This window comes from Micromys minutus (assembly GCF_963924665.1).
Source record: "Micromys minutus genome assembly, chromosome: 2".
In the NCBI taxonomy this organism is placed as follows: Eukaryota; Metazoa; Chordata; class Mammalia; order Rodentia; family Muridae; genus Micromys; species Micromys minutus.
The window spans coordinates 73326907-73471085 of NC_137971.1; positions in this window are offsets into that span (position 1 = coordinate 73326907).

The following is a 144179-nucleotide window of genomic DNA, read 5'->3' on the forward strand; positions in this document are numbered from 1 at the left end:
GGGTTTCAGAAGCCCAAGTCAAACCCAGTGACTCTCTCTCTCTCCTTCCTGCTTCCTGTGGATTTGGATGTAGAACTCTCACCTCCTCCAGCACTATGCATGCTGCCATGCTTCCCAACATGATGATAATGGACTGAGCGTCTGGAACTGTAAGCCAGCTCTGATTAACTGCTTTCTTTTCTTTATGACATGTCGAAGTGTATGTTTGAGTTTAGAATGGCTGACATGGGAGAGTGCTTAGTGTTATGATAGAAAACAACTAGAGAGACTTGCTACACCACTCAAAGGTGTTACCACACTGTATTATCCTATAAGAAATCAGAAGCTGCAAAGTGCACTAATTCTGAGCTTTCTTATAGATGCTTTAATGACACACAAAGGAATAATTCATAATAGAAATAAATAAATAGATTAATGAACAGAGTTTCAAACATCCACTTCATAGAAAGAAAAGGCAACAAGAGTTTATGTAAAAGGAATGGCAGGGTTTTTGTTGAGCCACCATGTTACATTACTTCAAAGGAGAAAAGGAGGGAATTCAAGCTTAGATTGTGTTAATAGAAATAGTGTCATGTTCATATTACTGGATGGTGGAGTCACACTTGTCTTGCTATCTGACCAACTCAGGAAGCGGGTATCCAGTTTTAAGTAGCACACCCTTTAAAGGGGATGTGAGTTCCCTTTAAGTGTCCAGTTTTAAATAGCACTCCCTTTAAAGGGGATGTGAGTACACTGGAGCAAGCTCAGGGAAGAAGGGGCAGATACTGGAGTCCAAAGGCCATGTGAATTGTAGAACACATACAAGGTGTCTTCTGTGGTGAGCAAGAGACATGATAGAATGTGTGCTTCCGGAGGCTGAGACTCCAAGCCCCAGTAAAGCAAAATTTAAGCCAGAAAAGCAAATCAAAAGCATGCAACAGCAGGTGGTTAGTGCTGGGGGGGAAGATCCAGCCCTGAGAGTACTTAGCCGTCAAGGAGATGTAGGCTGAGCCAAGAGGTCTGATGAGATACTAGTTCCTGTGAGGGAATCACATCGAAAGCCTATGCCAGCCTAAATATTCTGGTTCTGTGGCAGTGATCTCAAGGAGACGTGTCACCAGAGGAGTTAACTAGCAAGGGACAAAATATCACAGAGGGTGAAGAAACAAAGCATAGCATATCTGTGGGGTTGGCTCCAGAGGGCTGGATTAGGGGAATGAGAAAAATGTTAGGAGTTCCCTTTTTATTCTTCAGGGGAAATGATGGGTATCTAGGGCCTGAGCCTATGCTCTATGCAAATAGCAATAGCAACAGGACTAGCAGCAGCCCTGCAGAAGAGGAGAAAGTAGGATAGAAGGGAGAGAAAGTAGAAATAGCAGCAGGAGACATGGAGAGAGGAGAGAAATGGTAACAGATACCGTTTATTGCAAGTTTAAGCTACTAGGGATTCTTACCTCTTACAAAACTCTTTGAAATACATGGCTTTGCTAGATGACTTCTTTTGCCCACAAACTGTTCGTAAACACTGCTATAGAGAGGGACTGTTTCAAACATGTTTTGGAGGAAGACATGGCTTTTTGCTTAAAGGTCTGGGCTAACAATCTGGTCTGCATTTGGGGCAACATAAGATACTTCTTGTATAATACCCTAAAGGTTCTCTACGGAAACCATAATCCAGGTAGTGACTGCTTCCGAATGTGTGGGTTTTGAAGTACCACCATAGGCCTTTCTAGTGAAATAACTTGATCCTTAGCTCAGAGCCTGGAATACTCAATTCTCAAGCACTTTGATATGGGATCCCAGGACCATTTCAAGTTCATGCTCTTCCCACTGGCTTCTGAATACACATGCACAAAGCTATGGGGGTATGAGAGGGTATCTAAATTTATATGCATATTTTTCCTCTACTGGGCCAGCTATCTACTATACTAGTGTGTTCAAATGTATCATGCATTTCTGCCCAGAACCAGAAAACTTTCTAACATACTTCAAAACAAAGTGATCTGCTTGTAAAAAGAAAAAAAAAAAAAACTAAAAAGCAATAAAAATCAGCAGTTCAAGAGAGGTGAGACGAAGCTCCTGTGTATCCTGGCCCTTGCAGTAAGCTGCTTGTCCAGCAGACTATTTCTGGGTATTTGCCATTCCTCAAAATTGGAGAGGAGCTCAAGCATAAATGTGTCTTAATCAAGTTGGTTTTGTTTTTTCTCTCTTTGTTTGTTTTGGGTTGTTATTCTTGGTGTGTGTGTGTGTGTGTGTGTGTGTGTGTGTGTGTGTGTGTGTGTGTGTGTGTGCTTATTTGTCATAAACCAAAAGAAGCTAAGAGGCATAGCTTCAAGCTGAAGGTTACAGAGTATAGCCAAGCTTCTCAACAAACATTTGGAAGCAGGAACTGGAAAGCAGTAAGAAATGTTGCTGGATGCCCTCTTCTCCCCCTGCTTGCCTCTCCTGCTTCTCTTTCTCCCTCTCCCTACCTCCCTCTTGTTCTCTTCTTTGCTGTCTTTCTGGTACCAGATAGCCTTTCATCTGGATTTCCAAGTGTCTACTTTATCCTAACTCTTAGACCAGCTCTTGCTGACTTAGAGAGCCAACGTCAAATGTGGCCAAATGCGGCTGCCCAGTAGTTCCTGAATTTGCATGCTCTTACTTTAAAACGATCAGCAGAAAATAAATCACATCTCTAAAGCCAATTCCCAATTTCTGGAAAGAAACATCTCATTTGTCCTTTAAATATCGTTGTACTGTTTAAAGTGACCTGGCCCAATTCAAGTAGCTGTCACCCAGGAGCAAAATGAATGGCCTCTAGATCCATCACAGTGGCTTGGGATGGAAGTTCTCAAGGAAAGAGACATATGGATGGTGTGATCATTACTTCCAAAGTGTCACAAGGCATGGAAGATAGCCTAGAAAATTCCTTCAACTTTGGCCATTGCTCAATTTTTTTATTTTTAGGGACATGTATTATTGTAATCCTCTATACCAGGAGTCATTGGCCTAAAGCAGGAAAATAAAGACTGTGAAATGGGCTCCCTATTAATGAGTATTTTCATATTAGCATGTCCATGTATTAGTAAAATTAATGGGGGAAGCAAAGTTGGGATATTTTCGGGAGGAGAGGACAAGAAATATACTATTTTTGCCTTAAAATAGATTGAAATCTTGCTCCAACTATCAAGTGTGGAGCTTAGTAGAATGTTTCCCTTTAAGAGACATGAATTAGTCAAAGACCTAAGCTGTAAGTGCACACATGTATGTGCACATGTATGTGTGTGTGTGTGTGTGAGTGAGAAAGAGAGAGATACAAATTTCAAACGTCTTGATTTTGTTTCTGCAACACAGCAGGAGTTTAATATAAAAACTGTGCCATGGTTTGAGGATGTGTCACTGATCTGCTGAGGACATTGGCCCTCAATGCAGGACGGTCAGACATGGAGGGATTTTTAAGAGAAGAATTACTGGAAGGTAATTGAGTCAGTGAGAGCATCAGCCTCAGGAATTAATGCACCTCCCAGGGGATCTGAATTCCCTCCTATGAAACCTGATTACTATAGAAACAGTGATCTGCATCAGAGTCCTCTGTGCACCAAATAGTCCTCTGTGCTGGGTCACTTCTTGTACATGCACCATGATGCCAACATCTCACTGTCATAAAACCTCAGACCATCACCAGGTCTGAGATGATACCAGTAACATGCTTTTGGCTCCAAAGCCATGAGTTTAATATACCTCTTTTCTTTACATAATACCAAACTTTGATATTAAATGTGCACTAAGCATGCATTTTCTTTCAGTGAGATGAATACTGAACTTACATCCTCTGGGAATAAAAGTATGTTTTCTTATTAGAGAACATAGTAAACTCCTGTATTATATATATGAAGTTTCCCAGATGTTAGTGTGCTTATTGACAGACAGGAAAGATAGAAAGGTAAAGAGTAGTCAATTCTTGGCTACAATCCTATGGTTTAGTAAAATTAAGTCTCTAAACACTAATTTTCATCATTCATGAGGTAGGATTAATAAGAAAGACTTTACTTTCATCATCCATGAGATAGGATTAATAAGAAAGATTTTACTACCACAATATTACTATAGAAAATGGAAAGTAAAATGTGTACCACCACTTCTGTTCCAGAGCGAGCTTCCATCTTTAAAGATGCTACAGAGCAAACTAAATCCAAAATAAGTGGCATTAAAAAGAACTGATAGAAATCAAAGTGGAGACCTACAAGATATAAAAGCAAAAACTTAATAGAAAGGAATCCTTGTTCTTTGAAAAGACTGATACAATTGATTAAAAAAACAAAGTTAGACTAAGCAGGGAATTAAAAACTACAAAAGATACAAATTAACATCAGGAATGGGTGAGAGAGAAATGCTCAAGTATCTCCAGTGTTTGAAGAGTAATTATAGAAATGTCCTAGACAACTTTGTGCCAAGAAATATGATAACTTAGATAAGGCACATGAATTCCCTCAAAAAATAAAACAAGCCAAAAACTTAGTCAGTAAACACATAGAATTTTAATATCCTTAACACTATAGGAAAAAGTATAAATCTGGTAAAAAAAAAAAAAAAAAAACTTTACCAGATGCCAGGATACAGTAGTTCTCATGGTGACTTCTTTCAAATTTAACATCTCTAAAGGGAATTAGCTACAGGAGAGACATATTTTTTTAGTGAGTTGGAAAGTTGGATATCCATATGTAGAATACATTTCAAACCTCATCTTACATGATAGGAAAAGAAACCCAGCATAATGATGAAGCTAAATACAAAGTTTCAACTATAAAGGTGTCTGGATAATATCACAGGTGACAACTTCAGTGATCTTGAAACATGCAGTGATTTCTTGGTAACATATGGTAACATATGTAACATATGTGCAGCTTGGTCTTCATCTGGGTTTCGAACAACTGAAACACAGCCTATTGCAAAAGATGCTGCCTACATGTAGTATATGTTTGTCTAGCTGGGCTGCCTTGTCAGGCCTCAGTGTGAGAGGTAATGCCTAGCCTTACAGAGACTTGAGGTGCCAGAATGGGGGGAAACACAGGGGGTCCCCACCTGCTCAGAGGAGAAGGAGAGCTATATAGGGAAAGGATTGTGGAAAGGGGTGACCAAGAGGGGGCAGTGAGGGGCATGTACAGTGAATAAGTAAAAAAAAAAAAAAAAAAAAAAAAAGTTCATTTAATTTTAAAAAGGAATAAACTTTCTACAACAAAATAATCCATGTAAGAATAAACTTATATCTTGGATTTCATCAAAATGTAAACAGTTTTTCTCAAAATAAATGGCACAATCAACAAAGGGGCACAGGAGGGGCAAACATGCTCTCTAATTGGATTTACATATCTCTCAACAATAACAAAGTCATGCCGAGAGCTGGGACTCTGGCCCACCATCTAGAACTAGTTAAGTCGTGGACCTTTTATTTTTTCTGTGAAATTTCTTTTTTTTTCCTTACAGCTTTATTAAAAAAAAAAAAAAAAAAAAAAACAGAGATACATGTTCAGATTATTAAAAGCATTTTAGCATAAAATATATGAATATATTTTTGTCAGTACATGATTTTTTTAAAGGTTTGATAGTATGCATTGAAATTTTACTATTTACAATGATCATAAAATGTATGTAAAACAAAACATAACATGTAAATAGTCAAAGTTTTCTTGGTGTATAAAGAGTAAACATAATGATTTTTAACTACCAAAAATTGCCACAAGGCTATCTTCTTAGCTCCTGAGTTATTAATGATTTAAGGTCTAGGTGTACCCCACTCTGAGTGGATGCTATACACTTATTGTTTAGTTTTGTTTTTTCTAAGAAGGACTGAAGCTTCCACTTTTTGGGCTTTCCTTTTTTTTGTTTTTTGTTTTATTTTGTTTTGTTTGGTTTTTTGTTGGTTTTTTGTTGGTTTTTGTTTTGTTTTGTTTTGTTTTGTTTTGAGCTTCATATGGTCTGTGAGTTGTTTCTTGGGTACTCAGAGCTTTCTGGTGTTAGTATCCAATTATCAGTGACTGCATATTATGTCTGTTCTTTTGTGACTGTGTTACCTCACTCAGGATGATATTCTCTAGATACATCCATTTTCCTTGGAATTTCATAAATTCATTGTTTCTAAAAGCTGAGTAGTACTCCACTGTGTAAATATACCAAAATTTCTGTATCCATTCATCTACTGAAGGACATCTGGGTTCTTTCCAGCTTCTGGCTATTATAAATAAGGCTGCTATGAACATGGTGGAGCATGTGTCTTTATTGTATGTTGGAGCATCTTTGGGGTATGCTGGCAAGGATGAGGAGAAAGAGAAACACTCCTCCACTGTTGGTGGGGTTGTAAGCTGGTACAACCACTCTGGAAATCAGTCTGGTGGTTTCTCAGAAAATTGGACATAGTACTTACCTGAAGATCCAGTTATTCCACTTCTGGGCATATACCCCAAAGTCGTGGATCTTAGAGAAGAACCTACTCTTGCTACTTTCCTAAACCAGTATAAAACCATCTTCATACTCACAGATAACGCTCGCACTCAACTCTCATCAAAGAAGCTTCTTGCAACAGAGACCATTGTCGAACAACGCAATTGGTAAAAATACAAATGACAAGTAATCGTGGGGTGCTGGTCCCACTTGACATGTCTACAACTCAACTCCTTCCTCTCAGGAAACATCACATAAGAGCAAGTGAAAAGACTCTAGGAGTCAGAGGACCAGGAAATCTGCTATGATGTCATGCTTCTTCGAAATAACAAGTATTATGTTTCACCCATAATCCTTCAACAACATGACTACCCAAACAAGACCTGAGCAAGGATAACACCAACTGACATGTTAATGTGGATGGGGAAATCTCACAGGACCCATCAATAGACAGAAAACGGCAGGCAGGTAAGGAGTGCTGAGAGTAGGAGAAATCGTCTTTCCTAGAGAGGAGCCCCAAATTGGTTATCCAATACCACATGTTCATCTCTGAAATCATATTATCAGCGAGCAACACTTAACAGATTCAGCACTGTGTATTTAGATGTTTAAGCATATACAGGTAACCATAATAACTAAAGAAAAAAAAAGAGCTCATGATTTCAAAAGGGAGCAGAGAAAGAGGTATGTCAAAGAGAAATTAAAGAGAAAAAAATGAAGAAAAACAATTATATTTTTTAAAAAAGAAATAGTAAAGAGAATAAAAAGGAGGGAAACATTTTCACAGATCAAATATGGTTTTCAATTAAAATTTATGTACATATTATATCAAGAATTCTCAAAACCTAATCTTCAAACACTCATGTTTAAAACTAAGTAAAACTTTTACCAAGATATGATGGCATATGCCTTTAATGCCATACATTTGGAAGACAGAAGAAGGTTGATCTCTATGAATCCAAAGTCAGCCTAGTCTACATACCATGTTCTAGGCCAGCCAAGGTAAGGCCTGATCTCAGAAACATTTTTTGAACAGGTATTTTATAAAGGAAGATATACAAGCGTAAGTCAAACCTACTAAGATATATCCAGCATCATCAGAAAAATGAGAACCGTAGTGGGACAGACTTCTATATCTGTCACAGTAGAGAGGAATCAAGAATTCCAGTGATGGGGCAGGGGAAATGGCTAGGTGTGGAAAAGTAGTTGCCAGCCAAGTGTAAAACCTCAGAACTCACGTAAAAGCTGAGGGTGAGAGCAGCCCAGAGCTGGGCTTTCAGTGCTCCTACCAGGAAATAAGACAGACAAGAGAATTCCCAGAAGCTCATGGGCCAGATAACCTGGCAGTCACAAAGGAAAAGAAGAGCCAGTATCAAACAAGATGTAAGCAGGACTTGAACCTGAGATGAGATTGTCCTCTCATTCCCATGGGTTCTGCTCTCTCTCTCTCTCTCTCTCTCTCTCTCTCTCTCTCTCTCTCTCTCTCTCTCTCTGTCTGTCTGTCTGTCTCATAAACTGGGCCATGACTGCTCCATGAAAGGAAAGGGTTTTTTTGGGTTTTTTTGGGAGGAGGAAATTTTTTGTAGCTATGGGAATAACCGAAGACAACCAGAATATTCCAGAACTTAGAGAGGAAGAAGTAGACCGACCACACATGGCCAGGAGACTCTGCCTGACTGTGAGAGAAGCAGGAGCGGAGAGGTAAAGGAACATTGAGGGAGCATCCCAGAGAGCAGAGAAAGGGGGAAGAAGGAGGCTAAGGAAGGGCAGAGCTGAAAAAGCAGGGTTAGTTGGAGAATGAGTACCTGGAGAGAGAAGCTCATGAGTTAAGAGTTTGAAGTAGGGGAGGAGGTGAGAAGAGCCAGGATGTCAGCATGCACTTTGAAATGTGTGACAGGTACTAATGATGCTGAGGAAGCCTGAAGGCCAGTGTGCACTTAGGCTATATTTAAACCCTTTCCAAATATCACGTGTTCTCTTAAGCACCCTCTCTAGAAAACCATCACATACCCTTTCTCCAGGCTGCTTCCAGAAAAACACCATGTGTCTGTTCTCAGCAAAACTTGATCCCACGTGTCTGCTTCGCATAAACATCCTCTCATAAGACAGCTTCCCGAAAAACATCACATGATACAACTGAGTCTCCAGAGAAACCAGTAATCTCCACACCATAACCCTGTACTCTCATCTCTGGAGGAAAGCCAGGCTCCTTGCTCATGAACAAGCTTGCAAAGACTTAGATGGCAAGTTTACCTCTACCACAAACCAGAGAGCCTATAGAGAACTTTCCTCTAAAGTTTCAGTTAGCAGCACTGGAAAACCAAAGTCTATTTGACTGAACCCTAAACAAGAGTGATTAGCACTCAATATTGCTAGAGGTCTGTACTCTCCTCCCAGAAACCCAGTCCCCAGTGGGTATGAAAAGCCCTGTTGGTTATGGCTGAGCTTCCTCCTGAAGCTATGACACCATAACCTTCCTGTAAACTATGCATAGAAGCAACAAGGAATCCCACCAACTATGCTGTTTCCCTCTCCCAGGTACAAAGCACAGTCTTTCCACATTCTGGTGCTCCTGGATCCAGAAGGCACCAGAGTGCTCTCCAAACATGTGCGGAACACTGACATGGTAATTACCTTACACGGTGGTTTTCTCATGTATTTTGGCTACAGAAAAAAATAATAATAACACGCCTACTCTCCTCCCATGCTTCTCAAAGAATTATGTAAACAGACCCAAAGTAAACCAATTTAAAGGATAATACAATGGAAAAGGACCCCGCTATTTCAGAGCCACCAGGATGAAAGTATAAGACACATGACACAGGATTCGTACTGATAGAAAGAATCTTCTGTGGTGGTTTGAATGAGAGTGATTCCCCAAAGTCTCATATGTTTGAATAACTTGTCCCTAGTTAGTGGAACTGTTTGAGAAGGATTGGCAAATATGTCACTGGGCAAGCTTTGAGGTTTCAAAAGACTGGAGCCATTCTCAGTGTACATATTCTCTCTCTCTCTCTCTCTCTCTCTCTCTCTCTCTCTCTCTCTCTCTCTCCCTCCCTCCCTCCCTCCCTCCCTCCATATGCTGCTACCAGCCATCTATCTTTGTACCATTGCTCCATCATTGCAGATGCTAACTCTCTGGAATCCTAAGCCCAGTTAAACTTTCTATTATAAGTTGCCTTGGTCATGATGTCCTATGACATCACTAGAGAGAGAACTACTATGGCTTCTGAGTATGAATCATCTTGTGCCTGATTGACTTGCTATTTGGAGACAAAGGTCTCACTCGAGCATATGAGTGATGTCTGTCTAGAGCATGGACTACATTTCATAAAATGACTGAGGAGAGAAACTAGATATGGAGCTGTAAAAGGAACTCAGCAAATGGAAATGTCACACTTCAACACACATAAGATCATCCGACAGCTACTGAAAGAAAGATTACTCCTAATCAGTCTCAGAGATTCTGATCCGTGAGTCTGTGCTGGAGTCCAGTAATGCTCAGGTTCTCGGGTGGCCATAACCCTGATCACTTGAGACCCTGCAGTGGATGGACAGAGGCATGTGCATTCAGATGTGAACATTCCCAAATCAAACCATGCTCTTCCCAGTTTACCTTGCATACAAATACACAATGCTCATGGTTACTATCTTTGGGGTTTCAGAGTGGCTCTCTGTACAATATCTCAATTATTTTAATTTTTACCCCATTTTCTTTCTGAGTTGGTTCTACTACACAGTTTAATTTTTTCGGATGACCTGGCATGAAACTTCAAGACAGCACAGTTGTGGGTGCTGAAAGTTTTGTCAAGTCTCAACAATGGACAGATTTGATGTTTTCTATGGAAATATGCTGAATTACATTTTTAATTCCAGAGCATCTTCTCAGGTATAATATTGCAGTTTTAGCAGCAACTGTCACACATATATCCGATGTTCAGTGTCAAAATGAGAGTGCCATCACATTTCTGGTATTCTAGGAAGTTAACTCGGCTTCCCGTTACTACTGGCATATTGCGTACCCCACTGTTAATCTCAAAATAGCAGCACCTAACTCTCTGCCCCTCCACTCCCCTGAAATATTATTAACATTTCATGAGTGTTGCTTCCTTTTCCAAAATTCACCCCACCCTGTCTTCACATCCCTGCCCCAGCCAATTCTTTCACCTACTTTTTTCAACAACCTCAACCTCATTCCACATGTTAGAACTTTATTCCAAGAATCAACTCCACAATCTTAATTTGATACAACTTACTTAATTTTTAAGACACCCCTGGGACTAGGGGATAAAGTGCTTGCTGAGGAAGCATGAGAACCGTAGTCTAGATTCCTAGAACCCACATAAATGCACAGCAGGTGAGGTAAGCAGCACTCAGCAGGAACAGGGGATCCCTGGGACAAGCTAGCTAACTAGACTGGCTGAACCTGAAGGCTCTGGGTTCTCAGAGGAAGCATGTCTCAATAAACAAAGTAACGAGCAATTTGAACAAGACAGTCAATATCAGGATTAGACCTTCACACACAGATGAATACCCATGCATGTACACCTGAATACATGCAAAACACACACGTTAGTAAATAAAGACACCCCAAGCAAGAGAGGTGGTACCCAACTGTAATCATAGAACATTGGAAAGCTGAAACTGGAGGATAGTGAGTTCCTGGCCAGCCTAAGCTATATACTGCAAGTTCAAGGCTAACCTGAGCTACAGTAAGACCTGTGCCCTAACAAAAGACATTTTGAGTCCAGTGTGCTGTGTTAAAGATGAGGGCTTTGCACCCAAACCCATAGTGTTCTGTAAAGCTTTACTCTTTAGCCTTTTCCACACTGTTTCAGGCATTGGGGCTTCTTCTGTAGGGTGGCAATGATGTTAATGACATTCAATAACATTCAGTAGGCCACTTAGTGTAGCAGTACAGGAAGCATTCAACACAGTGGCAGGCACATTGGAGAAATCACAACTCATCAATCCTTAGTATTACATGTTTAGGATTGTCAGGACGATCTCTCCCAATCAATAGGCCAAAAGGTTCTGCTCAGTTTTCGTACTTCATAGACAGTTGTCATCTTGAATCTAACACCAGGGTGTTGGGCTTCATCTTTCATGCTTTTGACCCTTGACATACAATAGGTCCTCAATGAGGGTGTTAAGTGAATGAATGAATCAACAACAGTAATAATAATGACAACTAGCATTAACGAGAACATATTCTGTTCAAAGCCCTTATTTTGTGCAATCATCAAATGTACCCCGCAGAATAGGTGTTACTTTTCCATTTGAAAGATGAAAAAATTAAGGATCAGAGGGGTTAAGCAAGTTGCTTGAATGCAAACAGCTGATAAATGAGTAACCCTTTCCCATGACAACTTCTTTCCAAACTCTTTCTGGAAAAAAAAAAATTGAAACTCTGATAGGCCCTTTTTTGTCATTTCGGCATTGATAAATAATAAGTGACACAGTTTTTAAAGAGGTCTTGGGGCTGGAGAGATGGCTCCGCAGTTAAGAGCACTGACCATTCTTCCAGAGGTCCCAGGTTCGGTTCCCAGCGTGTACATGGTGGCTCACAACCATCTGTAACTCCAGTTTCAGGGTATTTGACACCCTTTTCTGGCCCCATTGAATACCAGACTTGCAGGCACTTCACATACAAACATGCAGACAAAACACCCACACACATAAAATAATAATAATATCAATAATAATAATGTGCTGTATTATATTGTCATATTAGTAAGCAGCATACCACAAAAACCATGTCTCTGTCCTCATATTATTTTGCCTTATCCCCCTTTAAATGTATATAAAGCTGGCAGACTTAGCTTAAATTATTTCTAAAGGAAAAAAATTTTTGAGCTGTTTTCAGAACTAAGTTTGACTGAGTTGCAAGAAATCGGAAACAGGAGACAAAACCTCCTTTTATGAACTGACGCTCGGATTCTAAATTTTGTGCTAATTTTTACGTATAATTGTGCTAAATGATAAGCGGGAAGAAAAGGTTTCTAGCTGATATTTGCAAGCACTTCTATACAAACAACACATTGCAGGTGTGGAGAGTCATTATTCTCAATAAGCAAAAAAGGCAAATTGGATATAATTGTCACTATATTTTCTATTTTTACCATTAGTGTTGAGAGATGTTTCGGCATACCACATAAGACTCTTTTATCAGCTGACTGCAGCTCCTAAACCTGCTGAAGGTCAGTCTAAAGTAAATGTGCAAGTTTCTGGGGATATTTTGGTCCCTCATTAAGCAGCTCTTTCAATATCACTGTTGTCTGTACTTTCTTCTGTCAAATCACTGCCCGCTACAAGGCTGCATTTAATAATTCAGCACTGTGACACAGGCAAGGCTGACTGACTCAAAGTGACCCCGGGACTTTACTCTGGATTGCTTCGACATAGAGATGTCTGGGGCCAGCTTTCTCTTGTGGGGTGGCAAAGCTACCTCCTGGGGCCAAGAGCATGTCCCCAGCCCTGGCTGGATGTATGACAACGTTTCATGTGGCCCAGGGTCTCCAGGTCCTAAGAGCTGGCACTGCCAACTTCCTGGAAACAGCTGACCTGTTCATTCCCTACTGACATGTTTGCCTTACAGAAAGAAAAAAAATGCAGTAATCAAATGGATCAGCTTGAAAGTAAATGCCCCCCCCCCGAAGGCTTGTGTGTTTGAGCACTTGGTCCCCAGATGGGCTGCACGTTGGGCAAGTGGTCTAGCCAACAGGCATAGACCCATAAGGGTGGGGTTTGAGGGTTATAATACAGATCTGTCTCTGCCTAACTCCCTTGGCTTTCTGACTGTTGGCCAGCTGCCCCAAGTTCTCACTACAATATACAGAATGCACTCTTAATGGATTCTGTTCAGATTCCCCCCTCCCTGTCTGAACCATGCACCAAAATAAATAAATCCTCCCTTGCTCAACTATTTTGTCATGACAACTAGAATAGTAACCAATTCACTCCACTAGAAAGCAAGCTCACATGGTATGCTCTAGAACTCTGACTCCGTATACCTCTTTAAGGACCTTTTTTAAAAAAGTTATTATTATTAGAAACAAAGCAATGCTTATTTTGCAAAGCAAAATCCTTCAGTTAAACTTAGTCCCTGGTGATCTAGAGAGATTCGATGTGTAGGAGGAAAAGAGAAACACAGAACGGGACTTGAAGTTCTCTGTGTGTCAAGGACTTAGGTGTTGACCAATGCAGTACAAAACCCATAGGAAAGAGGCAGATGACCTGACTATGGCAGACATGCAAGGTTCTCGCAAAAGACGGTAGAGGGGAGGAGAATGGGAGAATTAACGTATTTGGAAAGAAGACTAGATGTCCAAAAGGACTGAAGGACAAGGAAGAGCTAAATTAGAAGGTCGGGGGCCAGTGAGAAAAGCTGAGCTCAAAGGGGAATAAATGCACTGAGAGTCCCACAAGAGTTGAGAGACAGAAGTGTGCCCCTGTGCACAGGTTTCTCTTCCTCTCCGGTAGCTCATGTTCTTAAAGGGACAGAGCTGGGTTTCCGACAGCTCCTAAACTTTTATAGGGTTACCCCAGTGGGGAAAAAAAGACATGTTAGGAATGCCTCTTTTTCAAATTTCTGACTTTCCAAATGGGGGGACGGGAATCACAACACCTGAGAAAGATGGATGGTGACAATGTTTATCTCAAACTAAAAATCTTTTGCTATTCTAGGAAACTGCTGTCTCTCTTGAGGATCCATTCTCCACTTTCCCAGTGGGATTATGGCTGCTAAAAGCTAAGCTTCAGGGGCCCATTAACTGACCCCAGCCCCTGGCTGAGACAAGGATGAGACAAAAGGAGGACAGGGTTCACAGAGCCATGAGATCACTCCAAGACTAACCCTGCCCTTCCAGTGGAGCCTCCTAAAAGGCTGATCCCTGAAGGCCTTACGCATATAGTCTACCTCTTACCCCCACAGAGGCCCTCAAGATTCTGGTGGAGTTTGCCAAGAACATTTCATGGGAAGCCAAGAGGGTGAGCAATAAAGTCAGACACTTGTTTTGATCATTGCTCCTGACAGATGAATACTATTCCCAATGCATTTGCACTGTGCCTGTCTCTCCCTCTCCCCTCCCCCATGCTTCCCTCCCTCTCTCTCTCCCTCCCTCCCCCCCTTCTCCTCTCCCCAACCCCTCAGCTTCACAGTGGTAGTAGCTGGCTGGCTGCTACCAGCCCAGATAACTCCATTGTCTTTTATGGATCCCCTACGACTGCACAGCTGCCAAACCTTCTCTGGAAAATGAATTCTCCTTCAATCATCCTGTTCTGTAGATGCCACCTGTTGAGACTCTGAGATACATTCAGGCGCTGCCCTGGTAGTGTACTATGAATTCATATTTCATGAATCCGGTAATTACCATGTGGCAACCTCAACTATATGGTACAGCATACCTTTTTTTACATTAAAAGCATTAATTATGTAAATAGAAATACTTCTTTTAAACAGCTAGCTTTTGCATGGCTACTCTTCCCTAAATAAATAGACAAACATTTTTATAGGAGGGAGGGGAGAAGAGGGAGGAAGGAGAGAGACTGAGATGAAGGGAGGGAGAGTAAAGCAGAAAGGAGGGAGGAAAGAGAAGGGGAATAGGGCAGGGGAAGAAAGACTTGGGTGCAAACCCCAGCTCTTCTTGTTCCTAGCTGAGTAACTTTGGGCAAGCCACTTACTCAAACGGACCCAGAGCCATTGGCTCAGTTTCTGGCCCCTCCAAAAATCGCATTTCCCTTTGAAAGTACCTTCCCTGTTGCTATTTGAATTCAGCTACTCTATTGTGTCATAACCACAACTGAGTTAGTTACCCTGCTGCTGACAAATCCAAGCTCTCAGCTCGTGGGGAAATATTACCTACCATCAGCTTCCCTGTTCTTCATCCCACACCTTTCCTTGCCAACTGACAGTAAGTCCTATACACCTGAAGTTGGAAACTGAATCCCTCCCCCATGAGGGGCATTAGGGGGTGTCTACAGTAACAAAAGCATGAGCTATTTTTACACTGTTTCCTTCTCAAACCCTCCTACTCTGAATAATATCTGGCTGAAGTGTGACTGGCTGACTCCTGCAGGTATCAGTAACAGATGGAATCAGCTAATTACGTCTCCTCCAAGTGAACAGAGATGAAGCTGTTAATTGCTAATTGTACACTTCTCTGTGTCCCACCACGGGGTGCTGGGCTGAGGCCACTTCCCAAACTGAACACAAACATAGCCCCTGCTCACAGGCTAAAGAAACGAGTGCAGAGAAACTGGCTAACAGCATCTCAGGCTCTTCTCAAGGGTTAGCTTAGCATCCAGCTGAGACTAGCAGAGAGAATATACTAGGGGGCTTGAGGCCGATGAAGGCTCCCACATCTTGCTGCAGGTAACAAAGTTCATCTCCCTCCAGTAACTGGCATCTAATCCTAGTTACCAGTTTCCCTTGAGACGAGATCAGAGCTCAGTTCTTCTAATTTCTTTTTTTGTTGGTGGTCTCCGGGCACCAGCCAGCAAGCACTTCTGAAGAGGACACTTGAAAGGTGTTGCTTTCTAGAACCTTCCTCCATCTCCCAAGCAAAAAGACTGTATCCAGTAGTGATCATAGAATTTTCATCTGATTCATGCTGTTCTTGCTTTTTCATAGTAGATGATTTGGAGAGATGACCTAAGGATACTTTTAATGGGCCAGAGTGCTCCACTCCCATAACCAAAATAATTGGCTCAACGATGGTCATAAGACACATGGTCATCCAATCAGAGGCATCCTAGAGGTTTCGACTGAATTCTTAAGAACATATTCATTGTAATTGCTGGCCCGATGATACTGAAATTTTCACTCATGCTTCCTTCTTCTTTACCTCTTCCTCCTCCCCTCCCTCCTTCTCTCTGTCTCTCTCTATCTCTCTCTCCCTCCCCCCTTCTCTTCTTCCCATCTCTCTCTTCAGTTGCCTCTCTCCCTCCTCATTCTCCCACCTCCTCTTCACACACACACACACACACACACACACACACACACACACACACACATACACACACTCACTCACACATGCGCACCCAAGCACAGCCTTCACATGTTGCCAATGCCCAGCACCACATCTACTGCCTACCCCTGTGTTCACCCAAAGGCTTTCACCAGTGGTCCAGTAAAGTTCTTTTGCAACTTTCAAGGGTACGAGAGTTGATACACTCAAGCAACCATTAGCCAATGGGAAGTGAAAAACAGTAAAGAAATCCCAAGTTCCTTGCCTGCTTGAGGCAATCCCAGAATTACTTCAGACAGTAACTAAGGTCTCTAGGGACTTGCCTGTTGTGGTCTCCTGGTGACTACATCTTCTAGTGACTTTCCTCCTTTTACATCTCACCCTTCTTCTCCCTCCATCTTGCTTCCTGGGACTCCTGTGCTCCTTCAGCTTTTGAGAAACAGTTGTCCGAATGAGTGTGAGTTCTTTACTGGAAAAGTATCTGTTCAGGCAAAAGGAGAAGGTGTGAGGAAAAATTGGTACACTTTCCTTTAGAACACATCATAGTAATTTTCATGAGAATTGTAGTGAATCTGTAAATTGCTTATAATAAGATGGCCATATTCACTCTGCTAATCCTACCAATCCATGAGCACAAAAGATCTTTCCATCTCCTGATATCTTCCTCAATTTCTTTCATCAGAGACTCGAAGTTCTTGCCATATAGATTTTTTACTTGCTTGGTTATAGTTACCTGAAGATATTTAATATTATTTGTGGTGTTGTTTTATTAATTTCTTTCTCAGCCTATTATCATTTGTATAAAGGACTACTGATTTTTTTAGTTGATTTTATGTCCAGCCACTTTACTAAAAGTGTTTATCAGCAGTAGGAGTTCTTTGGTAGAATTTTTGGGGTCACTTATATATACTATCATATCATCTGCACATACTGATACTTTGACTTCTTCTTTTCCAATTTGTATCCTCTGATCTCCTTTAGTTGTCTCATTGCTCTGGCTAGAACTTCAAGTACTATGTTAAATCAATATAAAAAGAGTGGGCAGCCTTGTCTTAATTCTTATTTTAGAAGAATTGTGTTAAGTTTCTCTTCATATAACTTCATGTTGGCTATTGGCTTGCTCACTTATAAGTGGACTTTGGCCATAAGTACAGGATAACCATGCTACAATCTATAGACCCAAAGAAAGTAATAAGGAAGGCTCAGGGGAGCAGTATGAATCTCACTTGGAAAGGGAAAATAAAGTAGACATTGCAGGTGGTTGGAGGGAAGGATCTGAGCAGGAGGGAGGTGAGGATAACAGGGATAGGGATCAGATATGGGGAGAAGGGTGGCAGAAAAGGGCTGGTAAAAAGAACAGAAATCGTCTGGGAGCATCTCTGGGACCAGTTGGAGTCCCAGTGCAGGGGAAGCTGCTGGGAGTCTATGGTGGTGACCCTATCTGAGCCTAGCAGTGGTAGATATGGAGACTAAATAGTGGATATGTAGCTGGGTGTGGCTTTCAGTGGAGGGAGGGGGACATCAATCCACCCACAAAACCTTCAACCCAAAATTTGTCCTGCCTACCAGATGCACAGAGATAAAGATGGAGCAGAGATTGAGGGAATGGACAACCAATGACTGGCCCAACCTGAAAAATATATCATGTAAGATAGCCAATGCCTGACATGATTAAGGATTATCCGTTATGCTTGCAGACTGGAGCCTAGCATAACTGTCTCCTGAAAGGCTGCATCCAGCAGCACATAGAAACAAACTCAGAGACCCAAAGGCAAACAGCTGATGAAGTTCAGGGAGACTTGTGGAAGAGTAGGGGATAGGGTTGAATGAGCCAGAGGGGCCAAGGACACCAGAAGAAGACCTACAGAGTCAAACAAGCTGGGCCCATGGGGCCTCACAGAGACTGAACTACCAAACTCAGTGTGTGCAGGGGCTGGACCTAGGCTCCTTACACCTTTGTAGCAGATGTGCAGCTTGGTCTTCATGTGGGTCCTCTAACAATTGGAGCAGAGGCTGTCCCTTACTCTGTTGCCTGCCATTGGATCCCCTACACCTACCTGGACTGCCCTGTCATTGTGCCTCAGTGGGAAAGAAGGCATTTAGTCCTGCTGTCACTGGATATCCCAGAGTTAGCTGATTCTCACAGCAGTGAACATGGGAGGCTTCCTCTTCTCTGGGGAGAAGATGATGAGGTAATGGGGTAGGGTGAGGATTGTGAAGGTTGGACTGGGAGGAGAGGAACTGAGCCAGAATTGGAATGTAAAGTGAATAAATGAATTAATTAATGAAAAAATATAATATAGGACTTGTACTGTGAAGGAGAGAGTGACATAGGAATAGTTGAGAAAGATATGTATAGATTTCTCTTGTGGACAGCTCCAAGTCAAGTTTAGACAACCCACTGAAGGGGTCTCCAATGGAAGCCACCGGCCAGTTCTTGGTTCTCTAACAACTTGCAAGAATGAGCCTGCTTTGATGGTCTCACCATGCTCATTTGAAAGCAGAGGGTAGCCAGTAACAAGTGTGTCATTGGCTTGAATGTGGCAGTGGATCCAGAAGAGTAAGGGCAGAGCTGTCAGTCAACTGTGCTTCTTGCGCAGAACATCTGAACGCCCCACCTTCCCGACCACTGCATCTCCCAAGTAGCTACTATTTGAAGGCCCTTCTTGGAAAAAGGGGAGGGCGTTGGTGTCAGTGATAGTGGGTGGGCATTGGAGATAGTGGTGGTAATGGTGAGTGACAGCAGTGTGAGGCGTAGGTAGGCAACCCAAACTAAGATGTTAGGGATGCTTAGGAATTAATCCCATGTAGAAGAAAGCAAAAAACAAAGGTTGACATTTCACTACCTGGATCCAGACATTTATGCTCTCGAATAATGAATTTCATGTCAAAGTTAAATAATTTTATAATTTCCTGATTCTTGTTTATTACTTTTGTTTTTGTAGTTGACATTAAAATTAGATGGGTTTAGACTTCTAATGATGACAATGAAAATGATGTAGACTAACATAGATATCCTAGGTCTTGATTATTCTGTCGTGATCTGAATTTTGTGTTTACTTTCTTTCTAACTGAAAAGCTGGCCTTTATGGAAGTTGACATCTCCATGCAATTATTTGATAAGTCATGATGGTTAATATTCTTTTTGTTCAGATTGCCCATCATGTAATCTAGCTCCTTGGCTATTATGAAACACATGGTTATTCATCCATGGATTAAGCATTTCATCCTAATGACTCATGACATAGATCGCACATGTTAAGTAAAAGGTTAACATCAGAAACACGTTCAAGTGCTCAAGGCTCTGCCATGTCAGAAGTCAGGGTTTTACTTCATTTTTCATTAGGTGGTGTCTTGTGTTTTCTCTATTTTACGTTTTATCTAATTAAAGAAGTAGTTTAGACTTCCTGCTGTTCTCTCACAATGTCCTTTAAGGGTACGGCCCCCAGTAGGTTATCCATGCTTCATGAATGGTCTCTACTTATGAGCATCACTAATTAAACTCAGTGAGTCATTGGAACCAACTAAGAAGAGGATGAAGTTGGGGAAGGGTCCAGGAAGAGTTGCTGAGGAAGACTGGGGATAGGTATGATCAAATTATATTGTATACCTGCATGAAATGTATTAATTTGTATTTACTGAGCTTTTTAATGGGGTTAAGTGTGATTTCCACACATGTTGAGGTTTGTACTGGTAAAGTCTGACTTTCCTGTACACAGTATAAGGCAGACAAGAAAATAGGACAAGGAATTACAGTCCACTGTTCATGTCTGGTTTCAAAATGTAGCTAAAGAGGCAAACCAGCTTAGAAATCAAAGAATACACTCTTATTGGTCAATTTTTAAAATACTAACTCTAGAAAAAGAAAAGTCTTTAATTCAATGATTTCATATTATTATATATTATACTGTATTCTATATTAATATATTGTTAATTTCATATATTATTATTCACTGTGTAATTAATTATATATCAATAATAGTATTACATATATAATACTATAATATTTAAGATTTTGCACATAATAATATGTTTTATATTTTATGTGATAGTAATATATTGTGGTTAATATATTACTATCAATATTAATTTAATATTAATTATATTATGTTCTTAATTGTAGCCATCCAAAGATACAAGAGAAATACCTTCCTTCGAAATCCACATGGAATGTTCCTCTTTTGGTTAATGCAGCCAAACACAGATCCCATTTAAATTTCCAGAGGGCCAGTAACAATCACAAAGCGTTGCTCAGTTGACGTCTTCTAAATAGAAGAGCAGCAGGAATAAAAGGGAAAGCGTGCAGCTCTCTGAGTGCTGTGTTCTTTCTTTGGGCTGTTGCATGTAATTGCCATGAGGTTGTGAGAAAGCAAAGTGCATTTCTTCCAGTGCCGCAGTGGGAGGACAGAAGCCTTCCACACGCACTGCCATCCTCCTCTGAGGCACGGGCTTTTAAATAAGGGCTGCTGGGTCTAACCTTGTGAGCAATTGTTGCATCCAATTGGTGTTTGTTTGTCTTTTACACAGAACCATTTGTCTCAGGGCTTCCTCAACTCTGTAAAAAACTGAAAAACACACGGGCCTTGGTGTCCTGCTGCCCAGGATCTTAACAAAAGCTGGTGTGGAAAATTCAAGGAGCGAATCTGCTGAGGGTGACAGGAATCCTGCTGCAGACCTGGTCCTGAGGGCAAGGGAAGGCAGAGGGAGAGTAAAAGCCAACTGACCTTTATTCATCCTAGGCAGTTTCTAAATTCACACACACACACACTACATACATACACACACACCACACACACACACACACATACATACACACACAAACCAAATGCACAACATATAGACACATCACATGCACACAACACATACACATAACACATACACACACAACACATACATACACATACACATCATACATACATGCACACACAAAACATACATATACACACACCACACACACATACACACATAAAACATACATACACACAACACATACATATACACACACCACATACATACATACACACACATAACACACACAACATATACATACATAAACATACACTGCACACACAAACATACACACACATACATACACACACCACATACATACATACACACACAACACACACAACATATATATACATACAGACACACTCCACACACACATACACACACAACACATACATACACACCACACATACATACACAAACACCTATACATACACACATACCACACACACATACACACACACTGCATACACATACTTGCACACCACAAACACACATGCACACACAGAACACATATACACACACATACACACACACCATATACATACATCACACACATACACACACACCGCACACACATACACACACATACCACATATACACACACACCACACACACATACACACACATACCACATACACACACATACCACATACACACACACACACACACCACACACACATACACACACCCCTCATACACACACACACCACATACATACATACCACACACACACACACACACACACACACACACACACATGCACACACCTTCTGAAGGTGAGGCCAGAATCCATGTTAATGAAGCCTTGGAGTTCAACTGTCTTAGAATTATTCTTAGATTAACCCGCAACACTGTCATCCCCCTCTGTGTGTGGGGACAATAGCAATTTATAGTGAGCTGCATGTAGGTAATTTTGCTCTAATGAGTTAATATTTGACATACCTACTGCTTTAGTTCCAGCTTCTATTGCTTTGATAAAACACCACAGAAAAGTAAGTTAATGGGGAGGAGGGCTTACTTCCCTTACACTTCCACATTACAGTATACCGTCTAGAGAAGCCAGGGCAGGAACTTAAGGCAGGAACTTGACAGTAAGCGTGATTTAAAGGCCATGGAGGGGTGCTGCTTACTGGCTTGTTTCTCATGGCTTACTCAGCATGTGTTCTTGTAACACCCAGGACCATCAGCCCAGCAGTGGCACTGCCCACAATGGCGTAGGCCCTTCCACAGGAACCATTAAATCCCTTCCAGGCTTTCCCATGGGCTATCTGGTGGGGGCATTTTGTCAGTTGAGGTTCCTTCTTCCCAAATGACTCTAGCTAGTAAACAGAACCTTAGATAAATGCAGTGAACAGAAAGGTACGGATAGGGATCAGGTTTCAGTCTGTTATATAACCAGAGGAACAACGTGCTTGGATTTATGGCCTCAGTTTCCACATCTGTAACATAAAGGCCATGGACTTACCCTATAACATTGCTGGCAGATGGAACAAAATTGTAATCTCCCCAGCCATCAGACCAACCAGGGAAGTCTTGAAGGGTGTTAGGCCCTTCATCTTGGTCATGTCAAACATGACCTCCCTATGAAAGTACAAACAGTGAGAAAAAAGTAAAATATTGCTTAGCAAAGGAACTTAAGAACTGGACCTTTAAGAGCAGAAGAAAGGAAGAGAGAGGAAGACGCATTTCCCCCATAATGCAAGCCTCAGGCAGAAGGAAACCTGCTCCAACGTGGTGCAGAAAGTGCAATTCTAGTAACAAAGTAAGACGAGTTTAGCGTTGAAACAGGGGATCCAAAGTGAAAGAAGAGTTAAAATATTTATAAGTCCGAAAGCGAGTGTTACGTTATGTACTAACCAAGCGACCAGCTGTGCAGAGCTTGAGTCGGCTCTCTGGCGCCAGGTTTGTGAAGCTCTGTGTGAGAAGGCAGAGTGAGTGTGCATCTACGGACTGACGCACGATCTTTCCCCAGGAACACTGAGCACTGTCCTCCATCATTGTACGTATCTGTCCTTGCTGTCCCCAGAAAATGCTTCGTCTGCTGAGCTTAAAAAAAAAAAAAAAAAAAAAAAAAATGGGGGAAAAAAGGAGAAAGAAACAGGAATGAGAAACCTTATTTAACCAAGTTTCAGAGGTTGTCTCCTGGTAATTGGGTTGGATCAAGGCAAGCTGCCTCCCCTTTGCCAAGGTCATGGGCAGCTGCTCTCTGGACCACAGACAAGGAGACAGGACTGCGGCTGCCGTGCTAAGGGGCTTTTCTCAATTATGGCTGCATTGGAACCATTTTTTTTTTAAAGGACTGCTTTCCTTAAAGAATGCTTAATAATCCTCATGGCCATGCAGATGACAACGAAGATTACAAATTCAGAAGGGAATCTGAGAAAAACCAACCTGGCTGGCCCCAGCAGGTCTGCAGCCATTCACTACCTGGGAAAGGCAGTGCCCCACGTGAGTAAAAGAGAAAAGAGGCCTCTGGGGTACTTTACTGGGAGAATGGGCATGCGAATGAGAATCATGGGATGTAATTGCAGAAGACCCAACATTCCATAGAGCTCAGCCTTCATCCCCCACTGACAACTGAGCTAACATGGGAACAAATGAGTAATGTCCTTTTGGTGTTTACACTGTCCCAGTAGTCTGCCAATGCTTGATTTCACTTCATTTACACACACACACACACACACACACACACACACACACTGTCAGATAACCTCACTTAGCTCCAGTTTCTTCTTGACAGAAGTCAAGTCTCAGAAAATCTCCCCACACACACCACCGTCAGGCAGCCAGGAAGCTAAGTCTGGATTCGAACTCAGGTCTTCACTGAAGGGACTCTGGACACCTATGTGTTATACTGTTTACACTGAGGGCTGGAAAATGAAGACATAAAAGTTAAAAGCCTCAGCCGACTTAACAGTCTGGAAGAGAAAGGAGCCCACTGTGTATCCCATCACAATGCAGTATGGTGAGTTTAAAAGCCCTACAAGAAACAGAGTTTCACTTTCCTGGGGGCTGTGTCCCAAAGGGGAGCTGGAAAGAGATAGCTCCACCTTGAAAGATGTACTTGGGTGTTCTTGTTTAGCCATGAGTTTGGTTTGAGTTGTGTGTCCTTGGGTTTAATTTTGCTTTCATTTATGTTCTTGTTTTGGTTTTTGAGACAGTCGCCCTTTCAGAGAATTCCTGGCCTCAGCCCCGCCAAGGTCCTCGGTGGCTGGTATGAACCACTATTCCCAGCTTGCAGGAAGTTACAGCTTCAGTCTTTGTGCCTGTTTTTAAAAATGGAGAAAAGAAATTAGTGCCGTCTAACATTTGAGAACTCCCTGCGAGCATAACCAAATGCCAAGGTAGGAGAAACGAAATAGAGAAACAGGTAGACAGCCTTCCTCCTCAGGGTGGACCCTGAATCTTCCTTGAAAGCTGAGAAGAAAGAATCCCAGCACATGCACCAGTTTTAGAGTGGCCACACCCACTGGTGACAACCCCCACTCACACTGTGCATACTAATGAATGTGATTAGTGTACACTTTCCTCTAAAGGTTGGGGAGAAGTGGGGAGACAACCTTAGTAGAAGCAACCTCTCCAACTCCTAAAGTACCAGAAAGTGGTAGCCACAGAGATTCTATTGTTGAGAAGCTCAGGATAGCTAACACACTGGGAAAGGGAAGATTAAAAAAACGGTAGCAGAAGACAGCTTTCACACTGAACTTCAACCAGAGCATGCTGTGGCACATTCCAAATCACCTCTTGGGCTGTGACCAGCATCCTCCACCATCCTTTTTTGTCTGCCACAGATCTGAGACAGACGTGTCCTGCTATCTGTGCAGATAGCTCCTCTCTTTCTGAAAGATTCTTCCTGGTCACGTAGGGAAGAGTAGAAAGCTTCCTTCCCATCTCTCCAAAGTTTTCCTCTGCCTACTGCGATTTCCTTGCTTGGTTTATGTTCTGTCTTTCTTACTCCCAACTCATCTCCCCTGTGTGAATACGAGCATCAACCAGTTCACTTCCCATTCGCTATGACTGGCCAGCTAAGAAACACTTTCAACCTCTTAGGCCCAATACAACCTCATTTGAAAAGGAATAATTTCCATTAGCTCTTCCTGTACCCTCAGTAAAGCATGCCACATACCGGAGCTGAAAATAACCCCTTCTTATTACGTCGTGATTCTAGAGTGGTAATTGGGGCCCAGCTAATCTCATGAGCTCTTCTGGTCTTAGTGAGCATCCTTCATGCAGCTGGAGTGAGCCACTAGTTTGGGGATACAGGTTGGTTGGAAGCAAAGACTGTCATTATCCAGCAGGATAGTCTGGGTTTGTTCCCATAGCAGCTGAGGCTTCCAAAGAGCAGCAGGAAGCCAAGTCCCAGCACATAAACTCTTTCCAAGTCTCTCTTCTCATCTTGTCTCTCAGTCACCCATAGGCAAAGCAGTCATGTGATCAGGCCCATCCTCCTGAGTGTGGGAAGGCATCCACCAAAAAGAATGAATATGAAGCACATAGACAAAGAGTGCCAGGCAGACACGAGTGTGGACCATTACTAAAATCAACCCACTACCAGGATAATTGCAGGATTTTTTGTAAAGAACAAATAATATGTGAATGAAAGAGAAGTTAAGCACAGTTTCTGATCTTTTGTAAAGACTCAATAAAAGTTACCCACTATCATCACTGTGGGGGTGGGAAGACTGCTCCGATTTCCATAAATGAAAGAGGATTTCCATTCCATTTTACAGAAGTAAACAACTAGAGGGAGATTATGTAAATTGTGTGCAATTTATCTGGGTGATTGCCATGTTTCTCTATGCTATGGTTTTTCAATATCATGATCATAATCCCCATTTGTCTCATAGGCTTAAAGAGGGTATATGAGTACACAAAGAAGCATATCCATCGTGATACAATTTTGCATTAATTAGCATTGTGCCACTGTTTATTGAGCACTTACTATGTTCAGGAATACCATGCGTATCATTTTAATTTAGACTCCTGATCTAAAAAATGTAAAATAAATAAAAGAAAATGTCTTTCTTTTGTATGAGGTGATTGAGCCTTAGAAAAGCTAACAGAATTGTCTGAGCTCACACAGGTAGCAAATGGCCAAACCAGGCTTCAAACCAATGCTGTTCCCTCTTGCTGTAAAACCTGGAGATATCTGAGGTGTTGGTAGCTGGCATGGGATAATGGGTCTGCCACTGAATGTTTGTAAACAACCTGTAACTTCCAGGACAGTTACCCAGTCAAGATGTCAGTATTGCTGAGCACAAGAAACTCCTGTGAGTGCTAGAGAAACAGTGTAGTGCAGGTGTAGTTAGTCAGCTCCTAGTCACCATTCTTGACTCCACTAACTCTATGATGACATGAAGCAAGTGCTCCAAAGTTCTCATGTTTACAGTATACGCACCTGTAATGCAGGATTTACAATAAATCACACATACACACACTTCCTTCCCGGGGATGGCTGTGAGGATGAAAGAAGCCCTTATACGACTTGATATTTAGCCCAAGCACGAATATTAGTTGTTGATACATTGAAGTCATTCACATTGTAATCCCTTTCTCCATCCCATCCTCTTCCCACACCCTCCCAGTCTGCTCTGGCTTATAATGGAATGACTGAGCTTTCCACATCTAATGTCTTGAGGTTCCTGATCTGATTCCTCATTGCTGATCTGAAATTGGTAGGGTTCTAAGCCAAGGTCAGTATGAAATGCATTTTCCTCTTTAACAGGTGAAGTGATGATGTACTTGGATGTTGACACAATCTTTGCCCCTAGGATGTTTTGGAGGCTTGACTCAATTACCCAAAGACTTAGGTGGTAAGTAGGGAGTCAGACCTTTGAGAAGACTCCAAAACCAGTACTTGCTTCTTTTCAAGCATCACAAATTGACTTAAAGACTCCAGCCTTCATTTTCCATCGATGGAATTTGCATGCCGAAATGAAATACTGAACATGTCTTGTCGAAATAACCAGATCACTCAGGTGTCATTAAAACAAACAAACAAAAAAAAAAAAAAAAAAAAAAAAAAAAAGACCTCGGTCTGATGACCTCAATGTGACTCAGAACCAAGATCTAAAGACATCATCATCTAATGCCCTCATCATCCAAAGCCTTCAGCAGAGAAGCTTCTTTCTTTGGTACATGGTGACGGAGCAGAGAATAAGAGACATGGAATGCCCAGCCCCAAACTGGATATCCATTCTACGTCCCTTCCCCTGAAGCTCAAGGCCCATTACAGAAGGGAACACAGGCACAAAGGATGGCTGCCGGGCACAGTCACTGCCGGAGAGCAGTTGCACATACTGACTCAGAGCCTTGTGACAGTGTGGATAGACCTGCCAAAGCAGGCCAGACAAAATCCTAGCTTGAAGAGGGGAGGTAGGCAGAGACTCGCAGCCCAGCAGAGGAGCTATTGGTAACTGACAGCTACTTGGAAAAGTAAACTTTGTTTATTTTCTTTAAGAGGATAGCCCCTGGTAGGCTCACCACTCTCCAGTAGAAAGCCACATCTCCAAGAACATATGAGCAACAAAAATTGAACATGTCTTTTAAACAAAAAAAAAAAAATATGTTTAAGACAAAAAAAAAAGGACACACACAGATTGATGGGTAGGGAAATGGAGATGGGATCTGGGAGGAGTTGGGAAAGGAGTGAATATACAGTCAAAATATATTGTTCAAAACCCCCAAAGAGCTATTTTTAGGTACTTCACTCTTCTTGGTGATTCAGATCAGTCAATAATTAAGTTATACAACATTAAGGAAATATAGGGCAGCTCTCAAGGAGTGGAGTTCTCTTTAGAATGTGTCAGAAAATGCTGACACAGCCAGATATGGTGGCACACACTTTTAGCCCAATAACTTGCACATAGTGAAACCCAGTCTCAAAAAGAAAAGATAGAAAGAAATCATGCATGTAACTGTGCACGATTTTAAAAGGTTTTCTGGTGATCTTTAAGCCATCCCTGCAATTGAGCCATCACTAGCGTGAGCTTTCTCGAACAAAGGTTTTATGGAGCAGTTTTGATGGCCAGGAATGTATCTGCACAAAGCCATGTGGATACCCACAAACAATCCCAGCCAGTTGGCTACCTCTGGGTCACAGTACAGGACTACAAGACAAGAGGAGAGGTCATTTGACAGGGCTATTGTCTCTGATTTGTCAGTTCGATAACTCTCAGCACCCTTAAGAAACTCATATTTAGGAGTTCTGGAGAGATGGCGCAGTGGTTAAGAACATTGGCTATTCTTCCAGAAGTCCTGAGTTCAATTCCCAGCAACCACTTGGTGGCTCACAAGCATCTGTAATGGGATCTGATGCCCTCTTCAGATGTGTCTGAAGACAGCTACAGTAAATGAATAAATAAATAAATAAATAAATAAATAAATAAATAAATAAATAAATAAATAAATAAATGAAAGAGGCCAGCCAGGGCTACACAGAGAAACCCGATCTTGAAAAACCAAAAACAGACCAAAAAAAACTGATACTCTAAGAAATTCACAGAGAAACCCAATCTTGAAAAACCAAAAACAGACCAAAAAATTTTTTTGATACTCTAAGAAACTCATATTCCCAGCATGCTCTCTGCTGGGAAGGCTCTGACCTCTGAGCTATTCCTCAGAAGTTTCATGTGAGTTTCACGTTTTCCATCTTCCCCGAGAGCCTCTAAATCCTCTCTGGCTCTCTGTCACCATCCACATGGATGAGGCATTGCTCTCAAAGCAGAAAAAAAAAAAAATCTAGATGTGGATGAGCCCTGTGGGGTGACTCTGGAGAAATTACTGAAATTGCCAGGCAATGATGACTTCATTTATAAAAAGTGAAACTAATAATATCCTTGTCTGGGCTAATTTGAGACTCAGATTGTTCTAGTTCACATCAAAGTGTTTTTGGACTAGGTATAATACATAATGTCTTTTTGTGGCTTCTTATTTGGCCTTTAGTCTCGTTGCTAAGCTGAAAATCTGTTTCTGTTTCATTGTGCCCTGCCACAACACACACTCCTAAAACCTAAGAGGCACGTAAGGAGACTGGATCTGAAGCATATAGAGGTTAAATAATGTACTCAAGCCAGCAAATGTCCAAACCAAGAGGAGAATTGACTCTACCGTGGTTCATGTTCCAGCTCTTACACTGTGACACAAAACATGGGGTGTAAAAAACAGCAAGGAACCAACACTATTAATACTGAAAAAGCCACTCTTTTTATTGAGTTCCAGAAAAGAAATGATCAGTAGTAAGGCAGAAAGCTAATGTATACAGTCCAACAAATTGTAAAATTATTTACAGTTCCCACAACAGCTCTATAAGGTAAATATTTTATGCCCCCTTTGATAGATTGGAAAGTTGAGGCTTGGGAGTCTAAGAGATAAGTCCCTAGATAGCACAACTAGCAAATCAAAGAAGCAAGACTGGATGGAGTCTAAGCAGCCTGGGACCAATTCCTACCATCTTTTCCACGATTCCAGTGGCACTCGAAGCTAGGTGTAGCCATTTATCCAGTTTGACATCTAGTTGAGTTATTTGACTCTCAGAGGCTCAGTGACCGCACAGGTGAAAGGAAGGCATATTTTAACCAAAAGGAGCAGGAAGTAAAAAGAATATGATTGCCGTAAATGTGCACACATAACAAACACATGGCAGACATCTGCTCGGCTTCATAGATCACACTGCCTGAAAGCACTAAGGCTTCACTGTCATGTCATGCCTAGCCCTCTACACACGTCTAACCCTGTAAGCAAGCCAGAATCATGGTCCTTCAGACTGTACCACTGAGATGGTGAGAAATAGAAAGACTCAGACACCATCTATGAAAAAGCCAGGGATTGAGGCACACATGTGTAATCCTAGAACTCAGGAAGCTGACACTGCAAAGTCTGGGATTCCTGGCCCCAGATCTCCATAGTGAGATACTTTCTCAAAACACACACACACACACACACACACACACACACACACGGATTTAGGCATTTAATCCAGTCTTTAATTTCAAATTATTATTTTGAAAATTTACTATTGTAGACATCAAATTTAAAAAAAAAAACACTTTTAACCCACTTATTTATTTAACACCTATAAACATATCCCTTGGATTTGAAATTGAAAGATTCATTCAATTCTCTTCTCACTTGGAGATCACCTTCCAAGACAAAACAAACAGACCAAAAAAAAAAAAAAAAAAAAAAAACTTATAATGGGTAAATGCAGTTTCCTAAGATGAACACAAACTGTTAATTTCACTGATACGATCAAGCACCTATTGTATACTAAGAAATGTGCTAAATATTGGGGAGCCAGAGCTCAGGGTCTGTGTTCTCTGCCTTTTCCGTGCTTAGGGAAACAGTTCCAAGTAGAGTGTAGGACTGTATGTGCCATTAAACAAGTATAATGAGAAATTTAAGACACCAAATGCAGAGAGCCTGTAAGCACATGTTTTAAAAGAACACCATTTTTTAAAAAACTGTGGCAGTGTTAAGAGTTGTACACAGATCTATAAGAAGTCACCATTGCTCTGAATTACAGAAAATAAACCTAGCAGATGAAGTGGGGCTGAGAGTTGAGCTGACTGTGTAGGACATACCAAGGAATGCTGGGAATCCCTTGCAGAATCAGTAAGGTTAAAATCGATAAAAACAAAAAAACAAAAAAAAAAAAAAAAAAAAAAAAAAAAAACCAAACAAAAGCAAAAGAAAGATGAGCCGTGGAGATGGCTCACTAGTGAAAGTGCTTCCTATACAACTGTGAAGATCCAACTTGGGGAGTCCATCCGTCACATAAATGTCAGGATGGCCCAGCAGCCCTGCTGTAATCCTAGCCTCTGGGGAACACCAGAGCAATCCACCTAGTGAGATAAGCCACATAGGTGAGTCGTGGGTTCCACTGAGACCCTACCTCCACAAGTAAAGTGTACAAGCAGCTGAGAATAATTTTTGACACCAACTTCAGGTCTCCACAAGCACCTACACACATGTATATACACATTCACACACATGTATACATGTATACACATGCACACACACAAATGGAGAAAGGAAACAAAATAAAAGTGAGTTTTTAAAAGTAATCAAACTGGTTATTGATGAACGTTTTAGAAACCTTGGAATAGATAAACTGGAGGAAAGAAAAGAGTGGAGTGTCTGTCCTGTGATCTTTATCATTCAAGGAAGAGCCAATGAGGGGTGGTAAAAACAAGAGGTAAAGAGAGCACAAGTCTCTGGAAGATCTTGGAAGGAGCAGGCATGGTGCTTAGAAAATAACTAAGTCAGACTTGACATAGTCTCAGTTCTATCGTGGCTAAAGAAACGAGTCTACCTCTGCCCAAGCTGAGCTGGAACTTGAATGTCACTGCAGCTGGGCCCAGGACAAAGATCCTGCAAATAGATAAACTCTGACCATTCAACATCTTTCTACAATTATACCAGCAAACCCTAAAAGGAAGGACCTGCACAAAATACACTTAATGGCCAGTGAGGTCTCTATTAACACTGTTGTAACAACAGGGCCGATAACAGCCCACAGCAAACTCCTTGGGTTGGAAAGTGGCTAAATTGGACTCCTGACAGCTTCAAACTCAAAGGCTGAGGCTGCATCTCAAACAGAAGAGGGAGAATTGTCTAAATGCTTCAATTCTTGTAATTGAAGCAATTGCACATCATCTCACATGCCAGCTTCCTGACAGGATAACCAGTTTGAGCTGAGTGTGGGAATTCAATTATATATCTTCTGTCTGCATCTTTGAAAGAAAACAGCCCAGCCAGCCTGTCAAATATCTAGCATGTTTGCCTGTTGGAAATTGCTATCTCCTCCTGACACAGGAAATGCCTCTGCCAAAGAGAAACCTATTATATTTCACATAGCTCACATAACCCCATTACAAAACTTGACAAAGAAAAACACAAAAAAAGAAAACTACAGACCAATTTCAACTATGAATATAAATGCAAAGTCCCTAAATAAAATATAAGTGTATGCAGTACTGCAGTGAAACACCAGAAGCTATTGCATTAAAAATTGAAGCAGAACAAGGAGGCCTTCTAAGAGCCTAATTATTCAACATTGCCTTGAAATGTCTGGCCAATGCAATAAGACACGAAACATAAATAAATAAAGCCTGCAATTATTGAGAAGGAAGTGGTAACATTTCTCATTTGCATTTATTATTATCTCCCCGTAATTCAAGCAAATGAACCAAACTATTTTATAAAATTCTCTCACCTTAAATTTCATCTGAAGAAATTCAGAGTCAAAGGTTTATGAAGAAAGTGTCTCATCTCAGCATTAATTTTACTAATAAAAAATAAAAGTCTTCAACAATAAAAATATGATCACCTACATTGCATCAGATCCAGATGATGAAATGAACAGCCCTTAAATTTTTATTTTTAAAAATATTTAACAACATAGAGAAATGCACACTTATCATCAGAATATGAACAAAATTCAATCATATCATTTGACTCATGCTTTTTAAAATAAGACAACACACACACACATTTACAGAGAAAACACACTGGAAGTAATGTGAAAACAGTAACCCAGCTGTCACTGGGTGAGGGTTTTTAACTTATATGAATCTTCTGACTAATTGTACTGCCTGTGCTATAAAGTAAGCTGTAAACTGGATAGGGTTGGATTCATTACTGCAGAAGATTCCTAAAAGTCTATTTCTGATATAAATAGGGCAATTTTCTATGAAAGCTTGACACTTGGAAATAGAAAAGTATCTGGAGTATGATTGTAGTTTAAAGACTTAGGCTGCCACACAATGTCCGCAGCTAGTTTCACTTGGATCTAGGCCATCTGGTCTTTATGGACACAGACTTCAAACCTATCTGTTAACAAAGCTCTCCTATTTCTCAGTTGCCACTGCACCTCAAGAACCTGTACCTGCCTCATTGTCACACTTGCTTTCTCCCCTAGGTCCCTCTGGCTGACACTTATCAGAGCATCACAGTGTGGCAGCAGCTGAAGTAAGTTGGAGGACTATTAAGAACCAATTTTAATTTACCAGTTATAACATCTAGGTCTACAAGTATCCTTCTGTAATATTTTCACCATCTGAATCTCTACCTCTTGGATGATATGGCCATCCCAACATAGACACCAAGCCAGTAAAGCAATACCAAGGGTCAGGCCTAGAAGAGCTAAATTGGGTTAGGATGTTTTACTATTTCATGTGGCCTGAAGTAGGAAGACCCTATGGGCCCAATGACACTAAACTAAATGTCAAATTCAGTGATATCAGGTGCAAATGCCCCATCCATGAACCAAAGCAACTCTACAATGAAGCCAGGCATAGAAGAGTCAGCAATCATAAGGGAAAGACTGGATACATATTAACTATTTGAAATAGCCAGAATTGCAGTGGTTAACTATGGACAGGTTGTGGTAAACTAAAGCAGAGGGCACAGGCAAACAACTCAGATGTCCATAGGATCCTAACAGCCAGCACAGTAAAGCAGGCCAGATGATAGCATGTCCTCATCCAAAGGATCTCTTCAGTGGTGGGCAGTCTTGATTATCAATTTGATTGAATTGAGACAAAGCTGGATGAGGACTAAAGCACACTTCTCAGTGTGTCTGTCAAGGCCTCCCGGAGACAGCAAGCCTGAATCTGACTGGTACCACTCAAAATGAAAACAGGATCTCCTCATCCTCCTCCTCCTCCTCCTCCTCCTCTTCTCCATCTTCCTTCTCCTTCTCCTCTTCCTTCTTCTTCTTCTTCTTCTTCTTCTTCTTCTTCTTCTTCTTCTTCTTCTTCTTCTTCTTCTTCTTCTTCTTCTTCTTCTTCTTCTCTCTCTCTCTCTCTCTCTCTCTCTCTCTCTCTCTCTCTCTCTCTCTCTCTCTCTCTCTCTCTCCCCTCTGCCTCTCCTTCTTGCTTTGGCACACCCTTTACCATGATTTCCCACCTAACCATAGGCCACAAACAACAGAGCAGACCAAATGTAATCTAAAAACTCCAAAACCATAAACCAAAATATTTTCTCCTTTGACATTAGCCCTCTGGACTATTTGCCTTCCTGGACCTTGACAACGACATCTTACTTTCAGCCAGTTTCAGAAATAATAAGTCATCCCTTGTCCCCCAGTGGACTAGCCAGATCTCAACCCATAAGCCAATATAACAAACCCTGGAAATCAAATATATAATGGATTGTGTGGTATAATTTTATATATACAACCCTGTAGTTACACTCAGGATATGATTACAGTTTGCAAAGCCATTACACATACCACCTCAGCTAATTCATGAGTTTATCTACATGTGTTAGTCGGACTTTCATGGCTGCCCAGTTTACTTTTGCATTACTGTGACCGAGCCACTAGTAGAAGTAGCTTACAGGAAGAAGGTTTACTCGGGCTCATGGTTCTTAGAGGCTTCATTACAGCGTGGTGGGAAGATATGACAAAGTAGAGACATTCTCCCACTGTGCCCAGGAAGCAGACAGAGAGAGCCTGTAATAACCAACTTCCTTATTCCACATGGGGTCCTGGCCTATGGGGCAGGTGCTGCCTATGTTCAGAGCAGGTGTTCTTCCCAAAGTTACTGTCTCAGATGTTAGTCCTCTCTGAAGCACCTTCATGGTATACTCACAAGTATGTTTTGACTGCTCTTTTAGGCATCTCTCAGTATAAGGAAGTTCACACTCAAAATTAACCAGCACACCACATTGTCAAAGAGGCTTAGAAAACAACGGCTGAGAGAAGTTAAATGACGAACTAAAACCTATGTCATGTATGCTCTTAAATCTATTATTATATAATCCCGTCTTTGTTTCTGTTAATCTGGTAAATGAAGGATGGCTTGTTTCTGTTTTGTGGATCAGGAATCAATTTTTCCCCCAATGTATTCTCTTGGGATAAGACAAAGAAAAGACTAAATCCCATCCAGGGTGAGTCTCCTGGGACATTAGTAATAACAAGGCATGGGCCTGACTACTGGCAGATTAGTATTATCTGACAGTGAAAATACTCTTTCTGCTTGCTGAGATGATGCTCAATCCCCTGCAGGAGTAAGCTCAGAGTGTTGTTTAAATCCTTAGACAATCATCTTTTCCTCTAGCCAGTTAGTCTCAGATTATTGTTTTTATGAAATGAGAAATGTCTTTTTCATCACTGCTCACAGAGAAACTGCTGAAGTATCTACTCATTACAAAGCCATTTGTCTATTTCTTTGGCCCAACTAAGTCCAGTGTATTGTGAATTGAAGCAGCTGGAAATGGATCTCAGAAGGCCTCAGAGCATGTTCTTCATCTGAGATAGTTTCAGCATGGACATTTATAAAGCGTTTCCATGTGGGTTATATAATGATCTTTGCAGAATCTAGCAATGAAGACATAAGCATTATCCTTTGTTCGTGCCTAAGAAAAGCGAGCCTGTGGGAGTTAAACAGCTTACTCAAAATAAAACTTAGCAAAGCTGGAAATTAATCCAGGTCATTGTTTTACTGTAATCTTACTCTGCAGTGTCACACGGAATTAAAATGTCTGTATGGCTTCTGTATAAAGTATGAAATCAAAGACACAGCAAATGGATTTCCACAGTGAAGCTCTGGACTGAGCTTACTTCTGAGTTACTTATTAACATTGTGTTTCAGCTGCAGAGGGTAGGGTTAGCCATAAATTTGGTAAAACAGTATTTTGTGTTTAAATTCCTTTTTATTTTTTACATTCTTTTGAGCATTTAATACACCAATCATCATTTTCACCCCGTTTTCTGCTTCCTCCATCTCCCCCTATGTCCCTCCATCCCTCTTAAATTCATGGCCTCTTCTTTAATTACTATTGTAATTAAAAGACTCAGCAGATTACATTTATACATATATATTTGTATGTATATATGTATATATGTATGTGCTGAGCCCATTTCATGTATTTATAGATACGTATGTATACCTGTATATGTATTATGTATGTATTTATACGCAGAGCCTATTTGGTGTTCCCTGTATGTATGTGTTTAGGACTGACCTCTTGAGATGGGATAACCTTTTAGAAGACTTATCCCCAAAGAAAACTGATATTTTCTCTCTTAGAATTCACTTGTTGGCTGTAACTCTTCTAAGCCTTATGAGATTTCCCCCATTCAGGTTGGCATGTCAAGTAGAGCAGGATTTATTTAGGCAGCTACTTAAGATTTCATGGATAATGCTACCTTGTCACATATAGAAGATACTATCTCTCAGCAGATGCCCTCTGGATATTATTTTTCCTTCCCCTCTTCCGTGATGTTTCCTGGGCTGTAAGTATAGAAGTTATGTCATGGATGTTTTGATTTGGGTATCAAAATGCACACCACTAGCAATGGGGTAAAACACTGTTTCTGCTGGGTCCGTGACAGTGTTCACAGGCAGTATTAACATTTGGGTCAGTAAACTGGGTAATCTGCTGTCTTCAGGCATCAGCTCCCGGTTCTTCAACCTTGAGGTTCATACTGAATTGCATGACCTCCTCTCCAGAGCTCATGCTTGGCAGACAATAGATCGTAAGACTTTTCAGTCTCCATAAGTCTATAAGACAATTTCCCCAATAGGAGTCCACTTAAGTAGCTTATCGGTCCTTTGTATACGTATTATCCAACATATCCTACTTCACTGGAGAGCTCCAAGTGCTCCCATGCTACAAAAACTACTTCAGAGACACTATAATAGTGAAAGAATTCACACTTAGAACCTATCAATTAACCAAATGACCAGAATATCCTTAATGGCTATTAAACTGGTAAAGTCTGAGCATGGGAAGATTTGCACTCCATCACTAATCATCTTAGAAGTATAACCAGCACAATGTCCCTGAAACATAGAATATTCTGGAGCTACATAGGTAAGCATGGGACAAAGGATTACAAATATGTTTACATCAAAAGTGTCTGTTTCATAGGAGCTGCTCTCTCGGTAGAATTTGTTAGTTCCCATTGGAATCTAAACTAGTACTGACAGTTAAGTTAGTCCTCATAACTCACCCCCTATGGCCACATCTATTTCAAGTGGCTAGCTTTATTTATGAATGAGACACCACCATGAATAATTATTGTGTTTATGAGAGAGGGATATAATGTTGAGACTTCAAGGATGTCGCCTCTTATAACCCTTCTAGGAGATACAACCTCACACAAATTTCCTGTTCCCCTGGCTCTCAAATTTTTTTCTGCCCCCTCTTTCTCTCTGCTCCCTGAGCCGGGATGCTCAGGTTCTACTGTAATTGTAGTGGCTGGAACTGAGCGCCTCATGATCCCTTGTTCTCTACGTTTTGATTGGCTGTGGCTTTCTGTAATGGTCTCGGTCACAAAGGGAAGTGGAGGAACAGACTCAGAAATCTCTATTTTAAAATTGCTGCTAATGAATTGACAACAGAGCCTCAGCTAGCAGCCCAGCAAGTTTGAAAGGGACAAGAAGGCTGCTGAGTGCCCTGGAATAAACAACTAGCTGCTGCCTGTAAAGGGCTAATCCTGAGAATACTTTCTGCTCCCATGAAGATTCTCAACGCATAAATATTTAATTGGACGGAAGTGAAAGTTTATTCTCAGCACATTCAAATTCCCTCTCCCTCATGCCCACAAAGAACCTCCTGGACCCTTCCTTCCCCAAAGACTTCACTACTCTCAAGGGTGTTCTCTTCTTTCTAGTGCAAACCTCAAATCCAGATGCTGTGCATGGGTTTCTCTTGACAAATGTTCTTTGTTGTGATGCTTATTATGTGAGAAGAAGTTCATTTACCCAGAACTTGTAATACATGTCAGCCTTACAATAATTAACTCACTCCTTGAGGATGACTTGGCTTCATTATGAATCAGAAATCATCAATACTCACTGCATTTACTTCCTCCCAACACAAACGGAGGAAAAATATATAAGCATACAGAAAATATACATTTTTTTCCTTCTGAATTACCTATTGTAATGGTTAATTTGTGTTTCTCCTTGCTGAGTAAAAGGTTTCCCATATAGTTGGTACCATACTGTTTCTGGTAGGTCTGTGAAGGTGCTTCTGGATGAGATTAGCATTTAAATAAGTGACTATGTACAGACCAGACATATACATACAAATGTACTCACACACACACACACACACACACACACACACATTTTGGGGGGGGAATCCCAGCAAGAAAATCTAGATGACTTTAAGTTTTAAAACATACAGTAGGAGGTGGGAGATACTTCTGAAAAAATTCGCTACAGTGATCAGAAGATATTTAGGAAATTTTTCTGCAAACTGAGTGTGTCCAGAAACGTGGTAACAGGGCTATGTGGGTGAGAGCACAGAGGCAGCCAGACATTCTGAGGCAGGCTGTCCGACACAAGCCCTGTGTGGACCTTTGAAAACATGCAGGTGAAAACCAGCCACAATTTATATTTTATACATGACATTTGGCACCAACATTCAAACTGCTATAGGAAATCTAAGTTAAAAATAAACCACTTTGACAAACGTTTTAGTGACTGAAGAAGGGAAGTCTTACCATGGTATGATATTTATGTTGGCTTTTCCTCCGTGCCTTTTAGTACAACACACTATGTATATATGGTCACAGTGAAAAGTCCTGCACTTGGTGGATCCCACCATCTTAACCACAGTTCATTGATTCTCATCTGACCAACTGAGTCAAGATGTGTGTCTGAAATAAGTGTTTCTGGAAATTGGAAGCACGATCCAAGTTCTCAAAGGATGGTTAATGGATGCAGGAGTGGAGCTGACAGTCAGATGGCAGTGGTGAATAATGATTAATTCAATATTTGAATATGGCTACTTGGGAGGATTTTAGATATCTCCGTCATGTAGCAGTGATGTATGTCTGGGATGACAGGTATGCTGACTGACTATCTGATCTTTGCCATCCACTCACACATTGAAATTCCATAATGTGTCCTATAAATATTTATAGCACATGGTGCCCATTGTAAACATATTTTAAAAAACAAAATCAAGTAAAAACAATAAAATATCTTTTAAGAAGATTATGTTTCCCCTCTCTGATGAGTTTCATCTAAACGGGGGGGGGGGGTAGCTATTAGCACTGATTACTGGCAGCTGAATACTAGTTGCCTATTACAATGTGAACATAAATTTTCATAAATTAAACAGTGAATGTACCATCTCATAGTTTCTTGGGAACAAGAATTCAGGAGAGACTTAGCTATATGGTTCTGTTTCTGTCTCTTCAAGGTAAGTTGGGTCTGCAGTTATCTGAAGATTTGAATAGGACTGAACAATCTACTTCCAATGCAATGCTATCAGGGGCTCCAGCTCTGTATTACACAGCCCTGTCTACAGAGAGATTGAGCATCCTCATGACATAGTTTCCACCAAAACCAATATTCCAAGGAGTAAGAGAAGAAGTCACCATACTTTGGGTGTACATGCTCAGAAGTCATGAGCGATCTCTCTGAAACATCCTGCTCGTTGAAAGTAGCTCATCCAGCCCACACTTAATGGGAGGAAAAGCAGGCTCTACTTTAGTGTGTTTGTGTTTGTTTGTTTGCTTGCTTGCTTGTTTGAGGCTGGATATAATGTATCCCAGGCCAAACTCAAACTTGTGACCTAGCCAAAGATGATTTTGAGGTTCTTATATTCCAAATATTAGAACCACAGGCATGTATCACAACACATAGTGAAGCTCTAATTACGAAGAAAAAATTTTCAGACAGTCCTGGTGATATATTTCTTTAATGCCAGAACTTGGGAGTCCAAGATAAGAGGATCTCAAGTTCAAGGGAGGCTTGAACTAAACAGCCAGTCTCTGTCTCAAAACAAAAACACATACATGCATATATACATACACACATACATACATATTCAGGAATTTAGAATGTATTTTGAAACCAATAAGAAATCAAATGCACAGAAACAAACAGAAGTGAGACAGGACTGTCCAGGTTTCTGGGCTGTGGTCTAATTATGAGGCCTGGTTCTGTGCTGTTGGTGTGGTTATGTAAAATTGAAGTGAACTCTTAAAAATATTTTTCTCAACATGATATTGTCATAAAAACAGACACATTGATCCATGGAGTAGAACTGAAGGTCCAGTTGTAAGTCCACACATCTATGGACACCTCATTTTTTTTTTTGAAACAGAAACCAAATTTGAAAAACAGACAGTACTTTCAACAGTGTGTTCTAACTGAACGGCTGCCTGCGGAAGAATGCAAATGGATCCCTACTTAACACACTGCACCAAACTCAACTACAAAAGAATAGAGGCCCTCAACACAAAACCAAATACCTTGAACCTGGTTGAAAAGAATGATCAATAATTAATAAATAGACTTCATAAAACTGAAAAAAGCATCTATATGGCAAAAGACACCATGATTAGGACAAAGTAATCCAAAAGGAAAAGGATCCTAGATTTTTGTGTGTTTCTTGTGATTTTTCTTTGTTTTTAAGTTCTGTTTTGTTTTGTTTGCTTGTCAGGAGCATGGGAAGCAGGAAGGCTCTGGGGGAGTTGAGAGAGTAGAAACCATGACCAGAATATATGGTATAAAAACGTGCATGAGTGTGTGTGTGTGTGTGTGTGTGTGTGTGTGTGTGTGTGTCTGTCTGTCTGTCTGTCTGTCTGCCTGTGTGTGTCTGTGTGTGTGTGTGTGTGTGTCTGTCAGTGTCTGTGTCTGTGTGTGTTCTTCCCTAAAATATCTTGGGCTTTTACTTACTCTCAACCCACAAAATCTAAGTCACAAGATGAATTCATTCAACTAAAAGCTCCAACACTTCCAATAACCCTGCTTCTGCCACACGGCTCACTGTTGGAGACTCATGCTGTCTTCAGTACTGGACACTCCTTTGCCATTTCTCTCTCCCTTAATGATTTTACCCACCAAAGACTTTCAAGGGCTATGGGTGCCATGCCCGATTGTTGCTTTCTCCAGATCTGTTCTGACCTCTGCTGAGTGCCAAAGTATAAAGCAAAAGACACTTAGTAGAGCAGCAAAGGCACCCTGAAAGCATTTATTCTCCTGGGTAGTAAATTCCCATGGCTTCTGACTGGCACATCTCCCTGAAACTTTGAGTTAAAGTCAAACAGAGGTGACCCTTAGCTACTGAAGCTAATTTTTAAAATTAATGTTTAATGAGTAACCCTAGTAATATCTTAAATGCATACTTCTTCAGTTACCTTCAACTTCCTGGCACTACATTTTAAAATACATTGGCAAGGGGATAATGAGGTCCCCAGGCCCAACCAAGAGAGTGATGGAGGGAATAGCAGTAGTTACGTTGCTGATACAAGAGTAAATTCATGTTACCTGTCGGGAAGCTGTGGGTTCTGTGGTGATTGAGAAAGGCAATTAGATACTAAGTAGCTTGTTAGTGTGGGTTTTGTTTTTCCAAGGCAAAGAAAGGTTTCTGATAGACTTGGGGCTTTGAGTTACTAAAATGGGTAAGTTTAGGCTATAGCAGGGAAACCACCTCTATTCTTTCCCAAAGCTACTAAGAAACATTTCTCAAGTAGAAAAGAAAATGGTCAATATGTGTATTTATTTGTGTTTATGTTTACAGTCTTGCAGTGTTCCTAGCAATATGCAAAGTGCTTCTATATCCCCTATAAACCTACAGAACATATATTTGTACTGGATACTGCAGAGCCTAGATCAAAGCCAATGCACCCCAGCTGCTTGGAGCACAGGCTGCTGGAAGCTGGAAGCTGGACCTCTCACTAGAGACTGCCCTCAGCTACAGGGAACTTCATCACTCAGTGTTACACACCCTCCTGGGGAGTGGCGTACAGCTCACTACTGACTGAGGTGAGTTCAAAGTCTCAGCTATTTTTCTAAAAGAGACATCTCCAGTGGAACATCCCGGCTGCAGACTCCTCATCCAAGTTCCAAAGGACTGCATTACAGCCACATTGCAAGTCAGGTTTCCCCTCTATCTAATCCTGCAAATGTCACTTCCTTGCCAGCACAGCTTTCCCAGTAAGCTTCTGCTTGTGACTCCTTCAAAGTCTGTTTCTAAGAATCCAAATTAAAGTAGTTCTAACATGCAGATGCCAAGTGCAGACGCCTCAGAGAATCTGCCACAGTACCTAGGGTCTCACAATTTATAATGTAGCTCTGATTTGACCTGTTGCTTTCAGAAGTGTTTCCCATATTTATTTTGTAACCACATGTCCCATGCTCTTTTTTTCTAGCTTTCTTAATACATACAGAGCATCCTGAGGCCATTTCTGAGAATTCTTGCCATTATGACGGTTCTTTTGCCTTCCTTGTAGTACTCAGTATGAATTTCTTGTAACTTGTAACAATGTGAGTCTCTCCCTGAAAGAATCCTACTCTATGGAAATGGACAAAATTGTTTCTGTCCCCCATCTCGAGCTTGTGCCTGAAAAAAATGCCTGCCATCCCTGTAGCAGTTACAACCTCCCACACATGTGCTTAACACATAGTGAGATGTATTTTACATCTTTGTCAGAGGGACCTAAGAAAGCCATCCATCGCAGTAAACTGTCTCTGGGCACCAAAGAAAGGCTAAAGTGGAAGAGCACACACAGGGCAGAGGAGGCTATGGAGAACAATGTCTACTCCCAGAGTCTACAGACACTGCTTATTCAGGTCTGAGCCACAAGGATCAGGACTAGCGGTGTCTGGGGAGTCACAGATACTCTGAGTGAGAATGGCATCTCAGAGTGATTTACTACACTGACCTCATGGATCTATACCAGACAAATCTCACCTTCACATAAGGATCAGAAATTTCATTTATATACTTCTTATAGCTGCCTTCACAAGCCAATATGTTAGAACATGGAAAGAAGAGATTCTTGAACAGCCTTACCTCTATTTTAAAATCTACTGATTGTTTTTATTTGTTCTTATTTTGAAATTACAAAAAAAGAGTACATCAGTAGCAATTTTTTAGACAGTACAGAATGGAAGGAAATGATAAGACAGGTAAATTCTGACTTTCACTCCTACCCCAAATCCTCCTCTCTGGAATATTATCACTGCTTAACTATTTGGATGTTCTTCTGGAATTTTCTCTACACACACACACACACACACACACACACACACACACACATACACACACACAAGCACACTCATATACATACACTCAAATACACACTCACATACAAGCACACTCATGTACACAAGCACACTCAAATGTACACTTAAATGTTCACAAGTATATTCATGTGTATACATCTAAACACTCATATACATGTATACACACAAGTACATTGGAATAAACAAGCATACTACCACACATACAAGGTCATGTACAGAAACACATAAACATGCACACTCACACACACAAGCATGCGCACACAAATGCAGACTCACACACACAAGCACAAACTACACATATACACACACAACCACAGTCACAAGCACATTCACATAAGCACACTCAAATACACAAGCAGAAAACATGCATGAGCACACTCATATACAAATGTGCACTCATACATACACACAAACACATGGACATAGATCTGACGTAGTGTGATTGTGGTATGCAGGCTACTCAGCATCTTCTACTGTTTGGAGTGGTACATGGTAAACTTGTTTTTCATCTAATATGTACAACACAAATCCACCATGTAACAGTCATCAAGAATATAATGAAATACACTGTGAATAGGCTTGGCCACCGTGGACTCATGTGCGTCACTGCAGGGGTGGCTTTGAGGCCCTATGCTCGACCTCCATCCAGTGCAGGACAGACCCTTCTCCTGGCTGCCTGCGAAAGACAGTCTCCTCCTCACTCTCTCTAGATCAAGATGGAGAATTCTCAGCTCCTTCTCTAGTACCATGTCTGCCTGGATGCTGCCATGCTTCCCACCATGATGATAATGGAATGAATCTCTGAAACTTGTTCTAGATAAATTCAGAGCATGATCTAGAGACTCTTCTTGTGATATTTTGGTGTAAAATGTGGCTGGTTTTTGCCCCTGTCTGAAGAGTCTGCCTGAAGCTAAGGGGAACAGATTCAGATTAATTGCCTTGACAAAGAAAGTCTCAAATCAACTAAGTTTAAACTCTATCCTGTGGTTCATTCTTATGATGAGTGTTTTTGTTCAATTATAGCAAAACTTAGAAAGGAAAAATACAAAATGTATGGTTCAAGTAATAAAGAAGTACCAGGAAGTGCTTATTATTTATGCATTTGCAGTTAAACAAGAGATAGTTATATCAGATTCGGTGTTATCATTACCTGGTTATTTTTTTCAATTCAACTTTTAGTCTGAAAGAAACTACAATCCAGAAGTGGGGGCACACATGGGATCCAGAGCTTGAGGTTGGAAGACACAGGCTTTTGATGCAGATATTAACATGGGGTGACACACACCTTTGATCTGAATCTTGAGGCATTGTAGCCATGAAAAGCTTAGGTCCCAGACATGGTAACACATGCCTTTAATCCCAAAAGACAGACAAGAAGATCTCTGAGTTCAGAGACTCAGAGGAAAGTTCCAAGTAGCGAAAAGGTTAGGTTCAGGTGTGGTGGACCACATCTTTAAACACAGCACTCAGGGGACAGAGGCATGCAGACCTCAGCATTCAAAAACAGTCTATAGAACAAGTTCCAGGACAACCAAGCTAAGGCACTAAAGGAATTGGAAAACAGAAAGATGGTGATGATGTAATAAAACAATGGGGGAATGCTCCAGCCCCAGCAAGCAGCAGAACTCAGCAGTTTTGGCCATGTGAATCTACCTTTAGAGTCAAGAATAGAAGGGGTTATCTGAAAAATTAGCAGTGATTGAGAAGAGACCAACATCACTGAATTAAAACCTTGTAGGAAGATTTTTTTCTGAGAGCACAAAAAAGCTGTTTCAGAGATAGCCAAGGGTGTACCTCTTGCTTCAGTTGGACTTGGAAATGTGTAAGAATCACCAGGAGGTACCAGTTTTGAAGGTCTAAAGGAGTCATTGAGAGCAGCTGTGTCTTGGCAGCATGAAGAAAGCCAATAAGAGGCTACTGGTGAAGCCTTATTACTATGGAAGACCCCAACATATTAGAAATGCCAGTACCATAGGATGACCACCAAAAACAGGAGCAACAGTGGAATGGAATCAATCAGAGCCTAGAGTACTACAAAGGGCAGAGCTGGAGAAGTGACCCAAGCCCTTTGAAGGAACCCAAAAGATCATGTGTACATCCCAAACATTGGAACAAGAAGCTGTAAAGGTGAAGTTGCTTTGGATACTTCAAGATTTTAGAAATGTAAGAGCCATGGGATACCTGCCAAGAAAATCTGCTAACAGGGAGTAGAAGCAGCCTGAGAGAATGAAGTTTGTTGCAATCAACAAAAATAAAAAGAATTGGAGATCTGAAGGATGTTTTGACATCAGACATGGATGCACAGTTTGGAGTTTGCCCAGCTGGGTTTTGTTCCTGCTTTGGTTCAGTATTTCTTCACTATGATGTTTTGGGGTAGTATTATATATCCTCTGATATTGGAAGTGTGTGATATGCTTTTTATTTTGATTTTATAGGGGATTACAGCTAAGTTATTGAATGAATCTCAGAAGAGACTTTGAACTTCCGACTTTTAACACTTTTGAGACTGCTATAGACTATGGGAACTTTTTAAATTGAACTAAATGTATTTTTCATTATGCTATGGCTAGGTATAGCCCCCATATAGTCATATGTTTAAGCAAGCCTATGGGGGCCAGGGAGTGGAAAATAGTGGTTTGAACAGGTTTGGCCCCCATAGACTCATGTGTTTGAATGCTTCGCCCACAGGGCATATCACCATTAAGAGATTTTCTTCTTTGGAAGAGGTGTGTTCTTGATAGAGGAAGTGTGTCACTATAGGAGTGGGCCTTAAGGTCTTATGTTCAAGGTCCATCCAGTGCAGCACAGGCCCTCCTCCTGGCTGCCTACAAAAAGCAGTTTCCTCCTCACTCCCTTGAGATCAAAATGGAAAACTCTCAGCTTTGCTCCAGTACTATGTCTGCCTGGATGCTGCCATGCTCCCCCACCATGGTGATAATGGACTGAACCTCAAAAACTGTAAACCAGACCCAATTAAACATTTGCCTTCATAAGAGTTGTCTTGGTCATGGTGTCTCTTCACAGCAATGAAACCCTAAGACATACACTATTAAGAGCTTCAAGGGCTTCCTATTTTTTAACTCATCCCCTCTCTATGCTTGGCTTCTAGATTAGAAAGCTGGACTCCTGGAAGTGCCACTAGCCCTACTCAATGACACACAATGACTAACACCCCTGAGAATTGAACTTGAGCAGTTTTCCTGAAGATTCTTCTGCATCAAAAATCAATGCTATAACCAGTCATACCAGGAAACTGGAGTGCTCCTAAGACAGGATAGCACCTATCTGTCTGTAAGGTTTGTCTCCAAATCCTGACACGTCTAGATATTAATTTCAGACAAGCTGTTCTTGGTGGCTTCAGAGATTGACCTAACTGGACTAACAAGAGAATGAAGAAAGGACAAACACACTGACACACAGAAAAGCTGAGACCATATAGATTGTGTTTGCTCTGATGGAGAGTACCAACTACAGCCCCGAATCTCAGTGCATTTATTTTATACATCTGGATGGAGGAGTTATGCTTATGTTATACAATGGAAAAGAAGAACAGGCTTAGCCAGTCTTAGTAGGAGCACTCTTTGCATCTTGGATCCTCTGAAAGTAACTCTCTGTGGCCCTTATTGTTTATTCTGGGAGCGAGGCACATAGTGAGTCTGGTCAGGTTTAGGAACTTCCTGAAGCTATTTTTTATTTGTTTACCTTCTGTTAAGGAACTTCCCCAAGGGATGGATCTTGGAGGAAACGGCTACATAACAAGATGTGGAGTGGAGGGAAGCTCTAATGATGGGAATAATATGATAACTGTACCATGAAGGGAAAGTGAGGAGGGACTTCATAAGGGAGAGGAAGGAATGTCACTACTTAGTGGGGAGGACAAAACAAGGAACATTAAGGATGATTGAATAGGCAATAGGAAAACATTATTTTATGTTTACTTACAAATATATACATAATATTTTATTAGCAAATATTCCAGTACCAAGCATGAGAAACTTCACTTTGATTTGTTGGTCAGGGGAGTCAAAAAGACTCTCAGAACAGTATAGGATATTGCCATTGCCCTTGGTTGACTCCAAGGTCTTGAAGGTAAGATTCCTAAAGATATCATGTAATTTGGACATAGGTCTTGGAAGAATCAAGTGACAAGTGATCTGGAAGACTCCTCCTGAGGAGTAGCCCTGATGGTATCCAAAGGTGTTATGCAAACTGCCAAAGAAAAAACACAATTAAAAGCCCTCAGAGTTACAACAGTGGCCAACATGGTGAGACAAATTCAAAGGTGCAGTCATGACATGTGTATCTTTGGTGCAACTAAGAGCCACATAACTAGGCTTAAAATTTATTCAATAAGTGGATATTTGTATCTGACACTATAAATACAGCCAGTACCAATAGTTGATGAAGTTATAGGCTCCATAGGAGAACCTACTACTATCACTTTCCTAAGCCAGGATAATTCCCAGTTGCATTCAAAACACCTGTCCTTATCCAAAAATAAGAAGAAAAGCTTTCATAGACCTGCAAAGAAAACCACAACTGGCCAAAATGCAGAAATCTACTAATCACATGCTAACTATGCCCCAGTGCATGCATCTACAAAATAATTTCTTTTTTGTTTTAAACGACTTTATTTTGCAAAACAAAGATAAATGTACAGATTTTAAACATTTTTTGCTTAAAATTATACATTTTTGTCAGTACTGTTTTTTCAGACATTAAAATAAATTTTGCATAAAACCATGTGAATATGTTTTTTAGTCAGTACTTGATTTTTTTCAAGGGCTTGACAGTATGCATTGAAAACCTACTAGTTGCAAAGAGCGTAAAGTACATGCAAAACAAAACGCAACATGGAAATAGTCAAAGTCTTCTTGTTTTGTGAATATATGTATATTTTTTGTTTTCTTTATTTCTTGGACTTCATACAGTCTGTGAGTTGTTTCTGGGGGAGTGCAAGCCTCTGGAGTTAGCATTTCACTATCAGTGACTGCATATTATGTCTGTTCTTTTGTGACTGGGTTATCTCGCTCAGGATGATCTTCTCTAGATGCAGCCATTTTCTTAAGAATTTGGTTAAGTCATTGTTTCTGGTGGCTGAGTAGTATTCCATTGTGTATATGTACCACAATTTTTGTATCCATTCGTCTTCTGAAGGACATCTGGATTCCTTCCAGCTTCTGGCTATTATAAATAGAGCCGCTATGAACATTGTGGTGCATATATCTTTGTTGTGTATTAAAGTGTCTCTAGGGTATATGCCCAGAAGTGGAATAGCTGGGTCTTCAGGTAGTACTATATCCAATTTTCTGAGGTATCGCCAGACAGATTTCCAGAGTGGTTGTATTAGCTTGCAACCCCACCAACAGTGGAAAAGTGTTCCTCTTTCTCCGCAGCCTCGCCAGCATCTGCTGTCATCTGAGTTTTGGATCTTGGCCAATCTGACTGGTGTGAGGTGGAATCTTAGGGTTGTTTTGATTTGCATTTCCCTGATGGCTAAGAATGTCGAGCACTTCCTCAGATGTTTCTCGGCCATTCGGTGTTCCTCAACTGAAAATGATTTGTTTAGCTCTGTACCCCATTTTTTAATAGGGTTATTTGATTCTCTGGTGTCTAGCTTTTTGAGTTCCTTGTACACCTTGGATATTAGGCCTCTATCTGATGTGGTGTTGGTAAAGATCTTTTACCATTCTGTTGGTTGCCGTTTTGTTTTCTTGACGATGTCCTTAGCCTTACAGAAACTTTGCAATCTCATTAAGTCTGATTTGTTAATCTTTGACCTTAGAGCTTGAGCCATTGGTGTTTTGTTCAGGAAATTTTCTCCTGTGCCTATGTGTTCTAAGGTTTTCCCTACTTTCTCATCTAATAGTTTCAGTGTATCTGGTTTAATGTGGAGATCTTTAATCCACTTACACTTGAGCTTTGTACAAGGAGATAAGAACGGGTCTATTTTCATTCTTTTGCATGTTGAGTGCCAGTTGGACCAGCACCATTTGTTGAATAGGCTGTCCTTTTTCCATTGAATGTTTACTGCTCCTTTGTCAAAAATCAGGTGACCATATACATGAGGGCTCATTTCTGGATCTTCTATTCTATTCCATTGATCCACTTGCCTATTTCTGTACCAGTACCATGCAGTTTTCAGCACAATTGCATTGTAATATAGCTTGAGGTCAGGGATAGTGATTCCCGCAGATGTTTTTTTGTTGTTGAGGATGGATTTCACTATTCTAGGTCTTTTGTCATTCCATATAAAATTGCACATTGATCTTTCCAATTCCATGAAGAACTGGGTTGGAATTTTGATGGGGATTGCATTGAATCTGTAGATTGCTTTTGGTAGGATGGCCATTTTTAAGATGTTGATCTTTCCAATCCATGAGCATGGGAGATCTTTCCATTTTCTGAGATCCTTCTCAATTTCTTTTTTTAGAGGTTTGAAGTTCTTGTCATACAGGTCCTTCACTTCCTTAGTTAGAGGCACACCAAGGTATTTCATAGTTTTTGTAACGATTGTGAAGGGTACCTTTTCCCTAATTTCTTTCTCCACATGTTTGTCCTTTGAGTATAGGAAGGCTACTGATTTGTTTGAGTTAATTTTGTATCCGGCCACTTTGCTGAACTTGTTTATCAGCTGTAGGAGTTCTCTGGTGGAATTTTTGGGGTCACTCAAGTACACTATCATGTCATCGGCAAAGAGTGATGTTTTTATCTCTTCCTTTCCGATTTGTATCCCCTTGATCTCCTTTTGCTGTCTAATTCTCCAGCCAGGACTTCCAGTACTATGTTGAATAGGTAGGGAGAGAGTGGGCAGCCTTGTCGAGTCCCTGATTTTAGTGGGATTGCTTCAAGTTTCTCGCCATTAAGTATGATGTTGGCTGTTGGTTTGCTGTATATTGCTTTTATTATGTTTAATTATGGGCCTTGGATTCCTGTTCTTTCCAGGACTTTTAACATGAAGGGGTGTTGGATTTTGTCGAATGCTTTCTCAGCGTCTAGTGAGATGACCATGTGATTTTGGTCTTTAAGTTTGTTTATATGGTGGATTACATTGATGGATTTCCTTATGTTAAACCATCCCTGCATCCCAGAGATGAAGCCTACTTGGTCATGATGAATGATGGTTTTGATGTGTTCTTGGATTCGGTTTGCAAGGATTTTGTTGAGTACTTTTGCATCAATGTTCATAAGTGAGATTGGTCTGAAGTTCTCTTTCCTTGTAGGGTCTTTGTGTGGCTTAGGTACGAGGGTTATTGTAGCCTCAAAAAATGAGTTGGGTAATATTCCATCTGATTCTATCTTTTGGAATAGTTTGGCGAATATTGGTGTTATATACCCAATAAATGTCTGATAAAATTCTGCACTGAACCCGTCTGGACCTGGGCTTTTTTTGGTTGGGAGGCTTTTGATGACTTCTTCTATTTCTTTAGGTGTTATAGGGTTATTTAGATGGTTTACTTTGTCCTGGTTAAACTTTGGGACCTTGTATCTGTCTAGGAATTCGTCCATTTCCTCCAGATTTTCCAATTTTGTGGAGTATAAGTTTTTGTAGTAGGATCTGATGATTTCTTGAATTTCCTTAGTTTCAGTTGTTATGTCACCACTTTCCTTTCTGATTTTGTTAATTTGGATACTCTCTCTTTGCCCTTTAGTTAGTCTGGCTAGGGGTTTATCAATCTTGTTGATTTTCTCAAAGAACCAACTCTTTGTTTTGTTGATTTTTTCAATGTTTTTTTTTTGTTTCTATTTGGTCTATTTCTGCCCTAATTTTGATTATTTCTTGCCGTCTACTCTTTTTGGGTATATCTGCTTCCTTTTGTTCTAGGGCTTTTAGCTGTGCTGTCAGGTTGCTGATGAATGCTCTCTCCAGTTTCTTTTTGGAAGCACTTAGGGCTATGAGTTTTCCTCTCAATACTGCTTTCATTGCATCCCATAGGTTTGGGTATGTTGTGTTATCATTTTCGTTGAATTCTAGAAAGTCCTTAATTTCTTTCTTTATTTCTTCTTTGACCCTGCTATCCTTTAACAGAGCGTTGTTTAGTTTCCATGTGTATGTGGGCATTTTGTTGTCTTTGTTGTTGTTAAAGACCAGCCGTAGACCATGGTGATCTGAGAGGATGCATTGGAGTATTTCAATCTTCTTATATCGATGAAGGCTTGTTCTGTGTCCAATTATGTGGTCAATTTTCGAGAAGGTGCCATGCGGTGGTGAGAAGAAGGTGTATTCTTTTACTTTAGGATAGTATGTTCTGTATATATCTATTAATTCTAGTTGGTTCAAAGTCTCTGCTAGTTTTGCAGTGTCCTTGTTCAGTTTCTGTTTCCCTGATCTGTCCATTGGTGAGAGTGGGGTGTTAAAGTCTCCCACTATTATTGTGTGGGGTGAAATGTATTTTTTGAGCTTCAGTAGAGTTTCTTTTATGAATGTGGGTGATTTTTTATTTGGAGCATATATGTTAAGGATTGAGAGTTCCTCCTGACAGATTTCCCCGGTAATGAGTAAAAAGTGTCCTTCTTTATCTTTTTTGATAACTTTTGGTTGGAAATTTACTTTATTCGATATTAGAATAGCCACTCCAGCTTGCTTCTTGGAGCTGTTTGCTTGGAAGTTTTTTTCCCACCCTTTTACTCTGAGATAGTGTCTGTCTCTGTCTCTGAGATGAGTTTCCTGTATGCAGCAAAGGGCTGGATTTTGTTTATGTATCCAGTCTGATAGTCTATGTCTCTTTATTGGGGAGTTGAGACCATTTATGTTAATAGATATCAAGGAATAATTGTTTCTGTTTCCTGCCATTTTTGCTTTTTTGGGTTGAGTTGTGTCTGTGTTTTTTTTTCTTTTTTTAGTTTTCTTGTTTAGGAGTTTTCTTGTTTTTACTAGGCTGTATTTTCCCTCCTTGTATTGGGTTTTCCACCTATAATTCGTTGTAGTGCTGGGTTTGTGGTCAGATATTGTGTGAATTTTGATTTGTCTTGAAATATCTTTGTCTCTCCATCGATGGTGATTGATAGTTTTGCTGGGTATAGCAGCTTGGGCTGGCACTTGTGCTCTCTTAAGGAGTGCATGATGTCTGTCCAGGCTCTTCTAGCTTTCATAGTCTCTTTTGAGAAATCGGCTGTGAGTCTGATTGGTCTGCCTTTATATGTTACCTGACCTTTTTCCCTTACTGCTTTTAGTATTCTTTCTTTACTTTGGGCACTTGATGTTTTTACTATTATGTGTCGGGAGGTATTTCTTTTCTGGTCCAACCTATTTGGAGTTCTGAAGGCTTCTTTTATGCTCGTGGTCATCTCATTCTTGAGGGTAGGGAAGTTTTCTTCTATGATTTTGTTGAAGATATTTACTGTGCCTCTTAGTTGATACTCTTCTCCCTCTTCTATTCCTATTATCCTTAGGTTTGGTCTTCTCATTGTGTCTTGTATTTCCTGGACATTTTGGGTTAGGAGCTTTTTGTTTTTTGCATCTTCTCTGGCTGTTTTGTCTATGTTTGCAATGTTGTCTTCTGCCCCCAAGATTCTCTCCTCGATCTCTTGTAATCTGTTGGAAATGCTTGCTTCTGTGACTCCTGATTTCTTTTTTTGGTGTTCCGACTCTAGGGTTATCTCTTTTAGCGCTTTCTTTATTGTGTCAATTTCTGTTTTAATTTCCCTCTTCCATTCCTTTATTTCTTTGGTTCTGTTTTCGTCTCGTTCTTTGAGTTCTTTGAGTGTTTTTCTTGTTTCTTCTTTAAAAGCTTCTGAATCTTTTTGCTTTTCCTCCCTTTCTTGTTTAAGTAACTGTATCAGTGTCTTGAAGCATGATTTCAGGTCTGTGTCTTTTTTCTCTGGAGTGTTTGGAATTCCGATGTTTGCTACTATCGGAGAGCTGGGTTCTGGTGTTGCTAGATTGTCTTGGTTTTCTTGGGATATACTCTTTCTCTTTCCTCTTGCCATTTTGTTGTCAGTGATATGTTCTTGCCTTTCCCTTGTATCTGGTCTGTGTCCCTGGTACACTTTCCGTGTGCACTCCGCAGAGATCTCTCTACTCCCCGGCAGCCCAGGTTCCGGGTGGCAGCTGGGCCAGGCTCTGCTCTGCGTCCTGAAGTCGCCTCCGGGTGGGAACAGACGTTCCTAAGATCTGTTCCTGGTCACAGATGCTCAGCCTCTCCGAGCCACCTTTCCGGCTGGCTGGTGGGACAGGCTCCGCTCTGCGTCCTGAAGTCATCTCCGGGTGGGAACAGAAGTTCCTAAGATCTGTTCCCGGTCACTGGATCGGGGAGGACAGGGCAGGTCAGGGCAGGGGGTGCCCTTTCCGTGTGCACTCCGCAGAGATCCCTCTGCTCCCCAGCAGCCTAGGTCTCCCACTCACCAGTTGCTCAGCCTGTACGAGCCGCCTTTCCGGCTGGCAGTTGGGTCAGGCTCTGCTCTGTGTCCTGAAGTCGTCTCCGGGTGGGAACAGAAGTTCCTAAGATCTGTTCCCGGTCACTGGATCGGGGAGGACAGGGCAGGTCAGGGCAGGGGGTGCCCTTTCCGTGTGCACTCCGCAGAGATCCCTCTGCTCCCCAGCAGCCTAGGTCTCCAACTCACCAGTTGCTCAGCCTGTACGAGCCGCCTTTCCGGCTGGCAGTTGGGCCAGGCTCCGCTCTGCGTCCTGAAGTCGTCTCCGGGTGGGAACAGAAGTTCCTAAGATCTCTTCCCGGTCACAGTTGCTCAGCCTGTACGAGCCGCCTTTCCGGCTGGCGGTTGGGCCAGGCTCTGCTCTGTGTCCTGAAGTCTTCTCCGGGTGGGAACAGAAGTTCCTAAGATCTGTTCCAGGTCACAGTTGCTCAGCCTACAAAATAATTTCTATACCTAAGGCTCAGGGAGAATTTAAGAACAAGGGATAGACTGTAAGATTCAGAGAAGCAAGATACCTGCCACAAGACAGTGTCTTCTCTACATGACAGGGAACTACACTCATGAAATCTTAGCAATATGGTCACCTAAACATGAATGACAACACCAGTTGACATACCACCATGGATAAAGGAAATTTAACAAAGCCTCACCCCTAGATGGAGAACTACATGTAGTCAATAGCTGCTAAAAGGGGGACAATCATTCTTCTCTAGAGATGGTGCCCTGGTGGGTTATCCAATCCCTACACACGTGTACATATAAGCAACACTAAATGAACCAAGTAGATTACATACATACATACATGTGTGTATATATACATAGATTACATATATATGTGTGTATATGTATGTATATACTTCCTTGTATTCCCTCCTCTACTCTGCCCTAATATCCCTGACTCAATTTAACCATTTGAGATTCATTATTCTTCACTCTCTCTTTATATCACTATCTAGTTAATTCAGTTGGTTGGAGCATAGTGCTGTTAATGCTGAGGTTTGTGGGTTTGATCCGTGTATGTGTCAGAAAGCTCACTTCATCTCCATTCATTTTATCACTACATTATTATTATTATTACTATTATTATTATTATATGGTTTTATTACTTATATATGGAATGATCATAACTAAAGAGAAATAGTCAAACATGAATATGGGAGGAGTTAGTAAGGATAAGTGGTATTGTAAAATGATATCATCACAGTACTCATGTGTGAAATTATAAAAAAAAAATAATAAAATAAACATTGTATAGTTTTTAATTACAACCACAGTAACCCTTCAACAAATGGTGTATAGATAACGAATGATGGGAAATGAACGATAGATTCATAGATCACAGATGCAGGGGTGTACAAGTGACAAGATGAATGAAGAGGCAGTGAGCCATATGGCCCAGGCAGACATCAAACTCATGACCTTGGCATTATTAACACTTCAGTCTAACCAACTGAGCTACCTAGACACTAATTTAAGATGGAGAGGCAACAATAATGAAACTGTAATGGCTAAATGTGGTGGGGTATGGGAGGGCAGGGTAAAGGAAAAAATCTAGGGAGGGATTATTAACACTAAAATCTCTTGAAAAGACCCTATGAATATGACTAAAGAAGTATCCTAAAATATAAACGCGCGCGCGCGCACGCGTGTGTGTGTGTGTGTGTGTGTGTGTGTGTGTGTGTGTAATGAAGTTATCCTATAATGTGGCAACAATACCCTTGCTAGACATCATAGGCCAGGAACGGGTTATCTCTTTTGGATTTGTTCACCACCAAATCACTACAGCCTATTTTCAATGGCACTGGTTACCTTTCAGGATTGGATGGCAAGGCTGTTGCTGAAGACACTATGTACATGAGTCATAGAACAAGGAGAAATGAAGCTAGGAACTTCATTGTTACTGGAGGACTTTCACAAGGCTGGATGGTGCTATTTACATTATTAAGGAAAAAAGAAATCATCTGTTTTGCGAACTCTGGGAACAATAGCAAACAGGGTAGCAAGACATGCCCACTGGTTCAGTAAGGGTACATACGTTATAGTCGTATCAAATTACCCTGATTGAATTTAAGTCCTTCTTTATAAGATTGAAAATCTACCTGAACCTGTTATCAGGCTAAGAGTTTGATAAGTTATCAAGCTAGACAAATGATAGGCCCTAGGGAAAACCTTAATATTACTTTGCTGAAGGGACATAGCATGAAAGCAAATCCTAATGAGTTAACATTATATCTATAGATTGTCCATCACTTCTTCTAACTCAGCAGAAAAGCTTCTTTTTGCAGTTGTGTCTTTGTTGGGTAGATGGCATTTAACCAGAGATCTATAATTGGCCAAGGTACAAAGACAAAGGGACTGTAAAGTGCTCAGCCCTAAATGGGACATCTAAAGCACACCTTGTCCTCCCAAGGCTCGGCGATTATTTCAGAAGAGGGGAAGAAAAACTACAAGATCCAGAAGTATGGATGGCTAAAACAAAACAGTGTTTTCCAGACACGACGGCACAGTTACATATAATAATTCACCGGGGTTGTGACACAGTGAACAAAGCCTACTCAGGGTGAAGTCAGACCAAATTCTAGCTGGAGAAGGTAAGGAAGGCACGAAGTCTCACCCATAATTGAGGAGTTATTAGTAACTGATAGCTGCAGTCAGATGGAAAAAGAGCTTTCTTTAAGCATGTGGCCCCTGTAACTTGAACACACTGTAGTTGAATACCCACACCCTCAAGAGTTTATAAAGGCAGTTCTAATTGGCTTTTATTTTATTTTTTAATGAGGATGTGAAGTTTTATGAGTATGAAATGGGAGGAGTTCAAGTGGGGGTGAATATGATCGAAATACAGTATAAGGAATTATCTTTCATTGTTGAGAACAGTTTTGGCTATCCTGAGTTTTTTGTTATTCCAAATGAATTTGTGAATTCCTCTTTCTAACTCAATGAAAAATTGGGCTGGAATTTTAAAACTTTGGGGTAATCACCATATCTGACCTCAAGTTGAATTACACAGCAATAGTGATTTAAAAAACTGAATGGTATTGGTAAAGAGACAGAAAACTAGATCAATGGAATATAACTGAAGTTCCAGAAATGAACCTACACACCTATGGTTACTTGATCTATGACAAAGGTGCTAAAACCATTGAGTGGAAAGAAAATAGCATTTTCAACAGATGGTGCTGGTCCAACTGGCAGTCAGTATGTAAAAGAACGCAAATCGATCTGTTCTTATCACTCTGTACAAAGCTCAAGTCCAAGTGGATCAAGGACCTCCACATAAAACCAGAGAAACTCTAACTAATAGAAGAGAAAGTGGGGAGGAACCTCGAACACATGGGCACTGGGGAAATTTTCCTGAACCAGTGGCTTATGCTCTAAAATCAAGAATCAACAAATGAGACCCCATAGAATTGCAATGCTTCTGTAAGGCAAAAGACACTGTCATTAAAACAAAACTGTAACCAACAGAATAGGAGAAGATCTTTGCCAATCCTACATTCAATAGAGGGCTAATATCCAATATATACAAAGAACTCAAGAAGTTAGACTCCAGATAATCAAATAATCCTGTTTTATAAATGGAGGACAGAAAATTCTCAACTGAGGAATATCAAATGACTGAGAAGCACCTAAAGAAATGCTCAACATCCTTAGTCATCAGGGAAATGCAAATCAAAAGAACCCTGAGATTCCACCTCATACCAGTCTGAATGGCTAAGATCAAAAACCCAGGTGACAGCAGATCCTGGCAAGGATGTAGAGAAAAAGGAACACTCCTCTATTGTTGGTGGGATTACAAGCTGGTACAACCACTCTGGAAATCAGTCTGGTGGTTCCTCAGAAAATTGGACATAGTACTACCTGAGTACCCAGCTGTACCACTCCTGTGCATATACCCAAAAGATGCTCCAACATATAACAAGGACATATCCTCCATCATGTTTATAGCAGCCTTATAAATAGCAAGAAGCTGGAAAGAACCCAGATGTCCTTCAAAAGAGGAATGAATACAAAAGACGTGGTAATTTACATAGTGGAGTACTACTCAAATATTAAATACAATGACTTCATGAAATTCTTAGGCAAATGGATGGAACTAGAAAATATCATCCTGAGTGAGGTAACCCAGTCACAAAAAACACACATGGTATATACTCACTGATAAGTGAATATTATCCCAAAAGCTTAGATTACCCAAGATAAAATTCACAGACCACATGAAGCTCAAGAAGAAGTGAAACTAAGGTGCAGATGCTTCAGTCCTTCTCAGAAGGGGCGACAAAAATATCCACAGGAGAAAATATGGAGACAAAGCTTCAAGCAGAGACTGAAGCAAAGGCCATCTAGAAACTGCCCCACCTGGAGATCCAACATATATACAGACACCAAACCCAAACAATATTGCTGATGCTAAGTACATGCTGCCAGATCACAACAAATACAGAAGTGGATGCTCACAGCCAACCATCGAACTAAGAATGGGGTCCCTAATGGAAGAGTTAGAGAAAAAAACTGAAGAAAATGAAGGAGTTTGCAATCCATAAGAACAACAATGCCAACCAACCAGAGCCCCAAGAGACTAAACCACTATCCAAAGAGTACAAATGAATGGACCCATGGCTCCAGCTGCACATGTAGCAGATGATGGCCTTGTTGGGCATCAATGGAAGGAGAAGCCCTTGGTCCTGACAAGGCTTGATGCCCAGGTGTAGGGGAATGTCAGGGCTGGGAGGCAGGAGAGGGTGGGTTGGTAGTAGAGCACCCTGTAGAAACAGGTGGAGGGGGAAAGAGATAGGTGGTTTATGGAGGGGAAACTGGGGATGGGAATAACATTTGAAATGTAAATAAAATATATCCAATAAAAAAGAAAGATAATTTTTAAAAAAAGAAATTCTCAAAAAACTAACAAAAATATTTTTTTAAAAAGTAGAATATGAAAGAAAATAAAATTAGAGCCACATTTGAAAAAAAAAAGTTATAAAACCCCCCAAAAAAGCTGCTTTGTGTCCCCTAAATGAGGGCTGATCCTCATTCTCGGGGTCTCAGCACTCCTTCAGTTGTGCAGCACCCACCTTCTTGCTTCCACGTCTGATGGGCACCACGTACGTTTTTTGACCCCTGACTTGTGCAACCCAAAGGTCACTTTGCTGCCTGTCACATTTCAGACTTTCACCTTCCTGCCCCTAGACCTCCTTTCTTGTTCTCGTCTACCTCTTAGTTTTCCTTTATTAATATTGCATCATTTTCTTTCTTAATTAAAAACACATTACTTATTCATTATAACCAGTGAAATAATGCAAAACTGTGCAGAGAAATATCCCTGAGTCTCCTCTTTCATCTCTACCTTTCTGGCGGAACCACCATCAGCTGCCTGGAGTGGGCTTCACCCCCTTATCATATTCTCAGAAACATTTACAAACATACAATCTTACACGGAAAGTCTTTTTTAGTAATTTGTGCTTACAGAAATGGGACCATATTGCTCACTCCTTTCAATGGCTAAATAGTCTTCCCTCATATGAATGTGGCAGTTTGTCCGTATTAAACCCTTCTAATGACTGCCTAGTCTTCCATGAAGCTCATAGGCACTGTCTTCGATCAGAGACCACCTAGGTTTGTGCCACTCCTTCCCTCCAAAGAAATAAGTTTATAATAAACATTCTTGAAAGTCTATCTTTGCAAGGAGAGATGCTTTTATTTACATAAACTGATCCATAAAGAAAGGTTGCTAAGCAAGAAGTGTGTGTGGTTTATTTTTAACAGCTATTTAAATGCTCCCAGTATTATTCATTGTGTTTTATCTTCATACTAGCAATATGGGGATGAATTTCTTTCCTTACATTCTGTCATCTTGAGTTGGCTTCTGTCTCCTGTTCTTTCCCATTCTAACCAGTTAGACGCTGGGTTCTCATCTGGTTTCAACATGCTCCTCTCTGAGCACACACCCGCTAACCCATCAACCATGTGAATGACAGCTTTGGGGAGGGAGAGGCCAGCATAGAGCCTTCACCCACTGTTTGGTTGCTTTGTCAGCCATTTCCTGTAAAATCTTCACATATTCAGAATGCTGATATTTTTTTTCCTTGCTTGAGTATTATAAAACTATTCTCAGTTTGACTTTGATTTCTTGGATTTTTGTTTTGTTTGGTTCTCTGATTTGATTTTTTTTTTCTTTTAACTTTTTGAGACAGGGCCTTGCTATGTAGTCCTTGTCTATCCAGGAACTCACTCTATAGATTAGGCTGGCCTCAAATTTACAGAGATCTACCTTCCTCTGCCTCCCAGATGCTGAGGTTAAAGTCATGTACCACCACACTAGTTTTTTTTATTATTTTTAACTTTCCAGAACTTTACAGAAAAAGTAAAGGTAAGCAGTCAAAAGCAAAGTTTCCTTTTTTCACCTGAGTTGCACCAAATGGTGTCATTCACATTTAGAGTGGACTTTCCTGCTTCAAATCATCCAACCAAGAAAATTACTCATAGGAGTGCCCCAGTGTTGTGTGTTTTAGTTGGTGCCAGATGTAGTGTTTGTTGTAACAGCACACACAAAAAAAGACAACTGCAAACTAAAACAGATGCATATAGTTAGCCCCTCCAAGAAGGACAGTGTCCACTGAGAAAGGGTCTTTTTTTTAAGTGCAGAAAATTGTTTCCAAAAGAAAAAAACTGTTTGGTTGGGGGTTGGGATTGGGGTTGGGACAAGGGACTGAGGTGCATAATTTACATACCAAAGTAGACCTGGCTTCCAGGTTTACCCAGCACCCCTCAGTCCCTACCTGGCATACACAGTCCCCAACCCTGAACTTTCCAGCCCAGAGTCTAGGATGTCCTTTCCCCAAAGGCTCTAGACATTTTGCTCTCTCTTGTTCTCTTATTCTCTTCTCTCTCTACAGGAGTGCCGTGATGATGACCCCTCTGGCCTCAGTCCTTGGGCCAGTGAACTCACCCAAGAGCAGCTTCTCAATAAACCTGACTTTACTATATTCAAATCTGGCTTGGATTAGCTCATTTCACGGGTAGTGGTGGTGGAATAACCTGTCAATAACACTTGGTGAAAAAGAAGTGTTTCTGTCTGATTTGAGGCCGTCTTCATTTTTTCTGTGTAGACAGCACACTGTAGAATCATCACCCAGTTTTGTCTGCCCAACAAAGTCGATGTAAATTAATTCCTCTCCTAAATCCTCAAGGCCAGAATGGGATCCTGAAAGTCAAATCTAAAAGAGACACTTTAATACACAGTGGGAGGCCACAGGAGGCTGTAAATCAGGCAGCTTTACCACTGTCAAGGAAGGCCGGTGGAATGCATCTGTCCCTCTTATCCTCCATGAAGAACAGGCATCAAATTGCTCATCACCATGCAGACCTCAGATCACTCAGGGGCACATTCTGGGTACTGAGTAGCTGGAGACAATGTCTAGCCTTGAAGGCCACTCAAAGCACAGAATGTACAAAAGACTCTATGCCAATGAGAGCAGGGCCATAAAATCTGACTCAAGGGACCAGGCTCTGAAATCCCAAGGATTCATCGAGTCTGCCCCGCTTCTGCCTGTATATTCAATGCATGGAAACACAAACTGCCAGAAAGACCCCTGAAGAAATCTCCAATCCAATCCAAAAGAATTCAGTACCTTCTGCTCACCTGTCCCTCAATATTCAAAAACATTAATGATGCTGGCTACAAAGGGCCCCCCTAGGCTGCAAGTTCTGACTTTCTAGAATCAACCAACACCAGCCACAGGTTAATATCTATATACTGTGAAAGGTAAATTCTAGAGAGCCCCAAATTTAAAACTTTAACTCACTGCACTTGAAGCACTGTGCCAAATGATCATAAATCGAAGTGATTTGTAGGTACACCCTGCTGAAGCCCCATCATGCCCAGATTCCCACAGCTCCACAGCGTTCCTTGCCCGGCATTGTTCTCTTTGCATCTTACTCTTGGAATGTGCAGTTCAGCCAAGAGTGGTTGTGTCTGTACTGATTATTTGCAGACTTTTTTTTTCCTCCTGCCATTGTTCCCTAAACAATACAGAATAACAACTATTTGCATAACATTTACATCCCATTATATGCCATAGGTAATCCAACGGTGATTGAAAGAGGATATGCACAGGCCGTATGCAAATATTCTTCTATTTCATATTAAGGACCTGAGCATCTGCACACTTTGGCATCTGTGAGGATCCTGCAGCCGGCCCCTGTAGATATCAGGGACACCTGTGTGAGCAGTGCTCGGTTATTCATGAACATGCGCTGAGCTGGGTTGGAGTGAAATCTGTATTCGAGTTCTTATTTGTGAAGACTGATCCAGTCTCAAGTGTTAGTTGGTTTTGCCCATCTGTAAACAAATACCGGACAGAAACAACTTAAGGGAGGACATATTTGTTTGTGCTCACAGTTTCAGGGTATTTGAAACCACCATAGCAGGAAAAGCATGGTGAGATGATTCCTTCCTTGCATACAGGAATGTGAAGCAACAGCCATTTGAAAACCATGGAAGCAGAGCCTGCAGCCAGAACCAGGAGTTGACCTAACCTTTGGAGACATGCTCTAGTGACCTACCTCAACCAACCAGGTCCTTGAGGTTTTCAAAGCAGTGCCACCACCTAATATATGGCACACAAAGCATGATCCTATCTGGAACATTCCAGATTCAGACCATGTCACCTGGGTTGGATTCCTTGGGCTGTACTTCTGTCGTTTCTCAGGGATGTCCTAAGCACCTACAGTAATTGCAAGTATACAGGAGAGCCAGCCCACCTACCAGGTACATCCCAGGCTTCTGTGTCATCAGCTTCATTCACATCCAGTGGCCAAAGTATCATCAAGAGGCAGAAAATAAACTCCACCCACCACGAGCCCATGGCAGTGAACGTATAATATCATTACAAAGGAGAGTGTGGGCCCAGTGATATAATTAGTCACAACATGAATAATGGGAAATGAGGAGCCGCCGAAAGCTCACAAGCAAAGAGTATTCCACAAGTTGGTGGTATTAAGTGGGAAATAAAATAGATGGGCATTAAGCCAGCATACAGGGGTCACCAGCAGCTTACACACATTACAATGGACTCTCTTGTGGTCTCTACACTGGTAAATACTCCCACACAGAAGAAGGCTGAGCTATAGCTGTACACCTATTAGACAAAAGGATTCAACATGCTCTGTCTTTTCTCTTTGACCTCGGTGTTAACTCTAAGATTCACCAGAGGAACAAACTCCACCATTTTGGAACAATTTTAAAGCAGGCTTTATTAAATATTAAATACTGACCAAGGGATGGACTTTGGTCAGAACCATTCTCTGGAATTTCCCAGCTGAGAATGGCCCCAAGCCACATGTTGCGGGGGCTTATAAGAACAAACCGTGCTTTCCCATGAGGCTTTGTTATCTTCTAAGAACTACAATTCCTAGTATTCTGGGAAGTTACCTGGTTCCTGGGCAGGTTAATTTCAGGCATTACAGTCAGGTCATCATACCTAAATTGTGACGTAGTAGCCATCGAGAGAGCAATAGCAATTAGAATAGGGGGGAAAAAATCCCTGTGTCCAGCCCAGCTTTCTAACCCAACTCCTGTTGTGGTGTAACAATTTTATTCATCGCTTTTGTTAGGATCTATACTTAGCTTCACTTTTCCTTTCCTTTTCTTTTTTCTGTCTTCTTTTTAAATAACTTTTATCTGGTCATTTTGCTAGAAAAGATTTGCGTAAGTGTGTCTTCAAAATTACCTGGGTTCAAAATAATTGTTGGATGGGTAAATGTGAACTGGGGGTGGGGGGTGGTGGCAGTGCTGGAAGAGGAAGGGAAGAAGAGACAAAGGAGAGAAGAGCAGAAAGAAACAATACTGGGGCAAACACATGGAGGGGTGAAAAAAAGGATGAAGAATCCTTAATGCAAATTGCACTGGGGAATCAATGGGTTAAAATCCACAGCTGCAGCCTTGACACTCCTATCTGAACAGAGTGACTCAGGCAGACAGTGCTTAAGGAGGGTCCTGGGCCTCATTTGCATTCCTTTATCCATCAAAACCTGACCAAGAGGCTCTGTACTGGAAATTGCTGCACAATTTACATTCTTAGTTTGTGCTGGAAACTGTTTCAGCAATAGCTTGGAACTAGCCCTGCAGGAAGGAGAGGCCAAAGGACAAGCTGTTTCTTGTAAATAAATAATAATAAATTACCATGTTTGAATATTTTTAAGATCCCTCTGTGGTTTGCAGTGCCAGTATGGATTAGGGTTCTTGGTGACACTGCAGGAACCTAGGGCTCCTGGGTCCTGTTTGCCTATTCACCCTCTTACATTTTAATAATGGAAAATTACCACCTATACTCTAACCATTTGTTTTCTCCTTCTGGGATTCCTAGTGGAATTCTAGTCCCTGGATTTTCCTCTTTTTTTTTTCTATATTTTTTATTCTTGGATACTTCTTAGGAGAGTTCAAGGGCTGATTCCTTCAGTTCACTAGTTTGTTCTTAGGCTTCTTGATTCTGCCAGCTGATATCACAAGCAAGATAGTTTTCATTTTAACCATGTTTTATGCCCCAAATCTCCAAATGGTCCAGATTTTCTTATTTCTACCGCATGTCCCTAAGAACATTTCTCTTTCAAGGTAGCTGTTTACCTAATTTCTTTTTCATTTATTTTATGTGTATGAGTGGGTGTTTTGTCTGCATGTATGTCCTCATCACATATAGGCTTCCTGCCCACAGAAAAGGGTGTCAGATACCCTGACCTGGAGTTTCAGACAATTGCTGGGCAAACCAAGGTCTTCCAGAAGAGCAACCAGTTAGATTAACTTATTCAAACACCTCTCCAGCCCTGGTTATTATTTTAAATTCTATCTAATGTTACATTCATTTCTTGTCATTAAAACTAGTAAGTGTTGTCTTAGGGTTTTATTGCGGCTGTGAAGAGACACCATAACCAAGTCAACTCTTATCATGAAAAATATTTAATTGATATTGACTTACTGTAGGAGTGGTTCTGATACCATCCTGTTCCTGAATTGGTTTTTTTTTTATCTGTCAGTAAAGAAGCCATGAGCCAATGACTGGTGGAAGGAAGAGGGAGGACGTCTGGATCCCTGGAGGAAGGAAACAGATGCAAGGGAAGAGAGAAGTGCTCACCATGCTTTGGAGAGAGAACCAAGGATCCATGTAGGGTCTCAAGAGGAGCAGGGGCCTGTGACCACTCCTATAGGCGGGTGGTCACATGTGTTTAATAGCAATTAGATGTATCTTAGCAACTAAAGTTTAGGGCAGGTGGAAGGTATGAAGATAAGAATATTGTTAAGGGCACAATTTTTCAGGCACCCTGCAATTGTGTCCAAAGGGAAGTTGAAAAGAAACAACTGTGGGGGAGGCTGGTAATGCAGCCCGTTCCTGAAGCTTAGGCAAAAGCTATATGCAACAGCTTACAGTTTCAGAAGTTTAGTACATTATCTTCAAGGTAGAAAACATGGCAGTATGCAAGTAGTCATGATTCTGGAGAAGGAGCTAAGAGTTCTACATCTTGATCATAAAACAACAAAAGGAGACTGTATCGCAGTGGCATAGCTTAAGCATATATGAGACCTCAAAGCCCACCTCCACAGTAACACACTTCCTCCAACATAGCCACACCTACTCCAATAAGGCCACACCTCCTAAAAGTGCCACTCTCTATGGGCCAAGCATTTAAACACAAGAGCCTGTGAGGGCCATAATATTCAGCTACAGGTGTTCTGATATTTCTCCCATAAATCCACAGTTTTCTGGAACTGTGTTATACCTTAGCTATGCTAATAAGGAAAGCAGGCTGAATTGATGACAACTCCCTGGCCCTACTTTGTACTGCTGATCTACTGGGCTATGGGTCAAAGAGCCTAATCATTCAGACACACTATTTCCTTTCTATCTCTATGATACTCTGGTACAATAAGAAATATACGTTGTGTTAAATTGGTATTGATGGAGATGATATGGAATTAAAGGAAAGCTAATGGGCATCTTCAGAAGGAAAATTGTTCTTTTAATCAGAACTGAAGGGCCTCAGTGGAAGCAGAGACTGTGTGTACATAGCACGGGGGGCTTGGAGTTGTATAGGGCAGGAAAGGGAGAAAACGGGATGGAAAAGTCCATCTGCAGGTCGATTCCACTGCAGTCAAGAAGTGGTAGATTTAAGGAGACTTGGCATGTGGATCTCCTTATTAGATGCTTTCATGGGTGCTATCAGTCAAGTCAGATTTCCTCTGGGGCCTCTTAGTCCACCAGAGGCTTTAGGTCATTAACCCTTCACACTAGGGCTTCTTCTTCAGTCAGACAAGAACACTAGAAATTGTTAGGATTCCTTGGGAAGGATGAGATAATGGGATATTATTGTTGTTGTTGTTGTTGTTACTATTATTTCATATATTGCATCCCAATCACAGTATCCCCTCCCTCCTCTCCTCCTAGCCCTTCCTTCCTACCCTCTCTCTCCGAGATCCACTGCTCCTCCATTTCTCTTCAGAAAAAATCAGGTCTCCCAAGGACATCAACCAAGCATGGCATAACGAGCTACAATAAGACTAGGCACAAACCCTCATATCAAGGCTGAATGAGGAACCCAGTAGAAGGGAAGGGGTCCAAGAACAGGCAAAAGACTCAGAGACTCCCTGACTCCCCTGATAGGAGTCCCACAAGAACACCACGCTATACAACCATAACATATATGCAGAGGGCCTAAGTCAGACCCACACAGGATCTGTGATTGTCTCTTCAATCTTGTGAGCTCTGGTTAGTTGATTTTGTGAATTGGCTTCTTGTGGTGTCCTCAACCCCTCTGGCTTCTAGAATCCTTTCTTCCTTGTTTCTATGTAGTTCCCCTAGCTCCACCTAATGTTTGGCTATGGGCCTTTGCATCTAATTCTATCAGTTGCTGGATGCAGCCTCTCTGAGTATGATTATGCTAGGCTATGAGTATAGCAAAATATCATTAGAAATAATCTCATTTTTTTCTACTTCTCTTTGATTCTGTCCTATGCCTCTGGGTTATCCAGCATCTGGTTCCTGGCTTTCCATTAAGTGTCAAGTGTCAGCTCCCTCTCCTGGTTTGGATCTCATGTTGGACTACCAGTCATTGATTGGCCATTCTGCACCAACTTTGCCCCAGAACATCTTGCAGGCAGAACAAATTGTAGGTGGAAGGTTTTATGGCTAGTTTGGTGCCCCAATCCTTTCAATAGATTGCATGGTTACAGAAGATGGCCAGTTTAGGTTTCTTATCCTCCATTACTAGGACTCTTTGCTAGGGTCACTCTCGCAGATTTTGAGGAGTTTTCATTGCACTGGGTTTCTACCTTGCCCCTAAAATCCCACCCAAGTCCAGCCCTCTCTCCCAGTACTCTCTCCTTCCATGGCTCAGGTCCACATTTTGAATAGTATTTTCTTATTTCTAATAAGATATTTTCCTTTACATATCTTTGTTAATGGGGTGATCCTCCGTTCATCCCTAAATTTTTTGAAGAGTGGTCACACACACACACACACACACACACACACACACACACACACACACACACAGGGGTGGTTAGAGATTTGGTGAGTGAACATGGCTTTGCTCACTCACCCTGCTCTTTAGGGAATGGAGCAGATCCAAGGTTGCAGATAATTCAGTCCTTTATGGGCTCAGTCCCTCTGTAGGATAATCTATGAACAACTAGCTCATTTAAAGGTCTTGTCAGCTTCTCACCCCCCCCCACAAAGCATGAATATGCCTTGCTGTCAGTCAAGCTGCCTCTCTGAAGCTCTAGGGATGAAAACCCACTTTTCTGCATGGGGATAGCAGGAAGACCCATCTTTACAAGTTCTTGCCCTGCCCGTTTGCCATCCATGGCACCTGGACACACTAGCCCTTTCTCCCTCTAGGTGATCCTCAAAGCCTAATTAAATTCTAGGACTCGGGAGCCCTTCTCTCCACTCTGCACCATTTTAGAGTTACACTGAAGAAACAGTCAACATCTTTACTAGTTTTCCATTTTGTCTCACCTTTTCTTGTACGAACAATCATGTATGTAAAAACATACACACACATGCACACACAAGTACACATATACACATCATAATATTTGTGATTCCATATAATATCTCTATCTGTAAGATGACTTTTTCTTAAAGTTCTGCAACAGTGGATATTCATGTGTTCAATTTTGATAGAAATTGCTCAGGTACTCTCCAAACCAATACATCAAATTTCACTGTCAATCTTGTTACCAATTACTCTGCAAAAACTATACACATGGGCTATTTCCAGGCCTTTTGATGTTTACAAGAAGAAAATATATAGAGAAAATGGTATTTTTCTTTCAATTTGTAATACTTTAGTGAGGGGAAGATTGGGTATCTTTTCATATGCATATGGTAAAACATTTCTTATCATATTTATTTTAGAAGAAAAGAAGGCTTGACCAAAATATCCTTCCTCAAAAAAGAACATGTTGAGTAATTTGTGGAATATCCAACTTATGGAAAGAAAAATTAACATTTTTAATAAACACAAGGAAATAAATGCCTGTGCTGGCCATAATTTTTAAAATATGAATTAAAGTGACTGGAGAGATGTCTACTGTCCCAGAGGATGGCTACTAATCATCTCCCATAGATAGCTACTAACCCAGGAATCAATTCTCAGCACTCACATGAAAGCTCTCACAACCATTTATAACTCTAATTTCAGGTATCAGATGACCTCTTTTGCCTCCATGAGCACCAGGCATGCACATGATACATGTACATACAAGCAGGCAAAACACCAGTCCATGTAAAGTAATATCAGTGCGTCTACACTATGTTTAGTGTGAATAAGACAGTGAATGTGATCCCCCAGTTTTTACCATATATAACCAAGCTGTCACATAGTTAAAGTTAAAAAAAAAAAAAAAACCCTGAGGTTGACAAGCTCTACTTCTTACCGAATCCTACCTTTTTAAATCTTCAAAACATGACTAGGGGCAATGAAGAAATGAAGAAAAGGACAAACACAGAGACACATGTTTATAAAAGCTGGGAACAGGCAGGGTATGTCCTGTCTGAGGGAGTGATAACAAATTTGTACAACTGAGAACATCATCATGTTCACGATGAGGGAGTACAGGGGAAAGAAGGCTTTGCCAATACTCCTGGATCCAAGCCTTGATCCTTAACACAGCCTGCTCATGTCAAACACTACACTTAGTCAGGACTGTGTACGTTCTTTACACAGTCACTCAATGCTCCCTTGACCCCCCCACAGGAAATTGCTCCAAATTTCATACACACGTGATGGTCTCCATTGTATGCTAGCAATCCTGGACCTTCCTTCCTTGTGTTTTAATTACTCAACCTATATTAGAAAGAGCTTTAAGATTTTTTTCCCTAAGTGTCTTCTTTGAAGTTCCCCAGAACTTGACCTATATAACCCTTAATTCTAAGTCAACGGAAAGCAGAAGAAATGAGTCCATGGATTTCCACTTGCCAATGCATAGTGCACCAACATTCTACACACTAGATATTACCCAGCATCCTAATTTTGGATCCCCCAAAAGCAGCGCCCAAGAACTATGAAGTAGTGAGATTATTTGGGAAACAGTTCCCAGAAACAATAGACATAATGGCGTTGACAAGACAGACAAACTACAGTCTGGGACTCAATAATGACAGTAATCCATGGGAGAATGGTCATTGCACTTTGGAGTAGCATCTCTCTTGAGGCATGAGATTCTGGGATCTTTGCACTCTGCATTTCTTAGTCCATTAAGATTCACCCAGGGGTCTTCTGACTCAGTGTTCTTCCATACTATTTCAGAATCTTTATAAGTAGGGATGTATAGCAGTCCCTTCAACCACAGGAACTGCCCCTCTCAACCAAATCTGAAGTAGGAAACAGGCCAAGGCCATGGTGCTTGGTGTACCACAAGTATCAATATTTTAAAAAAATGTATCTACTACATACCATAACTCTGCCTACATACTTATACTTATAGCTATGTGCTGGTTCCTTAAGTACAAGTTCCTTCAGCTCTAGTACAATTTTCTTTTCCCCATATCATTTATCCTAAAGTTACTGAGAGTGTATTTTCAAATATAAGTATCTCTATAACATTGTAATATTACAAAAAATTTGCACTTGGTCTTTGTCCCAGGTTCCTGGTATATCCTAAAACCTTTGCAAATTCTAAATGATAAGAATGAGAACAACACTTTGTGTTGGACATAATGATTCCCTTCCAACCATAGCTGGGTTTTTGCTAATGAGGTATCTTTTAGGAGGCACCTTCTTAGTTTCAGAATGGTGATTAGTGGCCAGTAAGAAGAGAATTGAAATTTTCAAACACACTGTCAACATGACAGGGGTTTGAGTCTGAGTTAACCACCAATGTCGGTGATTTGATCAACCATGCCTCTGTAGTAGAACCTCACAAATTCCTAAACAAGAGAATGCAGGAAACCCTCATCTTTATCTAGATATTCTCCTAAATGTTGTCTTCATAAGCCTGATTCTAGTTTGTAAGATGTTCTCCTCATACTTATATAGAACATCCTCGTGTTCTGTAAAGATTAGTAAGGACAGACACCTCTTCACTCAGGACCCTACTGGACCTCACACCCTACACATCTCATCATCTGATTCTTCATATGTAGCTTATCTGTTGAACCACTGATACTAAATAAACTGTGACCTTGAATTCTGTGAGATAGCATGGCAAGCTATCAACCCCAAAGAGTGAGTCATGGAAACCTCTGATTTCTTAGCTAAGTTATACAAAACTGTGGGTAACCTGAGATCAGATACTTTAAATCAACATCTCAGGTTGAGTAGGGATTTAGTCTTGTGGGACTAATACCTTAATCTACTGGGTTTGATGCTGACTCCTGTATGTTAGTGTCAGAAATTAACTGGAGTACATCCTGTTGGTGTCCATTGAAAGCCACATGATGGGTTTGTGTGGAAAACTTATAAATTTGTGTTGAACATACTCTGGGAGTTTAAAAATACATATCTTAGTAGTAATCATAGCAATCTGTAACTGAGATGTTTATTTCTTGGTTTTATTCTAGGAAATTCTTATGGATGTCCTAGGATGGATTGCGTTTCTTTATCTCAAATCCTGTTCTAAAGAGATGAGCTGAAGTTCAACCAAAATTACAAGCATATGCCCACAGCTATTGAAACCACTTGTGGTTCATGACTAAGGCTAAATTCCCAACTTCCATGCACACTTGTTTTAGTTAGTTTTCTGTTGCTGTGATAAGACTCTACCACCATAATCAAGTTATAAAAGAATGTGTTCATTTTCGCTTACAGTTGTGTTCATCATAGTAGGGAGACTTGGTATCATGTGGCAAGCTCCACAGCAGGAGCAGGAATCTGAGAGATCACATCTTTGATGACAAGCAAGAAGCAGAGAGAGAGAGAGAGAGAGAGAGAGAGAGAGAGAGAGAGAGAGAGAGAGAGAGAGAGAGAGAGAGAGAGAGAGAGAGAGAACATAAAGTAGGATGAGGCTGTGTACTCTCAAAGCCTGCCTCTAGTGGCATACTACCCACAGCAAGGCAACAAACCTCCCCAGTTAACACCCACCAACTGGAGATTAGGTGTTCAAGAGCTGAGCCTATGGGGAACAATCCCAGTCAAACTACCACACTGGTCTCCCAGCATCATCTGTACTCAAGCTCTGAATGTGGCCGTGGGTGCTACCAAAAAAAAAAAAATGTGTTTTTATATTGTGGTCTTCAAAAGCCTGTGCCAGACTTGTAAGTCTTCCAGCCAGCCCTCTGTGTGTTGAATTTTCAGAGACAGCCATGCCCTTTCTACTGCTTCTATTCCTGGCCTATGGATTCCAAGCAATGTGAAGGATAGATGCTAGAAGAAAGAAGATGACCTGGAGCAGAATTTGTCTTTTTTACAAAGCTGAACTAAAAAGCATCACGATATTCCCTCCAAAATCTCAAATTCGATACCTGTGTGATCCAGATTTAGACTATTGTGGTTGGACCTGAAATATCCCCCCACAGCTTCGTGTTTTGAAAACTGTGTCCCCCACCTTTTGGCATCCTTTGAAGCTATAGAACCTTTAGGAGGTAGAGCCTGGTCATAGACGTAGGCAGCTCTCCCACCTGCACAGACTGAGCCAGTCCAACCACCGTGTTTTGACCACCATAACAAGTTGAGATCCTCTGAAATCATGAGCCAAAATAAACGTTTCCTCCTTTGTGTTTTTTCTGTCAGGCACTTTGAGCTGAATGACGAGAGAAGTAGCTAATACCGCCACTTGGTTTGCCAGCTGAAAGAGCTATGGATAGCACAGAAAGGGTGCCTAGTTTCTACAAAGGTGAATAATGTTTGACTTTGGAGCACTTGTGAACAGAAAGATCTAAAAAAGAAAGGAAGAGAGTCATAAAGAAGAAGAATAAGTGAATGGTGGGTGGAAGGAGAAAGACGTAGACAGAGAGGGAAGAAACAAGGTAAGGGGTGTTTATGTGAACACCCAGGGAGAAATAAGCCAGCCTCCTCCTTGTGCTTCTGAGAATGCAGCGGCTTTGGAAGAACTTCCTCCAGAAAAAACAAAGTGAACTGTGGAAAAATGAAAATAGAGCCTGTCTAAGTCTATCACTGATTTCTTTTAGGCTTAGACCCTCTTCTACCTAGCAGGTCTCCTCTAGAGGCCAAAAGGCCTTGTCTTTATTAATTGAATGTTTTAATATAAAGAACATATCACAAGATATTTGAAATGCCAGGAAACCAGGAATGAAACCTTGGTAACTGTTCTCCTTTCTCTCCTACATTCATGAGAAACAGCACCTGTTCACTGCTTAGAAAAGCCTGGGCTGCCAGGGAATCTCCGGGCATCTGCATCTATCTGCCTTGACCCGAAGCACTGAAGGCTGCTTCTGAGAAATGAAATTGTTTGTTGTATGCCTGTATTTGTCACAGCTGCTGGAATACTCAAATTCTTAGCACAGCCTTGGTGCCTTTGGGAAACCTAACCACAAAATGAGTTAATTTTAACTGCATCTTGCAGGGAATATACCTATTTTTAGCAATTATCTTTGGACTTGCTGAAACAAAAAGCTTTCTGAAAATTAATGATTTTCACCAACGTACTGGCTTCTTTTATATGCAGAACTGAACTGCACAAGATTAAAGTGAAGTTTGGAAGCCTGTATTAAGAGAGGGCTAGTTTTTATAAGAAGAAAATATACAGAGAGATAAGGTATACCAATGCAGAAAGATCTATGGGTTTAGAGTCAGGAAATGAGCCAAATCCTATGAGAGTATGGGTAAGTCACTTATGTTGCCTGATTCTCAACATTGTCACCCTTCAGTGGAGTGATTATGTCATGAAAAACTGAATTTTATTAAGAATTAATCTCAGAATTTCTATTCATTAGAGCAGTGGATAGCTGTTCATTAGAATGTGCTCTCATAGGTAGTTTTGCTTATGAAATGAAGCATCTTACACTAGCCTAGCCTTTCCTTTTCATTCTGTTGCTGTGATAAAATACCCTGACAAAAGTGTCATGGGGTATAGGGGGTTCATTCATTTTAAAATTCCAAATAGCAGTCCTTCATCTTGGGAAGACAGTGCAGAAACTTCAAACAGCTGGTCACATCACATCCACCATAAAGAGTAGAAAGACATGAATATATATATATATATATATATATATATATATATATATATATATATATATTCTCTCAATGATACTTTCTTCCCACTTTTCTAGGTTGTTTCAAGTTAACAGTTAAAACTAACCATCATTAGGTTAGTCTGGGGTGAAAAAAACAATAACAACTTTGGACAAGAAATGAGCAGAAATTTGTTACTAAATTATCTAGATGAGAAAGAAAGCAAAGCAACCAAGGAGGGAGAGATCTAGGGTAGGATAAGGAGCTGAAGCAAGATAACCCAGGGCAGTCAGTGGGATATAGAAGATAGTTGTCTCCTCACATGCACAATTTTCTTGCATCCTCAGCACTAAGATGGCATGACCCCTCTGGGACATAAAAACAAACAGTGCTATTAGCTATGGCCCCTGTATCATGCCAACCCTTCACCATTAATTGTTATATGATAGCAATAAATAAACTCTCTGCTTAATGCGTTATAAATGCAGAGGCTTGTATGTAACACATACAACCCATTTTATTCTAGGCTCTTTTCTGACTTCTATTACAAGTCTACTGTGGATGAGATTGGTGTTTGCACTGGTACCCTTATACCACCTTCACAACTATGCTCAGTGCCTAAGAGGCCAAACTCATCTATGGTCTGAATTCGCAAGTACCACTGTGTCTTCTACTGGCTGAAGGGTTTGGACACTGGGAGGTATCAGCAGTTCCTCAGAGAACTCAGAATGGAAAGCCAAGCTCTTCCTCCTGGGCCCCAGCTGGTTGACAAGGAAGAGTACTGGTTGACCCATTCATTGTTGCCTCTCCTACCTCCACAGTTAATTAGGATGCTGGCAATCCTGGCTCCCCCCACCCTCCTCCCTTCTCCCCAGGATCTAACAGCTCAGTACTGTGGTCCTCTCCTGGTGCTTCAGTAACTTGCACTGGCTTCTTAATTCTGCCATTCTTTTCCCATTGGGACTCAGATCTATAAGACTAACACTAGTTTTATTTAAATTACAGATAACAAGATGAATCCAGTATGATGAAGATCTGGGAAGCATCCAGGCAGTTAAAACATCTGGAATACATTACTTCAAAAAATGTGTCATGTAAAAGTCTGGAAATAAGAAGTTTGCTATACATATGGATCCAAATCTCAAAGACATAAAGCTCTGATTTCAATGAGACACCCTTGCATTTCACATCTGTCCATTTTACACTTATCTTGATGGAGCTGACTGTCTTCAGCTGAATTGTGCCATAAATCAAGGACTCTTGGAGTGCATCTTGAGAAAAACCTCTTGAGTATTTCATCCTGGTTGTAATAAAAGCTTCTCAGGATGTGGTTCGGTCACACTCAACTCCTGAGGACCTGCTGTCTACTTCCCAAAGAAAGCCCATATAAGAAGCACACGTCTCTATCAGAGACTCCTCCCAACTACTCACAAAGCCTCACACAGAATCTAAGAGCACTCTTATTTTCCTTCCTCTTCACCCCCCATGCTGAGTTGTGAACCCGTACTGTGTTGTCAGCATGAAACAGGAATGAAGAAGAAGGAAAAAAAAAAAAAAAACCCTGTGACATGTCTTAATCAGCATGAGCTAAACTCAAAACTGTGATTGATGTGGTCAGTGCAAAATTGAGAAAGAACATCATCATTTCCATGTTAACCCAAGAAGTAAAGCTAAATGTTCCCATGACACAGAGCCTCAAAATGGACGCAGGATACTAGGACACAGAAGCATGTTAATGGGTGAAAGGGAAAGAGGTCTGCCCAGCCTGAGGCAGCTCAAAAGTGCACCGTTAGATTTCAATGTTACGGGGGGGTGCTGCTCCCTGAAGATGTATGTGCAGGGTGTTACACACATCCATCAGTCTTGGGATATTAGAGAGATGCATGCTATGGTTGAAACCTGAGATGGTCCCAGGAGTTCATGGTTAGGATGCTTGTTCCAAATAAATTTATTTATTTGATAAATCTGTGGAACCCTTGAACAATAGGACCTAACTCTTAGTGGATAGGGCTTAACTGGAGGAAGAAGATTACTGGGGAAAGTCTTTGGAAAGATGTTATTCTTGCCCACTTCACTCTACTTCCTCTTCTGCCATGATGTGAAAAGCCTTCCACATGTTTCCACTGCCATGATAGGAGCTGCTGCTTCATACCTCCCTACCATGATGAACTGAAACCATGAGCCAAAATAAGTCTCTCCCTTAAATTGTCTCTAACAGGTAATGTTATCACAGTGGCACAAATATCACTACTATGGTACATTTTTGCAGTTCTTTGGAAAACTTCATGGCTAACAACTAACTTTTGGCAGGCATTCCCATCAGTGTTAAAGGCTATGGTTCTTAGGTACAGACTTGTTACAGATTGACTCACCTACCATAAAAAGGAATCCTAAAAGGCTCTACTACATCCTCATATAACCATCTACAGAGAATGTTCAATACAGTTTGCTCAACATTGTAGTGCCCAATGTGGTTAAACAGAAAAAAAATTATTACCTTTTCAAATATGGTGTGTTTGATGGTTCAAATGAGCTGTGGTCCCTGGCCCCAGGGTTTCAAACATTTGAATACTTGGTCCTCAGTTGATAGCACTCTTTGAGTAAACTTGGGAAGTATGACTTGTTAGTGAAAGTGTGTCACTGGAACTGGGCTTTAAGAATTAAAGACTTGTGACATTTGATTTTGCTCTCTTTCTAATATTTGTGGTTCAAGTTGTGAGCTCTCAGTTTTTTATTCTACCTTCTACCCATGATAGATGCTTACCACTCTGAAACAATACTCCTCCTTTTATAAGTTGCCTCGGTCATGGTGTTGTAACACAGCAATGGAAAAGTAATAAATTCAATGTGAATATGAAGAACCACCCTCCCCTGCTCAAGGACCATGTGTTGAAGGCTTAGTCCTCAGCTAGAAGAGCCAGTCACTGCCAGGTGAATCATGAGGACTGTGGCCTAATCAATAGATTAATCTGTTGATGGAATCATAATTTAAAGGCATTATTGGGGAAGGGAGGAAAATCTTCAGAGGTGTAACCTAGTTAGAGTGAGTAGCTCTCTGGAAGGCTGATTCTTGGAGTTCAGGCCTGGCCTGACCCCCTTCTGTGCCTGTTTCTGGATGTCACAGGACAAGCAACTTAGCTCCTTTGCCACCTTGCATCATGATGTCATGATGGCCTACCACACTAAGAGCAACAAGAATCGAGCCAGCTGCCATGAACAGAAAGCTCGGAAACTCTGAGCCAAATGAAACACTTCCTCTTTCTAAAGTATTTGTCTCACGTATTTGTCACAGTGAGGAAAACCTGAAAAAGTGACCATCTTCTGGAACTAATAAACAGAAATCATGCTTGTGAACCCCCGCCAGCCCTCTCCACCATTAGTTAGATTGTTAACTAGTTACTGAGCACCAACATGTAGAGTAACTGACTGAAGGCTCAGACTCTGGAGCCTCATCCTTAGTGTGCCCCTTACTAATAGCCCTATTCCTACATCTCAGTTTCCATGTGTAATAAGCAAGTTATGTTTGGAGACTGGGATTATGAACAGTGCACAGCAAAAGCCACATAAGACTCAGGTGCTGTCCTTCCTGACTAACAAAGAACCACAAGTAACTGATCGAAATGCAATCCTTTGGGTTTGTTCCTTCTGTTTGTCTTTTCTGCTCATCACACTGAGGTACTGGTCTTGCTAACCTTTTCAGCAATTTTTCCAGGACCAAAATGTAATTTCTTAAACCTTCTCTCTCACCGCTCCCTTCCTCTACAGTCTGAGACCAAAAGCAGATGTCTCTGGGTTTGTAGCTGCTTTTTTCTCTCCTTCTTCTACATATGCTCCCACCATGGCTTCATTACAGATCCTGATCTAGATCCCTGAAAAATCTAGACCACAAGGATCCACCTGAATTCATATATATATATATATGTGTGTGTGTGTGTGTGTGTGTGTGTGTGTGTGTATCCCTGTCTAACCCTTCATATTAGTGCCACAGTTATTACCCTGAAACATAGGTTTTTGCATTAGACAAGCTAAGGTAGGTTAAGTTGTATAGCAAAGCCCAAACAAACAAAACTTTGTGAAAAAACTGGAATTATTTTATGTACTTTTGCAAACATCTAGCTCACTAGAATGAGCTGGATTCTTGTGTTGCCTATAGTCAATTTGTTATGACGTGCTGTTTTAGTTGAAGAGAATGAAGAAGATTCAGCTCCACATGTGTAATTAAAAGAGAGGAATATTATAATTAATGTTTTCAGATGGTTGTGGATAGTTTCTCCTTGGAACTCTACTAGAATTTGACAAGTGCTTATTTTCGTAAAGGTTGTTTCCAGTGTAGACTCTTAAGTCCGGTGAATGAACTTTCATATTCTGCTACATCAAAAGACATCGAACTGTGTTGCCACTTGATGGAGGTTCTAACTGTGTGATGGGCACATCAGTTGCCGGTCATCTAGGACACTAGATGTTCACTAGATGTTGGTTCACTGAGTCATGAAGATCTTCCACATGCTAGGACATTTTCATAAGTATATTTTAAATGACAACAATCGGTGCCTCCAATCTTACCCAAAACATCTCTGAAAATAAGGCGGCTGCTATACTCACTGCAGCAGGTACACTTTAAGCTCTAAGTTTGCCCCAGAAGACAGACTTAACCAGTAACAATGAACATGGCTTTGTTTTATATTTTTTTTCTTAAAAGTGGCAGGCTCTTTTCAGCCATTCTCCAAAAGAAAGTTATACTCCAAATATCCATATCAGAAACCCTTGTTTATCTCTTTGTCATATTTTCAAGTGAAAATATTATTAGATTTTTTTTTAATTCTCCACCGAGTCGATTAGTGCTGTCTACATGTGGGACCATCTGCTGGAATATCTTCTGGAACATCTGCTGGTACATCTCCACCAATGGCCACACCCACAAAGGATAAGGACAACTCTTCAGCTCAGGGTGGAGCCTCAAGGAAAAGCAGGGAGCTTATGAAACATAACTACATCTCTCAAAACAAACAATTTAACAAGAAGGACGGCAGTACCAAACACTTTGGAAGTTTCTCCTTTTCTCAAGGCAACCATCACACAGGGTTTGCAGTAAGTCTGCACACAAGTCATTTCATCACACAAATGGTAAAACATGACTAAACTCAAGGCTAGGGATTTTTTAATAACCGCTTTTAGTGCTCCACCAAGGGCATGTATAGATGAAGACAGTGTTCTTGCCCATGCAAGTATGCAGTAATGAGGCACCAAGTGACTACTGAGAGGAAGCTGTCATGCCTTGATACATGACAAGTATCAGTCTTGTTATGAGGTGGTTTTTGTTTCCTTATAAATTTCCCTCATACCTATCTGATTGTTTTTGCCTGAGTCAGGAATGTTCTCCATAGGTTCATGGTTCGGCCATATGGTTACCTGGTGATGATATATTTGGGGAGATCATGAAGCCTTTGGGACTTCTAGTAAGAAGGTCTCTGGGGCCCTTGAAAGTGAACCCACAATGGCTCTATCTTTTTTTTTTTTTTTTTTTTTTTTTTTTTTTTTTTTTTTGATCTAGAAAAGTGACCATGCGGCAGGCTCCTACTTCCCACTGTGGCCATGCATCACCATGAGAGACTTTTCTCCTAAAAATTTTGAACCTAAAGTTTTTTATCCTCTGAGTAACAGTTAGGTGTTCAATGATGACAATGAAAAATCTAGATAATACACTAAGGCCCTGAGCAGATCCTAGGGGTACCCTAGGGGCATAGCTCCATACTTTCAGACCCACTAACCTGCTATACTCTGACTAATGTAGTAAAATATTACAGTATACACTATATTAATGTTCCCCAATCTGTGGGTCACAACCCCTTTGAGGTCAGCAATCTTTTCACAGGGTCACATGTGACAGAGGGATAATATTAAAAATATATATAAAGAATTCAAGAAATAAGACACAAGCAACCCAACACAAATACCCAAATTTTAAAAGAGGGATACAGAGTTAAACAGATACTTCTTGAGAGAGGAATATCAAATGGCTGAAAATCATTTAAAGACAAGTTCAACACCCTTAGTCATCAAAATGGCTCTGAGATTCTATTTTACATGTGTCAGAATGGCTAAGATCAGATACTCAAGTGACAGCATAAGTTCGAAAAGATGTGGAACAAAGAAAACACTCTTCCATTGCTGGTGAGAGTACAAACTTGTACAACCATTTTGGAAATCAATTTGGAGGTTTCTCAGAAAATTGAGAAGAGATCTACCTCAAGACCCAGCTATACTATTCCTGGGCATATACCTAAATGATGTTCCACCATACTAGAAGGGCACTTGCTCAGCTGTGATCGTATCAGCTTTTTTCGTAATAGTCAAAAGCTGGAAACAACCTAAATGTTCCTCAACTGAAGGATAAATAAAGAAAATGTGGTACATTGACACAATGGAATATTACTCAGCCATTAAAAACAATTACATCATGAAATTTGCAGGCAAATGGGCAGAACCATAAAATATCATCCTGAGTGAGGTAACCCAGACCCAGAAAGACAAACATTATGGTATGTATTCACTTATAAGTGGATATTAGCCATAAAGTACTGGGTAACCATGCTAGAACCCACTGACCCAAAGAAACAAAGTAACAATGAGGGCCCAAGAGGGAATGTTTGAGTCTCACAGAGAAGGGGAGATATATCAGGCATTGGGGGAGGATGAAGTGAGCAGACAAGAGAGAGGAAGGAGGAATAGGAACAGGAAGGATGAAGCGGGAGGGATAAAGGGAAAGAGTACTTGGAGAGATAACTATATAGTGGGGGGCATCTGTGCAATGAGTTAGAAACCTAGAACAATGGGAACTCCCAGGAATCTATGTGCTATGACTCCTAGCAGTGGAAGATATGAAGCCTGAACCAGCCATCTCCTGTAACCAGGCAAGACTTCCAATTGAAGGATGAGAAGACTAACTTATCAACAAAACCTTAGACACCCAATTTGTCCTGCCTACAAGATGTGCAAAGATAAAAGATGGAGCAAAATTTGAGGAAAGGGCCATCAGAGGGAGCCCACCCCTGACACTATTGATGATATTCTGTCGTACTTACAGATAGAATCCCAGTGTAACTGTCATCAGAAAAGCTTCATCCAGCAACAGATGGAAACAGATGCAGAGACCCACAGCCAAACATTAAGGGAAGCTTGGGAAATCTGTGGAAGAAGGGAAGGAAAGAGTGAAGAAATCAGAGAAGTCAAGGACACAGCAAAAAATTAACTAACCTGGGTCTATTAGGGTTCATTGAGACTGAACTGCCAATCAGAGAGCATGTATGAGATGGACCTAGGCTCTCTGCACATATGCAACAACTGTATATTTAGGTATCTTCACGTGGGACTCCTAGAGCAGGAGCATGGGCAATGACTACGGTGCCTGCCTTGGATCTCTTTCCCCTAACTCAGCTGCCTCATCTAGCCTCAGTAGAAGAAGATGCACCTTGTCTTAGTAATTTGATAGGCCAAGGTTGGTTGATATCCATGGGCAGATTCATAATAGCTTCATAAAATAGGAGCCATCCCCTATTCTAAGAAGAAGGAGAAGAGGGGTGTGTTGGAGGAGGAGAGGAAATGAGGGGAAGGGACTGGGAAGAGGAGAACAGGAAGCTGAAATCAAAGTTGTAAAGCAAATAACTAACCTAACCAACAATAAAAAAAAGCTACATTTATTAAGGTACATGTATACACACACACACACACACACACACACACACACACTCAGAGAAAGAGAGGGGGGATTCTTAAACATAACCTGCTCAGTCTGTACAATGTTATTAATACGTATGCTTTTTTAAAACTAGGAATTTTAAAGAGAGCAATGTGAGGTGTGTGAGACAGTTTAGAAGGAAAGGAAGGATAAAGTAATTATATTTTAAACTAAAAAATAATATAAATAGTTTTTAAAAGAAAGAAGAAAATAAAACACTGACTTACAGCAGAAACCCTGTTCCTCTGACTCTGAATGTCTTTCCTCCACTTTTGTGAGCCTTCGATTAGTGGGTGTGTTGCAGGTATAGTGAGGATGAGCAAGTATCCCACAGTCAGCTTATCTGTTTTGATGACAACTTTGCCATCAGCCTTCCCTGAGTCCATGGTAGCAGGACCTAGGTATCTTGCTAATGTTCTGTAGAGTCTCATTCATCACTCAGCCTTTGATGGTGCCATTGGCAAGTAGGTCACAGTGTTTGAGAACTGAACTTATCTCTGGGTATAAGGATATGCATCACATACTCCAGTCTTATATCTGAAGAATCCACAACTAGAAATGCCAGTGAGAGATGGATAAAAGGAACCTACTATGTGCTTACTCTGTATTTTATACAAACTTTCAGAGAAAACTTCAGGTCAAAGTTACTACGCACCTGCCTTTTACAGCACGAAAAGGCCATCATAGAAACCCACAATTGGTCAAAATGCAGAGAACAACTGATTGAGTTGACAAGTTGTATTGTTCACTGTTGTGAAGAACTGGTGTGTTGTTCACAATATAGAAATAGTGTGTCCATCTCCAAAGAATGCATCTGCAACATACCCCTATACCAAAGACTCAGGAGAGTAGGAAGAAAGATTATAAGAGACAGAGAATTGGGATATCTACTGTGAGAATGTCGTCTATATATGGGAAGAAAGTTGTATGTGTGAATCTTAATATAGCTACCTTAAAAAGTTCTGTATAATGACACCAGCTGACATATCATCCTGGATGGGGGAACTTTCATAAGACTTCATCCATAGCTGAGGAGCTATAGGCAATTGATTAATGACCATTAAGAGAAGGAGAATCAATATTCTCCAGGGATGAACTCCTGGATAAATTATTTAATCCCAAGTGGTGGTTATCCTTAAACATATTTAACACTAAATATACTCAACAGAATGGAGTGTGTGTGTGTGTGTGTGTGTGTGTGTGTGTGTCACGGTATACAATGCCCAGTTATGTTCTCTCATTCTACCATTTGTGTTCTAGGAATCAAACTTAGGTCATCAGACTTAGCATCAAGTACATCTACCCACTGAGACATCGCTGCAGCCCACATACATAGCAGGAGGAAGTATAAAAGTATGTAGTTCACAGCTTCTCAGAGATAAGAGCTCTGAAACCTGTCAGGCCAAAACAAAAAGGTTATAAAAGTCACCAGTGTTACCAATTGGAGTTCATCCTTCTGTTTGGTTTGATTTGATATTTTGTTTTTTGACAAGATCTTAACTGTAACCTAGAATTCATGCTCCTCCAGCCTCAGCCTCCCTAGGGCCTCATGTGCCTCCTTTTCCTCCATACTCATTTGAAGAGAAAGAAAAGAGAAAGAAGACAGAATGGAGGAGAAATCAAAGGAGTAAGAGAGGCAAAAAGGAAGGGAAGGAAGAGGAGAGGGAAAGGTCTTGTCAATGATTTTTACTAGAAGAAAGCTATACTACATACATCCTCAGCAGCTTGCTTTGCTCTTTGATAACATATAAAAGGCATCCTTCGGGGGTTAAAAAAGTAACAACAACATAGGTTTAACTTTTATTTCTCCTTGACCACTTAATATTTCATAGTAGGAAAGGGCCATGTTTCCTTAAGCTCTTTCATGTTAATGTCTTTAAAATACCTCTATTTAGAGTACCTGAGGACCCAGTTATACCACTCCTGGGCATATACCCAAAAGAAGTTCCAACATCTAACAAGGATACATGTTCCACCATGTTCATATCAGGCTTATTTATTTATAATATCCAGAAGCTGGAAAGAACACAGATATCCTTCAACAGAGGAATGGATACAGAAATTGCGGTACAGTTACACAAAGGAATACTACTCAGCTACTAAAAAGAATGGCTTCATGAAATTTCTAGACAAATGGGTGGAACTTGAAGCTATCATCCTGAGTGAGGTAACCCAGTCACAGAAGAACACTCATGGTATGTACTCACTGATAAGTGGATACTAACCTAAAAAGCTCGGAATACCCAAGAAACAATTCAAAGAACTTATGAAGCTTAAAGAGAAGGAAGGCCAGAAGGTGGATGCCTCAGTTCTTCTTAGAAGGGAGAAAAAAACAATCATGGAATGAAATAAAGGGACAAATAGAGGAGCAGGGACTGGAGAAAAGATTATCCAAAGACTACCTCTCCTGGGGATTCATCCCATATGAAGCCACTAAACCCATGCACTATTGCCAATGTCAAGTAGTGCTTACTGACAGAAACCTGATATATATGCCTCCTCAGAGGCTTTGCTAGAGCCTATTAATACAGAGGAGGATGCTTACAGCTAACCATCTGACTGAACATGGGGATCCCAATGAAGGAGATAGAAAAAAGACTGAAGGAGCTAAAAGGATCTGAAATCCCATGGGAAGAACAAAATTATCAACTAACCAAGCCCACCACAACACCCAGAGACTAAAATACCAACCAATAAGTTTGCATGGAGCTCCAGGTTCGTATGCATCAGAGGTTAGCATTCTCTGGCATCAATGGGAGGAGAGGCCTTTGGTCCAGTGAAGGCTCTTTCTCCCAGTGTAGGGAAATGCCAAGACACTGAGATGGGAAAGAGTTTTTAGAAGAGGGAGCACCTTCATGGAGGCAATGGAAGGGGGAGGGAGGATGGGAACGAAAGAAAGGGGATAACATCTGAAATGCAAATACAGAGATATACAATTTTAAAAAAACCTTTATTTACTATGTAGGATAGATTGTCAGAAAAAGGAAACAGAACAAACATTGTTTATTTTTAAGCTGAACACAGCATGGTTATGAAGCTAATCAGGCCCATGACAATTTGCATTTCTACCACGATACAGGAAAGCACAAACTTTTGTCTGTATTCTTGCAGTTCTAGAAGCTTCCTCTCACTTTCAGATTTGCCAGTCTTTGAAGGCTTAACCATAACTCACTTTTAATTAGTGCCTGTTTACTGGCCATCTGACCTCTTCCCATACCTCTCTCCATTTTCCTGTTGGGCATTGCTATGCTGCTCATCCAAGCACTTAGCACACAGCCCTATCTGTCAAATATATTTCAAGTATGCTTTCTCCATATAACTCCAACGTATAGCTAGAACATTTTTCAGACATTTTTCTTATCATGCTTGCCACATTGCATTGTCCTTTGTTAATGATTGTTGTCTCTTCTAACAACTGTGCTTTTTAGGGTAAGGACCACCTATCTAAGTTTGATGCCTCATCCTGAGTGACAATACCCAAATAGTAAGCGCACAAGGGTTTCTGAATTGGCTGTTGACTATCTACCTCAATAAACAAGGCTCTTCTGTGTTTACCTTCCTTGTGCTACCCTGAGTGATGTGTTAATGACAGGTGTTCCATCAAGTGTCAGTGGAACCTGGGCAATTACAACCTAGAAAAAAAAGGAGCATAGGAAAGTGACAGCACCTTGTTTCTGTGGCTAAACTGTGGTCTCAGAGAAGGACAAGAAAATTGCACCATCTGCCGGGACACAGATGGAAAGACCCGGCTCACACACAGCATTGTAGAAGATACAGGGCAGTATGTTTATTTGTCATTCCAGAGGATGAAGCCAATTTTGATATTATGTGTCACTTGTGGAACAATCTATTGTTTCAGTTGGCTCAAAGCCTTTATGCTGTTACTTGCTGCTAGGAGAGACTTGGATAAAAGCGGAAGAAGTCATTTCTCCTCAGTATCATGGACTCTCTCCCCAAACCAGAAAAAAAAGAGGGGGGCTGCTATAGAGTTTGCCCTTACTACCAAATGAAGCACGTCAGAATTAAAGTTGAGTAGAGGAGGGACGAGCTGAGAGCAAGAAGCAGAAGGAAGTACGGAAAGAAACAGACTGGGTGTGTACCTGGTATTTAGGAGATATCTGGACAGCATCAAAGAGAGAAAAAAGGATAGCATCTCCAAGCCAGACAAATGCCAGTGCTCATTATAATCTCTGACAATCATTTACATCACGTGGTCTCTGCAGCACAAACCATGGATGCCTCTCTGTAAAACTGCCACAGGTGACCTTCCCAAGTCCCATTCCACCACTGGCTGCTTTTGAATCCTTGACCATTTTATCAACATTACAAACTAGATTGAAGGTTTTGTTAGACTGGCTTCTTGGATGTAACCTTAGGTAAAATAGGCTTGTATTTAGAAGCCACCTTATGGAGCCAGGATGTGAATCAACTTTGTCCCAGTTCCATTCCCATAGGTGAGCCTTGCTTCGGTCCTCATCACCAGCTAATCTCAAACTTGTGAAGCCTAGTCACTAAAACATGGACTCTCATTGGCATGAACTGTTCACAGGATGCATGGTCCTATGGTCCTCAGATGGCAGCCTTTTTAAGAGCAGTGCAGCTTAAGCATGGCTGAAGAAGAGGGGAGTGGCACTAGGAAGAGTCACCACTCAGCATGTGCCCCATATCTATTTGAAAAGCAAAGTGAAGGAGAGACTAATCATAATATTTGTGAGCCATAAAGGTGTTTAATTTAAAATTTGAATGAATTAAATTTGTTTAACTGAAAAGACAAAAATGGGAACTCAAAAATGTTAAAGCATATGCCATTGTCTAAATTAGGGAAAGTTGCTATTTTAGAAACATGGCATTGTTCCTCAAATTCATACATGAACCTATGGTACATGGTTCAAGTTGAGTCCCAATAATTTTGGAACTTAGTAATTTGACTGTATATGTGAATCCAATCACATGCACATACACACACACACAAATAGGTAAGCTCTTTAAAGGGAAAAATGGTAATAAAGGATCACATACCACAACATATAATTTTTAAAAACCACAAAATAATATGGTGCCAGCCAAGGTATCAGCCAATAGATGAATAGAATATATTTCAAGAACATAGAAATGGAAAAAAAGCAGGTAAACATTCTTCAAACCTTCACTGTTGCTTCTTTTCCCCAAACCCAATCTTTCATTGTCAGTACCAGCTCCATAGGAGAGCATTTTCTATAATCCTCTTCCTCAATGTCTCCATCCTCAGAAGATCACACAGATCTTCTCCTATACTCTCCCTTACCACCCCACCCTTTGTCTCAGCCTCCAACTTCCATAGACTCTCCCTGAGAATCCCCTGACCACACCAGCCCCAGAAGTAGATAGACCAGGGAAGCATGTAGGCTATCCTAATACCTTTACTCTCTCTCCTCTCCTCCAAATCTAATCCCCTGTTCTAATTCTTAGCTCAGTAGTGGTGTGCCTGTTGTGGCCTCTCCTTCCTCTCTGTTCCCATTCCCAAGGGACTAAGCAGAACCCAATAACACACCCTGTTTTCCTTCCTCCTGTGGAATTCATCAGCCCCACCCCTTTCTAGCCCATCCCCATTATGAAGTGTCAGCTCCCAATACCAAGAAAGACATTCCACACAGACCCCCCAATAGCTACACCTGACAGGATCTCAGAACTATTTCCTACCAGGAACCCCGCAGCCACCACACTCTCCTAAGAACCTAAGAATTTTATTGGGTGGGTGTTCCGTTATTTGGTTTCTTTTGCCCCATCCTTAGGGTAAAATGATAGAAAATGATACTCCAAGCAAAATGGTCTAAGCAAGAATACAGTGTAGCCATTTTAATAGTTGACTAAGATTCAAAGCAAAATCAATCCAAAGAGATATGGGGGTTGGGGGAGGGGGAACGTCATGAGTGAGCCAACCATGCCTCTCATCAGTCATGTGCTTGTGTGGACAAGAAATGCCCTTGTTCTTTGTCATCAGCAGCAGACAACAAAACTGGTCCTGGGGTCATAAGAGCAGGAGAGCTGTCCCAACCTCTCTTGTGCTTTTTTTGGGGGTTCATTTTTTATGTTTGAATGCTGTATCTTATTTTGATTTCTTAGTTTTCATTTATCTTGTTTTATTATTATTGCTTAAATTCCTGTTTGTTTTCTAACAATAGACAGAAAGGGCTTGGATCTCAATGAGAAGGGAAGTGGGGAGAAACTTAGAAGGGAAGAGGGAAGCCATAATCTGAATATATTGTGTGAAAAGATCAATTTTTTTTAGAAGAGTAGTAGTATTTGGTTTTATCCTAGGCCTCTGGGCTGCGATCTAGTCTCTGGTTCTTGGTCACCCAAGCAGTACAAGTTTTATCTCATGGGGTTCACAATTTAAAAAATGGAAAAGAAAATTATAAAAACCAAAAACACAATAAACTGATCATAAATACTCAGGTTTATTTCTATACATAACACTGTTCAAAAAGTTCACTGATGCTGAACTATATCCACTGGTAGAGCATTTCTTGTGCAGGTCCCTGTGTTCTAATCTTCAACACCACAAAACTTAATTGATCAAGAATTCTGTAGGGAAGGGAGTGCCATACTACTCTCCCTTGGTACATATTTCAGCAAGGAGCAGTCATATCTGCCCCTAGTTTATGATCATCTGTTGGCTCCTCAGTGAAACTTCTTATGCTAATTCTTGGTACTAATCGACTCTCTTTCTTTGAATTTATTACACTTTTTTAAAATAACAGAATCTAGACAAATATTCTTGAAAAGCCAAAGCTACAGTAGAGAAAGAGAGAGAGAGAGAGCAACCAGTGGCTGCCCAGGCTTCAGGCACAGGTAGATGTGACCACAAAGAAACCTAGGAAAGTAGGAGGCAGGGGAACTTTTCTCTATCCTCTAGTTTGGACTTGGCTTCAAATTCATAATGCCTCCACCTTCTCAGTGCTGGGATTGCAGACACATGCTGCTAGTCTTCACTTTGAGTTTTCAGTAATTTGGAGACATTTTTTAATTTTTTAACTTGATTATTGTGTATGCTTGACTGGAGAGCATGCATGCCACCATAATCATGTGGAGAAAAAGGACGAAGAGTTTTCAGAGGTTGTTTCTCTCCTTCCATCATATATATGTTCTTAGGATCAAACCAAAGTCGTGATGCTTGTAAAGGAGCATTAAGCCAACTGGCTGGCCCTAGAAATTTTTCCTAATATTTTTATACACTAAATTCTGGTCATGGTTCCCCTAGCATAACTCCTCCCAGATCCTCCCTACCCACTCAACTCCATTTTCTTAATAAAATAAACATAAGATACTAACCAACCTGAATTAAACATACACAGACATACAAACATACACAAATAGAAACACAAAATTAGAAGCCATAATTCACAAGCAAAAGACCAATAAGACGACCAGAAAAAAATCCTCCAACAATTTGGCACAAAGGGTCTAACTTACCACCGAGTTCATGCTGTGTTAACCATCTGCTGTGAGCATGGGGGTCTACCCTTAAGTGTGGTTTATATACCCAGTGAATCTCCACTGAAGAAAGCTAATTTATCCTTTGAAAATGGATGTCAATAGCTTCTTAGTTAGAGATGGAAGCCCATTCTCTCTTCCCCATGTCAGAACTAGAAAGACCCCAGTAAGAGACCCTGAGAATTTTTATGTGAATTATTTGCTATCTGAGCCCTATGTTGTCGAGTGAACATATCACTCAGGGTATAGCCTCCTCCTGCCCCTAGCTGAGCCTTATCCCTTTCCCATTCCCCCAGGAGACAATGGCAATACTGATTTCTAAAATCACACATTTGTTTTGCCCATTTTTGAAAACTGTATATAAACGGAATCTCACGGCTGTAGTGCACGATGTATCCTTTTGCATTTAGCTTTTTTAGCAACATTATGCTCGTGTAATGTATTCATTTGATGTCTCAACACTTAATTCCCTTCTATTGTGCTGTGATAGTTCATTGAATAGATATAGTTTTTAAAAATTCTATTCTACTTCTGATAGAAATTTGGCTGCCCAATTTGAGAGTATTACAAATAATGTGTCTGTAAGGAAAAGAATAGAATCTAGAAATAGATGTCAAAACTTAACATCTGATAAAAGTGGAAATTCTTAACTAAGGGTGCCCAATATCAGGATAGTTCACAAAATTAAATAGATTTAAAATATTCAGGAGAAAATGAAATTTCTCATTGGTAAGAGCAAGAGTGTATTAGTCATTAAATGCTGCCATGGTACAATTGTCTATTCATTCAGAAAAAAAATAGGGTAAATTCCAATTTTATACCAGACACAAAAATCAATTGAAACTTAATTGAAATCTAAATAGAAAAAATAAACACTAAATGTGCCATAACACATTTATCTATTTCAAAATCCCAAGGGATAAGTATTTTATCATTTTGAAAATGCAGATGTGGAGTCTCAGAAAGATGATGTAGCTTACCTGAGGTCACACAAGGCCTCATACAGAGAGTTCAGAAAACACCCACATATGCTTTGTGCCCTAGATATGCCCATTAGGTGAACAATCCTTATGGTGTTCACTCAACCCAGCTAAAAATTCTTAACACGTAATATTCTCTGCCAGCCCAGAGCATGACCCAGACCTCCAGAAATCTATTCAAAGTTCAAAATGATACTCATGTAAAAGCCTCTATTCTCACAACCTGAGTCCCCCAGCAAGGGTCATCCATTTTCTGAACAATGCTATAGAAAATAGATTCATGCCATCAAAACAGGAGGTGTATGGCTGTAACAACATGACTTGGCAACATAGTGGTGATTGTCCTGAGAAAAAAATGAGTATGTGCCTCCCCAAAAGGCAAAATGGGCCTTGGATACAAACTCCATCTCTTCTTTTTAAGAAGCTTCCTCTGGGAGACTGAGAACTCTGGCACTGCACGTTTTTAACAACTGGAACTGCCCAGGTTTAAAAAGACTATAAGGAATGAGAGACACACATTAAACATCTGAATGAGAACTATATTAGGAGTGCTGTTGAGAACACAGGGAGGCATGATTTAGATCACTTAATGGTAACAAAGTAAAACACATGAGGCCAGCTACTTTATAAAGAAAACAGGTTGATTTGCTCATGGGTTTGGAAGCTGAAAGCCCACAGCAGGTGGCTGTTTCTGTTTGGCCTTCTATCCCAACATGTTGTTGGCAACATCTTAGAAGCATAAGAGGAGAATAAAGCAGTCATGTGTTGACAGATTCAGGGGCCAGTCTTGCTCTTCTTAAAAGAACTGCTCTCACAGTAGCTAGCTCTCTTCATGAGAACAGCATTAATCTCTTGAGAGTAAAGCCTTCATTACCTATTCATCTTCTACTGAAAAGGTTCCAGTACCTCATAGAGCCACCACACTGGGGACCAGGTTTTTAATATGTAAACATTCAAGAAATACACTCAAAATCTCCTAAACCTCCTCCACACGTTCCCCAGGCTCTTCTGTGCCTTCCTGGTTCTTCAATCATTTCTTTCCTTTTTTACATTTTTTTTTGTTTTTTGACAGTGTGTGGTTTGAATGTTAGGACTTTGTGCTTGCTAGTAAACACTACCACTGACCCACATCTCCAGCCTTTCCTCAATTCCTTTCAAAGGACTGCTTCTCTGAATCTCGCTCCCAGTCCTTGTTACTTCCAAGGCTCTGTTCCATGCACAGTTTCTCCAGTCACTCCCTTGGGCCCCACATTCCAAAGAGTTTTTGTTACATCTCTCCTTCCCCCTGCATAAATCAGAAAACAGCCTCTTTGAAAACCATATCTTTGGAACTTCAGGAAAAGTCAACATGAGAACCAGGGAGAGCTTGGAAAAAAATCTGCTAACAGTGGAAATGAAGCATTCATTGGACAGGAAGAAAGAAAGTAGAGGCTTGGGTGACAGACAGTTTAACTGTAAGGAATCCTGTATTCTACACTGGAGAGAACTGGGTATAACCAATGAGTAACGAACCCATTGAAATGGATGCAGTGGGAAATGCTAGCCCTTTTCTCCACAGATGTGTAAGATACAACAGAAAGACATATGGATTCCTCCTGTCTTGAAAACCCAGAAGACATCAGGAATACCAGACCTTCTGCTAGGTATTACGACAGGACATACTGCTCAGGTGATCAGAATACTGCCTAATGGCCTCTACTCCTTTGGCAAAACCAGGGAGCCATACCTGTTAAGCAACACTTGTGTGCATTTTACAATATATATATATATATATATATATATATATATATATATATATATCATGACTTCAGACCCACAGCAGAACTCAGAACCTCCAGGTTCCTATTCCAGCCTCATTCCCAAGATGAACAAGAGTCTCAGCTCCTATCTCTGTTCAGAACAACCTTAACAAGTTTGCTTGGACCAATGGCAAGCACTATACTCCTATTCCGTTCATCCGTATCCCGGTATCGCCTCTGTAATACATTAGGGAACTTGGAAGGCAATATGCATTTCTCTAAATAGCTCTCAGACTGTCATCTTCTTTACCAGTTCTTCCTTCTCTCCCTTTTCTACTCCCTCTTTCTCTCCTTCAGTCTTTTTATTCAATCTCCTCTTCTAAAAATTTGTACACAAAAAACCTGAACCATTCCTTATTAATAAAAAATGAACGCAAAGCACCATTATTTTAATACCATTTTGTGCATGATGGTGAACTTATTAGTCTAAATAGTCAGCACTCAAGACTGATGCATTCAACAAAATTGCTATTCACATGAATTGACAAAAGATCTAACTTATTTTTTTTAAATCATAGGTTTTGATCCAGAAATAAAGCATGAACTTCACACAAGAAATATTACATAAAGTAAAATCCAAGATCAATAAAATTTGATATGGACAATATCTAATCAATACATCAGATTTTGTATCTGGGTTTAAGTGGATAAGAATGTACTCAAATGAAAATTATTTCAGTAGCATTAACATTTTTAGAAATGGTCTAACTGTGCTATGTAGAAAATTGATCAAGGAATTAAATTGACTTAATGGAATCACTCTGGAAAATATTGTCTGGATGGAAAGTCCATCTAAGTTGATATATTTCTAATTAAAATTGTTAAATTCAAGATGTTCTTAGAGCCAAAAGAGCAGGAGAAATTGTTCCCAAAGTCAAAAAGGAAGGGTCAACATGTTGAGGTCAGAATGTCCTGTAACATAACAAATGTGGACACCACACTAGGTCACATCAGTTTGCCTCTTAACTTCTAGAAGAAAGAAGAAAAAATAACTGCATGGCTCCATAGAGATAAACCAGTTGTACATATATATGAACTGCAAAAGCACCTAGAATATTAGCCAAAGAAGAAGAAGCAAAGGAAGGGGGAAAATTACCTCCATTAAAAGACTACATCAGTAGAGCTTATCTATAAGACTACTGTGAAGACCAAATAAGAAAGTCCCTAGAAGGGGCTCAACTCTGGGCACAGTAGGAACGCAATAAATACTAGTGAGTCTGGACATCAGAAATAGCAGGAGAATTGGAGAAACTGAAGAAGAATCACACGTTGGTCATGAGACTAGGCTAGCCTTATAAAAGCTCACTGTATGCCTCACAATCCTTTTTCAAATTCAGTCTGGTCAGCCCTACTCCCTTTCCAGGACTCACACTGGTGTGCAGACATCTACCCATCACAAGAAGGTTGCCCTTGAGCCTTTTTCTGCCTCTGCCTTTCTCATCCTCACCTTGAAAATATTTATGTGTCCTTCACAACCCAAACTAATGTCATTCCCTCTATGAATTTTCTATTGGTTCTCCTGCCAAGCTCCCAGAGCCTTTTATCCATATTTTATCACCTCACATTATCAGCATTTGTTGCTCTTTCCCCATTACATAAATACCTTCTTGAAGCTCATTTTCACTGAAACTTTTGAGCACCTGACACCCAGGGGATAACCAGGAAATGTTTCAGGGAGCCAGCTTTACTAATAGTGCCCAAATTGGGCTAACCCTTCCCTGTGGAAAGATTTTTTCATGTAATCTAGCCTATATTGCAAACAGAATTAGATTGTATTTTCTTTGCCTAAGAACACTTCTGGTGAGGAAGAGATGCTTTGATGGAATGCCAATTTAATGCTAAGAGAAGGTTCTGGAACATTTCACCTGGAAAGGATTATGACTGGTGAGATTGTTCGAGGCCTTCCTAAACAACAAAGATCTCATTACTTACAGTCAAGGAGATTCGGGCACTGTCACCCTTGATGGCCACAGAAACTCTGAGCAGTTATGCCACAGTAGCTTTTAGAAAGATTTGATGCTAGAGATAGATTCTACTCCAATTCACACTTATGGCATTTTTGAGATTTTAACTTGCTGAGAAATTATGACAATAAGGGTACATTTGTGCTTTTAAAATTGATATTCTCTCTCTTCCCCCACCCCACCCCATCTGTCTGTCTGTCTCTCTGAATGTATGTGCAACCAAACTTTATTTTCTCTTTCTTCAAAGTATTTGTAAAATCACTGTTTGTGAATAATAACATTACTCATTGGTGTCTTTTATAAAAACTTAGGATCACCAAGAAAACAATTCTGATAGTGATGCTAAGCTACCTGGAGGATGATGGGATGTTGGCAGGTGCTCAAAGGATAAGATTCCACCCAAAATGAGGGAAATGGTATCTTCAGTGGTAGGGTTATTAACCCACAGTCCAGCAAAACAATCATGGCCTTGGAGGATGACTTCAGTGAGCACAGAGAAGCTGAACTATGAGCTCACCAGACCTTCTACCCCAGTAAAAATGTTCATCCCTAGACGTAGAATGGACTGAGCTTCCACAGTCCTAGGTACTGAGGGATTTGTTACTTAAGAGGAATGAAAACAAGATAAGAAGATGCATTCCAAAATATTTCATTTCACTAGTGTAGACAAGGGAGCAGTAGCACAAGTAGTCACATGCACACACACACACACACACACACACACACACACACACACACACACAAAGAGACAGAGATAAGACAGAGGGTTTACCAGCTGCCAAGCTGTGGATTCCCAAAAAATAAAATGAAAATATTGACATTTCCTGCACATTTTGCATGCTGGCTGCAAATTCACAGCTGTGTCATTAGAGGGTTTTGATGGTAGAACCTGGCCCCTTCCACTAGAATGCTATTAGGACCTTCTTTTTCTGAAGCTATGGAACTTGAGCATGTTACAGAATGGATCCAAGTTCTATAATGTTACTCCTGTGTATGTGTCTGGGATAACATTAATGCTGCACAAAAACTAGTATGTTCTTCCCTGAACACTATATCCCCCATGCTCTGCAATCCTTGGTTCTTGTATTTCTTTGTGCAGGGTTAAGGTCTCATAGACTTTCCTTAGGCCACTATGGTATGTCTACTGTTGTCATTGGTTACCTTATGGTTAAATAGTCATGGTGAGACTTCATTGGTGTGTCTTCTGACATAACTAGGAGACACAATTGTACACCCTGGTCTTCTGGCTTTTACAGTCTTTCCATTCCTCTTCTGCAGGGTTCCCTGAGCCTTAGGTCTAGGACTTGTTTGATAGATGTATCCGCTAGGAATGGGCTCCACAACTCTACATTCTGATCAGTTGTGGTTTTCTAGGATGGACTTCATCTGTTGTAAAGAAAACTTTCCTTGAAGAGGGATGAAAGCTATACTTATCTGTGAGCATAAGAACAAATGTTTAGGTTGTTGTTAGGGTTTATCAAGGGGTGTTTTTAAGTTCTCCTCCAAGATCTATGACTTCACTAGCTCTAGGTAGTTGGCTAGGTTTCCAGTACAGGCATGATTTCTCTTTGGTTAAGTGGGTCTTAAATTCAATTAAAGAGCTGTTTATCCAAGAGAAGCATGCCACCACTGCACCCTTAGGGTTATCTTTCCATGCTCATCATTGTGGGAAACAGGTGTAGTCTTTTAGCTTTCAAAACTAATTTTAATATGGGTTCTTAAATGCTTTAAGCTCCCTTGTAACCCACCATCCACCAAAGGTAATAGAGAAAAGGGTTATTAGAATGTGGGGGAAGTGGACCTGTTTTGAAATGGTTCTTAAGAACAAATCCCATCTACGTTGTCAGAAAATCAACAATTCAGTTCACAGGATTCAGCAGCAGCAGCTTGATCCACTTGCAAATACTTCATGAATATACCAGCAGTCCAGTTCGGTAGTGACAGGATAGCAAACACAAATCAGCAATGTTGGCATGACCTAGCAGAAAAAACCAGGCCTCTGCCAAATCAGCATAAGTCAGCAGGAGCAGCCAAGACTACCAGGGATACCAGGAGAAGTTTTCTGCTGTGCCTCTTTCAATACAGTGAAGATCAGAGAAGGCATGAGACCAAGAAGCTTTGCAAAAGCCCCCATCGTTGTCTGTACTCCCTACTTATACTCCCTCCAAACACCACACGCTCTCCACAGGTCTTACTTCGCCAGGTACCTCGCCTCAGCACATGAGTCTGTCTTAGCAAAATCCATGCAAGTCTGTATGAAGCACAGGAGAAGTTTTTTGGTGTGTTTTTCTCTATGGAATCACAACAAATGGAACTCAACAATGCAATGTAAGGCGAACCAGTACATGTGCATCATTAGAGAAGAATCCATCACATGTCCTTTCATGAGCTTACTTTAGCAAAACACCATCAGACACAACTGACTTTCCAAATAAACCCAAAGTTTCCACTTCACACAGGTTTCATAGATGAATAGCGCTCACCAATTGTTTTTTACAAGTAGAATAGTGAAGTTCCAAGCTTCTGATGTTTTCATAAACCAATGTAGTTTATTTAGTTAACAAATATATGTCTAATACTATATAGAAAGAGATATAGATACTGATCCTGCCCTTTCTCATTGTCTATATACATAAAACTGACTTAAATTTGGAAATCAGATCCCTCAAAGCTTTGTACCACTTTCTTTTCTCAACAACAAAGGTTTATATGTTATAAAAAGCCTCCTGTGTTAAAGCAGTATTCCGACAAACTCCTCTGAAGTAAGTCACTTCTATAACCCCCTTAGAAATTACTCATACCCATCTTAGTACATGAGATCTCCTTTCATGGCTTTCAAAGGTTTTGACATGTGCTTAGAAAACACCATGAGTGTTGTTAAACTGCCAGTTACTGTGGTAACTTAATGAGTTTCACCATTGAAAAGGTCATCCAAGCAAGACGACAATTTGGTTATAAAATGGTTGTTGGCACACCCTATGCAATATCAAAATTGAATAAGGTATCAGATAAAATAACAGATGGGAATGAAGCTTGGGTATCATCCATTGTCATGTGTACTCAATAAATGATTTCATTCTCTTGAAAAAAAGAAAATAAATAATTCATGCTTGTATTCTCTTTAAAAAAAGAAAAAAGAAAGAAAGAAAAGAGAAAACACCATGAGAAATTTTAAAACATATTAGTGTCCAGACCCTACTCCAGATCAATCAAGTGAGAAAATGTGGATTGGCCAGACATGCAAAGGCATGGAACAAGGTTACTGGATCAGTTGTCTGGACCCTACCTCAGAGACTGTGGTTTAATTCATCCATTTGTGGCCTGATCGGGAGTTTGTAAACCTGGCTAGGATCCCAAGCAGTAGTTCAGTGACTTTTACAATAACAAGCTATCTCTGAAACAACAGCAGCTCCTGGGAGATTTCTAGTACTACAGTGTACAGGTAACGCAGACACTATGAGCAAAGCCCCAACAGAGCATTTTATCCAATTTCCTGGACGATTCTGAAACATGCTAGAGTTGGTAAAACACTGGTCATATAGTATCCCCCAGAAATCTGAGAATGATTCTTGATTCTTTATGCTCGCGTTCTCTCAGACACTCTCGGTTAAACCTGTCTACCCTACTTCAGCCCACATCGCCAACTCTTCTTTTTATCTCTGCTGATATCCTAGAGCAAGTGACCATCATCTCTTTCCTGAGGAATCCTGACAACATCTCAAAACAGATGTTTCTTTTTGCGGTGAGTATATAAGATGACAGGTTTGACTGTGATGCTGCCATTGTGTGCCTTATGAATCTCACTGCCTTTGGCTCACAGTCGCCTGTTTCCTCCTCTCGTTACTGCTCTTGTTAGTCCCATTCTGTCCTCCCAGGTAGTCCAACATTAAATAGCTGTTCTTGATAGTAACAATGCACTAAGCCCTGGCTGTTACTCAGGGTTACTGGGTATGAATGGCAGACATGGCCAGGCACCTGAGTTCTTTAGAAACCCACCAGGGAATAAAATGTGTAACCTAAGACCAGGGTTATGACTCACTCAGTGAGTAAAGGCACCTGCTGCCAAGCTTAATGAGTTCAATGCCTGCATACCAAATGGTGGAATAAGAGACCTGACTCCAACAGATTCTCCTCTGATTTCCACATATACACAGCATTGCTTGTGTGTGCATGTGCACACAAACACACATGTAAGCATGCATGCGTACACACACATATATGCACAAACACACATTAAATAAATAAATGTAATAACAAAATTTTAAACGTGTAATCCAGGTAGAAAATTACTGTCAGATATTCTATGCTCTTCCCACTTTGTCCTTCTAGAAGGGCCACTTCAAGGGAACAACCCTGTCTCCTATCCACATGGCAGTTACATAGGTAAAGATGCCTCTGGGGACTTGCACTGATGTGACACTGCCCAGGGTCCTTTCCCTCACACAGCAGGAGGGAGAATCTTCTCAAAACACACAAATGTTATCTAGTCTCTACCCTATTTGAAGCTTTAAATGCCTTATAATGTGTCCTGATCCATTTTCTGTTACTATAACATAATACCGCAGTCTGTAGTCTTTGAACAGAAGGATTCACTTATGATAGTCCTGAAGTCTAAGAACTTAAGTGCATAATATTGGCATTTGGTAAGGGTCTTTTTGGTGTGTTGAAGAAGCAAACACACCTGAGCCAGGGGGAGACAATGAGGCTCATTCCTTCTATTAGGAACCCTCTCTGGGAATAGGGGTATTGATCCAGAAACACTTTTATGACCTGCTTACCTCTTAAAAGTTACAGTGTCAGTTACATTTCAACAGGACCTTTTGAGGGGCACTCAGAGGAATAGTCAGCTTCTTATCAGGATCTAGTCCTGCTTGTCACCTTTCTAGATCAGCACTGATTCTCAAAGCAAGACATCATTCAGTTCCCCAACCCACGGAGCCCTGTCTCACCCCAGGTCTTCATGAAACTTACTCTCCTGAAAATACTGTCTTTGCCAGTCATATGACTGATGTCTCCCTCTTTGTGTCTCAGCTGGTTTCCTCTCCAGTGTCACATGACCACATATCTAAGATAGTGCCCTTTCCATCTCTCCAAGTTATTATTTTTTTATTCTTTTCATTTTTTTATTTCTCTATGGCTATTCTTTAACCCCAGGCTCATGATTATTAATGATTGTTACAACACTTTTCATAACTTAAAATTACCTCATTTGTCTTTGTTTCTCCATGTCTCGTTCACTCCTCATCTTCCTCCTTTTCTTCCCTCTTTCCCAGTCTAGACTGAAAGATCTGTAGAGCCGGTGATAATCTTCATTTTAAGCATACACATACAACAAACATGTATTAAGAGTGTTAATTGGACCTCTATTACTAAACAGGTAAAACATGTAACAGACATTGGTTGAAGCTCAAGTTAACAGAGCCTTTGTGTATCTTAGTTGGAATGCACACTTGTAAACATCACGGGGCTTCTAAAGGAAACTAACACCAGTACAGCTACACAATGCAAGGGTTCCTCTTCTGTATTAACAGTTCCACCTTCCTCCCAAAGCCGACTTTACTCCATGCTCATTACAACACCTTTTAGAAGATCTAAGATGTAGAAATAACTTAAATGGCCATCTATGAGCAGATGGACAAAGACAATATTGTATGCATGTAAACATTGGAATTACTCAGCTTTTTAAAACAACATTGGAAACCAGGCAAAGGTGACACACACCTTTCATCCCAGGACTCAAAAGTCAGACCTAGACAGATCTCTCTGAGTTAGAGGCCAGCCTGATCTACAGAGCTAATTCCAGGACAGCTAAGGCTACACAAAAAAACCCTGTCTCAAAAACAAATGAAAAAACAGTGCTGGGGCTGAAGAGATGGTTCAGCAGTTGAAGGCACTTGCCTGAAGTCCCACAATCTAAAGAGTACATCTTGAAGAGTGCATCTCACTAACTGGAAGACCTCCTGTGGCCTCTATCTCTTAAAGGTCTCACTTCATCCCAGTAGTAGCCCTCTGGGCTCAAGACCTCAAACTGCAAGCTCTAGAGGTTTCTTGCCACGAAACCTACTAAACAGATGCAAATTTTCAGCAACACACATAACAAATGGCCTCTTTGTACCTCTAATTACAGTGTTGTACTGGACATTTACAATTTTGTCAGGAGGAAAGGGCTCATGTTCTTACTGTAATAAAAATAACAAATAAGTACATCATAAAAAATTACATATTTTGAAAAATTGTCAAAAACCATCAACCACAAAATCCAGAAAAATTATAATATTTCTATTTCTCTACCTGTTTGTTTTGTCTGGGTATGCTTTGATTGCCTCTTCATGTGTTGTCAAGTTTGAAAACATAATTTTCTACAAAGCTATAGAAAGATTACTCATATGTTCATCTATAATGATTGATTAAAGGTCATTTTTATTTGAATCTGGAGAGATGGATCAGTCAGTAATGTGCTGGAGTTAGTTAGGGTCCCATGCATCCATGTGCAAGCTAGGTAAAGAGACAGACAGACAGACAGACAGACAGACAGACACAGAGAGAGAAGACCCCAACAAAGAAAAGACAAACATATCCCTAGAGCTCACTAGATAACTAGTCTAACCAAATTGTGTCTCCAGGTTCAGTGAGAAACCTCAACCCAGAAAATGAGGTAGAGAACAGCTGAGGTAGACACCTGATGCTGGCCTTTGGCAGTCATGAGCATTTGCACACATGCGCACACATACACTATCACATATATAGACCACACACACACACACACACACACACACACACATATATATATATACAAATACAAACACACTTTCCATACATTTATTTATGTAGTATGTGTATCCAGGGTACACTTGTGGAGGTCAGAAGCCTGAACACAACCTGTAGGAGTCTGGTCTCTTTCTATCATGTGGTCCTGAGAACTGAACTCAGTCTCTAAGGCCTGGCAGAAAAGTTCCTGCCCACTAAGCCATTTCATTAGCTCTGGTTTGTTTGGATTGTTTATTGAAGCTTCATAATTTATTATTGCTAATGTCAAGTGCCTTTTCTGAAATGTTTGCAAGTCAGAAACCCTGCTAAATTTCATCAATATGTAAGCTGCAGTGCTTGGACGCCTTCCAGAAACTGCTTGGGGTGAGCACATTTTAAACTGCCATCTGACCCACTCCTACGTTCTGGTTCTGGATACTGAAGGACATACCCCTGCACTGTTATGTCATGTCACTATATAGGTAATCATGGAAGCAAATTTAGAAGTGATTTCCCTTATGAGATGTCCAGTGATAATTTATCTGTTCCCATACATGACTGAAAACTACTCAGTATAGCTAAACCAGAATATAGGCATAAAAATTTTTGCAATCTACTTTTAATAAGGGTTCACCCTTTCCTCTAGCCCACAACCCAGCAGAGGTAGGGGGATAGTTATTAGTATAGGTGGGATAGTTGACCTATTCAGCAGTAGTTCTTGGGGGGCAAGCTTGATCTTCTTAGGCAGCAGTTCAGTTATGTAGCAAACACCAAATAGGATTCAGCAGCTGCAGACCAGTCCTCTAGGCAGGCAGACACCAGGCACAAACCAGGAGCTACAATCTAATCCTTTCAGCAAGCAGACACCAAGCAGCTTTCAGTCAATCCTGAAGAAACTGCTAGGCTCGCCAACGAGCCTGAGGGAAGGCCACAGAAACAGCAGGCTGCCTCAGGAACCACAGGAACCTTGAGAGCAGGTCTTGGGCAAGTTTCTCTCCAGGGTGGAGTTATCACAAGTTGAGCTCAATAACGCTATGTAAGGCGACCCAATACATTCATGTCTTTAGCGAAGAATGGCGAAGCAGAGCAAACCAAACCAAAGCTCAGTGCTCTTCTCCCACTGTCTGTGGGGTCAGTTATACTTCTTCATCCCAGGTCCTTTCACATGTCTGTCATATCCAAACATCCCTTCACCTGTGTCTGCTTCAGGAAAACAGCTTTTCATGTGCTTGCATTAGCAAGACATTCCTTCATCTCTGTCCCCAACAAACCATCATTTGGCATGACTAACTTTCCAAAGAACTGGAAGTTTCCACTTCCCCAGAAGGTATCCACAACATAATTCTAATCAGCTATGAAGTCGGCCTTCGATCTCTTTAGTACCACTCAACATGAAGGAATCTAATGGGAAACAAGGACAAGTCAAAGTGCAGAGAGGTGTCAGTCTTCAAAGTCGTTTACTTCTATACATATTGCAAAGGGTTTAGAGTTAGGAACCTTAAAGCTTAAGCATCAACATCTTCAAGTGTCTAGGTAAAAGGATAAATACAAGATTTGATAAAAATGAACTCTTATTTCCTATTCTCATGTCCAGCATCCTTATTGCTTGTTTGTTTGTTTTTGCAACAAAGCCCCTCTTTCCAGACAATGAGATACTCAGTATGACTATGAGTGAGCATGTGAACCAGCCATGGGCAATCTGAGTGCACCCCATTTTCCTTGTTGCAGTGATTCCTCAAGATGAGATACACAATATTAGAAAGGCCATTCAGAGTTTTTGATGGCATTTGACATGGATCTGGGAGGATGCTGTGCCAGTTGCTATGGGGACGAAATCCTAAAGATTCAATGACAGCCCTTCTCCATCTGTGATAAAGAAGCTTGTGGTCAGGGTGTTTTCTTTCTCTGTGCCTGAAGCCTCTTCCTAAACATGAAAGACAGAAGAGAAATTGTGCATTCCCTGAGTGGTAAGGAACTGTGGTTTAACAAGGTAACCAAGCTTACCTAGGGCTTCCCTGCCCCCTTTACCCTCAGGCACTGGGAAAACCTGGTCCTGCATCTGATATCAGACTGTGCTCTAGTCCAAGTAACATCAGGAAGACGTGAAGCATAGTGCCTGAACCTTTACAACATCCCCACGCCGTCTCCCCGTGAGGTGGTTTCTCCTGTGTTATTCTTAGTTTCTCTTAAAAAGCTTAATAATTTTGTAGTGTGACTCACATACACACTCGTCTCTAAGAAAAAGGCCCAGAATTACCCTTCTTAGCTGTTGTTTCCTGGGCTGTGGTTCGGACTTCCCGTCTCACCACATTAGTTTATCAGCACCGTGACAAGTGTTTACGAGGATTCACTGAGAAGGGGGCAAGTTCAGCTGAGCTCGTGCAAGGGTTTCAGCTCCATCACCAGCTCCATGCCTTTGGGCCTGAGGTGAGTCAGAGCATCATGGTTGCAGAAGGAGGTGACAGCAGGTGCTCATCTCACCACAGAGAAGAAGCAGAGAAGAAAGGAGCAGAGGGCACACATCTTCTCCCTCGTCATCTACATCCTCCAGCTAAGCTCCACCTCTCCCTGACAGCACCTCCCAATAATGACATCATGCCACAATCCATCTGGGGAGCAATCTGATTAGGCCAGAGCCCTGGGAATCCAGTGACTTCCTGTGAGCCCATCACCCTACCCGGCAGCCTAGACCACAGTACAGGAGCCTGGGAGGGATTGTCCACGTTCATTTAACAAAAGCAGAAGAACAGCACGTTTAGATGTGAGACAAACCAACGAGAAGCCTGGCATGTGAAGTACTCAGAACCAAGGATAATTTCCGGTCATAATCTCATTTAACAATCATAATTTAAAATAGAAGGCTCAAGCTGAAGAAGAGAGCTGAGAATGTGGTAAATGCTCTCCCTGGTGGCTGCAAGGTCCCGGTATTGAAGGTGGAGGGAGAGACAAGCTAAAGTACCCCAACCCCCCTACCCTGCTCTCACCTCTCCAGTCCTCCTTATAAGAGAGAAGATAGCAGAGAATTATTCCCGGAAATGGTATCATGGAGAAGTTGGGACGGTAGAAGGTAGCATGGGGAGCCTTGTGCTTTGGGCAAGTAGAGAATAGATTAGAAAACCCAGGCTTTAAACGAGCTATAAAACCGAAAGAGGGCTGTGGTGCAGCTCAGCTAACATGACTAACATGCAGGAGATCCTGCGCTCAAGGCCTAATACCAAATAACATACTCCATGATTTAAGCTACCAATGTAAAAACCTCTCTCTCACTGTGTGTGTGTGTGCACGCACGTACATGTACATTTATTTGTTATTGTTGTTTTCTGGAAACATGCCTCACACTGTAGCCCAGGCTGATCTGTAACTCACTGTGTAGCCCAGGTTACCCCAGAACCCATAGTAATTCTCTTGCCTCAGATTCCCAAGTGCTAAGATGAAAGAAGTGAGATTATTCCCAGCTAAAGAGAGTTGTTGAGAGAGAGAGAGAGAGAGAGAGAGAGAGAGAGAGAGAGAGAGAGAGAGAGAATCCCAGGCCAAGCCTTATTCTCTAAATGAATGATACTCACAAAGTAACAAAAACACCAGTTTGTGTTCAACTTTCCGTGTCAGTCTGTCTGCAGAAACAGCTTGTGTTTGAAGGATGCTAAGCGGATGCTGTATAGGTGACAAGAAAATGAGAAGATGGAGGTAAAATGGGGAGGGGGAATGAAGGGTGACCCTGCCCTCCCCGCAGTATGCCCCTGATGAGCAGTGCTGGTGAGAAGGGGGACAGGAGAGCAGAGCCAGCATGAGCTGCCCTGCTGCAAGTCCAAGATAACCTTATTTACACCAAAGATTTGGGGGAGAAGAAAGGGGCCCCGTGCACCTGAGCCAACTCTTCATCTGTCCTAGAAAGCAAGAAATAAAAACTGCCTGGAGTAGATAAAAGCAAAAACCCAGAACAAGGGAAAGTAGAAATGGTTAAAAGGGGTTTCCTCCAGAGAGAAGACTGCGGGTGGGGCGAAAGCTGAGGCTTTTATCTATAAGCGCCTCGATGCTCTGAGACCTGTCACCATGTGAATCCACTGCTCTGATCAAATTTCTTAATTTTAATAGATAAAATTCTGGAAGCAGGTTCTCTGAATCAATGACAATGTGTTGACAATATTTTTGGACTGTGTTAAAGAAGAAGAATTGGCTCGGTTTAATAGTGCCCTGGGGAGCGATGGTATCCCCCACAATTCAATTCCGTAAACATTTATTGAGTAAATAGATTCCCTGTGACAGCACCTTGGCTAAGCCACAGAAGGATTGGAAAAAAAAAAAAACCCGAATCAGCCATAGTTCCTGCCCCCAGGAGCTCATAGGAAAGTAAGAGAAAAACATGAGTACATGAGATAAGGCAGCGTATACAATTCAACCAAAGCACAGTGGGGCTGGGAAGACTGACAACCAGACTTATGAGGAGTAAGGAGGCAGAGCTGGTGCTGCCCGTGCCCGTCCCAGCATTTGCTGACAGGGCCCACTGAGAACTCCTGTGACCTCACATGCCACTCACAATATAGACAAATACTGTCTCAGCTGACCCTGGGTCCGGCATCTCATGGTAGTGGAAGGCAGTGAAGATTCCTGTAGCTCACGGATTGCAGTCTTTTCCAATGAACTACCTGACGATTTAAGACCTTAAAAATGAGTCTCATTTGTGCATCTAAAAGTCCAGGAGCAGAACAGTGCAAACAGAAAGCATAAGGAGGATAGACAGAAAAGAGAAGTGTGTACATTATGTCTCCATTTGGAATTTCCGGTGACTTCTACATTCCTCTTGTGCTGAACAGCTGGCTCGGTGGGACACCTGTAACTATAGCTTCAAGGAATCCAACACTCTCTACTGCTCTCCCTGGACACTAAATACACACATGGTGCAGATACATAGGTAGGCAAAATAGTCATCAAAAATAAGAATAAATATCTTTTTAAACGTTTTATGTATCCTCATAATTATTTGATTTATGTCTGTCTCACCCATCTAATGACGTCATAAAACTAAACTAAAAATTAACTCATTTACTCCTAGAACAGCCCAGTGTCTATATGATGGTAGTCAAGCTGGAATGGAACAAGGACGGTAGAGTGCTAGTCTTCTAAGCTTGATGCTAGACCCAGACCTCAGCAGCACATAACCTGGGCTTGAGATGCAAATCTGTAACCACAGCACACAGAAGATGGAGACTCAGGAAGACCAGAAGTTCAAGTTCTTCGCCACATAGAGTTCTAAGCCAGTCTAGGTTAGAGACCATCTTTTTTAAAGAGAGATTGAAATTCTAGGCAGGCCCCACCAGCCCAGTGACCAGCGCTTTGGGTCAATCCCTAACACTCACTCAGTCGATGAGCTGTTTGAACATGTGAAGGAACGGATCCCACAGAACTAAAGCTACGGGATCACTATGGCTCTGGGCAACAGTAGGATATCCAAAGGAGTCTCTGCAATGGTCCATGACTCATTTCAGTGAACATTAGCTTGTGAAACTGTTTGGAAGTAAGTGTGTGTGTGTGTGTGTGTGTGTGTGTGTGTGTGTGTGTGTGTGACACACTGCAGCTTCTAGTGCCACTATGACAAACGAGTGTGTGATGGAGAGATGGAAGAACAGATCAGTAATGTCTGCAGTGGAGACAGGCAGAACTAGAGATACAGCAGCTGTTCGTGGATATTCATGGTTCTTGCTTTGGCCAGAGAACATGTAGAGGCCAAGTATCTGTGCTCCTACTGACTGCGAAGGGCAAGGAAGCTACTTCTGTCATGGTCTCATGGCTGTAGATGCACAGTTGAGAAGGAAGGACAGAGAAGGCTTCTGTGACAACCCCTTTCCCCACCTTAGAGAAAGTAACAGTCTAAAAAGGAAGCCATCAAAGGGAACTTTTAAAAATGTGATAGGGATGTTGACATGTAGGTCCCCACAACTGATAGCTTCTGGTAGGGGTGCAGGTGGAGAAGGACTCAGTTTTCTTTAGGGACCCATCCGCTGGAAGTTTGACCAGGCTCCAGTGAGTATATGAGCAACACAAGCTGAACTTGGTTTTTTCCTTTTCTCGCCCCCCCCCCCCCGCCCTTTTGTTCTTTATTCTTGTTTGAGGGGCGTGGACGTGGAGGTCACAAGGATGGGGAGGAAGGCATGGGAGGATTGGGAATTGAATATGATCGGGATGCATGATGTGAAATTTCCAAATAATCAATAAAAAGGATACTGGGATTTTTCAAAGGTAGGCAGTTGTTAGGTCACTGGGCAGGAGGAGTAGTCCTGATTAAGAAGAAGGGAAGGAAGGAGGAGAGGGTGAAAGAGGAGGGAGGGGAAGGGCAACTGTACTGGCACGTGCCCCTTCCTGCCAGCAGTTCACACATGCTGTCTGAAGCCCAGCAAGAATCACGGAGGCATGGCGGCCAGAACCACACACTGAACACAGCAACTAGAAAGGGTTTTAATTCACTGCTATCCCCTCAAGTACCAATCCCATCTCAGAACGTCTTGTCTTTAGAGTCTCCGTATTTGAGAAATGGAAGGTATCTGTTGAGCTAAGCACCTGTTCTTGGATTTCTGCCCACAATCTTAATGGATAAACTCTCTTGAGCAAGCTTAAAGTGTCTGTTTCTTAAAACCAAAATTATCCCATCTCGGGGGAAAATACATCATCTAAAACTTCCTCTGACCCCACCCCTAGCCCCACTTCTGCCTACTTAGCTATAGCAACTTCACTTTTATAATCTTCTCGCCAGAAAAAGAAAGTCTTGCCCCCTAACAAATATCCCCTAGTTCCATGCCCCATGCCTGCCTCTCAAGCCCCGGCTGCTTACCCAGGCTGTGTCTGGTGTTCCTTCACCAGTGCCCACCTCTATTTCCTATTCCCCTGTGCCCAGCACTTTGTGCCTTCACAAGTGCCTGTCACTTTAAGTCAGCCTCATCCTTTAAAGCATCTCTCTTTATTATTGTCACATATCTCTTCTCTTCTTCAAAAACGTTTCATCTAAAATCGTCCCATATCAACCTTCCTTTCCATTCCTTTTTATTCACTCCTAAAATGATGCCGTCCTGATACTCCACTGAAAATGGCTCTCGTTGAGGTTGCCAAGGACACAGCCCATCCACACCCCAGTCAAGCTCTTTCTCACTGCTTATAGGAATGTTACACTCTGGGATGTGCACACACAGTCCTGTGTTCTCTCTTACCCTCCCCCACTATAACCACCAAGATCTCTCATGTGCAAACTTCGGGTTTGAAATAGCTGTAGCTCCTGTGCCACTTAAGGCCCCATGCCTCAGTTTCCTTGACTCTAGAGTGAGGAGATTCATCATCTTCTGTCTTAGAGAACGATTTGAAATTTTAAAAATAAATTTGAGAAAAAAAATGTTGCATCTTTAAACACTGTGCTTGCTGAGCAGATAGTAATACTACATAAATGTTTGCACAGGTAACAAATAAATAATTCATTTCTGGAAATTACTCTTGTCCTACAATTATCTGACGATATTGGAATTGCTCGTTTGCCTCATCTTCCAAGACAGTGGTTTTCAGCTTTGGCAGTAGAACCCTTTGGGAGTGCTATAGTGATGATCTGAAATGTTCCCCCAAATCCCTGGACCCCAGTGCACCAGTGTTCATGGTTGAAATCTTTGAAAGGTGTCTGGATCAAAAAAGCTATAATTCCATCAATGGATTAATCCATAACTTATTGTGGGGTTGAGGGAATTAATAACTTAATAGTTTGAGGACATGTTATAAACTTTAGAGGTGGTGCTTCATTGGAGGATGTGGGTTTCTGGGGTAATACCTGTGGAGAGAAATTTTTTTGAACCCAGCCATTTCTTCTCTCTCCCTCCTTTCTTCTCTCTCTTTGTCTGCATCCTGGCCAGCATGAGATACATGTCTTTGCTCCACAGCATGCCCCTACCTTGATGCTCTGCTTTTTGCAGAGTTCCAGAAACAATACAACCAAGTGGTCGTGGACTAAAAATTCTGAACCCATAGGCAAGATCGATCTTTTCTCCTTTAAGTTGATTTTCTTGGATGTTTTGTTGCCGTGATGGAAACCTGACATAGGAGACTTTGAAAATTTATGATCCCTAGACTATAGCAGACAAATGAAGTCAATATCTCTAAGAATACTGCCAGGCATAAGTATTCTTCACACACACACACACACACACACACACACACACACACACACACCCTTGGAATAACTGAGTAAAACTTTAGTCTGGTTAAACCATCACCTGAAAGTAATGGATGCATGCATGCCAGGCCTTGCACAGATCACACTTAGAATTCCTAGACTTGGAACGGGCACTGCCAGGCTCTGAAGCTCCCACTGTGCTGCAGCCAAGGTTTGCAAACCTTGGCTCACACAGCCAAGCATAGCTTGTCATCTGTTTTTATAAAGAAAAAAGAAACGTTTCTCAAGAACATAGACACACTAATTCACTTACAAATGCCTATGGTTGCTTCTCGGCCACAACAGAGTTTAGGCAGTTGTGACAGAAACTTCCTGAGCTAGAAGTCTAACACTGACTTAGAGCCTAATTTCATTGCACCATCCATTTCAGTGATACTGACATGGTGGTTTGACTAAGCATACATTTGAATGCTTAGTCTTCAGGGAGTAGACTATTTGAGAAGGATTAGAAGGTGTGGCCTTGCTGAAGGAAGTGTGTTTTGAGGTTTCAAAAGTCCACACCACCAGGCCCAGTCGCCCCACCACCACCACCAATCAGGATGTAGCTCTCAGCTACTGCTCCAGTGCCAGCCTACATGTCATTATGCTCTCTGCCATGTTGATAATGTAATAAGCCTCTGAAACTGTAGCCAAGCCTTGGCGCCTTGGTCATGGTGTCTCCTCACAGCAACACAACATCAACTAAAACAATGAGTGTATGGAAAAGTGTGTGCCATCTTTAACCTCTTTTTAGTTTTCTTTCCCATATAACACTTACTTTTTTTTTTTTTTTACAAAAGGTAGGGTTGCGAGTAACCAACCAAGATCTGATTTGAGTTAAGGCCCACTCCATGACTTAGAACCCATACCCAATGCCACTTGCTTGATCAAGAACCTGAGACTAGATAGGCCAGGGACCTAGAGAAAATCAAACACTCCTGTTCTGCAAAAGGTATGTAGCGGTAAAATGACTTCTAACAGCATCCTGCTCCAGAGAATCTTCCCCCTACAAAAGATGAGAACAAACACTGAGACCCACAGCCTGACCATGTCCAGAGGGAAAGAACTTGGAACACTATATGAGGTATCTTTATCAAATCCCTTTCTCCTCTCAGGACCTGGGGAACTATGAAGAAGAGGAGGAAGAAAGACTATAAGAGCCAGAGGAGATGAAGGAAACAAGACCAACACACATATGAACTCACAGACTGGGGCAGCAGGCACAGAGCCTGCACAGGTCTACACCCTATGCGGTCCTAGAGCTTAGAGAAGCAGATGCACACCCCCATCCCTAACCAGGATGCTGTCCAATTGATAACCACTGCAGGTGAGGGCTAGGCTTTCTCCAAGGGAATCTCACTGGGGGAAAACAGCCCATGCCCAGCAAAACAAATTCAGTGGTATCCTTGGGTCTTTGTCACATAATACTGTATCAGGGTACTTTTATTCCTTTTTGTTTTTCTTTCTTTCTTTCTTTCTTTTTTTTTTTTTTTTTTTTTTTTTGCCTTCAAGTCTTTTGTGTGTAGTATGACTGACAATTTTGTGGTGGGTTTTTTATTTCTTAACTCTTACTGATTCTTTTCGAATTTCTCATCAAGCACACCACCTGTCTCCCAGTTCCTTCATATCCACCCTCCACCTTTGCAGCCTCCCTCTCCAAAAGAAACTAAAAAAAAAAAAAAAAAAAAAAAAAAAATCTTTTTAATTTTAACAAAATCTTGTTATAAAAGCTGCAGTGTGTCACAGTGTGTCCACAGTATACACTTTCACCCACACTTCTTTACTTGCAAATGCAATTTGTTTTTTACAATGAGTCATTGGTCTGGTTCCAGGTCTTGTTTCTGCTGTACTATTGTGGTGGTGTGAATACGCTTAGCCCAGGGAGCGGCACTAATAGGTGTGCCCTTGATGAAGGAAGTGTGACACTCTGGGGATGGGCGTTGAGACCCTCCTCCTAGCTGCTGGGAAGCCAGACTTCTGTTTGCCTTTGGATCAAGATGTAGAACTCTCAGATCCTCCAGTGCCATGCCTGCCTGGACACTGCTATGCTTTCTACAATGATGATAATGGACTGAACCTCAGAATCAGTAAGCCAGCCCCAATTAAATGTTGTCCTTTTTAAGAGTTGTCTTGGTCATGGTGTCTTTTTCTTTCTTTCTTTTCTTTTTTTTTTTTTTTTTTTTTTTTACAACAATGGAAACATTAAGACAACTATCAATACTGGATCCTCACCAGGACTCCATTGGAATACCCTGCTGTTGCCCTGTGTCACGAAGATTCTGTAGCTTTAGATCTACAGGACTGGCCACTTCATGTGCCCAAGGAAAGTTTATAGGTGAGGTATATGTTGGGGTGGGCCAACTCAAAGCCCTGGATTTGGGTAGTAACTGAGTTGGTCATGCTTCCAGCTCTTCCACACCCATATCACAAGGACGAGCTCTTCAGCACTGCCTCGGCTAGCTCACCCAATGCCACAGCTGGCAAGGACCAGGGGCTGTCTCACCTGCACCCACACCATCAGAGCCAACTCTACCATGCTGCTCAGGCAAGGTACAAGGCCAGCTCTCTTATGTGCTGCAGCTGGTGAGGGGCAGAGATAGCTCTCCCTCTCTCGTGACCTGTGGGCCAGCTACAAGGGGTGGCAAAAGGAGAGGTGAGGGGAAGGCATCTCTCCCTTGCCCATACCATCATACAGCTGATGAGTAGCAAAGCCAGCTCTCCAATACACATATCCTCAGGCTGGCTCACCTACACTCTGCCACCAGGATGGCAGCTCTACTGTGCTGCCTAGGCAAGGTGCATACCCTGCTCTCTAGAGTGCTGCGGTCAGAGAGGGGCAAGCCCAGCTCTGCACAGTCCTCCGATATCAACATGGTCCCAGATGGCAGCCCAGATGAGGAATGTCCCCGTGGCCTTTGGCAGTAACATGAGCCATGAACACGGATGCAGAACCCTGCCGCTGCGTGGCCACAGACCCTGTCATGGCCCCCGTAGCAGTATAAGCTGGAATTTCAAAATGACCTCAGGTAGCAAAGCAAGCTCCCCTACATGTGGCAGTGGGGGAGCATCTGAGTGTCCTTCACCCACTCACACCACCCAGTTTTGTGCATTTGAGGGATTCCTAAGTATGCAAGTGTGTGTATCTCTGCATTTATGTGTTCCTTGTGCTTTCTCTTTGGCTCTTTTTCTTCTGTTTGTTTTGTTCTGCTTTGCTTTATTGTTACACCTTAGATTCCTGATTGTTTTCTAATGATAAACAGAAAGGGTATGAAACCAATGGGAGGGGAGGTAAGAAAGGAAGACATGGTAAAAATGTATCGTATGAAAAAGAAATCTATATTAAATAAAAGAAAAAAAAAAGGTTCCACTATTTTATAGCCCAGGCTGGCCTCTACTTTGAGATGCCCCTGCCTCTGCCTCCCAGTGCTAGGGTTATAGGATTATAGTGCACAACCATGCCTGGCCAACTAAGATTGACTCTAGGTTAATTAATTAAGCCCTACTTTAGGTTCAACACAATAAAATCTGCAAGATCTAGAGACAATGCCCTCTCGGGTCTGTTCCATTAGCTTCAAGACACTTCATCAAGATGAAGTTCATTTCTCTTTCCCTCCAGCAAAGAAAGATTGCCCTCTGCTTCTCCAATGAGTGCTGGTCCTTTGGGAGGCTTGACTGCCTCTCTTTAATTACCAGTAGTTCAGCCACGTATTTCCGTGGGACTTTCTGTCCCCCACCCACCCACACACAAGCATAGAAAGGGTACCTTCCTGGTTGCCCTTCCCTTAAAAAACGGAAACTAAAAGAAGTTTACTCTCTATCTCTGTTCCCCACCTAGCATCTCATTTTTTGCAAAGAAAACAGAATCTTAGCAAACTTGGCTCCAGGTAACCCTTCTCCAGCCTGTGGATACATAGCAAGGACATGGCTTAGGTATTTAAGAAGACATGTGCCTGTTCTGTCTTGCCAAACTTTGTCACAAACACAAAGCTGTGGTGGCTATGAGAAGAGATACAGAGAAGAGCCTCGTGCTGATGGGAGAGAGGTTAATGGGAATCTCAAGCTGGACCTTCATCAGACTCCACCTTCTTCCTGAGGATGAAATGGCTCTTTTAGTAATATGATGCAGTTATTTTCTTTCTACCCATCTCCCTCTGATTTGGGGGATCCCAAACCCAGTTCTTAGAGTGTTCCCAGGTTATCACTCAACTGCCAGCTCACTGGTCCCTTGGGAATGTCAGTCCTTACATAAGATAATCTTGTTTCTACAAAACAAAACTATTTTTCTCAATTCTCTCTGTGTCTCTATCTCTCTGTCTCTTTTTGTCTTTCTCTGTCTCTCTCTCTCTCTCTCTCTCTCTATCTATCTATCTATCTATCTATCTATCTATCTCTCTCACTCACTCATAGACTTCTTTTATGGAAAATTCAGTGAATTTAGTGAATGTAGATGCCTCTTGGAACTCAGTGACTCAAACAGAGCTTATCGAATCCCAACTCTCGGGGTGTACCAGTTAGCTTCTCCTTGCTGTGATAAACACCATAACTAAAACCAGCTTGGGGAAGAGAGGGTTTACTCCATCTTATGGGTTGTAGTCCATCCTGAAAGGAAGTCCTGACAGGAAGTTAAGGCCTGGAGTCAAGAACTAAAACAGAGGCCAAGGAAGAACACTGCTTTCTAGCTTGTTCTATACGGCTTGTTCAGACTCCTTTTTTTACAACCTAGGACATCCTGCCCGGGCATGGCACAACCCACATCAATCACAATCAAGAAAATGTCCTGCAGGTCTGACTAAAAACCAATCTGATTGGAATATTTTGTCAGCTGAGCTTCTGTCTTTTCAGATGACCCAGTTTGTGTAAAGTTAACAAAAAATTCAGCATAATTGGTCTTATCAACATTAGGATCATGGGATTCTGAGGGCCACTGCTCATGTCCTAGAGAAGGAGATGAAGGCCCCACAAGGGTCACTTATATAATTGTACTGGCAATGACCTATATAACATCATCTTTTGAGCAGATCTTAAAAGGCAAAGGGCTTTGTCAGATCTTAACATTAAGGAAGAAGCTCTTGGCTTGCCATTACCCTCAGGTTAATGGCTCTGACTTTTACCTGCCAGTCTATTCCAGTACCAACCTGACACTCGCTCTTACCTTTTCCCAGGTCCCCACATCCAATCCTTCTCTGAGACTCCACAAGCTAGCCACAATCCCATGTCCTGTCAACAGTGCTCAATGCCATTACTGCTCCCCGGAACCCAAGCTACCATCTCCACTCATTAGGCATACATGTACCACAGTCATGCCTGGTGGCTCAAGACTTCAGCTAGTCAGAGACTAAAGTAGGAAGACTCCAAGTTCAAGGCCACCTGAGAGATTTAGTGAGAGTCTGTCTCAAAATGAAAAGCAAAATGAAAATCAGCATTAGCATGGGTTGCCTCACGTCCGTGTAGGGTTCGATTCTCCATTGCCACAATAAAATTAAAGTAAATTAAATTAAAGCCTGACAGCATTCTCTCTGCTTCCTACTTTGCAATGCAATCCATTTCCCACCCAGCAGCTGCTTGTCTCCTGAAGTGGAAATCCCATCAAGGCCCTGCACTGCTTCAAACCCCGTTGGCAGATTCTCCTGCTGGGTAAAGCTCAGTTTCCTTGGTCTATAAGCTCTAGTCCTGTACGGAAAGTCGGGGTTTATCAGCTTGGAACCTGGATACTTGGAGATCGATCATGCTGTGTGGTGGGACACCTGGTGCATTGAAAGATGCTCAGCAATATCCCTGAACTGGACCTACTGGATGCCAGGAGCAGACCCTGAGTGTAATGTGTGTCTCAACCCAAATTCTTTTTTTCCACTAATTTATGTATTGCTTACATCCCGATCATAGCCCTATCTCTCCTCTCTCCCCTGTTCCACTCTCACAACCCCCTCCCTCCAAGAGGAAGGCCCCATGGGTGCCCACCCACCCTAGCACATCAAATTGTAGCAGGACTAAGAGCATCCTCTCCCACTGAGGCCAGACAAGGCAGCCCAGCTAATTCACTTCAAATTCTAAACTCATCTGAAGGTAGCCCTCAGCCTCTACCCCTGACACCACCTGGGTATTGTATTCATTACTGTCCCCACTGCTGTGAGCAAATAGCAAATTAACTTTAAGGAAGACAGATTTGTTGGTTCATGGTTTCAGAGAGTTCAGATCATGGTGGCTCGGCCCCATGGGCTTAGGCAGAATGTCATCATGGTGATCGGACATGGCAAAGCTGTTCTTTACATCTTGCCTGAGAGGAAGAATTGTCCAGAGACAAAGGATTCAGGGCAAGGCATCACGCCAACAACATCCTTCCACTGGACTACTTCCTACAAATGCCCTATCTCTTTCCCTTCGCTGCCTTCCAGTATGCCATCATAGTATGAACCAGTCAGGGGATTGGTCAGTTCATTAGTTCAAAGTTCCCACATTGAGTGTCTAAGCCAGCTCCATGTAATCTTCCGGGGCCTCTCCCAGTGCCATCAAGTCTAGAGTCCAGATCAACTACAACAGTTTCCGTGTACTTCAACCCCATTATCTCACTACCAAGCTCTAGTCAAACTTTCCTTTCCTGTCCCACTGCTTGGATGGTCCTCCTCAGTCCACCTGTGGCCAGCTCCTTCCTTGAATGTGCCCAACCCAATCCTCATAATTGCGGTGCACCCTTCACCCTCGCACACACCCCTCCACCCATGTTCTCACCTGACTGCCTGGCCTTTCTCTTTCAGAGCACTGATTGGCCCCTGAAACTACTCTGTGGAGGTATTTGTTTCTGCCACTGGTCCAGCAAAAGGCTACAAGCTCCTGGAGACCTTGTGTTCTGTGTGCTCCCTGCTTTCTCCTGGTTCCTCCATGCCTGGCTACATACAGTAGGCATTAATAAACAGTTCTTACTGCTAGACTCCTAGTTCTTGCTAAGGAAGACATGAGCCCCTGATTGAACCCATCACTTAGCACTTACAAGCAGGACACTGTCCTAAGAGCCTTTGTCTACGGGCTCACTTAACATTGTCCTCATCATTTTATGAATGAAGTGACTAAGGCACAGACTATATAATTTTCATGTTGTCCTACTACTTGAGACTCATCCTGTAGTTTGGGTAAACTCCTAATCAATTGGTTGAATCTTTTTGCCTCCTCTCAGTCAGACTTTTCTGGAAGCACAGCCACTGTACTTTTCTCCTTTAAGCTGAGTAGATGCTCAATAAAAGAGGGGGCGGGAGGGTTCAATAATGACTTGGTGAATGGATAAAATTAGAAATCCTGTTGGTCCAGGCTTTACCCAGGATCCCTTCCGGTAGAAACGAAGAGAGAGACTGCTATTACTTAAAAATATAGGCTTATTGGGCTCAATCTACAGCTCTGTCCTTCACTGTCTGTGTGACCTTAGGGAAGTCACTAAACTCTGAGCCTCAGTGCTCTCATCTGTGAAATGGGGATAATGAAAATGCCCCTTTATAGGATCTCTGCAGAGACTGAGATGGTAAACCACTTGAGTGCTGCAGACATACCTCAGTAGACAAGGTGGTTGTCTGGAAAGCATAAGGTCCTGAGTTTGTAAGCATAAGCAGTACCTACATAAAAATCCAGCCTTAGTGGTGCACACTTAACCTCAGCACTGGAAAGACACATCCAGGAGGCTGCCCAGCCAGCCTAACCTAACTGACGAGCCTCAGATGCCAGGGGAAGATTCTATCTCAAAAATAAGATATCTCCAAGGTTGACCTCTACCCTATACACACATGTGCACCCACGTGTACACATAAACACATAAAGCACACACACACACACACACACACACACACATGAAACTTAGATACTTGACAAAGAGAAGCTGTGTGTGTGCATGCGTATGTGTGTGTGTTTTCTGTGTGTGCACACATGCATGTGTGTGTTGCATGTGTGTGTGTTACATGTGTGTGTGTGTTTATTTGTGTTGCTACTGTCTCACTGGCTAAGGACTTCAGGGGGAGATAATTTGTGCAGAGCACCTTCCATTCTGTACCCAACAAAGGTAAAGAGGCCCTGAGAACTTTGCATCAGGGATTTTTTTTTTCTCCCTAAAGCTATTTTCCTACAGTTTCCATAAATCTGATTTTATCTTGGGCCCAAGCAGGGAACGACTTCTGTAGTAGTAACCTTTAATAGCCCAGAACAATATAATTGCCACCTCTTAGCATTCTCCTCTCCAGGGTAAATAATTCTAATGCCTTTAATGCCTACTTGCCTTTCCCATTTTCTGATCTTTTGCATTCATTGTTCTTCCTTTGGAAATAGATCCAAATGAAGAAGGAGGAGAGCTGCTGTTGTCATGGCAACCGCAAAGGGACAGACAACCTAGTTTGGATGAAATAAGAAAAGTTGAGGCCCCCCCCCACCCTTTCCGGTTGAAAACATCTCAGAGCTTTGAACGGGAGGCATGTGACTGGCACTGTCAGTCTTGAGCACTGCCTCCTGATCCTCCGCCCTCATCACTCCCACAGAAAGGGGAGCTTGTCAAAGTGCGAGGAGAGAAGGTGCTTGGTGACACCTCTATTGAAAAGCGTGCATTTTACTTCCACTCTTAGAGCCTAGTTTTATATCCACCCAACAGTTCACAGCCTCCCCTTTCCTCTCTTGATTTGCATTAGCCTCCTGCACACCTCTGGACTCCCACTTAAGTGGTACCTTTCCATAGACCAGGGGTCTCATTCATTCCTTATCTTTTTAATGTTTTTTTTAAGTGTATGGCTAAAGCGGCATCAAACAGCAACTCAAATAACCTACATAAGCACCCCATTCTCTCCACAACAGACATACTGACTCCCATGATTCAGACAGAATTACATCCCACAGCGTGCTCACATTCCAGGACATACATAACAAGGGCTGCCCTGTCTCTTTGGATTTTATCATCACCTGGTGGGTTTCTCCCAGCACTTTATTTTCAGACGTTCATGGTACTTTGCCTTTATATCTTATACATAACTTGCAAATTTCTTTTCCAACTAACAAGCTGAGTGACAGTTTAGTTGAGTGATTAAGAGAAAGGCCCTGAGCTCTGAGAAGCCTGTTTTGAGCCTGGCTCAGTCCCTCCCAGCCTTCAGCATCGTGTCTTTCTTGGGAGCCTGAAAATAGAGGCTTACAGAGTTTATTGTTGACTCTAAATGAAATGATTCATTTAAAGTGGCTAGCGCGGCATTTAAATCAGGGTTAGTACTTGGTGAATTGTGGCTCTGTTGCTCACATTTTTAAACAAGAACTTAAACTCATTTACATTTGCTCTAAATACTAATATTTTCACTTAATTTGCCACCACAATTCATATTTGTCATCATTATGCTCTGGTAACTTCTTATATTTGTTCTCTAATTTCTGTGGGATGGATAGTATTTTCTTTTAATGTTAAGTTGCTCTTTGACAAGTTCATATATACATATATATTTACACACACATATATATACATATATAGTAGATTCTGATCACCTCTCTCACCCTCCTCCTCACATGTCCTCCCATATTCATGCCACATGTTCAGTTTTATGGCCCACTGAGTTTAACCAGGACCATCCATATGACCACAGGTTGGCTGCTGTCGGTTGGAGATCAGTGAGCTCACAGGCACACGGCTGAAGAAAAGAGGCAAGCCCCTCTACTCCCGGACTCTATCAGCAGGGAGGGGCCACATCCCAGGAGTCCCTCCCCTTTGAGGATATTTTCTTTGTTCAATTTTCCCTAGTTGCTTTACACACATACATACACACTTTTTTTCTTCTAGTATGGATCCTTAACTGGGGCCAAAATTATGTACTCTTCTCTCTACAGTGGTAGTCAATTGACATCTAGACCTTAGTGAACCTTTCATCTTTCCTCTTGCCTCCCAGTTTGTACTCATACATTTTCACTGGAAGCAGCTGGGATTTTGTTGCAAACAGTCCCCAGATGTGTTTGACTTACTGATTTGCAGAGCCAATACTTGGTCTTGCTTTTGTTTGTTGTGTCCAGATATTTTTTTTTCATTCGTTTCCATTTTGTGAGACTACATCCTTAATTAATGCTCTCGGAGAAGAACCCTGAGCGATAAGATTCTTAAACACTCACGTATAAAGCAAACTTCTTTAACTTCCCCCACACTTGATTAATGGTTTGACTGACAGAGAATTCCAGGTAAGGAATAATTTTTTTTCTTAGAATGTTGAATATATTTTCTCCTATTTTCCCTGTTGCTGCTGAGAAGCCTTGTGCCAAGCCAGCTCTGTTATAGTCACGAGACCCTATTTCTTCCCTCCAAACAGTCCAGAACAGTTTCATTTGTTCTTAGGATCCCAGAGTTTAACCTAACCCATCAGCATGTGACTTGTGGACACTGAACAGCATTCTGGGAGCTTGTCTCCAGCTCTGAAAGTCTCCCCCCATTCTGTCAGTGTTCCCCTGCTTTCTGTTACCTCATTTGATGATGTCATTACACTGATTCTGTAGACTGATTAACAGTCCACCTCACCGGGTGGCTTACGTTCTGTGATGGTACTCCAACATCTCTGGGCCTCTGGATTTCTATGTTGCTTGACATATTTTTGAGTTCTGGTGGCATCTTTGATCACTGAATGCCACTGGTACTGACATTTTCTTCCTTCCCTCTTGAACCCAATTATCAGTTGGTAATTTCTGCATTTTGTGACTTGAGCATTTATTTCTCTTCTGACTTGGGCCTTTGGTATGATGGCTGACTGTGGCTGTTAACTAAATTTACCTAGAAAGAGGGCACGTCAGTGGAGAAATTACCACCAACAGATTGGTCTTTAGGCATGTCTGTAGAGTATTTTATTCACTGCATTTGGAGGAGGGCCAATCCAATTGTGACCAGTACTGTCCCTGGGCACATGAGCCTAGGATGTATAGGAAAACTTACGAGCAAGTCAGGGAAGCAAATCAGTAAGCAGCACTCTTTTGTGGTCTCTGCTTTGATTCTTGAATTTAGGTTCCTGCTGTGATTTTCCTTGGTGATTAAATGTAACTTATGTGATAAGATAAGCTCTTTCCTCTCTAAGTTGGCTTCGGTCAGTTTTTTTTTTTTTTTTTTTTTTTCATAGCTACAGAAAGCAAACTAGAATATTTAGGATTTTTTTCATTTACTTTATAAGTAACTTCTGCGGGCAAATATTTGGTGGTGGGCTGGATTTCTGTTTACCTAGCAGAGTAAGAAATACTGCCTTAAGGGAATAAAGCAAGACACAGTTGTTCTCCTCTAGCTACCCCCTGCACATACATGTGCACACACATACATACATATCACACATGTGTACATGCACCAAACCAGCCTTGTGAGACCCTAAGCAAAAGATCTGCCTAATCAACGCCAACACTTGTAACCCCAGGAACAGGAAAAATAAAATGTGTGTTATTTTAAGCGGCTGACTTTTGAATCACTAATGCAATGTGTGTCTCCTGGGTATAAATTCTTTGTTGCCAGGCTGTGTTAACATTTCTCTACACTTAGTGACTCCTCTGAATGCTTCTTTACAGTACATACACATGGACACCCTCTGTATGTGTACTCACACATATGATCTTATACACATGTGCAAACTTAGACGTACATACTGGTGCACATACCTTAAAGAAGTGTGCCTCAGCTTTATCCAGGGACTGCAAATCCTTTCCTCTGTACAAATCCCTAAGACTAAAACAAAGTAAAGTAAAAAGTCAGTGGGCCACTTTCGTGGCTTAAAAATAAATGCAAAACGCCAGAATAAAATATTAGTAAGTCAAGTTCAATGAAACGTAAAGCAGTAAGTCATGAGTAGATTATTTTTAGAAATGCAAAAATAATGATGAATTATTTATTAAGTTTATGAGGGGATTTACTGCATGAGAAGGTAGCATTTTGGAGTCCAATTATGCTCCAGTGGACACAAACACCAGGTCAGTTCCCACAGACCCAAAACCTAAGGCCAACCCCTGCAGGTACTGGTTCTACTGAGTATATGCTAAGATCCAAGCAAAAGGTCTGCGCAGTGGGCACCGGACGAGCCCACCGCAGACTGCACTGGCCGTCTGTCTCAGAATAGCTGGAGGGGATGACTGGTCAAACTGCTGAAGGGCATGCCAGTTACTTAAAACTCCAGGTGATCTCTAAACACCAGCTAAAATGAGTAATCCGGAAAAAGACGAGAGACAACAAATGTTGGTGAGGATGAAGGCAAACTGTTGGTTGGAGCATAAGTTTATGAAGCCTTTATCCAAGATGGCAGAGGGGCTCCTCAAGAATTTGGAGGGAATTACTGTGTGACCCGGATGCTATATCTAAGGTCATGCCGAAAAGACATAAAATCAGCCTCTCAAAGATAGCTACACTTCAGAGTTCATTGCAGCATTTTTGAGAGTTGCCAAGATGAGGAATCATCCGAGGATCCAGGGGCAGATGGATGGATGAAGAAAATGTAATGAACAGCCTGAGATAGTCATATGTGCAGATATACATAGACACATGACGAAGTGCTGATCTCTTAAAAGGCAGGGGTTCTGTAGTGCGCAACACAAATATACCTGGAACACTAACTTAAATAAGCCAGAAACAGAAAGAAAGGCTGCGTGACTTCATTGTGGGATCTAAGCAGGATCTGCTCATACACGTGAACAGATCGCCTGCTGACGTGACCTGCGGTAGGGGCTGGGGAGATTCTGACGGAAGGGCCTTAAGTTTCAAGTGTGCATTCTAATGATCAAGTATACAGTTAGTGCACATGCGTCTATACTACAGATTGACCTAGACGGGTGAGTCTTAAGTACACACACATACACACACGTCCCTGTGAAAACTAGTCAACATGTTGATTGGCTATAATCCATAATCGTCTCATAAGGTATGCATATTGAGACATCATACTGTATACCTTAAGTGTATGTGTGTGTTATTTCTCAGCTTTACTCCAAAAATCATCTGAGAAGGAGAAAAACATAAAATACAACTTCAGTGTTGCATAGATGGCATCAGAACAGGACTTCTTTACATCAAACTTTTCATCTCATCTCTAGACAGATCCAGGTTGTATGTGTAGAAACAGCAATCGCTCTCCATTACTAAAATGTGCTCCGAGGTTCAGAGTTCAACTCGGACCGCACTGCAGTCTTCTGAAGGACATCTGGGCTCTTTTGAATCTAGCAGTGCGAGATCTGAAAATGTACCTTTGAACACAGTAACATGGACAAAGAAGCTTTGCATGTGGCCAGGAAAGGACAAAACCTGACATTCGCCAGGAGAGACCTGGTTAAAGACATCTGCTGGACTCATATCACACACGTAGCTATGGGAAGTGACTCCCGTTTATGACTGAGTCACAAGAGTGACTAGAGTGGGCTCCTTCTGTGTGTGGGAGAAGTGTGAAGATGGAAGCAAACAGCATTGCTGCCCCCTATACTGTCCTGCGAGGTCCGTAGCCCTGGCCAGTATTTCTTCTTCTACTCCCTGCTATGGCACTGGCTAGGCAGCCACCAGAGTTGCAACCACAGGTAATCAAAACTGGGTCAAATGCTGCTTGCTACTTAAGACAGTGTTTCTAAGTGTTTGATTTGTTGTGATATTTCTTGTCTATTTTTCGAGTGGATACTTTATGATTTGTTCTACTTTTCGAGTTGGGGTCTCACTCCGTAGCACCACAGGGCAGTGGTCATCTTCCTTCAGTGTGTAAGTAAGTTGATGTTCATAGGTAGTTCCCCACTGATTCCCAAGCTTGAGTTACATAAATCCTGCTTGATCAAGACATATTATGCTTTTAATGTACCGCTAGATTCGATTACTTAGTATTTTATCAAATTGTTTCCTCCTGGATTAGCCTGTAATTTTATTTTCTTGTCTCCGTATCAGAAATAAACTGGCCTTATAAAATAAGAGTGGTAGTCTCTACATTTTTCTCTGCTCTAAAAGGTAAGATGAATCGGGCTCTTTCCTGGGATCGTTTGGAACCTGCTTATAACTACCAAGGGCCTGTGCTCTGGTTGACAGAAGTGGGGGGCAGATTGGTAGATGGTCCTTTAACTGCCATCTCTATTTTTTTATGAGTGTTTTCTATTGGTTTTTCTTGGGCCAATTTTGGAAATTTATATTTTCCTTGACATTTTTGTCCATTTCATCTAAGGTTTTCAAATGGATTGGTATAAAGTTATACAGTTGAATCGCATCATCCATACATTTATTATATGTGGATTTTCAACTATATATGCTCCATTAAATTTTTATATATATTTTTTAAAGGAGAAAGGGAGACTAGCATTTTCAAGCCCATAGGCACCCTCCTGATATTCCAATTAGAGAGACTAGGCCTCATAAGAGCAATGTGAACCAGCTAATCACAGTCTTGGCGAGGATCTCACCACCTCAAAGGTGAATTTGTAGTTTGAAGGTATTTCTCACATAAGCCAGTCTAATTTAGAAAGCAATAATGAGAGTCCGAGCTGAATAGAAGCCAGGGTTTACAGAGCATCTCCTCTGCCCTCGGCACATGCGTGCCTCCAAAGACATTTCCATGATGTTTTCATTGCAGACAGTGTTGGCCTTACCTTCTGACTTTAGATAACAGTCTCCAGTTCTTTTATATTGCCTCTATATCCCAGATGTGTCTCCATCTGCCTTGACCATACTAACAATTTGTGTGTGTTGACATTCTATCAAAAATCCAACTTCGGCTTTTATTGATTCTGAGGTTCTTCTGCTTCGTTTATTTCTGGTTTCATTTTTATTAACTTGATCTATTCTGTTTAGGTTTTATTTTTATTTCTTTCCTGTTCATTGATGCTGTGGTATGGTTTAGAATCTTATGGGAAAATTTAGAAACATTTTATAAATAGATACTTTCTGAGCAAACCCATTCTTCAGAATCTATCCTAAAGAAGAATTTACATATTTACCTATGGATGCAATGTAAGAATTTCCTGTTTAAAAAAAAATCATTGTACATATTTGAATGTTCTCACTCCATGTATGTATGTCTATGCACCATGTGTGTGCAATAGCTACAGAGGCCAGCAGAGAGCATCATATACTCTGGAACTGAAGTTGCACATGGTGTGAGTCACCAGGTAGATGCTGGGTATCAAACCCAAGTTCTCCAGAAAAACAGCCTTAACCACTGAGCCATCTCCCCAGCCCTAAACATCTTTTAAAGTTATTGTTTGTAACAAAAGCAGAAAACCCTAAATATATATCAATAAGAATATAACACTTAATTGTCTATTTATTCATATCTCTCTCTCTCTCTCTCTCTCTCTCTCTCTCTCTCTGTGTGTGTGTGTGTGTGTGTGTGTGTGTGTGTGTGTGTGTGCCTGTGAGCATTGCACAAGCATATCTGTAAAGGTCATAATTGAATTCATTTCTAAGGGATCAAATTCAGGTTATCAGGGTTGGCAGCAAGCACCTTTATCCACTGAGCCAACTTCCTTGCCCCTTAATATAAATATAACTTACTGAACTATTCTAGAGTAAACTCCTGAGCAGTATATGACTTACACAAAGGAAGAGGCAACACTCCACAAATGATGTACAAATGCTCCTCCAAGTGGTCCTTAAAGCACTTACCACATAACCGGCCCCTCATCCCACTTCCCTGTGTTCTCAGTGTAACACACTAAATCCTCTCCTGTCCTCAGATGGACTTCTCTGTTCCATGCCACTGATCTATCAGTCTATCCCTCCAGCCGCAGCTGCTATAAATTTCATTGCTTTATAACATGTCGTAATATATGATGCAGGTTAGCTCTCATTATTCTTATTTCAGAGAACATTCCTGGTAATCGCTCCAAGTCTTAAGAACAAAACAGTATTAAGGTTTGAGTTGAAACTGCATTGAATGCATAGATTTATTTAGTGAGAGCTGACGTCTTTACAGCCTGGAGTCTTCTTACCCAAGTGCAAAGTTTGACACCCCATTGATTCAAATCTCCTTTTATGGCCTCCAATAGAGGTTTATAGTTTCATTCATATAGACCCTGCAAGTTGCCTGTTAGGCTTATCTGGAGATATTTTATGAGTATTGTAGCATATGCATGTCAAATTCAGAATGCCCAAAACAAACTTTTAACCCACTTCTTCAAATGAGTCCCTTTGCCAGATCCTTCCATCAAAATTCACTTTGCCATAGGTGTCAGAGATCCAAAGTCATCCCTCGTCCCTTCTCAGCCTCACATCCAACTCCAAAATAAACACACCCATACTGAAAACACACTTTGAACCAAACCATGGATACTTCTCTCTTCCACTACCACCACCCAAACCAAACCATCACAAGCTATCAATACAGCTTCAATTGCTCTGTTTCTTTTCTCTTTCTACATATCTATCCTTCATACAGCATCTTCTTTAAGTAAACTGATACTTGAATGTCCATGTTTAATTGCTTTCATTGACTTTGCTTGGGACCCAACATATTTAGCAAGGCCATGGAAGATCTAAGGATTCAGCCCTTCCCTTTCTTTTCAGCCTTCTACCCCATAACTCTCCTCATTCATGACACCCAAACCCACTGGATTCAGTTCAGATGACCAGCTGTGGTTGATAAGATCACTAACTCACTTTCACTTCTGCCATGTAAAAGAATGGCATGCCCTTCTCTTCTTCGTGTTGGCCATAGTCTGTGATTCCCTTTTGACCAATGGAATATAAACAATCATGAGCCAAACAAAGGCTGTCTGTGTACTTCCGTGGTTTGGTTTGAACTCCTGAACTTATGCCATGTGGCAGACAAACTCACTGTGGTTAGTCTGGATCAGACTGAGTGACAGTGGGATAGACATGAGCCCACCCAGTGCTAAGCAGAGCTGCACAGAAGCTAAGCAGTGCTGACCAGAAGCTAAGCAGTGCTGACCAGAAGCTAAGCAGTGCTAAGCTGAAGCTAAGCAGTGCTGACCCAAAGCAATATATCCATTCTTTCACAGAACAATAAGTGATTATTGCTTAATGACTATGTTTTGGAATTATTCATTACACAACATTAATTAGAGCAATATGAGTCCAAATTTCCAAACGCCAAGCACATTCTGCATTCCTTCAGGAAACTCAGATGTGTAGCATGTTCCCCACGCTAAGCCTCCTGTAATCAGTCTGCACTCACGGCTGGAGCACAGTAATTGTGCTAAGGGAACCACACTGATCAGTCTAGACAATCAAATTGTTGAGGAAAATGGCATGATGGAGTGGTAGGAGGTCAAACAAACAGAAGGGCGAGCACCAAAGAACACAGAGCTAATTCCAGAATCTAGAAAAGTAAGGTTAACACACTAAGAGATGTTTGCTTAGCTGTGTATTCTGAATCAAAATGACGCCGACAGGAAAAAAAAAAAAAAAACTGAGATCTTGTAAGTTTAAAGGGATCCTTCCAACAGTTAAATACCCAAGAGAAAATTAAATAGTCAGACATATACATAAGACCAATACATTGCAAATGTTGAGCAACTGAAATCATTTCCTCTCCAGATTCTCCTAGTTTCCCATCTTCTCCTATCTTCTGGAGAAGCTATGGAAATTTGGAGGCAGCTGGAAAATGAAACAAGAGAAGCCTGAGTCAGGAAAGGGAGAATGAGTTCCTTAGTAGTTTTTGTCAGTTTGACACAAGCTAGAGTCATCTAAGAGGAAACCCTAGTTGAGGAGCTGCCTCCATCAGGGCATCTCCTTGATTAATGATTGACATGGGAGGGGAGAGGCAAGCCCATTACAAGTGATGCAAACACTGGACAAGTGGGCCTGGGTTGTTTAAGAAATAAAGCTGAGATAATCACAGAGCCCATATGGATCTGAGCTAGGTCCTCTGCATGTCTCGTGTCATTGTGTAGCTTGGGTCATTTGTGGGACTCCTAACAGTGGACGTGGAGCTGTCTCTGGCTTCTTTGCCTGCTCTTGGGACCTTTTTCCTCCTACTGGGTTGCCTCATTCAGCCTTGATGTGAGGGTTTGTATCTATTCTTATTGCATCTTGTTATGCCATGTTCAGTTGATGTCACGGCGAAGCATGCTCTTTTCTAAAGAGAAATGGCAGAGCGGTGGATCTGAAGGAAATGATGGGGGTGGGGAGGGGCACTGGGAGAGGTGGAGGGAGGGGAAACTACAGTAGAGATGTAGTGTATGAGAGAAGAATAAATGAACATTTATTAAAAGAACAGAAGGAAGGGAGGGAGGGAAAGACGGAGGGAAGGAAAGAAGAAGGAAGGAAGAGGGAGTAGGAAAAGAAGAGAGAAGGAGGGTTAAACGAGCCAGGAGAGCAAGCCAGGAAGCAGTATTCTTCCTTAGTCTCTGTCTCAGTTTCCACCTCCAGGCTCCTGTCCTGCTTGAGTTTCTGCCTTGACTTCTATACGCAATGGACTCTGACCAGGAAGTATACACCAAACAAACCCTCTCCTTCCCAAGCCAATTTTGGTCACGGTGTTTATCACAGCAACAGAAAGCAAGAGCATAAGTTCCTTTTCCACAGGGAGCTGCCAGCCCAAGGCCCTCCGTCCACCGGAAGAGACAGCTCTTAACCTCCCTTTCAAGGACTTTCAACTGAAATCTGAAGTTTCTAAGCATTTGCTGCAATGAGCCTTCTCTCTGGCTGGAGATGACTGGAGAACTGCATGACGGGTGAATACTGGCTTAGAAAATCACCAGACTGCCTAGATATTTGAACATTCACTGACACAAAAGAAAAACTGCTGAGGGATGGAACTACAGTCCAGCTGGCTCCACTAACACCTCAGCTGGGTTCTCAGACCACACAGGACAATATGAGCAGAGACTCACAAGGGGGCTCTTAAATATAGACCCATAAATCACATGTGATGGTGCATGCCTTTAATCCAGCACCTAGGACATAGAGCAGGTAGAGTTCAAGGCCAGTTTGACCTACATAATGAGTTCTAGGCCAGCCAGAGCTACCTAATGAGATCCACTGTCTTTTATTTTTAACTGAATATTTTATTTATTTACATTTCAAATGTTATCCCTTTCCCCAGTTTCCCCTCCACAAACCTCCTATCTCATCCCCTCTTCCTCTGTTTCTATGAGGGTGCTCCCTTACCCACCTACTCATTCCAACCTCACTGCTCTGGCATTCCCCTACACTGGAGAAACTAGTCTTCAAATCACCAAGGGCATCCCCTCCTAATGATGCCAGACAATACCATTCTCTGCTACATGTGTGGCTGGAGCCATGGGTCCCTCCATGTGTACTCTTTGGTTGGTTATTTAGTCCCTGGGAGCTTGGGTGGGGTCTGGTGGGTTGATATTGTTGGTCTTCTTATAGGACTGCAAACCCCTTCAGATCCTTCAGTCCTTTTCTTAACTCCTCCATTGGTATCCCCCATGCTCAGTCCAATGGTTGGCTGCAAGCAATCGAGTTTATACTTGTGAGGCTCTGGCAGAACCTGTCAGGAGACAGCTGTAACAGTTTCTGTCAGCAAGCAGTTCATGGCATCAGCAATAGTAACTAGGTTTGGTGTCTTACGGGATGGATCTCCAGGTGGGGCAGTCTCTGGATGGTTTTTTCTTCAGTCTCTGTTCCACACTTTGTCCCAATATTTCCTTTAGACAGGAGCAATTCTGGGTTTTTTTAAACAATGGAGATGAGGGGGCCTTGCCTAACTTCTGGTTATGGTCTCCCTTTTGTTAGGCATTTTAGCTAATCTCATCCCAACTGGGTCCTGGGAGCCTCTTTTTCTCCTGGTATCTGGGACTTGCTGGTGGCTAACCCCAGCTCCCCATCCCCAATTGTTATACAATTTTGTTCAATTTCCTGACCCTCTGTATATCATTCCCATCTCCTCCCATACCTGATTCTGCTTCCCTTTTTTCCCCTCTCTCTTCTTTCTTCCTCCCAAGTCCCTACCATCCTTTATCTCCTGTGAGTATTTTGTACTCCCTTCTAAGAAGGACTGAAGCATACATATTTTGGCTTTCATTTAGCCTAATATCCACTTATCAGTGAGTACATACCATGTGTGTTCTTTTGTGACTGGGTTACCTCACTCAGGATGATATTTTCTAGTTCCATCCATTTGCCTTTGAACTTCATGAAGTCATTATTTTTAATAGCTGAGTAGTACTACATTCTGTAAATGTACATTTTTCTGTATCCATTCCTCTGTTGAAGGACATCTGGGTTCTTTCCAGCTTCCAGCTATTATAAATATGGCTGTTAAGAACATAGTGGAGCATGTATCCTTGTTATATGTTGGAGCATCTTTTGGGTATATGCCCAGGAGTGGTATAGCTGGGTTCTCAGGTAGTACTATGTCCAGTTTTCTGAGGAACTGCCAGACTGATTTCCACAGTAGTTGTACCAGCTTACAACTCCATCAACTATGGAGGAGTGTTCCTCTTTCTCCACATCCTCATCAGCATCTGTTGTCACCTGAGTTTTAAGGGACGCCCATAAACATACAAGAAACCTACACAACCCAAAATAGATTGGACCAGAAAATAAATTCTTCTCATCATATTATGATCAAAACACCAAATGCACCAAACAAAGAAATAATATTAAAAGCATTAAGGGAAATAGGTCAAGTAACATATAACGGTAGACCTATCAGAATTACACCAGACTTCTCAACAAAGACTCTAAAAGTCTGAAGGTCATGGGCAGATATCATACAGACAGTAAGAGAACACAAATGCCAGCCCAGGCTACTATTCCCAGCAAAAGTCTCAATTACCATAGATGGAGAAACCAAGATATTTCATGACAAAAACAAATTTACACACTATCTTTCCACAAATCTAACCCTACAAAGGATAATAGAAAAAAAAAAACTCCAGCACAGGAGGAAAACTACACCCTAGAAAGAGCAAAAAAGTAATCTTCTTTAAACACAAATCCAAAAGAAGATAGCCACACAAAATTCTACCTCTAACAACAAAAATAACAGGAAACAACACTCACTGGAACTCAATATCTCTTAACATCAATGGACCAAATTACCCAATAAAAAGATATAGACTAAGGGGACTGAATATACAAACAGGACTCAGCATATTGCTGCATATAGGAAAAACACCTCAGTGACAAAGACAGACACTACCTCAGAATAAAAGGCTGGAAAATTGTTTTCCAAGCAAATGATCCCAAGAAACGAGCTGAAGTGACCATTCTAAAATCAAATAAAATTGACTTTCAACCAAAAGTTATCAAAAGAGATAAGAAAGGACACTTGATATTCATCAAAGGAAAAAATCAACCTAGATGAAGTCTCAATTCTATACATATATGCTCCAAGTACAAGGGCACCCACATTCATAAAAGAAACTTTACTAAAGCTCAAAACACACATTGCACCTCACACTGTCTTTAAAAAAAAAAGTTTTCTGAGTTTCCAACCCTAGAGATTAGAATTGTAAGCAATGCTTGTTCCCAACTGGATCTGACTGAGTTGCCTCCTTACCCCTTTAGCTACTTCTGCTGTGTCTCACTACAAGCTTCTCACTGTTCTGGACACCCTCTTCCTTCATGCCACTGTCTGGATCCTCAATGTCCCCCAGAGGCTCTGTGTTGGAGGCTTGACTCTAGGAGATGCTGTTGGTAGGCTTTGGTACCTTTAAAAGGTAGGCTCTAGGATGAAGAAAATAGCCTGTGAAAAGGACTTAAACCACAACCTATCTGTTCTCCCCTTTTGCTCCTGGCTGGAGACTCAAAATTTTGTTCTCCACACACTTCCTGTCAGTACCACCCAGGGTCCTCAGCAATATCGACACACAGTGTTGAACTGGAATCTTCAGTACTGTATTCTAATAGAACCTTTCTCTGTTAATTGCCTCCACTGTTTTATTATTATGACACAAAGCTGACCCATATAGACTGTGATTTTATTCATTTTGCAGAGCTCTCCTGTACTCATTTCTGAACATCTGCATTTATCTAGGGCACTTTCAACATGTCTCAGAATTTGGCTTTTTGGTGAAAATTGTGGACTTCGGAAAAAAACAGCCCAGGGTTTGGGTCTTGGTTTTTCCGTTTATTATCTGTAGGATTTTAATCAGACAATTTAAACTCCCAAGGCTCATTTTTTTGTCTGTAGTATAAATGGAAGTTCATGACATCTAGAACTTATTTTAACAATCTAATTGAAGAAAATGGAAAAGCTCATGAACTAGTTAAAGGTTGCCATAGGCCATAGGACAAGTAGTAGAGGTAGGTAGCCATAACCCTACATTATACCACTGTCTCTGGGTATAGTTAAAATGTTCATATTACAAAGTCTAGAAATTCAAATTTAAATATGAAAGCACCATCCAAATTCAGGCAATAAAAGGCAGGATGTATTTTATAAAAGAAATAGAATTGCCAAATATCTTTAAGTCTAAACTTTACATATAAGTCTATCTCTGAAGTGATGAACATGTAAGATTAAGTAATACATATAAAATGGCTGTCCTTTCTCTTCCATATAATTCTCAATGTTAGCTATTCTCATATTTTAACTCTTTATTATTTCTATAAGATTTTTTGACACCATCAACTAACTCCTACCAAATCCATCCCCCTTCCTTATCTACCCATTTTGTGCCTTCTTTGAAAATAAAAAGGCTGGTTTATGCTACCCACATACTCCTGACTGTGTGGCCACCCAGTGGAGTATAGTCACTCTAACAAAGGCCACACACTTAATAAAAACTGACTCTCCATCTCCCAAAAATTATGAATTATCAATAGCTCCTCAGCTACTAGTGACATTTTGTGCGTATATCCCTCCTCCAAGTCCAAGATGCCCTCTGGCTTGACCTTGTACAGGTCTTTTGCATGTTGTCACAATCATGAGTTCGCATGTGCAGCTAACTGGCCTTTTTTCTTATAGGTATGTGCTGCCTCTGGCTCTTATAATTTGTCTACCCCTTCTTACAATAATCTCTGAACCTTGGCAGGAGGGGATGTGATACAGATGTCCCATCTAAGGCTGATAACTACAGTCTGTCATTCTTTGCATTCTGACCAGTTGTAGTTCTCTGTGTTAAATGACACTGCAAACAGAAGTTTCTCTAACAAAATTTGAGAGATGCATTAATCTATTAGTATGACAGTAAGTTATTAGGGGATTGGTTTAATGTAATGTCCATTTAACAGATTAATATTAGTAACTTCTCCCCTGGTGCTTGTGATCTGTCCAGCCACAGGCTTTTGGTCCTCATAATGGTACCAGATGTGTGTTTTGTCTCATGGACTGAGACTTGTGTCCAGTTAGAAAGTAGTTGGTGTGCCTATAGCATTCATGCCACTGTTGTGGCATCACACATGTGTTTCCATGGTCACTACTGTAGCTTGCAGGGCTTGTAGCTGAGCAAGGCTGGTGATTGTTTTTCTCTTCTGGTAGTATGCATAGTACAATTTCAGTACTATGAAAGTTAATCTACAGTAATGAAGCTTCTGGAAACTTTGAAATAAAAACAAAAAAAATCAACACAAAGAATCACTGAATTGGAGAGGTGGCACTTTGAAGAGAGTAATGAGATTGTCAAACTTTTTGTTGTAGTAAATCATGGCAGGTTAAGGTGCATAGCGTTCCATGCACCCCTGCCCTTGGCTTTCTCTGACTCGAGTGGTCCACGGGCCACTCCAGCATGGCAGCCTGCCATGATGCTTTCACTCATAGTTCCTTTGGCAGGTAGCCACCACACCAGTTCTACACGTCTCAGTTGTGTGGTGGGACTGGGGCATCCCACCACTGCACCCTCTCTTGAACTCAATTAAGTCACCACATGAAAGAAAACACCACACATCATCCCTTATAAAATATTCATAACAACCTGTATTTATGCACAGAGAAGAATATTAACATCTGCTGCCATGTTGCTCACAGCTGCTTCTCCTTCTCTCTGGTTTCTTCCTCTCCTTCTAAAACTTTGTTTCTACCCATTCTTTCTTCTTGTCCAATGACAGGCCTTGCTTTATCCTGGACCTGCCTTCCTGCATAATGGCATCATCTTCACTTTTAGCCAAATTGCCAAAAGTAGAGGGAGAATCTATTCTAATAAAATTAGAAAAATATTCTGGGCATATACCCCAGAGACACTTTAATACACAACAAAGATATATGCACCACAATGTTCATAGCGGTTCTATTTATAATAGCCAGAAGCTGGAAGGAACCTAGATGTCCTTCAGAAGATGAATGGATACAAAAATTGTGGTACATATACACAATGGAATACTACTCAGCCACCAGAAACAATGACTTAACCAAATTCTTAAGAAAATGGCTACATCTAGAGAATATCATCCTGAGTGAGATAACCCAGTCACAAAAGAACAGACATAATATGCAGTCACTGATAGTGGGATGCTAACCCCAGAGGCTTGCACTCCCCCAGAAACAACTCACAGACTGTATGAAGTCCAAGAAATAAAGAAAACAAAACAAAACAAAAAAAATATTTACAAAACAAGAAAACTTTAACTATTTCCATGTTACATTTTGTTTTACATGTACTTTAGCTCATTGTAACTATTAAGTTTTCAAGGCATACAATCAAACCTTGAAAAAAATCAAGTACTGACTAAAAAAATATTTATATAGTTTTATGTAAAAATTATGTTAAAATCTGAAAAAAAAGTACTGACAAAAAATATATAATTTTAAGCAAAAAATGTTTAAAATCTGTACATTTATCTTTGTTTTGTAAAATAAAGTTGTTTTTAAAAAAACAAAGATAAAAGAAAAAAATAAATAAAATTGTATATCTTAAAAAAAAAGAAAAAAAGAAATAAAGAAAACAAAACAAAACAAAAAAATTTACAAAACAAGAAAACTTTAACTATTTCCATGTTACATTTTGTTTTACATGTACTTTATGCTCATTGTAACTATTAAGTTTTCAAGGCATACTATCAAACCTTGAAAAAAATCAAGTACTGACTAAAAAAATATATTCATATAGTTTTATGTAAAAATTATGTTAAAATCTGAAAAAAGTACTGAAAAAATGTATAATTTTAAGCAAAAAAATGTTTAAAATCTGTACATTTATCTTTGTTTTGTAAAATAAAGTTGTTTCAAAAAAAAAAAAAAGATGATATGAAGCCATTACTAGTGAATGACTGGTCAATGGGGACTAAGTTATAGTCAGGTAGAAGAAATAATTTGTGCCATAATGAGTTAGCTATAGATAATAATAATGTGATATATTTAAAAACTCTAGAAGAAATAGTTTTGAATATTCTCATGGCAAATAAAGGATAGGTGAATAAGGAAACAAAAAAAATTAAAAAAATAATGGAGACATTACAATAGATACTGAGGAAATTTAGAGAATCATAAAGTTATACTTTTAAAAATTTATATTCCCCCAAACTGAAAAATCTAAAACATAAATGAATAAATTTATAGATATATGTGCCAAATCAAGATTAAATAAATAATATAAATATATCCATAATATCCAGTAAAATAAAAGCAGTATTTAAAATCTCTCAACTGAAACTGAACCAGGGTCACATGGATCCAATATAAAATAATCTTCTAATAAATTAGCATCATTCCTACTCAAATTAATACATAAATTAGAAAATAATAAAATATGTTCAAATTGCTTCATGAAGCCAATATTAACTTAATACCAAAACCAGACAAAGGCCTAACAAAAAAAGAAAATTTTAAACTAATATACAAATACAAAAATTTTAAAAGAAATCCTTGCAAACTTAACTCAAGGATTCATTTAAAAGATGAGCCATTATGATCTAGTTGGCTTCATTTCAGAGATGTAAAGATGGATCAATACATGTAATTCAATAAATTTAATCATCACATAAATAAACTCAATGACAGAAACTACGTGATTACCTAACTAGATGCAAGAAAGGCCTTTGACAAATTCCAGCATCAATTGATGATAAGAGTCCTAGAGAATATAGCCATACAGGGATGTTATTATATTATATTATTACATTATAAATATACTAAATGTAGAAATACTCAAGCATTTTCACTAAAATCAGGAGCAAGACAAGGATATCCAGTCTCTTCATTCCTGTTCCATATAATGTTTCAAGTCTTAGCTGCAACAATAAAATAAGATAGAGAGAATATAAATAGAAAAAAATATCAAAGTATACATATTTCCAGATAATATGATGATTCTATACATAAAGGGCCATAAAGACCTGACCAGAAAACTGCTACAGATGATAAACACATTCAATACAGTAATGAATACAAAATTAATACACAAAAATCAATAGCTTCCCTGTAAACTAACACAAACGTACCATGAAAAAATTGAGAGAAACAATGCCATTCATAATAACCTTAAATAATAAAGCACATTGGGGCCAGGGAGATTTCTCAGTGGTTAAGGGCTCTTATTGGTCTTGCAGAGAACCGGGTTCCATATCCAGCATTTAAGGTGAGCCTTAACCATCCATAGCTCCAGTTCAAGGGGAGAAGACGCCATCTTCTAACCTCTACAGGTACCAAGTACATATGTGGTGCACAGCCATAAATGCAGGAAAATAATTTACATAGAAAAGAAAATATTTTTAATTTTTAATAATATTAATAAAATATATTGAATAAACCTAACTCATGAGGAAAAGGGCTTATACAATGAAATATTGAAAAGAGAGACTCCCGTTTCTATCAGGGAGTCTATATGTGGTCTTATTATCTTCTATCTCTACTTTCAAGACAGCCTTACTGTGCATCCTCAGGCTAGCCCCAAACTCGCTATACTGCCCAAGTTGGCCTTGAACAAATGGTACTTCTGCCTCTATGTATGCCACCTTGCCCCTACTTACACTGTAAATTCTTAAGAAGAAAATAAGTTTGTCTTTGTCATACTGATAATGTCTGCTACATATGCTTGGCCCAAGCCAAGATACTCAGTAAATATTTACAGAATCAGTCTTCTTTATTCAACAAACATTTGTACACCACATAACTGTGTGATTGACAGTATTCTAAGAACTTCACAAATGCAAGTCTATTTAAGCAGAGGCTAACCCAATGAGTATTTCTATCTTAAAAATAAGAGGACAGGAGCTACAGGATAGTCAACATGTCCAGGGTAATGCAATAAAAGGGAGCAATGTTGGAGTTCAAACATAAGCATGCCCTTGACACAGACCAGAGTCCATGCACTTCCTAATTCCTAGGCTGCTTCTTAGTTAGGAATGTTGTCTTCACTCCATCACACTGCCCCCATATCCTCTTATAAGAGTGCAGAGGGTCAATCTGTGTCTGAGGTCAAACAGAAGCGTAGATATTTGATGCGTTGGATCTAGCTCCTGTGACTAACGATAGCCACCATACATACCTTCATTGACACAATACTATTAGTTTACAGTTGGACATGTTGGGAGTATTTATACCAGAGAAAGTGGCCAGCACTACAATCAGAGGGTTTTCCTTTTTTTTAGGTAGTTAATTGTCAAATATTTCTCAGAAGGCCACTGAGTCCATCCCAGGTGATCTTGAATATCCAGATCTATTATTTTTCTCTGTGAGGAGACGGGCTCTTGGTGCACGGGTTGAAGAGTGCTCACACACAGGGCCATAGGGAGAGAAAGGAATGAATGTGTACGTGCATGAACGCATCGGTGAATTCTCTTGAAGGGATCCCTAATGTGAACTCCTAAAGAAGAGGCATTATAAGCAATTTTTGTAATTGCAGCTTTTCAGGTGGCAAATGAAAGAAGCATCCCCTACAGACTAGAGTCAAGAACTCAAGCATCATTAGTCAATCACTGACATCTCTTCATGAAGCTCAGTAAATAGACATTTTTTTCAGAGAACTTGGCTAGAAGCCAACTTCTTCAACAACCTTCCTCTTTAAGCAAGGAGAGTAAAGAAACTCCTGAAGAATTTCTCCTAGACAACACACAAATATGAGCTAGAAGGCTGTGCTGCTGTTTCAACACATAAGAAGCTGGGGCCAGTCTGACCTTAGCATGGCTTCCATCAGAATTGTCGCAGATGCCTGAGTCTAGGCAGAACGTGATAACATGGTATAGAACTGAAAATTAGAGTTATCTGTGAAAGTTAACCACACACTCTGCCTCTTCATCTGATGTGTAACAATCTAGACAGCAAAAACACATTTGAACATGTTTTGGTGTGTGGTTTTTTAAAAAAGCTTGAGGGCCCTGCAGAGATTCCTCAATTCATTTTGAACTTCCCAGGTACCACTCTAGGGAAGTCACTGTGCACACAGTCCTTGATTTACTGTCATTCAACTCGGAATTTCTCAACCTTAGGACTGAGCATCGTCACTATACAGTCAGTAGCAACTTATATCCAATCAATTTTGCTCTTTTCCCAATCAGCCACAAAAATCACAAGGCTAGCAACCATGCAATGTACTCTGTTGACAGGCTATGGTGTGGGGTAGATTAAGAAGACTAAATGCACGATGAGTTATACTATTTTCAACATAGAGTAAGTTTACAGAAAAATAACACATTGTAAGTCACCGGGTATCTGTACCAGCTTGCTGAGTATTTTAAACGCATCCTTTAGAAAGCCAGGGAAAATGCATGTTTTTAAGACCATCTATTATCACAGTAGCAAGGTAGTAAAGCAGCTGCCTGCAGAATCTGTCCACTCCAGTGCACATCAGCTGCTATTGCCCATAAATATGTACTTAGTCATAGATTTAGTGGAGCTACCGAAAGGGGAGCTTATGAGAATATGCTTCATAGCCTTCTCCAGTTTGCTCAAAAAGGTGTCCTGAGCCAGGTGAGGAGATGCCAGGACTACAGAGTGAATCTAGGCCAGCCTGCATGGAATCTTGTATCAAGAAGAAGAGTTGAAGGAAGAGGATGGATAAAATGAAAGGGAAAAAAAGGAAGGGGAGAACAAAGAATGGAGAAAGACAGAGCGAAGAAAAAGGGAGGAGAGAAAGGAAGAAGGAAGGTGGAGAGAAAAAAGAAAGGAAGGAACAAGGGAAGGGAGGGAGAAAATGATGGAAGAAAAATTAAAAGAAAGGGAGGAACAGAAATATGGAGGACAATTAGGAGGGAAAGGGAGGGGAGGGGTGGAGAAAAGAGATGAAAGGGGAGGGAAGGGAATAGTAAGGGAAAGGGAGAGGAGGGGAGGGGAAAGAAGACTTAACTTGTGAGAGCTGAAGTGTTACCTTTCTAAAAGACAAACTAATCAGGATGCTATGGGCATCAATCCTAATTTTAAAAAAATGAAGAAGTAAAGCAATCCCTTCTCACTAATACATGAAAGCAAGTCACTGAAACTTCTTACGGAACTTAATGACATTGTTCAGTGAGGACTTAACTCAGTGATGTTCTGAAGCTCAAACCATTTGGCATAAACTCCCAAATATTTTGAGAATCAACATTTTCCCAGATTCTAGCAGCACAATTAAGAGTAAATTAAATGTTAATCATAAATTCAAATTCTATTACAAAAAAATGTATGGTCAACTATATTAAGGAATTTGGCTTGGGATATTTTTGTCAGTGTTTATATCCATGGTCAGTTAACTATTAATTATTATATTTATGGTTTGTTTTTGTCTTCATATCTGGCTAGGGTTTGCAGTAGAATCTCAATATTCTGTCTATGAGTCCCTAACCATCTCCTTCTTTTAGTTTCTGTGATGGATTGAATAGGTTTATCCCAAAGAGTGGCACTGTTGGGAGGTGCAGCCTTGTTGGAGTAGATGTGGCCTTGTAGGTGTGAGCTTTAATACTCCTGTCCTGGTTGTTTGGGAATGAGTCTTTCATTGGCAGCCTTCAGATAAAAATGTGGAACTCTCAGCTCCTCCTGTACCATCCTGCCTGGGTGCTGCCATGCTCCCATGCCTTGATGATACTGGACTGAACCTCTGAACCTATAAGCCAGCGCCAATTAAGTGCTGTCCTTATAAGAACTGCCTTGGTCATGGTGTCTGTTCATAACCATAAAACCCTAAGATATTCCCTTGAACCAAGGGTTTGATCTCAGCCAATGTGATCCTCCTATATGACCTTCTAATTGACCTTCTCTCTGAGAAACTTCAAGTCGTGATACTTGAGACAGATGCTTGGAAGTATGGGGAGTTGGAGGCTCAAAACAGCTTGGGAGTCATGGGTTACAATTTGTTTCTCTGGGTTCCCAATGCCTGGGCAGACTCTGCTTCAAGCATTCTTGAGTTCTGATTGTCTTATCAGGAAGGTTCAAGTACCCATTCTGGTAAATCTTTCTTAATTTTGTTGCTTTGCTCTAACAAAACATGGGTCTCTTTCAACTGTCACCAAAAGAAGCTGAGTTTTCAGTCACTACAGAAATCCTCACTCAAAGGACCAGCCAGAAGAGGACAAGACATCAGCCTTCTTCACCTGATTCCTCTAGGCAAGTTTTGTTCTGTGCTCAAGTAACATCCTGAATCCCAGACCTAAACCTGCCTTGATTCAGACATTTGAGTTTGAGCATATTCCATAACCTCAATGGAACACAGTTGTGTTTGTTGTCTAAGACCAAATTTCTACATTTTTTTCTGATAAAGAAATAGTCCCGAGGCTGCCGCAATGGAAGTCAGCGCCATCTTGTGATGGCGAATGCTATCGCGGCTTTCCACATATACTCATAGCCCAATCACCATCAGAGAGGCTTCTTCTGGCAATTGATGGGAGCAGACACAGAGACAAACAAATGTAAAGCAAGAAGGGAGCCCAAATTGAAGATCTCCATGGGGTTTCTCCTCTTGAACCTCTGGGAACCCTATGGAAAATGGAGAAGAACTGAAAGAGCCAGAGTAGTAGAAGTCATCAGAACATGGCCTATAGAATCAGCTTCCTGAGGTTGCCTGTGACTGACCACAGCTTCACTGGGAGGACCAAAGTTTCTTGAATGAATTCTATTGGAACTCCAAGATGCTCTACTTGAATCAAGTTAAAACTCTAAAGTCAACAATTGCACTGTCATTGTCCTCAAGTTGCTGTGACCCACAACCATAAAATTATTTTGGTTGCTACTTCATTGCTGAAAACATTTATTTGGAGCTGGTTTACAGGATCAGAGGGTTACTCTATTATCCTGGCAGGAGGCATGGCAGAGCACTGGCAGACATGGTGCTGGAGAAGAATCGGAGAGTTCTACTTTTTGATTCACAGGCCAAACAGGCAACTGCTTCAACAATGCCACTCTCTGTACCTATATGGGGGCTATTTTCTTTTTCTTTATTTAATTAAACAACTTTATTTAAAAAAAAACAAAGATAAATGTACAGATTTTAAGCATTTTTGCATAAAAGTATACAAATACATCTCTGTCAGTACTTGTTTTTTTTTTTTTTTAAGGTTGGATAGTGTGTTTTAAGATCTTACTAGTTACAATGAGCATAAAGTACATGTAATAAAGATGTAACCTGGAATTAGTCAAAGTTTTCTTGGTGAGTCACTAACTTCTTACTGACATAAAACCTTTTTACACTTCTGTGACACAAAAGAAAAAAACCTGATGCATATTAAAAGACTTTTCCAAATTGTAATTTACTTTTTGACAAAGTAAAATATAATAAAGTGAAACAAAAACTAAAAAAAAGAAAAAAAAAGAAATAGTCCCTCCAAAATGGGGTTCTAATTAAAAATAGGCAGACTTAGAAGTGCCTGGTAGTCAAGCATGATGGTATAAAAGTCTGTCATCCCAGTGTTTGGGAGAGGGGGCAGGGACTGAGGAACTACATAGTAAAATAATGAGATTCTGTCTAAAAATAAATAAATAAATCACTAGAGGTGGGAAGCTATATTGGTTGTTAAGAGGTTTACCACCAAAGCATAAGGACCTGAGTTCAGTTTCCAAAATCTTTATAAAAAAAAACAGGCACAGAGAAGGCAGTACTTCCAGTACTGAGAATCCCTTTGGGTTCAATGGCCAACCAGCCAGTCTTAGTTCATGTTTCTATTGTTGTGATAAATACCATAACTAGAATGCTGGGGAAGGAAAGACCTTATTTCATTCCATAGCTTATGGTTCATCATGAATTGAAGTCAAGGAAAGAAATCAAGGCAGGAACTAAAGCAAATTCCCTAGAGGAATTCTGCTTACTGGCTTGCTTTCCATGGCTGTTCAACCTACTTCCTTCTATATTCCAGACCACCTGCCTCGGGGTAGTACTGCTCACAGTTGACTTGGCCTTCACTCATCAATTGTTCTTCGAGAAAGTGCCCTACAGACTTCCTGCGGGCAATCTGAGGGAGGCATTTTTTCTCAGTCCCTGTTCTTCCCAGGTAACTCTTGTGTCAGGTTGAAAAAGTCCCAACCAGGACACAGCCTAACCAAATCCATGAGCTTCAAGTTCAGTCAGAGAACCTATCTCAAAAACTAAGGTGGAGAAAATTGCTAAGAACGCCTAATGTTGACCTCCAGCCTCTACACACATGCACAATGTGTGTGTGTAAAATTCCTGTTTCAAAATCCAAAGGTAGAATCATTAGGGTCTGATGGCTGTCTTAGTGTGAGACTTAAATCTGGACCACATAACATGTACTGTTTGCACTTGACCATCATCTTCTTCAAATGAGGAAACTGAGTGCACAACATTTACTTTCCCGAGCTCCAAGGCTGGCAAATAAGTAGGACTACGATTGTAACCCAAATCCTCTAACACATGGGAAGTTAATTGTTCCCTCACATCCAGGTTCAAGTCCCTGGACTCAGCTTGTGTGGCCCAAGTCCTGCCACCACCCAAGCTATAATCTTAGACACTCCCTGCACTTCCCTGTGATTAATGTCCTCCTCTGTAAAATAAGTGTGTATAGAATCAGAATCACAGTGTTGATCTAAGGCCTGAACAACAGAATCCACTGGAAGCACTCAATGAAATGCCCAGCAGGCAATGCCCACTAAAATACCTTAAGTTATTAAGGGGGCTCCATCACCTTGATAGACCCCACAAAACCTTATAGTGATTGTACTACTAAAACACAGAGATTAGATAGTGCCACCCCACAGTCCTTGAAGAGATGAAGAAGTAAGGAGGGGTACACCAGCTGACAGAAGACGGATGTGGATTAAGGGAAGAATGCAGAAGGAGTTATATACAACACACTCTAGGAACTAGGTGGCTCATTTTTAAAGCCTAAGTCCAAGTATATCATTTATGCTCAGAACAATCCAATGGTTCTCCATCTTGCTTGAGGCAAAACCAGCCACTGCACTGTCTGCCAAGTCCTTGTGTATTTTTTTTTCTTGACCCATTTTCTTTTTCCTCCTGAGTCTGCTCCAGCCTGATATCCTTTGAAATGATATTTGAACCCCCAAACTTACTTTTCTTTTCTCTATCTCTATGGCTTGTTTTATTGTTTTGCCAATCTGAGTTCCAATGTACTTCCTTAATAAAATATTCTACTTATATCTTCTCAATTGCCCCACCTTCTTCTCCTATTTCTCATGCCTTTCTGGATTTATTTCAGAGCATCATATGAACTGCCTTCTGATACCAACTGTTTCCTCAGGTAAGGTCCAGGAAGATCCATGAGGTTAGAACATTTGCTTCCATTTACTATTACATCCCAGTGTCAAGAAAGAATAGTTCCTACCACTTGATAAACACTGGATGGGACATTTGCTCAAGAAAATGAAAGAAAAGTTACCAAATGAATTGGGGTAGATGTGTCACTGTGGGTGTGGGCTTTAAGACCCTCACCGTAGTAGCCTAGAATCAGTCTTCCACTAGCAGCCCTCAGATGAAGTTGTACAACTCTCAGCTTTGCCTGCACCATGCCTGCCTAGATGCTGCCATGCTCCCACCTGAACCTCTGAACCTGTAAGCCAGCCCCAACTAAATGTTGTCCTTTGTAAGACTTCCCTTGATCTTGGTATCTGTTCACAGTAGTAAAACCCTAAGACACTCACTATAAGCTAAGAGCTACTGATGTTGTAGAACAATAAACCGCCATGCTGGCCCACATGTTTTTCAGAATTCCAGCTGTGCATTGTGGTTTCTTACACATGAAAAACCAACTGTTTCAAGAACATGAACAACATGTGTTTCTAATTCCCATGTGTACTGTCAGTGCTGAAAGCATGGGTCATAAGCATAGTGTTGTTGAGATACTAAAATGGAAGGATCCTTGGAAGGAAGGAAGAAGAGGGAAATGACACAACTAAACTTTGAACAAGTGCCTGACAGTGTGCTACAAAGCTTGTTGTTGATTATGCACAGTCTAGAATTCGGAGGGGGATTTAAATGAAACAACTGGCCGTGGGATGTGGGATACCTTAGATTCTGGCAAAAACTCTGACTTGTATTAAAAAGGAGCCGTATCATGATCTCACATACCTATATCCTAAGCAGTACTACTACAGCTTCAGGCACAACTAAATCCAAGACTCATGTGATGGATCCAATATAACAGTCTTTATCTCTTAGCTTTGCCTCCCTCAACTGTGTGCTTTTTCAAGCAAGTAGACCCTTCACAGAAACAACCTGACTTTCAACGGCCTTGTTTTTAACACATATGAAGGACCACTCAATATCATAAAACATGCCTGCTTCCAGTTGTCCCAATAACAGTACCAACGGTGACTAGTTAGAGAAGTAGGTTCAATATCATCCTAAACTAACTTCAGTCTTCAGTCAGAGGGAATATAATTCCTAGTAGCCACACTAAGATCACATAACTACCTAAAAATAATTACCGGTCTTATTATGGAAGAAGGTAGTGATTCCCCCAGGAAGATAAGGATTGTGCTATTAAAATGAAGAACAGATGTTCAACCAGAAAGAATAGCAGATGTCTCACAGGAATCAAGTTGGAGAAATCCTTCCCTAGTGTTACTAAACCAGGCTCGTTTTTCTCTTCGTATGATAGCCTAACCAGTGAAGCCATGAATTTTGCAAAAAAGGAAGGGCTTCTCTGTGGAGCACCAACTACAACCAGTGGACAAACAACACACCTGCCTCCATGAAAACAGGAATATTTGCAGCATAAAGAATTAATATGGGCTGAGGCATGGGGAAAGGTGATTGGAGGCAACACGGAAGTTGGCATGATCTTGGAGAAGCAGAAAGAGACAGGGAGATAGTGAAAAAAAAGACAAAGAGGAAGAGGTTAAACACGTGATCTGTGGATAGAGTTTCAATGTCGCACACCTATGCAGCCCAAGTGACAGGGTAGCTTCCACTAATTCAAGCTAGACAAAGCTGTCTCCAATTCCATTCTTAAACTGTTACCAAGGTGATAATAAATCACAGATGTTACTTGCAGTAAAGTTAAAGCTAGCAGGGGTCTATCATGTTATTGTTCAGCTAAGCCACTTCTAAATCAGTAAAGGAAACAAACCACTAAAACTAAGTGAAGCTATGGAAATTATTCCCATTTCCCCTGGGCTCTAAGAGACAGAACACTCTGTTTGCTTTGCAAGCTTTCATTAGGGGAGAAGAGTAAAGTCCCTTAGAAGAGAAAGAAACTCTGAATTTGTGTCATTATAGGAAACTGGTTACATTTAGTGGCTCCTGTTTCAGCAGAGGACTTGTTGGAGTAAGCTGTGAGCCTATGAAGCTCAAAGAAGGAAAGAAGGTTACACCAGAAATGCAGAAAGGGGGTAGATGTTGACTGAAGACAAGTCCCCACCTATAAGTTTATAGAGCTCGGACCTTCCAGCTCCCTTCTCCTACTAAAGTGCTGAACAAGCTGGTTGTCAAATGCAGCCTCCCCACTGCTCCTTGTCATTCTGGTCTCTGCTGTAACTCCACAGAGTGACAGAAGAAGAACAGAGGAAACCTATGTTCAACAATTCTCAAGACCAAAGTGTGCTGTCATTGGAATGTTTGTATATCCTCCAAAACTAATTCCCAAGGCAACAAAGTAGGAAGGCCTTGGAGGAGACAAGGGCATAAGAGCTCCACGCTCATGGGTATTAATAGTTCCTGAGGTGGACAGGTAGTCTTTGACACCTCTCTGCATTCACCTTGTGAGGACACTATTTGTGGGCTCAGGGAGGGAGTAGAGAACTGTCTTCATCGCAAATCCAGTACTTTCTATCCTCCACAACCTTCTATTTTCTGTAAGTTCCTTAGTCTACAGTATTCTGTTATACATACTTGAGAAGATAAAAAGAAGGTACATATGGAAAGAAACCACACTTCTGAATCATGAGAGTATTTCTATCAAAAGTCTTTCCTGGTCCTCACTGAAGAGCTTCATGACAAGATTCTTCCATCCTTAAATTCCACTGCTAAGAATAAAAGCAAATATT